General features: G+C 43.3%; 5 protein-coding genes across 5 annotated transcripts in view; 2 read left to right on the plus strand and 3 right to left on the minus strand.

Moving 5' to 3' along the window:
• rgl3a (ral guanine nucleotide dissociation stimulator-like 3a) overlaps window positions 1–12437 on the minus strand; it is a 25987-nt gene extending 13550 nt beyond the window's left edge. Inside the window, exons 1-8 of the mRNA XM_063202075.1 lie at window positions 11995–12437; window positions 8637–8929; window positions 7415–7462; window positions 6844–7013; window positions 6049–6206; window positions 5463–5714; window positions 1573–1676; window positions 1097–1181 (exon numbers count right to left, since the gene is read on the minus strand). Coding sequence (XP_063058145.1) covers window positions 1097–1181; window positions 1573–1676; window positions 5463–5714; window positions 6049–6206; window positions 6844–7013; window positions 7415–7462; window positions 8637–8929; window positions 11995–12018 — 1134 coding nt within the window. The 5' untranslated portion in view covers window positions 12019–12437. The remainder of the gene's footprint in view (window positions 1–1096; window positions 1182–1572; window positions 1677–5462; window positions 5715–6048; window positions 6207–6843; window positions 7014–7414; window positions 7463–8636; window positions 8930–11994) is intronic.
• Window positions 12438–22759: 10322 nt separating this feature from the next.
• odad3 (outer dynein arm docking complex subunit 3) lies at window positions 22760–40661 on the minus strand. The gene is made up of 13 exons (XM_063222345.1): window positions 40495–40661; window positions 39903–40024; window positions 39316–39393; window positions 38601–38780; window positions 36654–36755; window positions 35991–36116; window positions 34629–34751; window positions 33475–33621; window positions 32535–32695; window positions 31707–31863; window positions 31037–31186; window positions 27841–27925; window positions 22760–23539 (listed from the first exon to the last, which is right to left on the minus strand). Exons 1-13 carry the CDS (start codon window positions 40571–40573, stop codon window positions 23409–23411), a joined length of 1641 nt encoding a protein of 546 aa, XP_063078415.1. The 5' UTR covers window positions 40574–40661; the 3' UTR covers window positions 22760–23408.
• A 585-nt stretch (window positions 40662–41246) lies between these two features.
• On the minus strand, window positions 41247–76918 carry slc44a2 (solute carrier family 44 member 2 (CTL2 blood group)). The gene is made up of 22 exons (XM_063202085.1): window positions 76785–76918; window positions 71069–71117; window positions 70868–70941; window positions 70582–70666; window positions 70081–70165; window positions 68469–68603; window positions 67455–67515; window positions 66008–66137; window positions 65553–65636; window positions 65008–65120; window positions 63651–63782; window positions 63126–63225; window positions 60773–60865; window positions 59699–59783; window positions 55844–56106; window positions 50423–50517; window positions 49688–49791; window positions 48592–48665; window positions 48412–48482; window positions 47718–47806; window positions 47088–47172; window positions 41247–42854 (listed from the first exon to the last, which is right to left on the minus strand). Exons 1-22 carry the CDS (start codon window positions 76903–76905, stop codon window positions 42754–42756), a joined length of 2229 nt encoding a protein of 742 aa, XP_063058155.1. The 5' UTR covers window positions 76906–76918; the 3' UTR covers window positions 41247–42753.
• A 17463-nt stretch (window positions 76919–94381) lies between these two features.
• On the plus strand, window positions 94382–101621 carry LOC134451666 (uncharacterized). Its single transcript, XM_063202116.1, has 9 exons — window positions 94382–94578; window positions 94834–95110; window positions 95323–95500; window positions 96572–96648; window positions 97054–97234; window positions 99372–99617; window positions 99899–100070; window positions 100438–100586; window positions 100783–101621. Exons 1-9 carry the CDS (start codon window positions 94529–94531, stop codon window positions 100971–100973), a joined length of 1521 nt encoding a protein of 506 aa, XP_063058186.1. The 5' UTR covers window positions 94382–94528; the 3' UTR covers window positions 100974–101621.
• Window positions 101622–102405: 784 nt separating this feature from the next.
• LOC134451618 (uncharacterized) lies at window positions 102406–125227 on the plus strand. Its single transcript, XM_063202113.1, has 15 exons — window positions 102406–103334; window positions 104116–104767; window positions 105677–105801; window positions 106137–106287; window positions 106415–106680; window positions 109969–110092; window positions 110317–110515; window positions 112483–112762; window positions 112962–113139; window positions 115738–115814; window positions 116138–116318; window positions 116564–116815; window positions 116937–117108; window positions 117693–117841; window positions 124653–125227. Exons 1-15 carry the CDS (start codon window positions 102459–102461, stop codon window positions 124841–124843), a joined length of 3873 nt encoding a protein of 1290 aa, XP_063058183.1. The 5' UTR covers window positions 102406–102458; the 3' UTR covers window positions 124844–125227.
• Window positions 125228–128813: the final 3586 nt, after the last annotated feature.

The following is a 128813-nucleotide window of genomic DNA, read 5'->3' on the forward strand; positions in this document are numbered from 1 at the left end:
CTCTGTTAGTGTTGGATAAGAAAGTAACTCCTAGCTGTTATTAACCCTGCACTCTACATAATAGGCCTAACCATTAAGCCACTTTAAAGTGCTGATGTATGCTGTTTTTCTAATGCTTTCGAGTGCTCTTCCATGCTACATGTAACTACTTGAGACACCACACGGAACCCAACAGGTGCTTGACTTCAGTGGAAGTCACTGCAAATAAACACAACTGAAACTACACCCTATTTACAAACGGGAAACCTTCAAAACAAGTTCCACTCCACAGGTGTGTGTGTGTGCGGCGGGATAACAGACAAGAGATGACTCAACGACATTGTGTTTGAGATCTCTGGCGTGTCTCACACAAACATGGCATGAAGCATGGAGGGTTGATTGCACTGGAGGGGTCATACAATGAAGCTTTTACGACTGGGAGAAAGCAAGGAGCAGGTTGCATGTGTGTGTGTGCGTGTGTGTGGGAGAACAGAACATGCTTATCGTTGTTTAAACACTGATACCGGGCACTAGGCGGGTGGAAAAAAAGCTATGCTCGGCCATTAGCGCTGCCTAGTGACGTCAGTATCTGCTGCACTTAAAGCTGATGGTGCCCCCGGACAATGGAAAGTGCTTGGGCCAGAGAGTTGTGGTTCTCTGCATCCCACTAACTGGTCCTTGCGCATGTTAACCCAGAGATGGTACATTCGCTTCCTGTATTCTCTATGCGTCTACCTTCTCAAGGCAGAGTGTCTTTTAACCCTTTGAGGAGTACCATCACAATACGTGATTAGAATTTTGCCCAAACGTTGAGTTCTCATTATGATGTCATAAGATTTTTAAAACAGACTTCTATGGAGCTGTAGAGTGTTCAATAAAAATCTAGAAGAACCTGGAACCTTACTCCTCAAAGGGTTAAAACATTCTAGAAGTAAAATGTGTTGTACAACAATGAGCAAGATTCCAAAATTCCACATGATGTTCTACACATAAATGTGTATAGAAGTCTTATATACACATCTATGGTTCTACATATGGAGGCCAAAATTCTTCAGAACTTTCTTTGTCCAAACATTCTTTTCACACTTTAAAGTTAAGAGATGTGGAGAGTGCTGACCTCAACCAGGATCTCTCGGCTGGTCAGCACACAGTTCTCGTCGGGGAAGGTCTCACAGAGATGATCAAAGGATTCAAGGCTCTCCCTGGAGAAAACATGAGGTAGAGAAAGTACTCGTTAACATTGATCAAGGAATGAATCAAGAATACATTTAAGTATACATTTCAGCATACATTTCATACGCAACCAAATCATCTTCGGATTATTCCATCTAGTTGTCTTAGTGTGGCTCTTGTGCATAACCAGCAGGAACTACCCTCAGAGAGCTAAGTTTAACACCATGTTTTGAGCATCCTTCCATAAGCCACAGTAGAGAAGTACTAGAGTAATGTAGAGTACAGATAATTTACTGACCCCCAGAGCAAATTAAGATGTCCAGCAGCATGCCTGCCAGCATCACACAGTACATACTGTACAGATCAAACGTATCGCACACATCTGCATGCCTAAAAGCATTCACTTTGAAATGTCCGCACCTGCTGACAGCTGCCCATGTCTTCTTCAGCCTGTAGACGGCGTTGGACTGCAGAGCTGACAGAATGGCATGCAGAGACGAGAAGTTCCTCAGATGCCTACACTCCTGCAACAACACAAACACCACATAACACATGTCACGCACATCAGAAAGGTAAGCTTACTCAAACCAACAGGACTGTGGGCCTGCTTTCCATGTGATTTGTTAATGCTAATTTAGTCGTTTTGCATAAAGAAATTTAGTCGATTTGCATAAAGAAAATTAGATACTTCCTAATTCCTTTGTGGACCACTGTTAAAAAATACTTGTGTATTTCTTCGAAAAATACCAACTTTAATGGAAGGATCGTTTGTGAAATGCATGCGCATCTGTGGTGTAAAACCTCTACAGATGGACACGCTGCTGAGATGAATACATTACTGTGATGAGCATGCACGCCTGATGCAAATGAAACGGCAAGGAAGCCTGACAAGGGTGATGTAAGACTTTCATGACGCATAGCTCATTTCCATGTCCATGTCTATTACTTAACCATGAAAAACACGCACATCTGGGTCATAGTGAAAGTTCAGTGTGGCTGTGCGATAACACTGGCCAGGCCTTTAGCCGCTCTGAAAGCGTCAACTCAATTAGGGTTTGACTAGAGATGTTTATATTGGTCTTTATCATCTCATTGGACCAGACCTCTGAGGATGCATTCCATCCTGGATTAACGCCAGAGCTCGAGATGAGGAATTGTAGGTTATAGACTGGCTGGTTGTAGTTTGGTAAGGGTGTGTTACATTCGTTATATCACATTACATTACACTTAGCTGACGACTTTATCCAATGCGTCAGGGTATTGGTTTCAGTCCCTGGAGCAATGTGGGGTTGGGTGCCTTTCTCAAGGGCACTTCAGCCCTTGATGGAGGTGTAGGGAGAGGTAACGGTGGGATTTGAACCTGCAACCCTCTGATCTTAAAGTGTTTATGAAACGAAAACAAACGGTCATTCCCATTAAAGCCTTGTTTTTTCTGATAGCATCGATGAGACTTTGAACCCAATCATCCTGGAGGAACTTGTGAAAATGGCAACTCAAAGTGTGAATTCTGTGAAATTTGGTGTGACTAATGAGCTGGGCTGTGACATCAAAGAGGAGAGTCCCTGGTTTGCTAGTATGGCGATGTGAGAAAACAACACACATTTGATGGACCCACATCTTATAAAGGAACCAAAATTCTGATACAAACATCAGCGTGTCGAAAAACCACACATCCAACCTCATGAGAAAAAAAAAAACAGCAGCACAAATCTATTTCAGAGGCACTGATACATCTGCAGAAAGTGACATGTCTGACAGGTGAAGTGACGATTGTTGACATAGCCTGACAGTTCTTATGTTTATGGTTACGGTTGCTAAGGGCGCTTTTCCATGACCCAAAGATGACATGGCGTGTGTATTTGTTGACAAATGGGGGGCATTTTGATTCAATTGCGCGATATAGTGTGATTGAAATGCATGTAGGCTACAGAGAAAAAACTGAGGTATTAGGCTGTTGGAAAAACACCCTACATAGCCTGAGTCCTCAGCATATTTTTAGCGTTTATCATTATTATTATTTTTTGTGCTCAAAGTCACAGGCGTTGCGTGTCCCTCAGCCTGACTCTGAGGACGAGGTGTGTCCAAACGTCAGCCACACATGCACCACAATACTAAAAACAAACAATCAACGTTTCAAAGTAGGCCTACGCTATGTGCATCTCCGTTTATTCCCTAAGCAGTAGCAGGACTTTTTCTAGGATTTTTTTGGCATCAGGGAGCATCATGGCAGGTTACAGGGGGTGAAGGGGGGTGTTCCCCCCCATGAATGAGAAATTAATTAGGGGCGCTCAAATATATATATATAAAAATAAAAGTATGAGGGTGCACCCACGGAGGTATGAGGGTGGAGCGCCCCTATTTCCCCGTTCAGAAAAAGCCCTGAGTAGCCCAGTCTGTGAGTTGGCTGTCCTCGACCGAGAGCACCACGCTGATGCGCGGATATCCTCCCAAAACCAATATATTGACCAGTTGAATGGCAATCAACAAAAAGTGCATATTCCGAGAGCATTCGCAACGGTTTGGGATGTAATGTGCATTACCCTTTCCTGAAAACAACATACAAAGCAGATGGACAAGGTAAAACAGGGGCAGTTTCAGTCTGCACGCCGGCGATGTCAATTGTTGGAACTGCTTGAGGCAATAGCATTCTCTTCAGTCCAACCATGCCCGCGACCTCCACATTTGTGGTGAAGCACAAGGGGTGGAAATGTGCCGAGCACAACAGTGACCACAAGCTTGCTTCAAAACCACGCATTGGATCCACAGAGCCCTAGCTTGATTTAGCCTTCTCCTTGTTGGCCACAGTTCCATCATTCTTCACAGAAGGGAACTTGTGCAAAGATATTCCTTCTGTCAAGTAGCCATTTTTGCAGCTGGCACCGTTCGGCTCTCCAGCAACACACTGCTTGACACTGCGCTTTGTTTTGGTACTAGCCGCCATTGATCTGAACAAGGTGGAATGAGGTGAACTCACCCCTTCTATGTCACGCATATCATTTGCATAAAATTTGCACGTCACCAAAAAAATACTTTTTGGGAACGTTTTAATATGACTTTTAGGACAAAATATCACCCAGACAATATCCCATTTCATTCACAAGGCTTAGAACTTTCAGAATCTGTCCTGGAAATGGTCAAATTCCTTTACTTTGTTTTCGTTTCATAAACTCTTTAAGATCACCTCTCTAACCATTAGTCGCCTTTACAACCAAACATTAGTGATGTAGGTAAAAATAAGAACCTAACGTATCAAAAATTAAGAGTTCACCCCTCCCACCTGAAATCTGTCAGACATTGACAGACTCTCTGCACGAAATTAGTACAATGCCAAGACCAGGCGGTGCAACTGTGACTGAGAGCACTTGCGTGATGAAAATGAGTTTGCATGCAAGTGTGACGCAAGCTGCCAACTTTCATGACGGATAACTCGTTTTTATTCCAATTACTCAACCTTGCAAACACGTGCTTCCGTTTCACAGTGAACATTTAGTGGGGCAAAGAACGATTTCTTAATGCTCATTTGTGGGGCCCGGTCAAAGAGTGATTTGTTAATGCTCATTTGAGGTCATTTGAATCGCCATTTGAATCCTTACTTGGAGGCTCTCGAGGGACAGACAGCACTGCCAACTTTCATAAAGCACAACTAATTTCCATTCCAATTACTCAAGCCTGAAAGCACACGCTTCCGTTTCACAGTGAAAGTTTAGTGGGGCAGAGAGCAATAACTTGTAAATGTTGATTTGAAGTCATTTGAATAGTCATTTGCATCCTTGCTCGGAGGCATTTGAAAGACAGATGAAACTGAACTTGGCCACACCACGTAGAACCTGACACCTTCAACACCCTAACTATTAGGCCATGCTCAAGGACACAACAGTCATGGCTGGAAGTGTAGGGAGAGGTATACTTTCTTAGGGGCAGCCGTGGTCTAGTGGTTAGTGGAGGGTTGGTCAGTCAATCTAGGGGTTGCCGGTTCGAATCCCACCTGACCTCTCTCGACATCTCCATCCATGGCTAAAGTGCCCTTGAGCAAGGCACCTAACCCTACATGGAAACCAATACCCTGGAAAATAATAGTTGTAAGTCGCTTTGAATAAATGAAAGCGTTGGCTAAGTGTAATGTAATGTAAAGGGTAGGATTGGAACCCGCAAACCTCTGATCTTATGACCACCTCCATTAGGCCACGGCTGCCCCTAAGAAAGCATTGACTACATTTCAATATCTCTCAGAACTCAATGCCCTCAAGACACAAAAAGGTGAGAGGGAGAGGCTGGAGGACAGACAGTGAGATGGAGACAGCAGCACTGACCTGGGCCACGGCAATCCACTTCTCAATGACCTTTGACCTCTGCGTGATGCTGCGGGCGGAGAGGCAGGGCGAGCTGGAGGGCGAGACGGTGGGGTGGTGACACAGCAGCGAGGTGATGACGCAGTTGGTGACGGCGTTGAACTGGGCGATGGTGGCGCGCACCGTCGGGGCGATGTGGCGGTTCTCCTTCTTGTCCCGCTGCGACCAGACGCAGCCCACGCAGTGGAAGGGGACCACCTTGACAAACAGCTCCTGGGAGGGTGAGCAGAGAAAATGTCAGTATAATAAGTTTATTTAAAAGAAGATCAAAACATCATCACATGGAAGGGGGTCACTTTGACAAACATCTCCTGTGAAGAAGATGATAAAACATGAGCCTGAAGGCTACAGTTTAGACTTACATTTTATTGTATCTTTTGAAAGGGACAGTAGATAATATTCACAATTAACTTGTGTTAAAGCGATACTGTGCCCTTTTTGGAAATATGTACGCTCATATTACACCTCTACTTGAGTTAAATGATTGAGTTGTACATTTCTCCTGCACTTTCAACTGTTCTCTGAGTATAAACACAACACTACTCACAGCATCCAGTTGTGTCAGCTGCTCTGCGATGTCCCTTGCCGTAAAGTCCATGAAGTGAGGTGGCGACGGGTCCGAGACGGAGATCTCCTCCTCGTGCTCAGCTGGACAGGAGGACTCTGTGGGGCTAGCAGCAGCCGCAGTGGAGCTGCTGTGGTGATCTACCAGGGAAACAAGTAGGGGTGTAAATCAAAGGCTCCATAACAATACGATACGGTATCAATTTCTTAAAGCAGGGATTCCATTATTTTCGATACTTAAGAATTCCCCACAATACGATACGATTCGATTCGATTCAATTTTTTCAAATTACTTTTCTACTTCTATTATGTTATGGAGCAAGGGCATTGGACAGGGGCCAGCGATTCGATTATTTAAGATACTTAAGAATGCCCCACGATACAATACGATTAGATTCAATTGTCAGCCGTAGGATTGATGCATTGATACATTTCGATTATTATTTACACACCTAGAAACAAGGAGAGGAAAGTGATCTACTGCACATGCACAACCCAAACAACACAAATAAAAATAGTCTATCCACAGCTATCAATAAAGGAGTAAGTTGCAGAATAGAGAGGGGTGACAGTTTAAAAGCCCATTGGTCAGTTACTAATATTATCATGTGTATGCCATACAGTATCGGAAAGAGTAAAATACTTTGAGAAGCAAAACGTTGAACATGAAACGCTTCAGAGCACACACACTAAGATGCACACACACACACACACTAACACACACACCCGCACCCGCACACGCACCCGCACACACGCACACGCACACACACACACACACCTTCGTCCAGGAAGCTCTTGAGGAGGGTCTCTGCTTGTCGTGCGAGGCGTCTGAAGGCGAGGCGGTGGCGCATGTGGGAGAGGAGGAGGCGCAGGCTCTGGTGCTGAGGAGGCTCCCGGAGGTCCTCACTGTGCTCCTCCAGCCACGTGTGGATGAGGGGGAGCAGCGGGCTGCGGAGGGGGACAGAGGGGTACAGAGGGGTCAGAAGCTGGGGATATCTCATGCCATATCATGCATAAATAATAGCATGTAACGTCATCTAATCAGGTCTGGCAGCAGATGATTTTGTTGGTCCCCTGCTAAACAGGTTCCTTATTTAATATCACCTTTAGGTGTCTAGACACACGCTTCATCACATACAACATTTAAGTACTGTATGCATGGGACACACACACACACACACACACACACACACACACACACACATACACATTACATATGCAGGTGATTTCAATGGTGTCTGTCTTGGGTGAATGGCTCACACGTTTTGTGGGGCTGGATATCACATGCACGACACGTAACCGTGCAGCTCTGTGTGGCATTAAGCTAAGACGTCTTGTTCTCCACTTACCTCCTGAAGCACACATTGTTGTTGTCCTGGCTAGCAACCATGTCGTCTCTGCAGAAACACAAGACACAAGAGAGGTTTCAGGCGAGGTACGGTATGAGGATGCTTCAGGCTTCCCTGCCTGCCTGCCTGCCTGACTGGTTTCTTAGTTCCTTGGCAGACAACCATCCGCATCGAAAGGAACCTGGTCGAGAGCCTTTTTGTGGTTTTTGAAAAGCCAGTCATGTAGAGTCAAGAAACCTGTTGAGCACCCTCTTTTTCCCAGTCAGGGAATGTTAAACATGCATTTCTAATGCCTTCTGGCTTTCTTGTGTAGAATGATGCATGCATCACGCCATGTGTGGATTAATATGGCTTTCTCTGCATTACAGATGCATGACTTCTTCATGAACTCTGAGAAAGGTATGCATGGAGGAGCATAATGCATAAATGTCTTACAAAAAAAGTACTATTTTGTGCATTGTGAATGATTTAATGACAGTGGTCTATTTTCATCAAACCCTACATGGAAGTACGTAACAGCTAAGAGATGATGAAAACGGATTTATGTTCTTTGGCTCTGGAATAAACATTCAAATCAGTAATATCATCCAAATTTCACTACGCCGCCTGTTTCCTAAATAGTTTCAAGGTTGACTCTTCTAAATACACAGATGTTTCCTCACCTCTCTGAAAGAGCTGCTCAATGAGTGTTGAGAATTGTTTATGACAACTCGTACAATCTGTTCTAACCAGTCTAATAAAACAACATTGGATTCCTCTCCTTTCCTCTCGCCCGTTTCCTCACCTCTGAAAGAGCTGCTCGATGAGTGTTGAGAATTATATTTCTGACAACTCGTACAATCTGTTCTAACCAGTCTAATAAAACAACTTTGGATTCCTCTCCTCTCGCCCTTTTCCTCACCTCTGAAAGAGCTGCTCGCTGAGTGTTGAGAGTAGCTATTCATGACATCTCATACAATCTGTTCTAACCGGTTTAATAAAACAACATTGGATTCCTCTGAATGTCTGAGGATGTTTATGTGTCTGTGTGGCTATATGTATAGCAAATGAGATGTGTACTTCCAATGTCTGAGGATGTTTATGTGTCTGTGTGGCTATATGTATAGCAAATGAGATGTGTACTACAAGATGGAACTGAACAGTCTGATGTGAAAACAAATATCCCTATGGGACAATAAAGAATCTAATCTAATTCCTTTCCTCTCGCCTGTTGTTTCCTCACCTCTGAAAGAGTTGTTCGATGAGTGTGGCGGTGGTGGTGAAGGCGCGATACGTTGACAGGAATATCCGGGCGTAGTCCGGGTCCTGGCAGTCCGACTCCAACAGCTGTCCCACCAGCAGCTCCAGGGTGGCGGCCTTGACCCGGCGCAGCTTGTGGGTGCGGTACTGGACGCAGCTGAAGACAGGCTGGGGCTCGGCCGCCGGGTCACTGGGCAGCTGGACGGGCTCGCGGCGCAGAGTCACGCCATACACGATGCCCTCCTCCACCTCGTCCGCCCACTCCTGCACAGGATCCTGGGAAATAGGAGGAGAAGATGGATGGATGGGGGAAACGTGTTTAAAAAATTATACAGTAGATATATGTTTGTTTTGGCCTTCATTCAGACAGGACAGTCGAAGGACAGGACAGGACAGGAGACAGGAAATTATTGTGTGAGAGAGAAGGGGTAGGATTGGGATATGACTAAGGCCGGACTCAAGCATGTGTGTCCATGGCCACCGAAGCCCAGATGTAGGGGGCTTAGCGCGCTGTCTCACAGCGCCCCTGAAAACATGTCAAACCTGTGTATATGTTGCTAAAGGATGGTGGGGCTTGCATCAAAGTGATTTAAAATTTTATATAATAATAAAATAAAATAAACATTTTGATGCAAGGTGCGCCCTTTTCTGTTGGATTTGAAGCGTTTTATTTGGGCCAGCAGCCTCAAAATAATTAAGAAACTCTGAGTGAGGGGTCGCTGTGGCGCACTGCGCTAAGCCCCGCCCACATTTGGTTTTGCATGCCCAAGAGTTGCACCCAGGGCTGAAATCCGGCCTGGGTCATTTCCCATCCCTACCTCATCTCTCTCTCTCTCTCTCTCCACATTCGCTTCCTCTCGCTCTTCACTGTCCTATCTGAAATAAAGGCAAAAAAGTCCATAAAAATATCCTTAAAGAAACTCTGAGTGAAGCCTGCTACCTGCTACAATTGCTACAGGACGGAGGGCCATGTCATGTTTTAGGTCTAAAGGCAATGATGCACAGCAGGGTAGCTTTTTGAACAATGTTGCTGGCCTCATCATGACTGGCTTCGACTTTTCTGATGAAATATATATTTTTAAAATCTGCTGCCGATCAGAGATCTCTTGATAAAATGTTTTAGTGACTAACAGTCCAAACATCTTATTATATCATTGCTCAGAAACATTGCTCAATAAGTTGCCCTGTGTGTCATTACCTTAACTCCTTTGCACAGAGTCTATGTTATCACTTTTCTGTCACCAAATTTGTAATGACCACGTCTTAATCTGTTACTTAAGGTTCTCTGGATCATAGCAATCCTTTGATGAAGTTGAGTCTTTGTAACAATTACTCGCTGACGGGCCCATCTGTACAAAGGGGCTACACCTCCTCAGCCTATTCCTGCTGGCAATAAGGAAGGGAAGAGGATGCACTGCAAGTTCAACTTGCCTATAGTCTAATGCACTGTGGTCGTCCATGACATCTTTACAACAAGGCTTTTGCCTATTAGGACATGGGCACTCACTGACAGCTAATCTAAATGGTCATTGGCACTGCTAAGTAAAAGTGATAAGGTTCCATTACCTTTCCATACCAAAAGACGGTTGATAAGTGACATCAAATTCAAATGGCTATTGACAATGCGAATGAATTGCGCGAAACCCTCCTTGTGATTCTATCTGATTAGGTCCCATTAGTTTAGCACAATAAAAAAAGACAAAGAAGAACTTCAGAGGCATTGGAGAGAACCTGACCCAACGTAGATCAAATACTGCTGGGGTCAACGAAAGGTCAGGACCTTCAACATGCTCACGGACCAAGACATCAGTCAAGCCATTGGAACAATTTTAAAATGTCTGGTAATTCAAAAAGCACCGCTGGGGAGGCTAATTGCTCCATTTGTGCAGGTAACTTCCTTATTGCTAAAGGGCCTTTGTACTGTATATTCAGGGCAATGTGTTGGTAATTATTAGAGATTACACTTGATCTCCAAGGCTTATTGACACTTTAAGACTGTCTGACATTGCCTCAGGTCAGTCAGTCAGCAATTCCCTGTAGACATAGCACATGTGCATGAAAATTGTCCAGACATTCCATGCACAATGATAGAGATCTGATTCCAAATATACCCCGTAAGGGGAAGAACAACCAGGAAAGAGAAATCTCCCGATTCCAGTCGAGCAAGACAGCAGAGCAGCGTCAAGGCAGTGGAATTTCCAAGCAAGACAAAAACCTGCCTCTTTTTTTTGTCTCAAAGGCAGTTTTAAGAATGGAATCTACAGTGAAGAAAATTTCCCCTTTTCCATGAACGAGTCTTTTCCATGAACACGTTTCATTGAAGTTCAACTCTCTGAGAGATTCATAGAAAGACAAAAAGGGTCACTTTTGAAAGATTTTAGTCTGTACTCTTGAGTAGCATGTTTAAAGTCACCGTAGGTTTATACTGACATTAATCTTGTATACAGAATACAATTCCTTTTCAGTCTTGAGAGTTTGTTTTCAAGCTAATCATGCAGAGTTTGAAGTAAGGAAACTACTTTCACTTAAGCTTGATTGGGAACCACTCTCTGTCATCTGACTGACAAGTGAGTCAGGTTTGGCAGTTTCAGCCCATGGGCAGCTGTGGCTCTTGGTCTCACCTCCAGGGCTGGGCCACTCTCCACACATTAAAAATAAATGAAAAAAAAAAAGTTTTATTCATTTATTTTTAAGATTTGAGTTCATTCATTGACAAAGTTAAGCACCCAGTGTAGGGCATTAGACTACAAAGTGTTGAGCGCGCTTCCTGATTCTTCCACTCTCCCTACACCAATCAATACACCTGGCAATAAGGCTGTAAACGCAATGAGCAAATATGGTCCTGCAATATCCTGCTTGTCATTTGCTGGCAATAGCATGCAATCAGATGAATAAATATAACATTGTATGATGCTTGCAGCATTATTTTGAGTGTAGGCCTACTGTAAATAATAAAATGTACTTCAAACCTGGAGTGGATTTCTGCACAAAACACATAAACTATGCATTTAGATGCTGTTTCTGATGCATCTTAGCACTGTTTTGGACAGTAGGCTAGACCGTAAAATATATGTGTAATTTAAAAAAAAAACTTTGGAAAGTGTCCTTGCAACGGCAAATATATAAACAAGCAGGCAACAGTTAAAGCCTATTACATTTCCGAAAGAAACAGGACACCCATATGACAGGTTCACTGCTGCTATTATGGAACTCTCCAAAGTGATTACTTCGTTCAATTCGTTGGAGACAGCCTATTTATCAAGCTTCTGGTATAGGCTACATGATAAGTCCAGAAAATCCAGCAATAACATAGATCTTAAGAAGTAGCAAATCATATTCACCATGGTAAGTTGGCATTTCCCCATTATTTCTTCGTGCTTCTTTACTTAGAAACGATTCAGCTGTTTAAGGGCTCATGTTTGATGCCTTTGATGTAGGCTAATGTGTATCCAATGTACGTTTATTTGCAGTCCATATACATCCACGTTGTTGAATCCTTGAATGTGAAAGTCGCGGTTTCCTGTCACCTCCAATAGCCGTCAAAGTTTCTCAACAGTGTCACTTGAAGTAAATCGATGAAGCAGGAGAAATGATTAGAGCGCAGTAGTTCCATATTGCATTTTAGAAGTTAAACAATAATCCAAAACGTCGTTCCTCTTGGTCTCCTCCGCCGCTTCAACTGCGTCCTTCCCGTCCTCAGGTCACAAGCGAAGACAGGTAGGATTGGTTTGAAAGCCAGAGAAATGTCACTGACGTTTGACAGCCACTCGGAAGCAGAATGGGTGGAAAGGAGAGGCGTGGAATTCGCTGGAGTCAAGCACCGCGTAGGAGTTGTCCAAATTACGCATGCGAATGCTAACATACACAACGCTTCCTCAACGTTGCTACTTTATCAAATGTACAGAGAATCGTGTTGCACTCAATTTGGATCACTTTAGAATAAAAATGTGGTATTTTAATGGAGGAGTATTACGATATACCATGACGTGAATCGGTGAATGTATCCACATCGCGCGCGTCAGGGGCGTGGTGTCGAAGGCTTCTCTCGTCAGAATCACGCCATGGATGTCGACTTGAACATGAAGTTTGCTCATCGCATGCATGAAGAATGTAAAGAATTCTATTGATACATTCCAATGAATTCAAGTTCATTGTGGAAGTGCGATGGGTGTAATATATTAGACCTATATATTTATTAGACCTATATTTTACACTATTGGGTAGCTAACCATTATACTATTATAAGTCACCATTATAATTTGTCAAAAATGAAAGGATTTTTTTTTTTTTTTAGAAAGAAAGAAAGAAATGTGGCACACCTCACATCCATCACCAATGTCCACCCTGTACCCTTCATTAAAAGCTGTCTCTCAGACATAGGCTACTTTAAGTGATACTCATCTTCTGTAGGACACCATAAAGCACCTTCCCTTCACTGTCCCCATTAAAACACATTTACTTTCTTATTTCAATCACATTTGCAATGGGTTTCCACATTTCTAAAGAAAACCATGGCCAAACCAAAACATTATGGTGTCTGTGTTGGACAGACTTCCTCCTTCCCAGAAATGAACTTCCTTTATAACAGAAACAGCTTTTCTGCGTAAATTTACCCTCAGACCATCACTGAGTGCACTGACTTGACCGGCAAAAAAGGTCAAACTGCTTTCCATTATTGACAATCAAAATAAACATAGGAAACATATTTCATACACTGACAAAGCAAGTCAGTGTGTTCAAAACAAGTTTCAAACATGGCATGAATACAGCGCAGGGAAATTATGAGAGTTGTTAAATGAACATTATTACATTACATTTACTAGCTGATGCTTTTTTTAATCCAAAGCGACTTCCAGATATTATTTTTCAGGGTATTGGTTACAGTGCCTGGAGCAATGTGGGGTTCGGTGCCTTGCTCAAGGGCTCTTCAGCCATGGATGGAGGTGTAGGGAGAGGTCAGATGGGATTCAAACATACAACACTCAGCTTGAAAGACCAACCGCCTAACCATTGGGCCACGGCTGCCACATTTATATTATAAATATAGTGTTGGATGGTGTTGGACAGACAGGCATAAATGGACAGACTTACTGTATAGTGTAAAGGTCCTGCCATGGATCAGTTGGTTTAGTGTAGATGGATTAAAAATGAAGCAATAACTATTACTTGTTCTTTCACCCCAATAACACACTGACGTGTGAGACACCACAGATGCTGCAAACACGCACTCTGAGCCCAATAGGAATACACATTTTAATGGCTTTTGTGTCCTTACTGTTTATAGGACAGTCGAGAGTATGACAGGAAAAGAGTGGGGAGAGAAATGAGGCAGTTTTGGCAAAGAACCCAGGCTGGATTCGAACCAGGGTCACCATGGGCATGCAAGTTGTGCCACAGTGCACCCCAAGCAAGACGATTTTTTTATTCAAAACTCTGTTAACCAGGCCTAAACATTACAATTAGGAGATGCCTTTATCCAACCGATGAGGACATAATCAGGAGCCTACACATATGTAACGGAGGCCAACTAGCAGAGTGTGACGTGGAATGTTAGCAAACCTCCCTCCTGAGGCCTCATACAGTATCATTAGCGCTGAGCTATCAAACAGGTCCTTAAGCTCAGCGGTATCGTGCTGCGCCTCCCATGCCTGAACTGAAGCGTTGACTAGGAGGTGACGTCTTCAAGCCTCAAATGGCAGACTGCGCAGGAACAGATCCGTTGCACTGGTGCCGCTGACCCGGGATGGGTTTAGGGGGGTGGGTGTAACAGAGGCCAACTAGCAGAGTGTGACGTGGAATGTTAGTAAACCTCCCTACTGAAGCCTCATACAGTATCATTAGTGCTGAGCTATCTGACAGGTTAGCTCAGCAGTATCGTGCTGTGCCTCTTATGCCTGAGCTGACGCGTTGACTACGTAGGAGTTGGCGTGTTCGAGCCCCAAGTGGCGGACTGTGCAGGAAGGCCTCACTTACACATAGTGTACACTGTACAGTACAGTATGTGGGGAGATACAGAGTGGAGAGGCCCAGCAGGGTTAATGCAATGGTGTTTGGGTGGGGTCATTAACGTTTTTGTAGAAGCAGACATCAGGGTAGTGCAACCACAGCCAATGGCACTATTACATGAATCAAATGATTGTTTTGGTCAGTATTTTACTGGATTATTATTATCCAAAGCAGTGGTTCCCAAACTTTTTTTTTAATCTGCGCACCCCCTTATCCATTTCAGTGTGGTTCGCACACCCGCTAAGCAAATATGTTGGTGTGCTGATGATGGCCACATTAGTACGTTTTCGCTATGCTATGGGACAGCAAATCACCACAAATTATGCCCATTCATTTTGGGGAATCCTCATTTCCAATAGACCTGATGTTTTTTCTGACACCATAACATTACAATGGAACGTGTTGCATGACAAGTCTAGGAGTTATAACGTACACTTCAGATGGACCCTTCCAGCAAACAATTCACCACACAATCAAAAACTACTTAGTGTTCATTAATGCTGTATAAACACATATCCGCCATTGCTCTATTCAGCTCACGCAGCCCCTTCTGGCATGCCACGGACCCCCAGGGGTGCACACACCACAGTTTGGGAAACCCTGATAGCATATTCATTGCTTGTACCTTCATTACCAATTATTAACGAATTTATGAGCATTAGCTGTGGTTGTATCACTTGACGTCTGCTTCTAACATCATGCATCATGTGCATACAGTACATAATTGATGTATAATCATATATGGACATTATGGGGCCTTGACCGTGGCACCGTGTGGTCTCTCTCCCGACCATTTTCCATCCTTACTACTACAATTCAAATAGTAAAGGCTCAAAAGCCCCCCAAAAATATAAAACAAAACCCAAAGCTGTGCAGGAAGGGCGATGCGCCCAGTCATGGGCAACCTGGATTCAGAGGCTACAATCCAGTGCCACATACAGTATTCCAAAATTAGGGTATTTGGACAGGTAAAACCTTGTCTTTTAGAATATGCGACACTAGACTGTAGTTTCTGAATCCAGGTTGCACAGCACGGTACACACCTACTGTATGGTCCATTTATTTTCATTTTTCATTTTTTACCACCGTTTTATCTTAAATTTTCTTTGACTCTAATTTCTTTCTTTCTTGTTTCTTCCTCATAATTTTCATCATCAGCGTTCCGGCAGAACTTATCTCCTGCGCCACATTTTTAAAGTTCAAAACAAGTTTTTCAAAATGCGTGCAGGCAATTGGCCTACAAAAATGTGACTTGTACTGATTTGGTATTGATGAGACTGTCTGGAAATCTGGTTTCCTGCACTTCTTTTTGGATGGTATTTTCAAACGATTAGGGTTCCTGACCTGCACCTCTTTCTTTCCACTTCAAGTAATGATTATACCCACCTGGTCACTGTGCTCAGGGTCCAGCAGCTGGAAGCTCTGCAGCCACACCCCGGGGTTCTGGTCGGTGGGGTCGTCCCCGTTGGGTCCCCCCAGGCACAGCAGCCTCCTCATCTGGCCAACGCGCCACCGCTGGCCCCTTGACTCTCCTCCCGACAGCACCAGCACAGACCTCATACTGCACAGGGCCCAGACCTTGAACCAGAGAAGATTTGGAGACAGTGATATATGGGAATGATGTTCGGATTTAGCAGTAGCACACTTCAGCACCAGCACAGACTTCAGTCATACCGCAAGGGGACCATTGGCACCCAGACCCACACCGAGACCTTCAACCAGAGAAGATTTGGAGACAGTAATTTGTGGGGAATTTTCCTTCTGCTTCTACACTCAAATGCCCCAACACTTTGGCAATGTGTGTAATTAAACCAATCAAAGAGTATAAGGTATGCCCACCTCCTAAAAAAACAATTGTGGTGGGTGCAGGATGTAAACGAATGCATAGGGAGAAAAATAAGAAATATCCACACACTGCTGAATCCCCCACATTTGGATGGAATGTTTGGACCTACAAGGTATTCGTTAGGTATCTCCATCATTTAATTAAATAAATCAGGCAGTGTGCTGACATTTCTTCTCTTTTCCTTCCAGTCTCAACACAGCTTTTTCAAATAATGGAGACGTGTCCCCTTGACCTGCTGTCATTGCAGTGATTCTCTCTTGCGTTCTCTTTGCCATGGAAACCACATTCTCACATGTATCAGTAACACAGAGCTGGCATGGCCTACTCTATTCAATAAAGAAAAACTCAATGCTGAAGCGCTGCTAGTATCCTCAAAAACAACTGGTGCTCTTGGAGGGTGCAATATTCAACAAAAAAAGAGGGAAAAAATCCTTGATCCAGGCACTTCAGTTGATTTAAAAAGTCCAAAACAATCTTTATTTAGTGGGTTTATACATTACAATTCACCATTGTGTATCGGCCATACAGCCTTCATCAGGGTGTGTGTGTGATAGGGCAGGTTGTTGCAGTGATTTGCAGGTGTACTACAGAAAGTACAATTAGTTTACTGTGGAGCCAACTGAACATTGTCAAAAGGGAAGGAGCTATCCAAACACCCACACAGTGTTTGCTCAGGCAGAATAAACCTTCAGCTTTGACTCCATTACACTTGTTGGACAGGCCCCGATAAGACATGTCAACATGGTCGCAATTATATAATGCCTCTCTCCTGATCAACATTATAGACTTAAGCCAGGGGTGGGGAACCTATGTCTCGAGGGCCATTTGCGGCCCTTGAAGCTGTTTTATCTGGTCCCCGACATAATTTTAATGTCATGTAGCTTCATATGAAATATTTTGTTAAGAAATCTTAGAAATTCCATTTGCAATACAATTAAGCTATATTCAGGGGACCTAGAGAATGTGGGGTCTGTTGTAAAGGTGGCTGTCTTCAATAAAGGCCTAAAATGCAGGGGGAAATCCTGGTTTGTGTTCATAGTACGGCCCTTGGAGGACTTTTACAGCCCTTGGAGCCATTTGAAGTGGCCCTTCGAATGAAAAAGGTTCCCCACCCCTGATAGTCATGCTGTCCCCTATTCAGACAAGATTTCAATCCCAAGTTTGTTTTGTAACTGTTGTAGCAACGATAATCTTCAGTAGGCCTATCCTGTGCTGAAATGTATTATCACTGTACACCTGTTGTACACCTGTTTTCTTCTGCAGTAGTTCTGTGAGTGCAGTTTTGAACACACAACCAATAGTATACTGCAAATACAGAAGTTTAATGCAGTAGGCTATGCAGCGTTTTGGACACTAGAACAATGCAATCTTGCAAAAACAACTGCAGAACCAAATAATTATTTTATAACAACTTCAAAACACACGCCATCAAATAGCCTAATACAATCCATCAGCCAGGCGTACTCACCGTGATGTTTTCTTAACTCCAAAAATATTGCTTAGCTCGTTCAGTCCATCTTCTTAGATCAGAACACCAGGAGAGCAGCACAACAGAAAGGGGACATCCGAGAGAGAGAACAAAGTGACACTGTGATGCCTGGATGTTGGGGACACAGTGCCATTCACTGTCACTTGTTTGGTTGGTTGGATCGGAGGGGGCTCAGCTCGCCTTTGGAACCCCCACCACCTCTTGTTCTCTCCATGCACCCCCTATTTTGTGATGGCAGAGAAATTGTGGCCACCGATTTAATTGGCTGTCACAACACATTATTCCGCCATGATTTGAGGCTTCATTAACCTGCAGTGACATCCACGAGGCTATGTCCCTGCACTCTCTTTTGTTTTAATTGAGCAGTAGTTCTAGGCCTACATGTCACCACCATTGCATTGGAGCCTCTTCCCTGAGACTGACAGACAATAGGCCTAGGCCTACCATATTACCATTTCATTGTTGAAGTAGTGAAACTGTAGGCCTACACCTGCACCCTGCAATGAAGGGATTTGAGGAATTATTTGAGAAAAGCTGGCGTGATTGAGTCTAGCTTTACGCACAGCGAACCAGGCCTCGGCAACGAAACTTTGGTTTTGGTTTAGTTACACTAGCCAAATGCTCAGTGTCTTCCTTCTTAATTAACGTCCAATTAAATGTCAATGTACCTTTCATATGTCCATCACATTATAGATAATAGGCTATACTCGACGAACCCACAGTCTCCTCGAGCTGCATTGACGTATAGCCGAAACCATGACTTTGAAATAAAACAACCGGTCCGGATGTCTGATCAATCAACTTGTTTGCCAAACGATTAACACACACCCTGCCAACCGCGATTACCAGACGGCCTTCTCTGATTTCTGACAATCCAGACAATAGGGATTAAACTCGCCGAACAGGTAAGTATTTGTGTCAGCGCGCATAAGTGCTGCATATGACGTCTGTGGAGGACGCACGCACGCACGAGTGGCTGTAACGAGGTCACAAAAAGCCACTTGAACCCATTGGGCGTGTTATTACGCCTACGTGAATTATCTACACGCACTATTTTAAGCCAAACAATGTTTTGTTGTAGGCCTATGTCGTTATAGAAATGAGCCTACCGTCCTATTTTTTGTCGAGATGTCTATTAATAGGTCCATAGCCTATTCCAGCACGACTATATTCCCTATGGCAGTGCACTACAGTATCAAGAAAAACAATGAATGCACTGTATTTAGGCCTATTAACTTTATTTCAACCTAGCCTACATAAAATTAAGTAGCCTACACTTGCATAGAATAGGCCTACACCGATCAGGACATAACACATGGTAGATTATTATGGTTGTGTGTACCAATCAATGAGTGACACATAATTTAAAGCAAATGTTTGTCATCATTTAGGGCTATCCTGTTCCATTCCCCTCGTGGCTACAAAATTCAGCTGGTGGTTGTGTAATGTTGTGTTTGATCCGAGATTGAACACCTCCCTTCTACCTCCTTATCAGAAAGCAAATATCCAATAAATTCTCATCCACCTGTGTGGTTGTGTGTGTGTGTGTGTGTGTGTGTGTGTGTGTGTGTGTGTGTGTGTGTGTGTGTGTGTGTGTGTGTGTGACAGAGAGAGAGAGAGAGAGAGAGAGAGAGAGAGAGAGAGAGAGAGAGAGAGAGAGAGAGAGAGAGAGAGAGAGAGAGAGAGACAGAGACAGAGAGAGAGAGATATGTTGTCAAAACATATTGGGTTATGTTTTCTTGAAGTTTCTTGATTTAAACTGCCTTCCTCTTTTCACTGCAATAGCTCTGAATGTTAGCAGATGGATTAATATGTTGCTAGGTTACTACAGCCCAAACACACACACACAAACACACACAAACACATACACCTGGACACTCCTCCACCCCCCCCCCTATAGGCTACAGTACATTCACTCTCTTCCCATCCACACACCTGTTGAGGCCACTCACAGGTGGTTCAGAGGAATTCCCATTGGTATGGTATGAAAAGACTCATGCATACACACCTACACACACGCCCATGGATCTACATGCCAACACACACACACACACACACACACACACACACACACACACACACACACACACACACACACACACACACACACACACACACACACACACACACACACACACACACACACACACACACACACACACACAGAGAGGAACTCCCATCCACTTGACTGGCTGTCACACACACACACACACACATACACACACAAGTACACTCACACTCACACTCACTCACTCACGCACTCTCTGTCATACTCAGCCTCCCACGCCCATACTCAAGAAACAAGAGGCCGTCTAGTGCGAGTGACTCAGAGAGCTGTGAGAGAGGAGCTGTACTCGTACTGGGTGGGTGAATACCCCTTTGTCTCTTGCTGAAACAGCGGCAGCTTATGTAACTGTGTCAGTCAGAGTCACCCATCCAGGCAGCAGGGCTGGCATAGGCCAAAAAATCAGACCGGGCATTCTCAGCCGAGACCCGTCAGTCAGGCATCGAGAGAGACAATGAAGCCTGTGACAACAATTTCTAGTATTATTATTAGCTATTTATTTTAGATAGTTATTTTAACGACCAGTGCCAAAATTATTTTTTAAATCTAACCCAGAGAGGTTTGCTGTTGCGGTATAAGAGCTGATACCATTACATAAAGAGGAAGGCCGAGCCAAAATCATCAGCAGTCCACCGGGCAAATGCCTTGTATGCCCTATGGCCAGTCCAGCCATGCATCCAGGCAGCTGAGCCAGGCTGAGACACCACCACCAGCACAGACATGTGAGAGCACCAACAAGGGCAAAGCTATATGGGGGGCAAGCAGGGCATTTTCCCCTGGGCACCGGAGCCCCTTCTGTATTGGTAGTGGGGGCCCTATTATGACCTTGGCAGGCTGTATGGGAGGGGGGGCCCTATCAGTGTTTTGCTCTGAGGCCCCGTGTGCAAATCGTCCACCACTGAGCACCAACATTGATTCACAGTTCAGAGCCAGGGAGAGGAACACCGGGTTCTGTGCACAAGATGGGGGCACAACACAACACAATCCTATTGTTGTTTCCTCCCGACCGGGCCCAAGCCACTCACATGTGCTGGAGCTCATAATTATTCCATGACTATGAATTACAGAAATGCAAGTGACTGTCAAAGTCATGTGAAGATTTGTCATCGGATAGTAAAGTTGACAGCATAAAATGTTTCACATAAAACTGACAGCAATTTCAGAGAAGATGCAAAGAGCACTAATTGTCTAATATGTGGGGATTTAACTAATGTCATATTTTCAACCTCAATTAACATCTTTCAACATACGTTTTTTTTTCTCATAATGAACCGTTGTAATTTATACTTACATAAGAACAAACCAATAATAACATTTGTGTTTCGCCACTATAGTTAAGTCTCTCTTCAATTCTGTTTTCAAAACAGAGGTGGCAGTACTCTGACCCTTGAGCGTAACTGGTTTTCAAGAGAAATACATGTCATGCTGCCCACATGTAACCTGTACAGTAGCAGGAAGCAGAGTGAAGCAGAGCAAAAGGAGTTCCTAGTATGCTATTCTCAGCACCTTGCCTCCCCATAGGAAAAAGACATACAGTATATTACTGTATATTATCCATGTGTGGCCCTACCGTGGCTTAACGGTAGGGCACTCGTCTATATGCGGCCGACCCGGGTTTGATTCCAGGCCCGGGTCCTTTGCTATCTCTCTCTCCCCGCTCGCTTCCTGTCATCTTCTTCACTATACTATCATAAATAAAGTCAAAAAGACCACACACAAAAAATATACAAAATATATTTCCATGTGCAATGTTTTTATGTTGCAGTAGTACATGAAATGAGTATGTGCGCCTTATTTTGGCCTATATATATGCGGAAAACAAGGAATGGGCAATATATGTCATGAACAAATAATTTAGTCTAGGTACATGTATAGGAATCATTTTATAAGGTTCATTTCTCTCTTTTCCCCATGGGTCTTCTCAGTTGCGTATACTGTACATTATGAAAAGGACAGCAGAGGTCTTGACCATGGCTCAAATGCCCAACTAAGGCACCATACTGTAATGCTGGAGAACCAGGTTCAATGCTCCAAGTTCATTTCTTTTTCTGTCCCCCTCTCTCTCCCACTCACTTCCTGCCAGTGCCACCATCGTACACAATCCTGTCAAAGAAAGGCATAAAACCCCCTAAAAAAGGGCAGCAGATTCAGTTCAACGAGTATTGGTATTTCCACAGAGTATTTTGCTGTCATCAAAGCCTTTAGGAGTGCAGACAACAAAAGCCTAAAAAAATCCAACTTTGAATGTCATTTGAATTATAGACTGGAGGGATGGATTTGAATTTGTTTGGTGATGAAAAGCCACACCAAGTGTGTTTGAATATTTATCCACCGCTTCTCACGAAGAGTGACTTTGTCTCCTCCTAGTATCTCCCAAACATTTTTTCCAAAAAAAGTAAATATGATCTGTTATGTCATCCGGTGATGTACCATTTGTGATTTCAGGAGGACACACTGGATTTTATAAGGGCGGTTAAGGTTTAAGTCTTCATTCACCTACTAATGACAATCTAAACATCGGTTAGTTTGTTAAGGTAAAACGTTATCTAGTGCGCCTTTAATCCACACTTTGGTAATTACATACCGTACACACTATACACTATTATATCCATGCTCTGGACTTCCTGTGTCAGTCCACCAGGCCTATCAACTCATTCTCTGATAGAGATTAAACTCCTTCAATCACAACAGAATAAGAACTCTTCTTCCAATCATTATTTATTTAGATTTGTCATAAACAGATCGTTATGGTCATTGTGAAGAGGTAGTATACGGTATACAGTGGTTTCTACAATCAACAGGTGAGTATGATTAAAGTGAAAAAAAAAACAAAACAATTACAGTATATCTGTATAGAGGTCAAAACCTTGCAAACATATCCCTGCATGACAAATGACATGACAAAATATATTCATATGAATATATATGTTCAAACTTAGTTGTAGAAAACTCAGTTGAGTACCTACGTAGTTGGGTATCTCATTGGTGTTGATAGCAAACAAAAAAACAACAACAATCTATTTGATGCGGTCAACATAAAGGTGTCATGTACATGTACAGAATGTGTCATTTGGTTTTTGGAATTGTTTTTTGACGTTCCAAAAACCAGATTACACTTGATGACAACGGTCATCAACATCAATAATGTTGCACCATTAATGTTCCTGACACGTGTTAAGTCACTCTTATGAAGGTTACATGTCACCCTTATGTAGACCATGTGAAATAAAGTGTTTCACACAAAAATAATTTATACAGAAGAAGGGATAGATCAAGTATTAGATCAGCTCTATCCCTGTGCCTGTAGTGCCTGCAGATGATTGGCCTCTTGTTCAAGACCTTCGGCCAATCAGAGCCTGCCCTTCTTCTTCTTGGGGCGTGGCCTCCTCTTGGTTTTGGAGTCGACGATGAGCTGTGACTGGCGCTTGAGGACGGTGCGTGTGATGATGTCACCCTCGTCATCCCCACTGTCGTCCTCATCTGTTGACAGGAGGAAGAGAGAGAGAGAGAGAGAGAGAGAGAGAGAGAGAGAGAGAGAGAGAGAGAGAGACAGAGAGACAGAGAGAGAGAGAGAGAGAAATGTGAGCAGAGGACTTACATAATAGTACTTGTTGCTGCACTATGTCCGTTGGCCTGTTCCAAGTGTCATGCATCTGAAGTGGTGATTGACACTTTGTCATGTGATTGACACTTTGTCATGTGATTGACACTTTGTCATGTGATTGACACTTTGTCATGTACACCTGGAGATGGAATGGAATCCCCAAGATTTCAAGAGTTTTGCAAAACGTTGACAGCAAACTGAAGTCAGAGAATACAGCAGATTATGCATGCACAATGCACACATGCTCGTGCACTACTATGCATTACCAGAGACAGTCCATTCTGAATCTGTGACAGCAAACTGAAGTCAGAGAATACAGCACATTCTGCATGCACAATGCACACATGCTCGTGCACTACTATGCATTACCAGAGACAGTCCATTCTGAATAGAATTAAAATAATCTTTGACAGCAAACTGAAGTCAGAGAATACAGCACATTCTGCATGCACAATGCACACGTGCTCGTGCACTACTATGCATTACCGCATCACCTCACAGCAAGGCCACATTACAGAATACTGCACGGGCCTAGAAGGACCAGGGCCCAGGCGCCCAGGAGTCAAGGGGGCCCTGAAGCCAAAGCCTCTATATTTCCACTCTCATATTGTGTTAAAATCACACTATAAACACCTGTACTTTCAACTTTTCTTGGGAGACCAAGCCGCCGCACCCCCAACAATATGTGGTCTCTAACATCTTATCTGGTCTAAATGATACATCTTTTTGTGAAGGAGAGAGGGGGGCTTTCTTGTTGTCTGGCCCAGCGCCCCATGGAGTCATGGTCCGTCCCTGCCTCATAGCACATGTCATGAAATTCAAAACTATAATGTATGTAGAACACGTAAACACAGACTTGACCTTCTCTGGGGAAGCACAATATAACATGCTGCTACTGCCCAGGCAACATTCTCCCAACATTCCCCACTGCTTGTCATTGGCTGTCTCTGGATGTCAACAACACAGAGACAATGGCTGCCTTGAAATGCGTCCCTCCCGTTGCTCTTCCTCCAGGCTCCGGCCTTGTGACACCACGCTCAACGTCCTCAATGACATCTCAACATGATACGGTTTCTATTCAGTATCTTGCTAACACATAATTCAGAAGCTACTCTCTCATTTGGAATGAGGATTGTGATTGGAGGATAAGCCCCTAGGAAGTCACTGTGTGCTGCTTGACTGCGGGGGAACCTTAGTGTGTTCTCTCCATGGCAAGAGGGGCTACACCTACGCCTGTAACGATAGCCGTTTTTGCTAGACGATAAATTACATTACATTACGCTTAGCTGACGCTTTCATTTTATTCAAAGGGACTTACAGTACAACTATTATTTTTCAGGGTATTGGTTACAGTCCCTTGAGCAATGTGGGGTTAGGTGCCTTGCTGAAGGGCATTTCAGCCATGGATGGAGATGTAGGGAGAGGTCAGGGGGGATTCAAACCGACAACCCCTAGATTGAAAGACCAACTCTCTAACCACTAGGCCACGGCTGCCTGACCAAGAAATTATTGTGACAAATGATAATATTGACATTATGACATGAAACCAAAAAGAATAGGTCATAAAATAATAAAAAAGTCCGTAGAGAGTGATAGAAGACTTTTGACATTCACTGTCTTTGGTAGATATAAAGACGACAAAAAACAACCAAGCATGTAAATAGAAATGATTATTTCCAAAAAAGTTATTGTCCTCGTAATTCACATATTGATTATTGGTTTCAGGCCTAGCGACAGGCCAAAGGCTGAAGGAGATGACTTGAAGGAGTGACATTGACTTGGACTCTGTGTGACTTTGGAGTGTGTGGCCCAAGTGCAGCTACTACACCCCTGAGGGAACAGATGACACGCTGGTATTCTCTGTTCCACAGCACAAGGTGACAAGTCTTGTGGTTTCACATGCTTTCAACACCTGACGTGTGCAGAGAGACTGCATAACATAACATAATATAACAAAAAAAAGTGAGGCGCTTCAAACTTGAACAATGACAATCATAGGGTGTAACAAGCACCTGCGTTTGTCTAGGGACATTTCACCAACCAATCAAAATCTGTAACAGCTCAACAAAAACAGTCTGGCTCCGTGTTATTATTCTAACGTCTTCTCCTGAACTACATGGCAAACAGTCACAATGTACAATGCAGAAAACCCATGTATCAAAAGCAGCATTGTGATCGAGACAGAAACTAGATCCAGCACATATCTGGGGTGGGTTAACATTTCTGAGCAATCCTCTGGATTGACTCGAGACAATTAATTTGGTGAAATAATGGGTGGAGAACAAATACCAGGAATCTGTCTGTTTGTTGACCTAGGGAGTTAAGGGGGCTCTATGTAGGATTAAAAGTTTAATTAATCACTGTCCAGATTCAGCTGATGCTTATTTGAGTCATTAATAAGTCAACGATGACTCTCGCGACCACTTTCACGGTCTGCTGTCAGAGAACCCCAAATGGCACTTAAGACAGAGCGGTCCGCTACGAGTGCCGCGGGAAACACTTCTCATACGAAAAATCTCTTTAATACATACCGTATTTTGATGTGTATCAACTGCTGGCATTCTGTGATGAAAAACATTCTCACAGCGAGCTTATTCAAACAGCATTTTTACATGATGGTGGTGTAGATTTTGAGACAGGTATTCTAGGGGCACCGCGCAAACTATGTCATCCTACATAGTGCCCCTTTAAAGGAACAGACCACCCTTTTTTGATTTTCACATATGTGCAGTATTTCCAAGCATTATTTATGAATGTGCATATAATTTTCGTCTATGTGTTTGCATTGCCCCGTTTAACAGTATAGCCACATTAGGCATAGCAATGCAAGTCTATGGTACAAAATAAAACACAATCAAATGTACTTATAAACCATTTTAAAATTAATGTAAAATTCACCAGAGTGTAAAACGGCAATTTAATTCCATCCAGTGACCACTTGTGGCTTGATGCTAAAGATACCAGTTACTTCCAGTGATTATGCTAAGCTATGCTAATAATTCTGATCCAATAAATCTAAGTACTGAAAACACTGAGACGAAAATGATATGCACATTCATGAATAATGTTGGGATATACTGCAAATATGTGAAAATCAAAAAAGGGTGGTCTGTTCCTTTACATAAGAGAGTTATGTAAAACCAGACAGAGTTATTATTGGGGAGTTAAAACAACAACCTGCTGTGTACTTCTCCTGGGCATGCAAATAGACACTTCACTAATCAACTTGTTGTCCATCTGCCCATTTACCGTAACCTCTGTGTTCATCATTAGCTGGTTTCGGAAAATGCTTGGAACAAGCAAGACATCCGCACAGGGAAGTGGGCTGGGGCTGGGCAAACGGGTCAGTTGTCCCATGCCCAAAGGGAGACGAGGGGAAAACACTGGCTTTTCATTACATTGTATGCAGGGCCCTAAATTGGCTTTTTTTCATCACTAGCCAAACTTGCTAGTAGATGTGTATCTTGCTAGCCAAACATATACTAACAAATGGGTCAAAGTGGCTAGTAACTTGGTCTTTTCTACCAGCCAAACAGATTTTTCAACAGTATTTGGCTGGTTGGCTGGTGTTAATTTAGATCCCTGATTGTATGTATTGGATAGGGGGGGCCCTTTCAGATGGCTTTGTCCCGGGCCTGAGCAAAAGCTGTGAGCGGCCCTGCATCTGCACACTGTGTCCAACAAAGTGCGGAACGCTGCTCTGCCAAACATACAGTAAGGTTCCATTGTTTTCGAGGCACGGCACACCTGTTCCCAACTCTAAGGCCTCACCCTGTTGATTACAATTCAGGTCTATTTTGTCCCGTAACGTTGTTTAGTGCTCCAGGGGGACCTTATGCTTTTGTCCAAAATAATAACTGCAGGGACCATGTCATGACCCTTATGCTGGACCCTTACGATGTCCCTGTAGCCAAATGACTGCAAATTGTTCTGGAAGGATAAGTGCATCATCTAAGTACAATGTAATGCAATGCAATGTAATGTAGTGCCATGCAATGCAATATAATGATATGCAATTATATAACATAATGTAATGTATTGCAATGTAATACATTTCAATGTAATGCAATGTAATGTAGTGTAATTAAATGTGATTCAAATCAATGTAATGTAACAGAATCTTTTAATGTAATGCAATGTAATAATGTACCGGTAATGCAATGCAATGTAATCTGACCTTCATAGGGGTTCTGTTTCTGGGTCTCAGGCAGTTGGATGCGAGTGTTATAGCTGGGAAGCTTCCCTTCAATGCTGGAATAGAACTGCAATAGGAAGAAGCCATAGAGTACATTGAGTAAACATTACATTCAAAGCAGGGGACACGCAGAGGAAAAAAAACATGGCACAGACGGGGAATTTAAGGCAACCTGGCATCCCGCGTTATTAGTGATGTGTTGATTGTACAATAGAGCGGCACATTGTGAAGGCACAGCCCTTTTGAAATGTTGAATGTTGCAGAGAGAGGAGCTCAGTTAAACAGTCTACCGTACAAGTGAGTAGTTTGGAAAAGCATTTGACTTTGTCCAAGTCTCAATAACACTGTATAGAACCAGAGTGTTTACAAGGCAAGACACCACCAGAGCAAACAAACATAGTAATGGCACTGCACCTAATTACTTATCAATTATAATATGTTGTTGCTGTTGTGTGTGTGTGTGTGCGCGCATGTGTGTGTGTGTGTGTGTTTGTGCGTGTGTGCACGTGTGTCTGCACGTGTGTCTGTTTGTGTGTGTATATGTGTTCGAAAACAATTGAAGCTATTACTGATAGCTAATTCTGTTGCTTTATCAGAAGCTATTTGTAAAGGTATACAACGCAAATTACATTTCAAATGACAATCACATTGTGTGTGATTGGTGTTGGAGTAGCAAACGATAACATCCCAAATATTTATTCTGCTGGGATGCAGTATTATTCATGGCTGACTGAATGCAGGAGGTGGGGTGTTGTTCTGGGATGTTGTTTATGCAGAAGCACAATCACACCCAACATTGCCATATCAGTCACTTCCGTAGAGCTTCATAATACACCTAATCATCCAGTCATTGTTTCTCGACCTGATAGACTTTGACGTTAACTCCCTCCTCACATGGTTTACACCAGGTATGTCAAACTCAATGCCCGCGGAGTCATTTTATAATGTGCGAGCAAGATCATTCCAAATGTGTATGACAGTTGGCCTACATAGTATACCGACATGGTGAGCCCAGACCAGTAACATCTCACTCTCATATACAACGGAAAATGCGCAAGGAAGACACATTTGATCTATAATATACGGTAGGAATGAGTGTTTGTGAAGTTTGTCTTTGAGGATAACAAGCAGGCATGCACAATTGTTGCCCATTTTTAAAATACATAAATATTGAGTTCGTCCTGTAACTTTGTCCTTGATTTTGATTTTGGTCCACAGTGAATTTGAGTTTGACATCCCTTGTTCACGCGCCTCTCTAAACATGGCGGGTGAAGGGATATGATCTCATCGCCCCCTGCTGCCAATGTTCAGCCATTGCAGGCAAAATCAATACGATTCAACGGGACTNACAGTTTTTCTCAAGTGGTTTGGCTAATTTCTTGAAACCGAGATGACATTTTTATTAATTTTGGGTTATTTGGCTAAACTTTCTTACAGTTCTGCACAACAGTTCAGATAACTAGCAAAATGTCATATACCTCCCAAAACAGCTCATTCTTGAATCAGCACTAGACCTTCTCCCACATAAATGGTCAGTACCATCAAAATGGCATAGATCCTTCTCAATTGCTTTGGCTCATTTGCATTCATTTAGTCTTTCTGTCAAAATAAACTGGATGGTTCCGCATAACTACATGGATCCTCATCACTTGCTCATATCACTCCAAAAACAGTTTACCCATGTGTCGAAACTAAATTCCTTCCACAGAATGCCGTTTGAAAAAATGTCAAGAAATTAGCCAAATAACAGAGGAAACTGTAGTATACACGGTTGTAAAATTATTTTCTACAAACTAGTAAAGTTACAATACCATCTGGCCTGTTGAACACTGTCATGAATTTACTGTTTACAGAAAAGAAATTCTTAAAATATTATGTCCTTGACTGTTTTGACAATTGTGTAGACTACTTTGCATATGATGACTCACACAATGAAATCATGCTGACATGTTTTGGAGAGGGCAACCATTAGACTGAGAATTGTCTAATTCGTTTAGATAAGAAAGGTCAATTTATTTGGAAAATGTGCTAAATGTATGCTCAATGTGTCAACTGTAGGGTACTTGTACATAGCCATCTGACGAGATGTACTAAACATTTGAGACATGTACAAAGCATTTGAAATTTGATGAAAGCAATGAAAAATGCCATTCTGTTGTGGGAAATTGCAAGTTGGTTTGGAGATTTGTCCATGTTGTTTTGAGAATGTCATCTCAGTTTCGAGAAATTAGCCAAACCAATCGAGAAAAACTGTAACATTACACTTTCATTCATAATCCAAAGTTGAGACAGGAGCTCAGTATTTGAATCCCAACTAACATTAACTGTAAGTAAGAAACTGTAACAGTAACTGTAAATTAAGTGCATTTGTAAATACCAGAAGATGATTAAGGCATTTTCAAGACCATTATACTGTAATGTAATTGTATGTGATGACATTATCCAGCCAGCAGAGTACCATAAGGATTTGGATATTCTGAGTATGAGAGACCTAGCTATTCTGTATACAGTATTCATACTGCGCCTATTTACAAAAAGGGTAAATGAGCTGAGAATGATATGACCTATATACAGTAAGAACTCTGGTAATCTGTGTTATCTGCACTACATCCTGGTTATGGTAAAGGACACAGCTATAGCAATAAAGTCAGGAGTGAACTAACTGACCCTGTCAAAAGACATATAGTACACGTGTGGGTGTGCTAACACACACATTACATTACATTTAGAACACGCTTTTGTTAAAAGTGACATACAAGGAGGACATTCAAGTACAGAGTGTGTGGGTCAGTAGTACAAAGTACAGCAGTATACAAGTAATGTATAATAGATAGAGAGCAGGGAAATAGTGGAGCAACTATGAAGTGTAGTGCAGGTTAGTACCCATGATTATAGGTGAGTAGAGCTAGTTAGTTATAAAGTTATGCAGATGTGATTTACACACTCTCACACGCGTGCAAACTCACTGAAACAAGTATACTAAGATACATGTGAACATGTACCAGGCACACACACACACACACGCACACGCACACGCACACGCACACGCAGACACAGACACAGACACAGACACAGACACACACACACACACACACACACACACACACACACACACACACACACACACACACACACACACACACACACACACACACACAGACAAGCACAAAAAACGTACGTCTTGCTCCTCCATCTGTTTGGTGAGGGTTGCCAGATCTCTGCCCTGCAGGTCCTCCAGTATGAGCAGCAGCTTCTGCTCGGCCTGGGCCAGCAGCTCCAGCACGTACTCGTCAGAACTGGCATCCAGCACGGGACGCTGACCCTCAGCCTGCAGCACACACACACACACACACACAAGCAGGAAGAGACAGACAGAGAGACTTTTGACTTTTAAAATCCCTTTATTGAACCATTGCATGGTCTATACGTCCACAAAAATGGTCAACAACCCCCCCACATCCCCGTCTACCCACCCTAACCCATTAAAATAAACCCATTACCGATGGAAAACCATGCCGCCACCCGTACTGACTGACCATACCCCCTTGTCCACGCACCACTTCTTTGCTGTATTCCGTATCAGTATTCCTTGTATGTGAGAGAAGAGATGGACAGTGTTGTCAACATTCAATAGTTTATTGTTATTGTCAAAAAGTCAATGGAATTGTGTTTGGAGCACAACACTCAGTAGCAGCAGGTTTCCAAGTAAAGAACACGAGGTAAAAAGTGACACCAGTGCTTGACCCAACCAAACCCCATACCCAAACCCACTTAAATTGCAACAAGGATTATTAAGTGACAAAATGCTTGCTATACCCCCCACCTCCCCCCCACCCCCCATACAGTACCAGCTGTATGTGCTGCAGCTTGTCCCCGAGGTGTTCGACGCCGGCGCGGACGGTGTTGAGAGTGCGGCTGAGCCAGTCCAGCTGCTCTTGGGCCCCCTCGCACCGCTGCTGCTCCGCCACCAGGTGGTGCTCACACTCCTCCTGCAGCTGCTGCTGACTGCCAACACAGAGAACACTCCGCATTAAAATACATCTATGAACAATGTAATAACACCATTGAATAATAAAGCATTTATTAAGTAAAACTCCACTTCACGACAGAAAGTTTTTAGGGTCTACCTCATTGACAGCTATCAACTACTAGGCCTATGCAGTCGTCTCCAACTGCTAAAGGTATATCCCCAAAACGCTTCCAGTCCCCCATCATTCCCACCACTCCCGTCCTCTTATTTATAAACTTACATTTTAAATACAAAATATAAAATAAATAAATTTTATATATATACATAGATCAATGCCACACATAGGCTTAAAACCAAACAACTACTGTGAAAACAAAGCTAAAAAATTGGGGTATATTCATCGACCCGGTCAAAATTCGGCCATCTTGAATTCACTTTTGATGCCCTTTGATGCCTATATAATATACAGTGTGCTGTAAATAGCCATGAAAATAAAAGAGAATGCTGAATCAGAAGATGTGTCCAAACATTTGGCCTGTATTAGGGGTGTAGATAAGAATCGACATGTATCCATGCATCATTCGAATCGAATCATATCGTATCGTGGGGCATTCTCGAATCACTGGCCCCTGCCCAATGCCCTAGCTCCATAACAAAACAAAGCAAAATCGTAATTTGGATGTGTGTGATGACAGTGTGGTCTGACCTGGAGAGCTTGGCCTCTCCCGAGTACTTGATGTCCTGGAAGTGTGTGTGCAGCGCGTCCCTCTCCTCCTTGAGCTGCAGCAGGGTCCTCTCGTTCTCCTCCTTCAGCTCCTCCAGGTGACGCTGGGTATCGCCCTGCGAGATGAAGCGCTCCACCACCTCCTGCACACACACACACACACACACACACACACCCGCATGTAACGCACTCACACATGCACACACATGAGCACGCACACACTCATACATGCACACCCACGCGCGTGCACAAACACACACACACAAATACGGAGAGAAAGTGTCAGCTTGTCATTTCAATGGAGGCCAACATGCAACACCACTTATGATTTTAAAAAACAAACATAAATACAACACTTAACATTTCGGGTATGACAATGCAGGGATGCAAAGGTATCAAACAACTGACGATGCAAAAACTAAACACAAAAGACATTCCTGATGTCCTCATAAACTACTAATATAAAATGAAAGAAATCCTCCACTTCACAACCTGGTGCGTCATGGGAAAGGACTGTGGTGCAAGTAAGAAAGAAGGTCACCGGAGCATCTTCAGATGTAGAAGGTAGTTTTCAACTTTGGACTGGCACTTGCCAAGACTGGCACTTAAATAAAGCAATAAAGCTGAAAACTACCTTATGCATCTGAAGATGCTGCGGTGGCTTTTTACTACCACTATTAGGTGAGCACAGAGAGCACTGATGATGGCAGAAACCTGAAACGCCTGCTCTACTCTGCTCTAAGAAAAATAAAAACTCCTTGTGCTTGACCTTAGTGTCGTACTCAGTGTGCGAAACTGCTCTCACCTTGAACTGTTCTTTTTGAGCTGCCTAATTCTTTTAACATCCAACGCAACAATATTGCACCAATATCCTCAATTCCGGCCTTTTACGAATATAAATCGCCTGCAGCGTCGTCCTCACCCGCGTGTCGGTGACGCCGGTGGCCTCCTTGATGCGGTGGAAGGCCTCCTCGAAGGTGGAGACGGTGCGCTCCTCCTCCCCGTCGTCCGCCGTGCTGCGCTGGGCCTCGCTGCTCAGCTCGTCCGGCTGCATGGGCGCTCGCTGCGCCTGCAGGAAGAAGAACAGGGGACGAGCTTACATACAGTATATTACTCATATTCATATTAAAAATATAAAATGGACTGCTTTGTGGCAATCCAGCCAAGGGCAGAGAGTTTCCTTTATACTGTACTATTGCAGGCATGAAGAGAAGTTTGCTTAAACCAGGATTTTTTTTACTCCAACTTGTACATGAATAAATAAAACAAGTGGGTAAAAAAGATCCTGGCTGAAACGGACTTTCCCATTACCTATAGAAGGTCATTGGGCTAAACTAGAGGTGAAGGAGTTGGAGACTTGGGGCCAAAAGGCACAAGCCTGATTCAGGTGGAATGCTTGGGGTGAGTGAATGAGACCGAAAGCAATGGTGAGATGCCATTGTTTGCGCTGTGTGCTCTACCCCCCCCCCCCCCCCACACTTTTTGTGGTCACCCTTTTTACTTACAACAATTGTAACTGTAGTGACCCGCTTACATCTGAGTTTCAAGTATCAACAGAAGAAAAGGGAGGCCACTTACGTAACTTAGCGACAGAAAAAACAAACAGTGACATGTCCTGTAAAGCACTTTTCAACCGGTCATGCTTTGAAATGCAAGAGGCGTGAGCTAGAGGTGTGGTATGTCTAGTGTGTCCACATGTCTAGTGTGTCCACACGGCACCGTGGCAACGTGACCCACCCCAAAGGGGTCAGGGGTTACAGACAGTAATGCACTGGTGCTGCTGGTGTACCATCCAAAGAAGATGAACAGTGACATCTCTCCAGCAAAGCACTATTCAGAGATAGCACAGCTTCTGAAACACTACTGTACGGGACACATCTCAGTTGGGATGTGCTTGCTGCAATGAAAAATAAAAGGCGGTATCTGATACATTCTGATATGTTTACTTTTCGTGGGCAATATTAGGAAGTGGTTCGGGCCGAATAAAATTCAGTCATTCATTAAAAATGAATTTTCATTTGCATGCCTTATTGGTGTGGCCATGAGGGGTAGGGGTGTGTTTTGACTCCTCTTTACCCTGCGCTCCAGTCTCTCGGCCTGGGCCCGGCGCTCCTCCGCCTGCTTCTTGTACTGGGACAGGATCTTCTCCCTCTCCCGACGCTCATGGTACACCTGCTCCTCCTGACGCTGCAGCTCCATCTGGTGGAGAGAAAAACACACACGCACACACACACACACACAAACACAAAAACACACACACAAACACACACACACACACACACACACACACACACACACACACACACACACGCACACACACACACACACAAACACACAGATATAGACACTCAATAACAAGACATACCATACACACCACACTGTATAGTCAGTTCATTTGACTTTTATAGAGCATTTTCTATAAAAGATCTGTCTACCTGTTCACCTTTGCTAGGCAGCAGAGGTATAATTACTACCGCATTTCAGAGTTATGGATCTACCTTGGCGCTTCCCTTGGAGAGGACAGTGTCGGTTAAGTGATTTAGGTATTCAGGGGTCCCAATGGTAATAACTGCAATACAGCTGATGTGAACCTGGCCTACCTTGGTGTTCTCCTTGGACAGGACAGTGTCAGTGAAATGTAATGTAATGTACCACGATATGGTGCTCCTACTCCCTTAGCACCTTGCCATTCTCCTTGGAGTGTATAGTATTGGATAACAGAGATTGTAATTCTGTCTGACGCCATCGCTGTTCATTACATTATTTCTCCTATTAATAGGTGAGAAAAGGGGACTTCCGACTGTACATGGCGTAGGCAAGATTTCTCCACGCTCCCACCTTTCCTTTAAAGGGGCACTTGGTAGGATGACGTCATTTGCGCGGCGCCCGTGGCATGCCTGTCTCAAAATCTACACCGTAATGAAAAAATACTGCTCAAATAATCTCGCTGTGAGACTGTTTTTCATCACGGAATGCCAGCAGTTGATACAAATCTGAATACGGTATGTATGTAAAAAGTGTTTCCCACGACACTTGTTCGGTACGACGCTGTGAAAAGTTGCTTGTGGGGTTTTCTGACAGCGGACCATGGCAGCGGCCGTGAGATCCATCGTTCACTTACTAAAGACTTGCATAAGCATTGCCTGACTCGGGTCCGTGATTAATTAAACTTTTAATCCTACCTGGAGCCCCTTTAAAAACCTACATTTTAGCACCTTTTAACAACGAAACCATTGACAACCAGCAACATCTTTCACTAACATTAATTCGGCTGGACAACAAGATGACCACAAGACCTGAAAGAAACAGTAGAGAAAACAGGTGGGCGGCTCCTTCTACCTTGCCATTCTCCTTGGAGAGGACGGCCTGTGCCATCTACTACACACAAGTGAAATGTAATGTAATGTAGTGTTATGTATAAATGAGGATCTGCCCTACCTTGGCGTTCTCCTTGGAGAGCACGGCGTCGTTGTTCATGACCTGCAGGTCCTGCAGCTCCTGCCGCTGCCGGAGGATCTCCCCCTCCAGCCCGTCCAGCTGCGACTGGAACGACAGGCTCTCCTCCTGCACACACAACATGAATTATTACTTTATTTTCATTTTATTTTATATACATAGCCTATGTATTCTACTTTATTCTTGTATAACTATTTTTGTTTCTATTTCATGTTTTAATTCTCCTATTTTTCGTTGTGATGTATGAATTCATTGATGCTTTGTTACTACTTTTTTCTACTGTTCTTTTCTTTTTCTTCTGTTTTAATGTAAAGTGACCTTGGGTATCTTGAAGGGCGCTTTAAATAAAGTGGACATGAGACACTAGACAAAGTTTTCCTGGTCGGAAATATGGATTCTTCTTAGTCTATCATTCCGAGGGCCTAAACAATGTCCTACTTAACATAGTCAAGTCCATTTAAGTACAGTCAAGTTTGATGGACACTGGTTGTGTTGTTACTGCAGTCATCAAAATTTTGGGTTGTCTGCGTGTGGTCTGCGAAGTATAGACACTTCCTCCAGCTGATTCTTCACATAAAAAAACAACCCATTACTGAAGTACAGTTATTTGTTACGATATTTGAGTTATGATTTCTTTTTTTTCACCTGGAGATGAGCTTTGAGCTTCAGGTAGCCACGCATGATGTACTCCGCCTCCTGGCACTTCAGCTGGGCTTTGTCTAGACGGTTCTCAAGCATCCTCAGGTTCTGCAGGACAAAAATGCATAAGCTTAAATTCCGCACACACACACACCCACACAACACAATCTGTAATGGTACAAACACAAATCATTCAACGAAGCTTCCATGCAGATGCATCCCTAAAATGTAGTGTGTGTGTGTGTGTGTGTGTGTGTGTGTGTGTGTGTGTGTGTGTGTGTGTGTGTGTGTGTGTGTGTGTGTGTGTGTGTGTGTGTGTTTGTGTGTGTGCGTGGGTGGGTTTGTATACTTAAATCATACAACATCCCTTATCCTCTCATCCCCCATCCCCACCTATGTTAGAGACTTTTGGAATGCTGCTTTGTCTGTGTTAATATTGCATTTTATTATTTTCTTATATTCTTACATTTTATAATCACTTATTATGTGGGTAAGTACCCACATAATTTCACCAGTATAATGCTGCAATAGTCAGTGAAAAAAACTTAATGTCATATTGCTACAACAGAGTCTTTACTATGTAATACATTACAGCTTGGCCACTGTCTTTCTGGTAACAACAAATTAACAACAGGGGCCAAGTGCAATTTGGGGGATGCAGCTAATCTTCAATAATCTGTGATGATGAGCACGGCAGATTTTTTAAGACGGGGGAAAAACCTTTTGGGACTGTTTCTCAGCAGCATCCCCTTCTTTCTGTTGAATGAGGGTAACAGGTCAGGTCAGTGACATGTTCCTGACACATCACACAGGGCATCACAAAGCACATTGTAATTTCAGGTAGATTTGTGTGTGTGTTAGGGAAGCGCAGTGTAAGGCCGGCCGCACATAGGCTCCGACAGCACTGCGGCGCACTTTCGCTTCCGACATAATTCGGTCCTCCAAACCCAGTTTTATCCGAACATTGCATTGATAGTCAACGGGCGGCGCCGACAAAATAGAACTCGTCTCTAATTGCTATCCGACATCGACTAATGTCCACGGACATCGGCGGCAGTGTGCAGGGTTCTATAGAAAACAATGAAATCGAACTTTTGCCCAGCAGTGCTCAGCACTTTGTCGGAGCCGGTGTGCGGAAGCCCTAAAGGTACACAGGGCAACTTTCTGAGCAATGTTGCCGGGCAACATCACGATAGGCTCCAAATTGTCTGGTAGAATAGTTAGAAAAGTTGTCTGCTGCTGATCCAAGTTTTTCTCGAGAAAAGTGTTGCAAAACAAGATCTTATAGTAGTGTTGCTCAGACATATTGCTCAAAAAGCTGCCCTGTGTACCATCACCTGAAGTGTTAGTCACAAGGCTACTTCACAGTGTAAAGAAGAGTTTGGATCCAAAAGCTTGTGTGGGGTAAGGAATTTGTGCTTCAACGTCTCAATATCAAAAAAGGTGACAATATGGCACCATATAGCTTTAATAACAATGTGAACACTTAAAACGCCATTTATCAGTGTCTTCCCCGCAATACCATAGACAGTGAGCACCCTGTGTTATGACATTTACATTACATTACATTAGGCAGACAAACCTTTTCATCCAAAGCGATTCAAGTTGAGGACATAATCATATCATAGCATGCAACACTTCCTGATACAAAGAGCACAGGAAATATCTAGAACAATACGTGTATTATGCCAAGTAGGGTTCATGTTTTTTGTGATTTTAAGTACATTAGCACAGGGTTAAGTAGACAAACACACACACGCACGCACGCACACACACACACACACGCAACCAAACACACAATAGGCCTTTAAGTCCCGGTTATGAGGTGTGTAAAAGAGGAAAAGGGAAGCAGTGAAGAACAGGAAAAACACACACACACACACACACACACACACACACACACATACACACACAGAGGAAGATCCCACACCCCACTGCTATATATTACATTACCTTCTCCTCCTCCTCTCTCTTCTGCACTACGGTGTGGGAGGGTCTGCTCTCCGGCTTCAAGGTTTGGTACTGCAGGCGCAGGTCCTCCAGCCGCTTGTGCTGTGTTTGCGTGGTGTGTTTCAGGGCATTCAGCTTCTTCATCTTCACGCACACCTTCTGGTCCAGAACGCTCAGTGCCTCCTTCCAGACAGATCATGCAAAAGAAAATAATTAAAAAAAAAAAACCCTGGCATATTATCATTACATTACACTTAATTGACGCTATTATCCAAAGCGACTTATCAGTTATTTACAGGGTATTGGTTACAGTTCCTGGAGGAGCAATGTGAGGTTAGGTGCCTTGCTCAAGGGCACCTCAACCATGGATGGATGAAGGTGTGAGGAGAGGAAAGGCTGGGATTTGAACCTGCAACTCTCTGATTTTAAGACTGTCTCCCTATCGGTACTAGACCGAAACGTCGTTTATTAAGAACAGCGAAATGGTCAATGTGCGGGAGTTTCTTTAAACTATTGCTGAGTGACCCATGGTGCCATCTCCGACGCACCTGCCAGCTGAGGTGTGCGAAAAAAGCCGAAGTTCAAGACTGTTTCCATAACCCCTAGGCCACGGCTGCCCCATCAATCGAATTATAGAATGTAGGATGCACTGTGGATCACTGGTCCACATATGTGCATTTATTTAGAGTGTGTGTAAAAAAATGCAGCATTTATTTACCTTTGTAGACATACTCCTGTACTGTGCTTTTTCCATGCCACGTTTCTGGAATGCTTCTTTAATTATTTGTTCATCTCCCTGTGATGGAACCAAAAGAAGTGTATAACGCTACGTAACAAAAACAATCATATATGGCAACCTGGCTCCCATGTCCAATGCTGGATGCATGACAGGGCTTTTTCTGAACGGGGAAATAGGGGCGCTCCACTCTCATACCTCCGCGGGTGCACCCTCATACTTTTATATATATATTTGAGCATCCCTAGTAAATTACTCAATCACGGGGGGGACGCCCCTTCACCCCCCCATAACCTGCCGTGATGCTCCCTCATGCCAAAAAATCCTAGAAAAAGCCCTGCATGTGGTGGTGTTGTGTGTTTGGCGACACCTGTAGATGACAAAATAATTACAGGCAGACACACAAACAAACAACAGACAAATACAAACAGATAGACATTCATTGCAACCTGACCCAGCCCCCTCTGGGGAGCCAGGTCATTAATAAGATCTGTAAGCTTAACACTTTGAAAGCTTGTAACTTCTCTTCCTCTTAACGTCTGCTGAAGGAATGACGTGAGCCTACTTACAGCGAGGGCTTCAGCGACTTTCCTGTGCAATCGCTTGTTCTCTTGCCGCAGCTGAAGGATGGTCTCCCTGTTCTTTTTGATGGACGACTGAGAACTTTCATAATATGCGCTTCTGTCTCCCTCTGTAGGGAAGCAAATAACCACGTTCTTTTATTCCAGTGAGTAGCCATCTTCACTTGACCACATGTGAACATGTGATGTTCAGTGACATTTTATCATTTTGAAAGGGTACAAAAATACACTTATGCCACTATCTTAACATGTTTTAGAAACATTATGAAACCCATCTTTTATGATTAATTCAACCGTAGCCTGAATGCAAATAGAAATTGCATTTAATACAACTTCATTACAATTGCATTAGAACAGGTAGTCAAAAATGCTTGACAATCTTAGATGATCTTCTGTTACTGTATTATATTAACAATGTACTCTATCGTTTCGACTACGAAAGGTTTGCTTTAATGCATTGTAGCCTACTGTACAATGCATCACTGACAACCTTCCCAAAATTAAGACAAAATAAACAAAATGGAGCTGTCCTTCCTGGCCCATGCTTGACCTCAAATGAAACAAATGTAGAAGACCATACCAAGCAGCTGAATTTTCCTCTGCAGTTCAGCGATTTGGTCGTGAACAGGAGATTTAATAGCGTCAAAAGCGCCTGGCATTTTAGAAATATTCCTAAATAAAACACAACCTAGGAGGGGAAACTTTTCAACGCTTTAGCAATCGTTCGTTTACTTCTCCAGACAGATCTCCGGATGTTTCCCTGTTACTTAGCAACCTGCGCGCATGCTCCTTGGTCCTAGCTAATCCTTTGAACAAAGAAGGTGGATCTCTTTGCTTTGAAGCTGGCATGCATTCTTTTCACATTGTAATAATAATGATAATGTTTATTGTTTAGAGTGCAATATCACTATACATCATGGACTCAAAACACTTGTTTAAAAATATATAGATAAAATAATTATAAAACTAATAAAAGTAAATGATGAGAAAAATAAAACTGATGGGGAAATTAATCAAAAAGTAAGGCTGGAAGAGAGGTTAATAATAAAATAGTAGGCCTATAGCAAAAAAAGAACCTAATACTTAACCTAATAATTGATCCACCACAGTGTGTTTTCTGAACGGGGAAATAGGGGCGCTCCACTCTCATACCTCCGCGGGTGAACAACTCTCCGTCATTTTATTGTGAAATTCTGTCAGAGTGCAATTATCATGCTAAAATTAAATATCAGATGGAATAGCATTTTACTGTCCTGATATTACCTAATTCAATTGTGTTTTGACTTGTGTATTTATAAACCCATTATTGGGGAATGATTTGTCAGGGAAAGGTGGAACTTTGGAGCTTGACCATCAACCAAAGGCCTACCATGCTGCTTAAATGCAGGGCCGATAGGCCTAGGAATTGAGAGCAGTGCTTATAGTCACACAACATTTAATCTAAAATCAACAGTACAAAGTAACATTTTATTTCAAGCGAACATGCATCATGTTAGCGTAACACTGGTCATTACACAAAATATTTCACAAACAATTCACTCACACAATGAACATCATAAGCTATTTACAATATGATATGCTCAACACAACCTCTTATGGCCTTTGGTAAACTTAAAACTGATAGGCAAACGATTCATTAGTGACTGACAATACAGTGCCACATATGACCTGGTTTTACCTGTGAAATTCGAGGTGATTGAAGGTAATTGCCTGGTTAAATTGGATAGGTAAAACCAGACCATTTGGAATATGTGGCACTGGATTATAAATGAATCCAGTTTGCCCATGATTGAAACTGAAACTTAAAAGCAGTACATTACAGAAAACAGGCTACATTGTGTTCCGACAATGCATAATACTGCAGTAATGAACTCAAAGCTCTTATAAAATCATGATGTAAACAAAATATAAGTAACAGATGAGACACCATACCTCCAAAATTGTTATGGTGTGGACTGGCATATTGTTCATCTAAAACCATCAAATAAAAACATATTCTACTGCATTTTTACAGTACAATTTTATACATAGAAGAACAAACAGTATATGCTCTGCATTTGGTAAATGGAATGTTTTGTGTGTATAAAAAAAAATCAAGGTGTGGATTGACAAAGTGCGATGAGAGAACAATCAAATAACAAATATTTGATTTTTTTTCCAGGCAACAGAAATGTCTAGTTATCACTCTTGTTAACTGAGAATAGAAATGCTTATGACACAAGTTGAGCCTGGGCTAGTACCTACTGTATTCAACCGCAAGACTATACAGAATGCCAGGCTGACACATTTAGAAAGTTCCAATACTGTGCTCAGAATCGCTCATTATAAAACATAATCAAGTCTTATTCTTGTATTCAAGAAAAAAAATACTATTTGCCGAGACTGTTATCAGTGCAAGAATGGAATCTGAACTGCTGTAACGGATCCTTCCCTGAGGAAATTGCGTTTGTCTGTCTGTGAACTTGGTAACATGTATTGGGATGTTTTTACAAACGGATCTTGTTTCGTCCATTCACATATTTTGATCCCATTTACACAGAATGTGTATGTGTATGTTTTTTATTTAAAGTTTACATTTTTTACAGGTGCGCTTTACAAAATTCCAGTTTTCAAAATATCAGTTTTAGGAAGCTCCGCTTATGTGTGGCCTACAAAAGGAAAGAGTAGAAGTTTGAACACTGTAACTCTGATTTGAAGGTTTTATTCAGGTGAATCTGAGTAAAACCTTCAAAGCGGACCTACAGTGTGGACTTTTACTCTTTCCATTATCAAATACACCCTTGTGTACAGGGGTGTTTACAAATACAAAGTATAATGTAGGCTGATCCTTCCAGTTGTCCTATTTGGCATCCTCGTTCTTCTTCGATAAGGTCTGGAGCAGTCTCTCGGACATGAAGTAAGGCCTCTCCGCAGTGCCATCGTTGCGTTCCAGGTCCTCCACTATAAATGTAACACAGCGGTGAGACACAGGCATCTTCCAACCACATTGGAGTCTAGTTATATTTTACAAGCCACATAGAAGCAGAGTTGCCAATGCTGGCTTCAGAGTAAAAATCCTGCCAGCTGAGTTGCTTGTTGAAATCATCTGTATTGTTAAATTACTGAATTTCATTTGTATCTCATGTAATAATGACAATAACATTCAATCTAATCTAAAAAAAAAAAAAAGACAGGACTACTGGTACAGGGCAGAGATTGAACGTTCTGAACCTGAATTGACACCTTTGCTAATTTCAGGTAACTTCTTTGTCACTGCACCGATGAAACATACATTTAAAAGATGGTGTTTCACTTGTTGAATGTCATATTACACTGTGTGCTTGGCACATCACTTTTGGTTTCTGTGTAAACAGTACATTACCCTGTAACAACTACCTGTATTCATCTAGTTGAGTGTTTGCCAGCCTGTGTTCAGAGGACACATTACAATTCACCTGCCTCTGTGTGATTAACAGTAAAACAGGTGATTTCTTCTCACTAGCTTCAATATGGTCATGTGAATATAGAGTGGTAGTATAAAAACTCTTGCCATTGCCAAAAACACATTTCATCATGTTTTAATTAGACGGCTGAGGAGTTGAGTTTGTAACCTTAAGGTTGCGAGTTCTATTCCTGATGGTGACAGGGAGAGGAAGATTAGCGTTCTACCCTCTGTGATTGTGAGGTACTCTGCGCATGGTGCTGTCCCCACGCACTCTTGTTCTCCTGTGATGCCTGTTGGGTACACTAGCTTAAGCAGGAATGCAAATTTGTGGTGTGAGATAGTGTGACCATCACTAAGGTGGTGGGTGTGCTGCTGTGTCACATAAAGGAGGCTAGCTATTTGATGCAGCAGTAAGAGCATCGGTTTGGTAACCCAGAAGGCACAGGTCTAATTCTGGGCAGGGTGATGCTAAAGGTGGGCACTGTAAAGGTGGGCACATTAAAGGTGGGCAATGTGTACTCTGGTATGCTGTGTAATCACAATAAAATAGGACAGTGTTTTCACTATAACCGTCAAATAAACTTTAAGTATAAATGGCATAGGACCACACAAACTCACCTGTAACTATGCATATGAAACAGGGAAAAAAATAGTCAAAGCGGGAAGCCAGAGAAAAGATTGTTACTTGTAGAGGAAAAGATTCCTTTAATAGAGTACTGATAGACCATGTTAACAACATGCAGTAAAGAGCCAAAAAAGACAAGAGGTAGAAAGAGAGACAGTAAAGGCAGACAAGATGTCCAATTGGAGCGATGAACGGCATCCATGAGCGCAGTTACATGCAAGGAATATTCCGGAATAGTGACAGTATTCGGTTTGCGCAACAGTCATGCAAACTATTAATTCATTCCGAATGTGCCCCTGTTACAGGAATATTCCGGTTTCTAATCCACACATGTAAATGAAACATTCTGGAGCTTGTTTTAAACCGAACACTGACAATATTCAGTTTTGAAAAGCAGAATTCTCTGTGCATGTAACTGCGCTTCATGACTCCAAGGCAAAAGAGGTGTACTTTTCTTCAGAGAACATCACTTCATCAGAGCGACTCTACTAAGCACAATACTCGATCCTTTTACATTGATAGTAACAAATCCACATTAGCGTCAAGAGGGTTAGTTAGTTATCACAATTTCATACGAAAAAGCACTTCACCATTTGGCGTAAGCTGGTTTTTAGTGTAAACACGGGCGCGCTGGGTTTTTGAGCCTTTCGTTTCTTTTTTTGTTGTACTGTAAACGTACTGTTGCGTCAGTCGATTAGTGCATTCTTGGACACACAATTAAGACATCAATTATTTTTTTGTAATGAGTAGGCACAGATCCAGCACCATATATAAAATTGTACACTTGTTTTTTTTCACATAAAACACTCACACATGCGCGTCAAAAGCACACACGCACAGGCACGCACACACAGAAACACGCACAGTTCTAACAAATATTACAAGACACATTTTTCCGCAACCTATAGGTGCCCAATGCCTTATGGTGTGTGTTGTTCATTCACGGTTCACACCTCCCAAATTACCACATTGTAGATTCAAATAACACAGCTCCTTACCTAGCTGTGATTTAGGTCCAAATAATCTCAATGCCATAGTGTTCTGTAACCAAAAGACTAGAAAATAAAAAACAATTTTGGTCCTACCACTCAAAAGAACGACAAGCATTTCTTTTGTTCTGACGTCATCCATTCACAAAAGTGTTGTTGATACAGTGCCTGGCCATTCTTTTACGTAGTTTTCAATACTGGCAGGAGCATTACCATTATCAGTCCATAACATCGACAGCATACCACAGCAAGCCATTTAAAAGAGTACATTTCAACACGTAGTAAACGAGCCTGATTTGTGTCTTCTTCTTCTTAAACATCTGAAGGACTTCAGACCAGGGGTGCATTTCTCAAAAGAGAAGTTGTTAGCCTGTTAGCAACTTCGGTAGTTCCCAATGGGAAAATGCATTGAAAACAACAAAGTAGCTAATAAAGTAAGCAACTTTGGTTTCGGGAAATGCACCCCAGTTCTATTAAGTTCACTCCTGAGGAGTCAGCGGGGTGTCGGTTTCTTGAGGTCCGTTCTCCTTAGGCTTCTCCTCTTCAGCCTGCTCCTCCTCCTCCACAGCTGCTCCTCCAGCCTCCGCCTGGACCTCCTCCTCCTCCACCACCACCACCTCCTCCTTCTTCTCCTCGTGGTTCAGCTCCAGGAACCCGTTCTGCAGAGGAGGAGCGGTCGTGGTCTGGGGCTCCGTGATGGCCGTGACGTGGTTCTCCCCACACGTCTCGTGAGGGGTCTGGGGAGGAGACGTCTTGTCCTCCTGGTTCTCCTCGATGGTGGTGACGGCTGGTGTTGTCGTCACGTCCTGCGGAGCCTCCTGGGTGAGAGGCTGCTGCTCCTCCTCGTCTCCCCCAGCAGGGCCGCCACCCTCCGTCCTCAGGACGCCCTCCTGCTTCATCTGCACCTCCTCTCCGACCTCCTCCTGCTGCATCTGCTGTTGCAGGGGGGTCTCCTCCTCCGCCCGCGCCTCACCCGACTGAGAGGGCGCCATGCCGTTGTCGGCCTCGTCCGGTGGGGTCTTGGACAGGATCTCATGGAGCTCTTTGGACATGAAGTACGGCCTGTCTGATGAGCCGTCGTTACGTTCCAGATCTTCGCCTGTTGTTGTTGTGTTGTTGCGCGTTTCGAGTGACATTTTGTTTTGTTTGTTTTGGTTATGGATCATTGTGGTTGGAGTGGAGTGAGCGAACGCACGCATTGAAGGATGTGTAGGGATGAGTTAGGGATGCGGGGGGAAGGGGTTAGTAAAGAACAAAGGATGGAAAATTATATGAAGGAGAGGGTGAGTAGAAAAGAGGGGGAACAGACAGGAAAAGAAGAAAAGAACAGTCAGAGACATGTAGCTAGCCAGACTGTTTTATAAAGCATTGCAGACTTTGGGTTAGCAGAGAGGAGTAGCCTGACCCTAGTCTTACCATGCCCTAATACTATTATTTCATACAGAGGCGTCTGTTTTAATGCTAATTTAATGTTTTCTTTCTCTATTGCTTGTTTCCTTTAATCCTTTACTTTCATTTTTTATGACGCACAATGAAATGCATCTGTGTATGTAAAGTGCTATACAACCAAACTTGCCTGGCCTTGCCACATGTTTGATCGTGACATGCAATGTGCTGCGTCACCATTATTATTATTACATTATTATTATTTATTTCTACATTGCACTAAGCTGACACTTTATTTATCCAAAGCGTACTTATAGCTATTTTAGGTACAGGGTATTGGTTACAGGCCCTGGAGCAATGTGGGGTTAGGTGCCTTGCTCAAGGGCACTGCAGCCATGGACGAAGGTGCTGGCAAGGGTGGGATTTGAACCGGCAATCCTCTGATCTAAAGACCAGCACTCGAACCATTGAGCCATAGCTTCCCCATTAACCCCACCGTCCCACACCAACGACTGTGGAGGGAATTTACTTTTGTAACCTGAAGACCAAACAAAAGACCTAACATGTAGCGGAAATGAGAAGCGAGCAGGGGCTTACAGATGGCAAGACCAGACTGCAGCAAAGCAGCAATGGTGCACTAGGTCAAAGCATTCCACCAGTGCATTTACAGTTAGTGACTGACTTCTCCCTCTTTGCATGGCTACTATCACAATATTACACAACCAGGAGATGAGAGTGCAGTTACTTACAGAAGCAAAGGAAGAGCGTGTCCACACACATGGCGTACACACTGAAGAAGCCGTGGGCGATGAGATAGGATCCGAACACTATGGTCTAAAACAAAAGCACACAACAGCATTACTTAAAGAATACTTCTCAAACATTAACCCAGCATTAGACACACAGCATTATAAATTTGCTGTTTACAGAATGGCAATGACCAAATCGTAGGCCCTGTGCTATGTCATCGTATTGTAGTACTATGATAGTTAACTTTCCAGTGACTATTACAGCGTGCCACTGGAGGTACAGTGCGCAGTAAGGGGCTAAGCATATTAATTTAAAGAACACAGCAATTTTTGGAGTTAATTAATCATCGGAACAAGTCAGCCAGTGGGTGATTACTAGGGGAAAAAAAGACTCTCGACAACTTCCACTGTCTGGGCAGAAAACCACACTTGCAAAACCCAGCTGTGCAAGACACTGCCAGACAGTAGACAGAGCTCCCATGAAAACCAGCTGAGAAATGTTGCGTAGTGCACCTTTAATAAATGTTGAGAAAAGTTTACTGCTTTTCTTAAGAATCTGGTGATCCTTTGGATGTCGAATACAGTGTGCCAATATCTCAAATAAAAAGAATTGGTCTATAGTTGCCTTACCATAATGGGTACCCAGTAGTAGTTAAGAATGGGGGCTGCGTCTTGGATGGGCTTGATCCTCCCAGAGAAGAAGAAGAAGGAACAGATACCTACACCAAGGACAGACAAAAGGAAATATGTGATAGATTAGTGTTTCTCATCGGGGGCGCTACAGTCCCCCAGGGGGGCGTTGGGGAGCTCTAGGGGGGGGCGTTGAGAAGGATACAGCTGAGAGGGGATACATCTTCAAAAAAGATTGAGAACCACTGTGATAGATCATAGTGTTTCCAGAGCATTTCTATAGACCAGTGTTTCTCAACCGTTTTTTAGGCGAGGCACCCTTTGAATTCATGAAAAGCAGCACCCCAGGGTGCCCCGGCACCCCTGTTGAGAAACACTGCTATAGACCATTATAGCATTCTGAATGAAAACAAATTGATTTTTTTCTCATTTTTCCCCCCCGGCATGATTATTTGATTCCCTCTCAAACTGAGAGAGAGAGAGAAAGAGAGAGAGAGAGAGAGAGAGAGAGAGAGAGAGAGAGAGAGAGAGAGAGAGAGAGAGAGAGAGAGAGAGAGAGAGAGACCAATAGCCATGAATTAATGAAAATAATTATTATAGGGTTTCAAAGATGTTGGCTTTGTGTGTGGATAATATATAGGTTAGATAGCAAGGCATGTTGTACAGATAGCCATACAAATGTGATGCCACTTACCTACAATTCCAACAATAAGCAACTTTCCCAAAAACAGGAGGAAATCTGTAACTTTGTCAAGCACAGCGACCCTAGAGAGGAGAAAGGGGGAAAACTAATAAGCTACTTGATCTGGACAAAAAAAAATAGGCCGTGCGTAAGTGCTATGAGTAAAACAATTTATGAGTGTCAAGAGCTCACCTCAGAATGTTCCTCATTAACAAAAAGAAAGCATCCTTTGCAGCTGTGCAGAAATTTTTGCCATATATCGCCACCTTATGGAGAGGAGAAAAATGAAAACAATTCAGTGGTTGTGTATTGTATTTGTAATACAGGAACATTTGAAGAATGATGGTTCACCCACACCTCAGATAAGAACACTTGGTAGAGGATGTCTGTTGAGTACATTTACACCAAATAACCACTAGAGGTCATTAACATGAAACACACTGAACGTTCTAATGATAAATGAGCATTTCCTTTGGTTAATCAATGTCTGATGTCGTTTTATTGTCCACTTGAGTTTAAATAACAGTAAAAAGTTGTAAAAATGTAGCAATTCATCTTACAGTAAGACCAGGCACAGGACAAATGAAAAGGAAACTGGTCTGCGCACTGCTACAACCCCCAGACAATTCAATAAATCCCAATGCCACCCTACTGTATATCTGTCCGTATCCATTTCATTTTTAATCACAGATAGAATTCCTCCAAGGCTTCCGCAAGGACTTATTGAAAAGCCCTCCAAATGGGAGGCTTATCAATTTGATAGGATACAAAAAATCTGCACTCTCTTGCTTATGGAGAACACGCAAGAAAGAAAGTGTAGTGAAGTCTTTTTTTCTACCTTATCTGACTTTTAATGGACGCACACCCAAAAACACGAACAACTATCCTTCAGCTTGAGCATGACTTCGATTGAATCTAGAAGGTACTCCAGGCCCCGCCGTGGCCTAACGGTAGGACACTGGGTTACTATGCCGGCGACCTGGGTTCGATTCCTGCCCGGGTCATTTGCTGATCCCTCCCTACCTCTCTCTCCCACTCATTTCCTGTCTGTCCTTCACTATCCTGACAAGAATAAATATGAAAAAATCTAGTGGGGTTCTCCATTTACAATGATGTAGGCATTCCTGTTGAGGAACTTGATGCATCCATTTCATTTTTAATCACAGAAAGAATTCCTCCAAGGATTCCGCAAGCACCATAGAATATACTCTCAATGGCAAGCCAATGACTTATTGAAATGTCCTCCAAATGTGCACACAGCCAAGAAGGGGGAGGGTTCTCTATTTACCATGATGTATGCATTCCTGTTGAGGAACTTGATGCACTTCTCCAGACACCAGAAGCAGCACTTCAGGCAGCTCAGCAGGAACTTGGCAAACTTGTTCTGGGCACCTATTTGGAACAGGTCAACACATAGAAAAAACAATACCTCTTTTAATATATGTTCTACGTATTTCTTCTGTTCTTGCACTTTATATGTCTGTATGTGTAGAGTATAGGTACTCTAGGTGTAATGTATGTGTACTGTCTCTGTCTAATTGTCTATGTCCAACGTAAGAAACGTAATTTCAATTCTTTGTATGACCAGCGCATGTGAAGAAATTGATAATGAAGCCTACTTGACTTGACTTGACTTAAATGGGCAGGATTTCATTTTTTTCTGTGCTTTTGATTAAAACGTGTTCAGTTAATGATGCACATTTTTTAAATATGAAACATTCTTTAGTACAAAGGTCTTTGGGTATGTTACATCATTGTTGTTTGAAAATATAGTTATAATGTGAGAACTAATGATTTCACCTGATCAAACAGACAATACTTTTATCAGAGAGACTGTGTATACTCTTAAACTCTCAGCTTTTATCTTCACATTTGTCTTTGGAGATTGAAAGATCTGATGTTTGTGTGAGTGAGTGAGTGCTTTTATCTTAACATTTGTCTTTGGAGATTGAAAGGTCTGATGTTTTGCGTGAGTGAGTGTGCATGTAAGAAAGCTTCTCTTGTCTGTGTGTGACCTCCTGACCTTTGAGTTTCTGGTCCAGGTACTCCAGGATGACCCTGATGACCTGCACGATGGAGAGGATGAGGGAGCCGAACGCCAGGGAGCCCGTGTGGTACCTGGAGGAGAGCGGGGGGAGACAAGAGAGGAAGACTTACTGCACTGCTGTGAAACATTCATCCAATCATTCATTGCATTACACAGGGCCACATCAAGATGGTACGGTTGCGCTTTGGGACGAGTATCCATGCTGCTTTTCAGATCGTAACGATTTCTGTATGTGCAGACCAAGAAACTCTCAAATGCCTTAAAGAAGATTGCCTTATAATCATGATGACCGGTTTAGATTAGATAACTTTGCTTGTGCCCAAAGGTAGATTTTGTTTGCAGATAGGTGATCTCCACTCACTCATACAAAACGTCTTAAACATTTAACATCAAAATCACATGAAAACTGGAAGTCAAGTCTGCGACAACAAGTTCCCGTTTCAGCAGCATGCCCTTCATCAGACAGTTCATGTTTTATTTTTTTTATTTTTATTTTTTTTGGGGGGTGGGGGGGGGGGGTAATTTTTTTAGGCCTTCATTATGACACAGGGTAGTGAAGGACAGACAGGAAACGAGTTGGGAGAGGGAGACGGGGAAGGGCCGGCAAAGGACAGGGTCCGGGAATTGAACCCGGGTCGGCCACGTTGCAGACGAGTGCCCAACCGTTAGGCCACGGTAAGGCCCAGACAGTTTATGTTTTGTATGAGTGGACAGTTCTCGGGTCAGTTACCTCCATTTCCCCATCTGACCACACCCTTCTGCCTGCATAGCAGCTGTTACTGTCACACCATGAATTATTTATTTCCATCATCCCGACACACACACACACACACACACACACACACACACACACACACACACACACACACACACACACACACACACACACACATGATCTCCGCTGATGATGTTTTATTGATGCCTGCTTGGTTCTTGAAAGGCCACAACCCATTTCTCTTAACAATCACTCGGACAAAAGAGGTCGTCGTCCACCCCAAGCACACTCGCAAATGAGTAGCAACAACACGTTTAGAAGGAATTTCAGTGTCATGCAAACCTAGCATAGAGTAAACCGTTAAAAAGGTAGCCATCATGCAATCTCAGTGCAAGATGACCTAGCTAATAGGGCTTGAAAGTCCCACCCCTTAGTTCCGCATTTCATTAGCTGACCCTCTGGCATGGTAGCGAGTAAATATCCTCTGATTCCAGTCATTATAAGCACTGGGCTACAAATATGCTGTTCAAGGAGCTAAATATAGATTATTCATGCAGAAGTATCAATATTTTGTTCCAAGGCCGTTTGTGTGAAAATGTGAAGAAACACAGCCTTTTAAAACATTTGGTGTTTCTTACGAAAAATTACACAAAAATGAAAAAACATACGTGAAGCTTGCAGCACAATTCGAAGGGGATCAAAATATCATTTTAATGCCGCCATTGAATTACATGCTAACATTTTCCGCCAAAAAACACTGTGAGGTCCCATGAAATCGCAGGATGTGACGTCACTTTCAAGCCCTACATGGCAAAATGATTAGTAGATAGTAGATAGTTAGATAGTTAGATGCTATTCTTACAGGACAGTGTGAGATGGAGACAGGAAGCGAGTGGGAGAGAGAGATGGGGGAGAATGACCCGGGCAATGACCTTGGGTCGGAATTGAACCCGTCCCTGCCGTATCTGTCTGTGCCCCAACCGTTTGAGCCCTGGCCAGGGCTGCTATAATGGTGTTTTAGGTGTCAAACAACCTTCAGAACGCCACAGTTCTACACAGTTGCCTGGCTGTAGTCATCATGAAGTCAAAGTCAATGTGCACTTTGTCAATGTGTAGCATGCATTTCTGTGTAACATGCCTTTCACAGAACATTGAAAGTGTGTTTCACCAGACTACAATGGACCTCTTAAGCCTTGAGTTGATCATAGAGCCTGGTGACTTTTGACTTCTTCTACAAACACTGCATCCATGATGACTGAGGTATTTCCTTGCCTGTGAGCCGTTTCCTTTTAAGCTGAGGGCCTTCAGGAAACAGCATCCACCCTTTGCGTGTCCTTTTTTAACTTGCCGCTCACAGAAACCGTCTGACCTCTGCCATCCTTTGCTCAACATCCTTTTTGTGTGTCTGGTGGCAGATAAACATCTTAAATGCCGCAATATCATCACGCCCTACTCAGGACTGTATGAAGACTCTGTGGTGCCCTTGGTCACTACACCTCGCACGGGGGCCCCCTTTATGAACAATATTTGTAAAGTTTGTGTCTTATGGTGCCCCTATCTGGCTGTAAATGGTTGGTGCCCCTGGGCACTGTGCCACTGGCCCTTATGGATAATATGGCCCTGACCCTACCACACCATAGCAGAGGAGTCGAATGCCCTCTATTATCCTGCCAGCATGCCATGGTGGTAGACAGAGTACACTTGATACTTCAGTTTCCCTTAAACAAAGGAGTGCCCTTTCCCAGAAGTTGTTGATCTGATACTGAAGGCGTGATGACTCAATCCAACTCGCCCAATAGCATCAGTGTGATACACGAGGCGCAGGCCCACAAACAAGATCCCTACATTACATCCCGCTGTGTCTGACCCTGTGTATGTCTGGCTGGCTATGCATTCATTCTGTGAGTCAGGGCTTAACACTAACACACGCCAGGTAGCCAAATGCGGGTGAAAGTCGGCGTTGGCTAGTAGATACCGAAGGTTCACTAGCCATTCTGGCGGGTCCGTTACTATTCTGAATGATGAGGCACCGCATTTTGTAGTTTTTTTTTCTTCGGACCGTCTTTGCTACAAAAGCAATACAATGCGATTTCGCGAGCCTACAATACCCATGAAGCACCTGTGTCACGTGTCACTGTATCTCACGCAAGCCAGGAATCTGATAGGCCTAGAGCTAGTCTTGCGAAGAGGAGTGACAGCGAGCTACCGGGACATCAGCGTGCGCTTCGAAGTTCGAAATGCCACTGGAAACCTTCACGTGAAAATAAAGTAGCGAAGTTCATCTCAACTGACCTGTTTTGCGATCTGTCATTACTACAATACTTAGTAGTAGTGGTCATTAAAATGACCAAAGCGAGAGGAAAACATGTCAGTCTGTCTTACTCTTGTGAAAGTCTCAAGACTTAGGCCTATTAGCGCAGTGATAAGACAAGGACACATGCGGCATTAATAATGTTTGGTTTAAATTATTTTCTGATTTGCCTGTGTCTTCATACCTTAATATTCCTCCATGTTTCTTGTGCTGTTGTTCCCGACTGTCAAACCGTTCTTAAAAAAACGCGCAGTAGTAGCCTTCCAGACTGCACAAAAGCATCCCATTGCATGTCCCTTCGCAGGTGCCCGTCTCGCCCGTTTGTATTTTACAACTCACTATTAAACGGAATGAAAGGAAGTCGTAGCCCCTTCTGTAGTTACCGCATCTGTGTGTGCTTTCTAGTGGATACTTTTATAAGCAAATATCCCAGAAGAGGTGTTATTCCACATCCATGTCCGAGGACCGGCCAACTTGGCAATGACTTTAGGCTATCTACTTTGCGCATGAATTTGGACGGCGACCTCCACAGATAGGCCTATATGATATGAAGAAGTCCCTCCAGATTAAAGACGAAAATATTTTGCTCTCGTGTAGCTTACATTTGTGCCCTTCCACAACACTGTGCTTGGTGTTTCTGCATGGTAGCCTAAATATAGGCCTACTATAGGCTATGCCATTCCTCAGATCAGTAAATCTGTTCTTTGCATAGCATGCATGCATGGACCAGTTAATAGGCCTAACAATTCTAATTGCCCTATAGCATATTATATTATATTATATTATATTATATTATATTATATTATATTATATTATATTATATTATGCCTATATTATATTATATTAGCCTACATTACATTATTAGGGCCTACAGCCTATTATATAATTAATTAAAGCTGCTATGATGGCTAAGAAAATTATGGCTAGTGAAAAGGCCCAATGGCTAGTGAGTCAGGAAAACCACTAGCCAAAATGGCTGGTAAGCGAAAAAGTTAGTGTCAAGCACTGCTGTGAGTCTATTCATCCACCCATACTATGAGCCAATCGTCAATATTTTGTTAAATTTGTGTAACAGTCAGTTGCTAACTAGGGCAGCGAAGTGTGGGACATCAAACCTCCCTCCCAACACCTCATACAGATATGATACCGACGTAGCTAGAAATCCGGCTTTTGGCTCACTTGGTAATGTGTCTGCCTCCTCCCGCACAATAGGTCGCCGGTTTGATACTTTCATCTACCGTGGTCAATCTGATTACATGCTCATCACTAGTGTGTTCCTGAATGACAACCCAGAAAAGTCCATGTCTGTCCATCCACTACCCTCCATCCACCGGCTATATCCTTCAATTCATCCATCCATCAGCACACAGTAAATTGAACACTTAGGCCAACATATTTGAATTCAACGCTCTTGTAGTTGGTGCGACCCTCTAAGAGTTGAATTGACACTGCAAAATGTTCTTTGCAGAGGCTTTGCCACTGCTGAGAGACACCTCAGGGCCATACTTCAATCTATTCATCCATTATCCATTCACCCTTCTATTCATCAGCCCATTAATCCATCCATCCATACATTCATCAGAGAGAGAGAGAGCGAGAGAGAGCGAGAGAGAGAGAGAGAGAGAGAGAGTGCGTGTGTGTGTGTGTGTGTGTGTGAGAGAGAGATAGATAGATAGACAGAAAGAGTGAGTGAGTGTGTGTGAGACAGAGAGAGAGAGAGAGAGGGAGAGAGTGAGTGAGTGTGTGTGCCCCTTGCTAGGCAGGCACGTCATTAGGTCATGTGACTCTCCATCCATCCATCCATCCATCCATCCATCCATCCATCAACTATATCCATCCACCCATCCATCACTGCATCATCATAGCTGAGAGAGCAGTAGGCCCTAACGTGGCCTAACGGTGGGGCACTCGTCTGCTGTGTGGCCGACCCAGGTTTGGTTCCGGCTCGGGTCCGTTGCCGGCCCTTCCCCGGCTCTCTCTCCCCACTCGCTTCCTGTCACCATCTGCACTATACTATCATAAATAAAGTCAAACAGACCAAAAAAGCCCTGAGAGAGCAGTAGAGTGGTGTGCCTGAGGGCCCTGCCCAGCGATGCGCAGTGGGCATGTCATTGGGTCATGTCACTCTCCATCCATCCATCCATCCATCTATTATATCCATCCATCAATCCACCCATCCATCCATAACTACATGCATCATCATAGCTGAGAGAGCAGTAGGCCCTACCGGTAGGCACTCGTCAGCTGTGCGGCCGACCCGGGTTCCCCGTCTCTCTCTCCCCACTCGCTTTCTGTCACTATCTTCACTATACTATCATAAATGAAGTCAAAAAGACAAAAAAAAACCCTGAGAGAGCAGTGAGTAGTGTACCTGAGGGCCCTGCCCAGCGATGCGCAGATGGGGTAGGCGGGCATGTCGTCAGGCTTCTTGAAGGCCCAGTAGTAGGAAGCAAAAGCCCCCGCCAGCGTCACCTGGCCCAGCGCCGTCACGAAGTTGGCACACCAGAAGAAGAGGAAGAGGTTGTAGAACTGGAAGACGATGAGGTACTTGTGGTAGAGCGTCTCCCCGCCGTAGAAGGCAAACTGGCACTCGGCGTCCGGGCACTCCTCTGTGATGTTGGAGGAGTTGAAGGTCTGAGGAGGTTGATAATAATAACAATAAGTAAGGGTTAACGTTCGGCGAGAAGGTCGCTACCGTGGAATAGCAGCACGACAGAGAGAATCTTTAGACCCCGACGCGGAGCGGAGGCTTGTATACAAGCCAGTGGCTTTAGCAGTGAACGTCTTGTTGCCATTGACAGCGGTAGCCAGGACAACGGGTGCTGTCTATCACAGCAGCTGATTAGAGTCTTGTTGAAAAGTCGCTTTAGCAGTGAAAAGTCTTGTTGCCATTGACAGCGGTCTGTTATAGACCAACCCGTCCGTTATCGAAAAATAACAGACGTCCGAACGTTGGGGAGCCCCGTTGAAATGAATGGAGCATTCGACAGATGACGTCACAACCATATAATAATAATCATTATTATTGTAATACATTTTAATTTGTTACATGGCATCTTTAAGGACACCCCTAGTCACCTTACAACATAAAAACAATCCAAATTAACATATTTATATACAGTATATTTAATATAAATATTTATATAAAATAATTAACAAGAAAATATATTTTAAAATCTCCTACGTATGTCCTATGCTACTTGAAATTTAAAAAGCATCTTAATTGCACTTTTTCAATTTTGATACAAGTTCCAAGTGAGCCTGACACAAGTTCCATAATTTAGGAGCAAACAGCATAGGAAAATATTTGCGTTGGAAATGTTACAAAGAACACAACACAAGAAAGATCAATGCAAGCAGGAACTTGACTCCTGCCACCAAAACAATCTCTCTGGATCAATACATGGTCCCCACAACCACTTTTCTTCGGCTTTAACCTGTTTATCATCATTGGTGGAGAATGACAGCAGTAAACAATTTACTGGATGTAATGTTTGGGTAGTCCAAGGGTCAGGTATCAGTCCTATAACCACATGAAGTCATATACATGTAACTACCAATATATTGTGTAATTTGAGGGCTATATATGAAATTTGTGGTGTGGCTTCGCTTGCATTCCTTCAAAGAAAGCTTCTGATACAAGATCATCCAAATAGATCACAGTAAGACTGCGTTAACAGGGATTAAAGCAAAAAAAAGTCATCTGACTGAACTTTTTTTACCGGTTAGGCACCCGATCGAGTATCACTCCGTAACCCAACGAAAACCAATGTAGCCAGGCTCTGCCCTCTCATAAACGAAACAACATACACTGGTTTTATGCAAGGAACGGTGCCAGAGCCAACACTAGGCATAGGCAGACAGGGCAGTCGCCTAGAGCGGAATAGGCCTATGTCTTGAGGGCGCCAGTAAAACCAAAAAGTGCCACAAAATCAGAACTTCAACCAACATAAAACTTTACACTTCACATTAACAATGAATATTCATTATACACTCAGTAGGCCTATATACACACTCAGTATGAATGTACCTGTAGGTACTAGATCAGATGTGCTCAATCAGATGTAGGCCTACAATGCTATGTTTACAGATGCCAATTTCTAAATACAAGAAAAAGGAAAGAGGGAAAGGGGCAGGCCTAGGCCACCAGATTGACTAGAAATGGCCGAGAATGGAGGGATAATGGATACTATATCAGACTGCAAACATTGAACTGCAATTTGGTTATTTCCTCTTATATCTACCCATTATTTATGAATTGTTCACAACATTATGCAGAATGGATTCACAATGAGTGTTGCTTCAAAATGGTCTAGCTGATATCATAGAATTATTGAGTTGGAATTGCAATGCGTTGATACAGTGATCCCATTATGGGTTTTTTTTAGTAGTAGGCTATATTTTTCTTTCCCACTGTTCTGGTGAAAGCACTGGTGCGCATTGCTTGCAGTATTTCTGACATTTAAAAAAAATAATGCACTGGTCATAGCAATCAGAGGGAGAAAACTAGTTGTTGGTTATTTTGTATGTTTTTCACTATTCATCCTGTAGTCTACCTGTTGTGTTCTACCGTTTTGAAAACCTATTGCTACCGGTACTTTTTTGCTTCTCGATGTGCGGTGCCGGGCACACGCTTACCATTGATTTAAAAAACGTCCCCGATTCCTACACGCACTCGTGTTCTCTCCTACAAGCGGACACGACACAGTCACAGACATACGTCTATCGTTTAACAAAAGTAACACACTTTCCCAAGCTTGTCGCGCAACTTTCCACTCGAATCAAGACAATCCACCCACCCATCAGTCCTGAGTGCGCAGTGCGCAAATAACTGAACTGAAACGAAGCGTATAGTCCGAGAAGATGGGCACAGACGTTTAGCCACTCAAAAACAAGCACACACACAACTGTTGCTGCACACTACTCCAGTTAGCAAAAATAGCATCACACAGTAGCCTACAACAAGCCTTGAAAGTGAAAGAAACACCGAAACGGCATTTATTGACCATGAGTCCACCCATCAGAACACTGTTTCCCAGAGCAAGACGTGGCATAAAATATTGGCTCTGCCAGGGATATCCTCCGTGACCCCTGTAAAATGCAACCCATTTTTAACTTATTTCTTAAATATATATCGGCAACAACAAAGTTAAATATGCTATGATTACAAATGAGACTGTACATTATCCGTTGTCAGAAAGACAACTAGAGCTAGTTCTACACGTAGCCAGTCAAACGCGCTAAACTTTGAGGATGAAAGGCATGGTATTACGCATGGCATATCCTAGCTAGCTGCCAATGATAGCCGTCCCATTAGAGCTATGAATAATGTTAGTAAAAGTCACAAAAAAGGCAACCCCTTCATGAAAAGGACATCATGCGCAGTCGAAGTAAACTATTCATTTTTTTCTAACTATCCGCCACGGCAGGTGCAATGATAATGGAAACATACGTGTCCTACCTTCTTCAAGCTATGCATTCCATGCATATGCATTATTAGCCCATATTGGAATATCAGTCCAACTCATTTAATGATTGTCATTTCATGGCACTTTAAACATAGTATTACACTTATTTTCTTTTCTGCCATCAGCAACAATGTTGGCTATTTGTTTTTTTAATCTCTCGCGCTGCGCCGCAACCGAATTGCTGACCGCTGGTGTGCTTTTCTTTTTTCTTTTTTTTTGGAACACGGAAGAACAGGGGATGGATCAAAACTACTGAGTGAATCTGTTGTATGACACCACCGGTGGTGGAGTGTATAACTAAATCCGTACACCAAACACACCTCTCCTTCCCTTCTCATGACCAGGAGTGCTCTCGGTTTGAGTTCAGTTGGAAAGTAAAAATTGTAAATTAATTGACATGAATTATAAAGACGGAAATCCGTCCAAACGAAAATCCAGTTGACGGAAATCCGTCATAGCGACGGAAAACTTTAATCCCTGCTGAGTTAACAGCCAAATAATGACACTCATCTTCATAAAAATCAGTGATTCTAAAGCTGAATCTTGCTAATGTTATTTATTTTGCATTGTGATATTGAGGCTGATCATAAATAATATTGATATGATGTTGCTGTTGATAAGTAGTGATGGGGCATGTCATAAATACGGCCTGATTATTAAAACTGGCCCATTTACCTGAAGCTGCTACACTGATTATTAGCCAACTTGAAATGTAGGAGATGTTTCAGATGGGTGTTCTTCTGATGAGTGAGTTTTACCTTTGGGTCACAGACTTCCAATGAGCGCGAGCACTCGCTGGTGTTGAACACTTTGTAGATGGCCTCGTTGGACGTGGACAAGAAGCTGGGCGATTGTCAAGGACTCGGAGAAATTTATCCATATAGCAAAACACTATATTACACAACATAACAATAATGACTAGTGTGTGAAGAAGATCAGGGGAATATTTCAAGGAGGACAAGAAATGGTACATTTGCTAATAGATAGCCCACAGCTTACAACAAGGACTCCAGGCTCTTGTATTAGATGATTGACCAGTCAGGGGCGTATTCCAAGAACATGGTTAAGTGATTAACCTGGCTAAGTTAACCTGCATGAAGTGGTAAACCTGCTAATAGATAGCCCTCAGCTGCCATTCAGTTAAAGGGACACTATTCAGGAAATCGTCAAAAAAGGTACTGCAACTATGCTGCTCATTGAAACTGAAAGTGAAAAAGTGAAAGCCCATTGGGAAACTCCAACTATTGTCATTGTGACACAGCACTCTGTGTCGCCTATTGCCAAATTGTATCTTTTGCTGAAAGTTTACTAAGTAATAAACAAACATTTTGTATTATGGCCCAAGTACAGTCATGTTTGCAGCTAAAATGTCTATTTCTGGAAATTCAAAATGGCGGACCATGGAGAAGATCCCCCTTTTCATGTATGAAAAGTGTGCTTTTTCCAGTCATAATGAGTACTTAGAATTTGATGGTGGTGGTAAGTATTCATGAAAAAGGTAACATTAGTGAATGGGTAGCATGAATTCTGGAAATGAACAACTAAAAATCTCACACAGTGTCCCTTTAAGAAAAGAAGGACCCCAGGCTCTTGTATAAGATGATTTACCACTACCTCAACGTTAACTTAAACTGGATTACTACTTAGCCAGGATCTTGGCATACTCTTCAGCATTGCTTAGAAGGTAAACATTTGCAGATATGGGGTCAAAAGTTAGAAAAATCGTACAGTGACATCTTGTTTGGATGTGATTAGACACATCTGCTGTTTCCCCCTCATCTAACACAACACGTCTGTCTGTGAGCCCACAGTAGAGAGGTTGCCAAGGATACACAGCGGTGACGGCCCAATAGGCGATGACCAGAGCCAGGAGGAAGAAGGTCAGCAGGGGGTAGAACAGCGAGGAACATACGTGACCAATGGCCCTGAGGAAGGAATGCAGAGAGGTCATGAACAACCAGTGATTAAATATGCTTGATTAGTCAGCAACCAATAAGCTCCGGTAATACAAATATGTCCACCAATGAGGAACACACGTGCCCAATTAGCCAGGCTGTACCGTCCTAGTGACGCAACACTTTCACCGTTGCAACTAGTCAGGTCAAGAGCAATGCAAGTACTTTCTGAGTTCCCGCAAATACGGGAACTCCTCCCACTTTGTCGATAAGCAAACAACCATAAGCAAACCAAGGGAGGTAGGTCAACCATGCTGTTTGGGAAACGTTAATTGTTATGCTCTTGGTCAGACCAAGTCTCGAAGAGATTTGAACGTTGATGATAATCATGCTAGAGCCCAATGGCCCTGGAGAAGGAATATGGAGAGGTCATGAAGAACCAGTGATTAAATATGCCTGATTAGTCATCAACCAATACGCTCTTGTATTATACTGGTACTTATATTATTATACTAGTATTATGTTGCTGGAAAAGAACTGTGCTCCTCCAGCACAAGCCGTCTTGATCTGCCAGCCGCTCGCTCTAGGTACTACCAGTCAAGACTGTTCTCTGTTGTACCCAAGTAGTGGAACGGTCTCCCAGACTAAGACTAAGCACATCTCTTGCAGCCTTCAAGAAGCAAGTAAAGACTCTTCTCTTTCATGACTCTCTACTAGACTAATGTCTGAGCTGCCCTAGCCCCAGGCCAGACTCTTGACAACATGATGTGTATGTGTGTGTCTGTACTCCACTTTAAAAAACCTAACCCTTCTTGGCATTTCCACTTGTTGTTCTGTATATCTACTGTGCACTTTGTATCTGCTGGTGATGTTGGCTATGATTATGTCCTCGTTTGAAAGTCGCTTTGGTTGTAAAGCGTCTGTCAAATGCAATGTAATGTAATATAATGTAATGTAATATGTCCACCAACGAGGGCAACACCCAGTGGACCTGGAGAAGGAATGGAGAGATCGTGAAGGACCAGTACAAAATGAAACGTGTAATTGGTTATAGTATCAGACCTGGTGCTGGCTATATTGGGAATGGCCCCAGAAAAGAGAGATCATGAAGAACCGGAAATATGACTTAATATTCGTAATTGGTTATAGCTCCAGTATGAAGCCTGGCGCCAGTTATGCTAATATACTGGGCAATCACCATCTTGTTAGGTTGTGTCTTGACAGAAATTGCATACACAAGATATGGCCAACAGACCAGGAGAAGGGATGGAGGGCTTAATGAGAACCAAGGGTTATGATGAAATATGCTTAAAGGGACACTTAGTAATTTCTTTCTTTGGTTGTTTGGTTGTTTAGATTGGAAATGGAATTGTCACTCATGGGGAACTACAGAGAGGCTGGCTAGAGACTCCTCCAGGCTTATTGACAATCAATTCTGAAGTGCCTCTCTCACCCTGTTACGGCTTTAAGAGCCACTGAAACCATTTTCGGAAACCTTATGGTGAGGCCCCGAAACCACGATTACTGTTTTCCGGACGACTAGAAAGGTGCTAGTGCCTGTTCCTGCACCAGTTATGCTCGTAGCTAAAGTGCCTACCTCAGGGGCGTTGGTCGCCAGACCTATTTTACAGGGGCACATGCCTGGGTATTGATTTGCTGTGCCCTGGTATGAGTTTCACAAAAAAAAAAAACCTTGCTACATTGGATTTAGCATAAGTTTAGCATATCGAGTAATTTACAAAATGTGCACAATATAGCACACATGCACTACTTGCAATAACGTAATAGCTTTTTAAAATAAATTACTGCAAAAAAAATCTCTCGCACTTTGCACGCTCGCATTATCTCTCGGTGCCCTACTGTGCCCCTGTATAGCATTAGGTTCAGCTGACGCCCCTGGCCTACCTGTGAACCACCCGCATTCCTATCGAGCTCTGAACTTTTCCCTATGTGACCATGTGTTACCCGACTGAACCTGCTGATGTCCAGTATCAGGTACTGTGTGTGACTTGCCTGGTTATCACCAGACTATCTTAGAAGTGAGATTAGTCTGGAGGCTATCTATGCAATTTCTCGTAGAAAATGTTGTCTTTCAGATCTGAACTATCGTGCAAAGCAGCATGGGACTTTCAAGTATGAGACTAGCTATATGGGTCACTCGCTTGCTAGTATGAGACTAGCTATTGGCCACTCGCTTGCTAGTATAAAACTAGCTATTGGCCGCTCACTTGCTAGTATGAGACTAGTTATATTGGTAACTCACTTGCTAGTAGCTATATTGGTTACTCACTTGCTGGCTTCCTTGATGAGAGCGATGGCGATGAGAATCCTCTTCCTGAGGAAGATGAGGAGAATGATGATGACCAGCTCCACGATGGCCAAAATGATCACTGAGATCGGGAGAGAGACAGGCAGAGAGAGAGAGACAGGCAGAGAGAGAGAGAGAGAGAGAGAGAGATAGAGAGAGAGAGAGAGAGAGAGAGAGAGAGATAGAGAGAGAGAGAGAGAGAGAGAGAGAAGAAATATATAACACTACCGATTGTTGCATACAAAAAGATGGAGAAACAGTAGCCCCAAAAGATTTCGTGATAGAATGGCAAATGCTACTGACAAGTTAATAGCCATATTGATTTAGTGTCCATCGATTAAGGTGTTTAGAGCCAGACAGGCACTAGAGCATTTCTACTCTTATTGACGCCTGCCTGCACAGCAATTTGACATTGTCTAAAGTGTACTTGCTCCCAGAGTAGTCTCCAGGTGTTGAATTAACACTGCATTGTTGTTTACTGAGTGCTGCCGCTGCTTCGAGACTCACTGAAGGCCAGCCAGGTCTGGCGAATCTGCAGATATACAGAGAAGTCCGTCTGGAGCCCCAGGTCACGGATGGTGACGTCAGAACCCTGGACTCCTTTCAGAGCGGCAAACTCCAGGTAGCAGTGGACGATCCCTGGAAGGAATATAAGGAAATGGAAATGTGTAAGCAGAGGTGGAAAGCAGCGAAGTGCATTTACCTACCTAAGTACTTTACTCAAGTAGCTTTGAAGAGCTTCGTTGTAAAATTACATATCCATGGTGGGACATTTTGCGAAATTGAAAAGAAAAATTTTCTTTTCTTTTCACTTTTTTTTNTGCCACTAAATGTTTGGGAGCATTTAACAGTGTTGCGGACCTTTATTTTCTTTTCAGTTATCTTACGCTTGGTCCAGCACCTGTGCCACTGATGTGCGCGCATTCTTTGACTTTCTACATTTTGCGAAATTGACATTTTTGTATTGGGCATTGCATTGCATTACATTGCAAAAAGCATTTTAAATAGGTTTAAAAAGTATGTTCTCTAAATATTTGAATGGCAAGAATTCACACCTAGATGATAGGACGTCTGAACAGTCATTTCCAATAATAAAATGCAAAATCCAAATAATAACACTTACGTCATTTTGCAATGAAACTGTTCAGTTTTTGAGTAATGTAGTACATTTGATTGGTCAGACTGTTCACCAAGGCAGTGCAGAGACCAGGCATGATTTTTCTTAAAATACATACTTTCTCCTCACTTCATCTGAACAACAAATACTACACTTTTCACTTCACTATATTTCAATGGACCCTCCATGCAATGGATTTTCTGTCTACACAATAAGACAGCAAAGGCAGTTGTTGCGATACGCTTTGCTCATCTAAGTGTCTCCAGATGTGAAAACAGCTTCACATATGAGCCAATGCAATGGAATGCAAGAATTGAATGATGAATCATCTACATTACATTGTAATATTGCTCCACAATGTTATGCAACACACATATGCATACGGACAATTATTCTTCCCTAAACATCAGTCTTTCAGGCAATATAACACCATAAAGAATTCACACCACAACTCAGAGATTATTGTAACAATAAACAATTTGTTTTCAGGTTTATTTTTTAGTGTATCTAGATCTATCAACATGTAATATTATATGCTTGCACTGTAACTGTGTAACATAAGGTTAAGGTTAAGTATGTACAGTGTAAGTACACAAAAGTTTATGATATTAGAGTGTATTACTTTGTTAAACTGTAACTAATGTAACAGAATGGCACACTCGAATAACCGAGGAACCAGTAGAATCTTTCACAAAGGTTCCGTAAAATAAGGTGTACATGAGATTTTTGAGAAAAGTCTCCGTTTACCGTACAAAATGACGAGGATGACCATGAACATCATGACCCAGACCATAATGCCAGCCAAGAAGCGCAGCAGCACGATGAAGATCAGACTGACCACCATCGCGATAACCAGACCTCTGCAAAGGACAAAAAAAAAAAACCAGACTCTTCAGTATGACAGTGCACATTGCAGAGTGAAGGTGTATGACGTTACGGATATGATGTAGGAATGAGTTTGAAAGTGCTTTTTAGACCTGATGATAATAACTGTGTCTATTGTCATATAACACAATAAATGCAATGAATGTAAACAAAGATTACAATTGGAATAATTCCTTGAAATTGTCATATTTTCACATAATTACTGCAATTCTGCAATTCAGAAAAAAATGTTATTATCGAACATAGGAAGCGAGGATATTGTTGCACTAGAGAAATAAGCAGGTGCACCGTGGACCCAAAAAGAACAGTTCCAGGGTGAGAGCAGGTTCGCATACTGAATAAATCTTATTAATTCTGCCAACCTGCTCTCACCCTTCAACTGTTATTGAACATAACCAGATGCTTACATGAGGATGAAATGCCAGGACTGTGTGTAGTCTTCAAAGACCCTCATGAAGACCTGCCGGGCCTCCATAGCAAAGTTAGACTTCCTGCAAAATACATGATGACAACATGCATAACATTAAGTGCCTGAATGGTACTATTTATAAATAACTAAGTAGGCTTTTCGTGTCCGCCTTCAATACACGCCTAATAAGTACAGGGGGAAATCCTGGTTTGTGTTCATAGTACAGCCCTTGGAGGACGTAGCCTCTTACTGCAGCAGGGGTTGCCAGCGACTCTATTCACTTGCTGAAAATGCCTAACTACATCATAACAACGTTGCTATGACATTATGGAGAGCCATAGTGCTGCACTAAGGGGTTAATAGAACTTGAAGTGGCCCCTCGAATGGAAAAAAAATCCCTATCCCTGGGCTAAAGGCTATTTGCGAAGGTGAAACTCAGTCCATAACACCTACTTGGCGGCTTCCAGGAGGTCACTGGCGTTGCGGGGCTCGTTGTTCTCGTCCATGTAGCTCGTCGTGTTCTCCCCCACCACAATGACCCCTCCCTTCTTGGTGCCCAGGTCAGGCAAGCATCGGCGGGAAACTGGCAAAGGAAAACACACTTATTACACACTTCACAAATACAGTACATACATGCATGTACTGTACAGGGTTGTGTTTCTCGAAAGCATAGCTGCCAGCCAGTTGGCAACTTGGGTTAGTTGCCAATGAGAAATTGCATTGCAATCAACAAAGTAGCTAAAATAGTTTGTCAAGGTAGGTGTTCTTCGCACAAAGCCTGTTTCTTGCTGCTGTACAGATAGAATGTCTGCACTGTGATGTATAGTAAATTACCTTGTTACATTATATAATGACCAGTACCCATTTATCCACCAGTACAGTATATGAGTACAGCGTAGGCCAGGGGTGGGGAAAGTATGTCTCGATTATGGCCCCTGAGGTCGTTTTATCCGGCCCCCGATATAATTTTACTGATATGCAGCTTCACATGAAATATGAAATATTTTGTGACGGAATCTTGGAAATTACATTTTCAATACAATTAAGTTAATATTCAGGGAGCCTAGAGAAGGTGGGTCTGTTTTAAAGGCGTCTTCCTTTAATTTAGGCCTAAAGTGCAGGGGGAAATCCTGGTTTGTGTTCATGGTACGGCCCTCGGTGGACTTTTATGGCCCTTGGAGGAATTTGAAGTGGCCCCTCGAATGAAAAAGATTCTCCACCCCTGGTATAGGCATATGCTTGAAATTAACAGAGAACGTGGAGGGTGCTGGTTAGATTACACTACACTACATCTACTGTTTTCGGTTGTATTGTACATGTACATGAAGGACTTGCAGTTCTTGATAAGGAGGGCCATGTTTTTTAGCGCCTCTATCGGAGGGCCACATAACAAGGGATATGACTGCTATTCGCAGAGTTCGAGGTGCGGTTGGTTGCTCACTGACTGTCAATATTGTTTGGAAGGAATAGGAGTGTTATCTATCGGCAGTGTTGGGAAAGTTCATTTTGTACGTGAACTAGTTCAAGTTCAAGTTCACAGCTCTCAGAATGAACTAGTTCGTTCATAGTTCATATTTTTTTCAAAATGAACTAGTTCGTTCATAGTTCACAAAATAAATTGAACTAGTTCATTTCAGTTTAACCCCCCCCCCAAAAAATAAATAAATAAATAAATAAAAATCAAAATTCATTGACAACGCCCATATAAATATTAATGAAACCTGGTAACTACGGAATAAATGTAAATATTGTACATTCAGTTCACGTTCGCTCAAAATATGAACTCGTCGAAACTTTTGTTCATTGAACGCGTTCGGGTACAACACTGTCTATCGGCCCACAGTATAATAACAACAGATAAATAATCTGTTCTTTTTTTTTAAGTTCATGCAGGACTTACAGTTCTTGCTTGGGAAAAGCATTCCAGGGCACAGACGGTCCCTCAGGATTTCCACCACAGACTAAAAAGAAGAAACAAAACAGGTTGAGCCTTTAATTAATACTCTCTTCCAGTGGCATGCACAGACATTTTAGGGGGGGCAGTTGCTGAAGGGAGTGCATGTGGAACTTACAGCTGCCTTACTAGGCTATGAAGGCTATATATTATATCAGTATGGTAAAAAAGCCGCACTCCCGGATCAATTTCTTGCAGTTTTAATACTGGGTTAGCATGGCAGACAGATAGACGTTTCGGCCTAAGCCTTCTTCAGCGTCTTTGGCTGATAAGACGCTGAAGAAGGCTTAGGCCGAAACGTCTGTCTGTCTGCCATGCTAACCCAGTATTAACACTGCAAGAAATTGATCCGGGAGTGCGGCTTTTTTACCATACACGAACTTTGCTGTTTGCTCGCACCCAAAGACCTTGTAAGAAACTTTTCGGAGTTGAGCGCACTTTCTCTACTAAAAATATATATTATATCAGGGCATAGAGGTTATAGAGTATATTTATCAGGGCATTATTGTTCCATGCTTTTGAAAATGAAACATTTGTACATTACGATGCTAACATGGTCCAAGGTACATTGCGGCAAAAACATTCAAAAAAGGAACTTTCAAAAAGGACATTTTTTGTCCAGTAGGGCAAAGGGGCAGGTGCTTTATCACCAGCTCATCCCTATCTGTGTGCACACCTATGCTGTCTTCCAATGAATAAATACATGAAAACATTTGTGTTTTAACCCGTTAAGACACCGCGCTATACATTTGCTGTTACCAGCATGGCAATGATCAAGTTGTAGTGCATTACTAAAGGCCCTGTGCTATGGCATAATATTGTAGTAACTATGGTAGTTAACTTTTCAATGGCTATTACAGCGTGCATTACGGGCCTACAGAGGCAAGCCAGGTAAAGATGGGAAACGGGATATGTTTAAACTTGTGCAAAGATGGGGAAATCCTTTAATAGAACACAAACCATCTTGTCGATGTCCACACCCTCTGGGATTTTACAGAACTTCCTGTAGTACTCCATATCTTCTCCAGTTTTTGCAAGAGGTGCGCGAGCCTTCGCCAGCGTAAGGAACTTGTCCGGACACGAGTCCACACAAATCTATACAGGCACAAGAGGACAGGAAAAGAGATTCATTTTCCGGCGAAGTGCAAATACGCAACAAGTCTATACATAGTACACTGACAGATGAAATCCACAGATAACCAACTGAAACAAGGCAACTCACTTCGAGAATCTTTGTTTTAAACGCTGGTTTCAATGAATAATGTATTTGCATGTACAGTACGTTTATTCTTCTGTTAAGCCATCAAAAAACAGTTTATGCAGTACAAGTAATTAATCCTTGAATTTATAAATTGGTGATACAAGACTGTATGCTTCCCCTCAGTATTTAGGTTGCGTAAAAAGAACAGAACAGGAAAAAATGCACTAACTGTTTGCTGACAAATAGTAATACTGTAACACTGCCAACAACCACAACGGAGCTTTATCCTAATATAGCACACACACACGCGCGCACACACGCACACACACACACATGCACGCACACACACACACACACACACACACACACACACACACACACACACACACACACACACACACACACACACACACACACACACACACACACACACACACACACACACAAGCACACACGATTTAAGCCTGATTTGCCAACACTATTCTGGCTTAGCTTGCCAAACAGAGTGGCTTTACAGCCCTACAGTAGTAACAGTGCCATTTTGGTCTGGGTCTTTTTCACAAACAGCCTCTGTGAACCCTCTCCTTTTCCATATTTCTTGTGCGCTGCTGTATCTGGTTTGCAAGCGGACGCCTGTTGCTGTTGGATGCCAGGATAGCAAAGGCTCTTGCACACGAGAAAGACCTGACCAGACTCCTAACCACGACTAGGCAGTTGTTTGTCTGTCCGTTTCGGTCTTGGTCAGCCACAGTCTTTTTGCCGAACTGGGGATCAGTCTCACGACTACATCTAAGAGCCAGGCTCGTTGGCATGACAAGTCAGATCACACCCACAACCCTCAATGATAGTCACTCCATCATAAATAATACAGTATATAGGCTATCTGTATACTGCATCTGAAACAGGGCCGGTTCTAGTCAATTTGGTGCCCTAGGCGAGCACCCCTCTTTGCTTTTGGTGGAATTAGAAATTGGTATGTGTAAACATAGTGTCATACATGTGATAGAGCACATCTGATCTACTAGACATTTGGTGTCCTAGGCCAGTGTTTCTCAACCTTTTTGTCTTGTGTACCCCCCAAGCCTTTTCGTTGTGCCATGAGTACCCCCTTAGTCAAGTTCTATATCGTTTTCTCCATCCCAATGTAACTAAGCTCCATATATTTGTTAAAATTTATTTTTTCCAAGTAGCCCCTGCAGTGTGCTCGGGTACCCCTAGTGGTACACGTACCCCTGGTTGGGAAACACTGTCCTAGGCGACCGCCTGGTCTGCCTATGCCTGGCACTGGCCTTGATCTGTAAATGGCTTTGGATGAGTGTCTGCAAAGTGTAATGTCATGTGTGACTGAGAGTGGTAAGAGGGCATTGGTACCTGTGTGGTGGGGCACTGGAACTCCAGCAGGGTGAGGGGGCTGGCACACTTCAGGATGTTGAAGTAGAACAGAAGAGGCTTCTTCCTGTGCAGGAACCAACACGGACAGAGATATCAGAAACGGCTTGCCTGTCTTAATGCTCTCTCTCTCTCTTTCTCTCTTTCCCTCTCTCTCTCTGTCAATGATCACAATGAAAACAAGCTCCCTAAGCTTTTTTGTGTTATCCTTTTGACGTGTTGTACAAGGTTTTCAAGACATATTTATTGACTGAATTATTTGTGTACCTTTTTAATCAAATTAATCAATCAATCAATCAATCTCTCTCGTATGCTCACGTGTGCACACATACACGTACAAACAAGAACAGCAGTGGTGGCGTAACCTTCCTTCATTTAAATGTACACCAGAAGAGGTGGGAAATTAGTGTTTCAAAGTATGGTTACAATATGAAGGTATCCATAGTACATAGTGTATTGAAAACAACAATAGGGAGAACTTACTCCAACCCAGTGCCTGCTTGTCCACAGAACTGCCCTCGGCTGTCGGTGGGGTAAATGACCTTACGAGGGTCACCTCTGGACCAGGCTGAGGGGGAGGAAAGCGAAAGATGAACAGGCAATACGTATTAAATGTACAATTGAGTATGTGTAATTAGCATAATTTGGTACAGTGTGTACCCAGTGAAGAAAGAAAAACGTATATCCGTACAGTGAATGTGACATTAGGCGTGTTAATGTGTTTGCATGCATTGTAGCCATTCCACAACATTACTGCATAGTGACTTACCCAAAATACCCACAGCAAAGTAGCCCAAAATGGCCAGGATGAAGAGGATACAGCATAAGACATCTGTGCAGCCCCTGCAGAGAAAGACGTTTTGTACATATTGATATGTTAGTACTTAGGTAATTACAATCAATAACACAAAACAGAAATGGTAAAATATTGTAACAGCAGAGTATGGGGGAGGGGGGGTGTCATCTTCACCTGTTATGGATTGGACCTTTAAACGTAGGGTCGAATTTCCGTGGATCTCCTATTGGGACAAATAGAAGAATACAGTTAAATATTTTAAGTGCATGATATGCTGTTTGTCCCCTGTGTGTGTGGGTGTGTGTTTTAGTGTGAACATATTGAGCATGTGCGTCGATGTTTTCACACTGTGTGATCCTCTGGCATTCTGTTCATTTTTTCCTGCCAAGCTGGACATGCCTAGCAACCGACAATATTGTTCCTTGACAACCACTATGCTGCCGGATAGATACAGCTGCTCTAATTAACCAGTAGCTTGGAAAAAATACATTTTGTTCAGAAATGGCCGTTGCGGTGATACAAATCACTCAAGTGCATCTCCTCTCACCCAAATTTGCATCGTTCCTTTATTTTGAAACATATCTGCATAGAATTCAACAAGTTAAGCACTGATATGGCATTATTTTGCCATCTTGTTTTTAATCTGACAACAATTTAGCTACACTGAATCGGATGTTTTACAACAGGTGATGGCCATACATTATATATTTCCCATGTGTGCGAAGAAATACACCATCTTGTTCCTGCGTTTCATATATGCAATTCAGAAAAACAGAAGTGTGATGTGATGTGGTGGTGCCATCATTTATCATCACCAGTCATGCAGCCATGAGGAAATGAGTCAGCATGGATGGAAAAAGACCAAATTGAAATCATTTCTCAAAACATAGTTCATTTGCAGACTCAAGACGGACTATAGAAGGACCTTTACCCCAGCTACGGTTTCACACACAGGAACTTGGAGCATCTTGAAATATTCGAGGCCTATATCTACCCTTCCTTGAAGTGTTTACAAATGTTGACTTGAGACCTACAAATGTTGAGTCAGCACATGTGGAAAAGATTAAATTCGAGTAATTTCTGAAACTATGTTTCATTTTTGTTTCACTTTGAGTCAGACTTAGAAAGTCCTTTGCTCCTCCAAACACCATTTCACACACAAGAACAAAACTTGGAGCATCTTGAACTATTCTATCTTCCTTTCCCCAAAGCATTTACAAATGTTCAGACCTCTGAGTCCTGAAACTATGGTCAAGTAGGCTAACTGTGATTCATTTGCAATTTTGCTTTCAGTCAGACTAAGAAAGACCTTTGCTCTAGCCACCATTTCACGCACAAGAACAAACCTCAGAGCAGCATACTGAAATCATTTATATCTACCTGTCCCCAAAAACAAATTGTTTTACAGTAAAAAGCTCAGACCTGTTTTTGCTCGCATGTCTTCTTCAGTAGGGCATCATTCTAAAGTACATAGGTTTCTGCATTGGTTTCCTGTCTTTGTGCGCCACAGGTCAAAACAACCCCAGACTTCCGTATCCTGTGCAACCGGTTGACGGCTTGGTGCTAAAATGCTCTTCATCGAGGTGTGTGTGTGTGTGTGTGTGTGTGTGTGTGTGTGTGTGTGTGTGTGTGTGTGTGTGTGTGTGTGTGTGTGCGTGTGTGAATGTGTGTCAGTGAGTGAGGACGCACGCAAGAGTATGTTCAAGGGATGAGTCACTAACCCACCGAGAGAGACCTAACAGCCGGCCACCTCTAGGCAGACTTCACTCATCCACACACACCCCCCTCCCACCACCCCATCTCACACAGTAAATAAATCGCAGTGTTAATTCAACACTATTCAACACTTTTCTGAGCACCTACAGCATGGTTCCATTGAGTGTTGAAATGACATTGCCCATATTTGCTCTCTACACATTGAGACACCGCTCACAGCCCATCATTCCGAAGCAGCAGAACTCCCTCATCCACCCTCATCCCACCGCCCCACACCCAGGGGCGTAGCAGCACATTTTGGGCCCTATGTACAATCAGCTCCAATGGACACCCGCCCCACCCCCCAGTCATATATTTTCATAAATTGGACTGTGTGTCGGCCCCCTTTATACGTACATGGGGCCCTGGTGACTCAGTCACACTTTATCCCCCAGAACGACACCTGGCTTCACCTCACACAGTACAATTTTCAGCGCTAATTCGACACTGTTCTGTGTACATTATGGTCCCATTGGATTTTTACTATTAAAGGTTGTGTTGCATTAAACTGGGAATCCATATGTGCTCTAAGACTGTGAAAAATAAACTATATAAGTGTTAAATTTAACACTAAATGAGTTGAATAGAACCATACATCAAACGGGAACACACAAGCTCTTGACAGCAGAGCTCTGTAACATCTCAGTGTGGTAAATCTGCTGACTTTGCCTAGGCTTCACTGTTTACTTCCATTTTCACATCCGCTGAAATCGCACATGAGAATCGTGACTACAACATCTTAGAGGCAGACAACTTCCTACAAACTCAAATCATGTTATTCATGATGAACCGCAAAGACAAGGGAGGTCACACAACTTCCACAACACTGTCCTATCTTTGTCTGTACATGTACATGTGGGACAGTGAGAAATGTAATTTCGTAATTTCCTTTCATATCCAGCAAGTTACGCATGCAGAGATTGACAAATAAAGCTGACACAAACACAAAATGGCTACTGGTTGTTCTCAATTTGGTTTTGTTCAGACTGCTTATTGGCTATCTTTATACATACAGTTTATACATGTTATTACAACCAGAACCGTATTAAGCCAATATGGTGCCCTTGGGCACTATACCTCACCGGTGCCCCTTTGAATAATATTTGCAAAATTTGTGTCTTGTGGTGCCCCCTCACTGGTCAAAAATGCTTGGCTCCCCTGGGCACTGTGCCACTGGCTCTTATGGATAATCCGGCCATGATTACAACAGTAATCAAATCCCTGAAGACATGGTCTCAATTTGAGCAACCGACAGCCCAAAGTGCCCAAATAACTTCAGAAACTGTGCGAGTGAGCAGCCCACTGTTCTGCTTTCCTAAGACCAGAAACCAGCTATTTGATATCACACCTATCTTCTGCATAATCTTATTTTGCTTGAATCATCGGTCAAATCTTGATGCGGCTTTCGCCTACCAATGGCATAGTCTCGCACTGAGTCACAATAGGGCGTTTGTGGCCACTGGAGTGTCTGTGTATCCAAGACAATAGAGCCCATTGGGCATCAGCTCTGTGTCCTCATGGAAGCCCACAACATTTACTGATGAAAGTGGTTTTCTAACAGGCTGCCGCCTGTCTGGTTGGTTTCACAGTTCATATAGAGCCTGTGTTGTGGCGATATGCACTGCTGCTTCGTCAAAATGACCTACCACCAGTAGGCTGTTAACGTAGCCTTACAACCCCTCCCCTGACCATAAGCACTGATCCTGGAGCAGTTTGTAGAGCCGCTCGATAGGTAGGGCTATATCGAGAAGGCACCAGGGCTATATATATGGGGGGAGGCTGGTGACTGATGTGCATCTACATGACGTGCATGTACACCGCAGGAGTGGGCAAACAAAAGTCCCGGGGGCCACATGTGTAGCCAGGCCGCCCCCTCCTAGTGACGCAACACCTTCAGCGTTGCAACTAGTCAGGTCAAGAGCAATGCAAGTAGGCCTACTTTCTGAGTTCCCAACAATATGGGAACTCCTTTCACTTTGTCAGGAAGCAAACAACCATAAGCAAACCCAGGGAGGCAGGTCAACCATGCCATTTGGGAAAAGTTAATTGTTATGCTCTTGGTCAGACCAAGTCTCGAAGAGATTTGAGCGTCGATGATAATCAGGCTACACATGTGTAGCCTGGCCTTGCCATCCATAATGCTCCAGTCAAGTTACTCCTTCCATGTGACGTTAGTGCTGATTAAAACACAATTGTGGCCTGTTATTGTCATTACCCCAACATTGCATGTTACAGTACATCTTGGGAATTCCCATGTTTCCTTGAGTGGTCATTACTAATATCATTTAGGCTGGTGGTAATCATATTACAGCTATATGGTGGCTGTTAGCTATATTACAGTCACTGCAGTGCACATCATGGTTTCAGAACCGGTGTGTCATATTTGTTAATAATTTCATCAGTGTCACATATGAGACTCTTCAGATCTCTCTTTCACTAGAAATGTTTGGTGTAGGACGTCAGTAAACCTCCCCCCTGAATCCTCATACATATTATTGCATATACTATATTGCAGCACTGAGCTATCGGTCTGAACTATCAGCTCAGCGGCATAGTGCTGTGCCTCCCGTGCCCGAACTGGAGCGTTGACTGACAGGTCGCAGGGTCGCGGGTTTGACACACAGGCACAATTCAATTTTTCAGTGTGTGGCCAGCAAACAGCAATGATGTCCAGGGCTGCTGTGGCACAGCTTGCTAATGTGCCCGCCAACATATGGGCTGTGAGTCTATGGGGGGCCAGGTACGAATGCAACCAGGGTCAGTTTCCAACCCTCCCCCCCTAACCCTTCTTCCACTGTCCTATGATCTATAAGGCAAAAAAGTCAACCCAACAAAATATTTTAGATAAATAGAACAGAAAAGTTTTCGCACCCTACAAGCGTTCTACCAGCCATGACTTTCCCTCATGAGTTCTCTGTCTGTACTAGGCCTATACATCTCTTGGAAAGTGCTCACAGGTGCCGCAGGCTGGGTGGACAGTTTTGTTAGATGGCAACTGGCCATATTACACAGTGCAGCTTTAAATGGCAACTGGCCTGTCTGGCAAACACTGAACTGTCCAGGAATCACAAGGGACAAGGTTTATAGTAGGGGCCGGCCGGAGGGTTTTATCACCCCCTGGACAATAGAGGGAAATGAGGAACTAGGGAGTGTGGAGGGGGAAAAAAAAGACTTAGTTCACATAGAAACAGAATGCAAATGAGATCAGTTTTTCGCTTCTTTCTTTCTTTTTTTCTTTCTTTTGTAGACACACCATGAGGGAATGAAAATGCATTAAAGGTCCATATAATGGAAGGTATCGAAAAATAACCAACAGGGTTGTGTATTTGCTCAAAAAAAAAAAATAGTAAGTATTTTAAATGAAGTTTATCAAATCACTGAAACTAAGGATAGCTTACTAGGCTACGATCAGATTATTCAGTTGAACAGTTAGGCAGAAGACACAATATCAGCATGATGGAGACTAATGATAGCATCTTCATGCAATCATGTCGCCTACCCCGACCCGGCACCAAGAAAGCGAGTCGCTAGTCGCTACCCTGACCTGCACCGAGAAAGGCGGATGAAAACGCGTTGCTACTGTACAGCAATACATCACCGTCGATTGTTACATTCAAAAGTCATCTAGAAGAAGAGCAGCGTAAAGCGTCTCGCCAAATGATGTCACTTTTAAGCATCATCCTCCGCCTTGTTGAAAACACACATACATAGAACACCGACTGCAAGATCAGTTTTAGATAATTGCACAAAAATAAGGAGGGGAGTTCAGTACACATTTTGAAACTGGACAGTGGTTGAAATGAAATCAGGAGATACATTTCGGGGGAGATTTGATTGATTAGAATATGTAAGTCGTTCAAAGCATGACGGCTACACCCCATTCCATTCGAGTACTGAAAAAAATGTCGTTGGCACCGGTCACATACATCCATTTTAACGCACGGGTTTGGAAATTGCATTCTTGTGGTAAGTCTATAATGTTGAAAGCATTCTTCGACTACTACCAATGATGCACATGCTGTCCACACCCATTTCATTTGCTTGCATTAGAACTACCCATTCTTTCCATTTCGCTGTAACTGAAGAAATGTCCAAAGAAAGAAAAAATGTGAAGCTGTGCGCAATGACTACTTGCCGTATTTGGCATCGCCGTTCTTCTCGTTCTTCTCTTCCATTTCCATGTTGGAGGGCTCGATTTTTCTGACAAACCAGTTTGTGGGTGAAATCTCGGAGGATTGAGTGCTTGAAGCAAGCATAGGCTGTAGTGTGGATGCCAACCCCCTAGAAACGATATGTTGTGCGCTGCACTATCCGTACTACTCGTGCGTTTCAGATCCAGCGAGGATACCTCACCAATAGAATTAGATAAATAATTGATGAACGGACCAATTATCCAATAGCAGTTTGCAGGAGGCGGGAATTGCTCGGGGAACATAGGACAGACCCCTAGTTTGCCGCTACTTCAATGGAATGTGGCACCACACCACAGACGCTAGATGATGTTTGTGACAAATAGAGACAAAGCGACGTTGCTGTTTAGTGGAGCGCACTACGCAAAGTATTCTCAGGGAGCGATGTGCTATTCTACTTGAAATGTGTATTCTCTGTGCATTGTTTTCATGAACCTGTGGTTATTGTGAACTCGATTGGGGGTACGTACGAGGAGCCTGGTTTCTACCAGACCTCTGTGTGTGTAGCTCTGGAGCCCTCTGGCGGAGCTCCAAACACACACGTCGGTCTGGGAGCATGTAGCAGGATTCCACTTCTCCAGTTAAAAAATAATCAGAGCATTCATTGCTTCAATATCAATGGCAGCTCACATTGAGAAGTCACAGGAAATATTGTCGACTATATTGACGCTTTAAACAGAAAACGTTTTTGAAGGAATTTGTTGATATTGAAGCAACAATGGATCCGCTCCGAGGAACTAGGCCTACAGGTCGGGCAAGAGCCAGGCAGGGTGCTACAACTTCATAAGCAAATAATAACAGTGTCATTGGCCCATAATACAGAACCAGGGGGAAATCTAGGTTTGAAGGTTGCCAGCACTGTGCCAGGAGTATGGAATTTGGTGGAGGAGGAATTATGGTGTGGGGTTGTTTTTCAGGAATTGGGCTTGGTCCCTTTGTTCCAATGAAAGGAACTTTGAATGCTTCGAGATGACAAAACAGTTTGGAGAGGGCCCATTCCTATTCTAACATGACTGTGCACCAGTGCACCAAGCAAGGTCCATAAAAACATGGATGACAGAGTCTGGTGTGGATGAACTTCACTGGCCTGCACAGACTCCTAACCTGAGCCCCATAGAACACCTTTGGAATTAATTACTGCGGAGACTGAGAGCCAGCCCTTCTTGACCAACATAAGTGTGTGACCTCACCTATGCGCATTTGGAAGAATGGTGAAAAAATCCTATGAAAAGACAGTCCTCAACCTTGTGGATAGCCTTCCTAGATGTTGGTGAGGACCACTAAAGGACTGTATTGCGCTGGTTCTGAATTGTTGGGATGTTGTGTTGTATGGGGGGCGTCGGTTAGAACACCATGAAGCAGTTTGAAGCAGTTGTCTCCCTTTAGTTTGTTTATTAAACTTGACAGATGAACTACATGGGCATGAGCCTCAGTTGTGTGTGGTCTGCAAATACAGAATAAGGCTAATCAAACACACTGAATTAACTAACAAAATATACACTGACTAAATAATACTCCTCTTAGCATCACTACTTATCATTACTTCGAATATCTAACATAGCTCAATTAGCATGACTTGCAAATTTCCTATACAAATCACTACAATGCTAGTTCTCCGCTTAGCATGCTAATCGCGATTAGCACGCTAATCGCGATTAGCACCCCAATCTAACATTTACTGTCACATCAACATACACACTCTGAAACGAACTACTAACTCACTATTCTGACACAACAACACTTACTTGGTGGAAAGGCACGCACACAAACTTCTCACATGCAATCATCTTGAGGTATAACTCAACTGGAGCAGCAGAGCTGAGTAAGTGCTCCCTGCTCCGAGTAGAACTTAACTGAACTGCACGTGAAGGGGGCGGGACTAGGCATTAATGTCAGAGTCTTTCTTACAGCCGCCCCCGAATTGCTGAGGCAATTCGCTCACGAGAAAGACTCGGATGAGTCTCAGGTAGACGAAGGATGATCTCCGGCGCCGTCGGTGTCCGGAAGGGCAGGAAGGCAGATGAGCCGGGCCGCTGGACGGGTGTAGACTCGGTCCTTCACCTGGACGTCCGCCGATCGCACGCGTCCATCTGCACTCCGATGCGCTGTGATGATCTTCCCGATAGGCCAGCTTGCTCTTGGTAGCTGTGGGTCTACCAGCAGGACCACTGCACCCTCAGCGAGGTCCTCTGTAGTATCATCATGCCACTTCTGACGACACTGTAGAGTGGGCAGATAGTTGCGTATTAATCTTGCCCAGAATTGGTCGGCCATGACTTGGCAATGCCTCCATCTCTTCCTCGTCAAGCCTTTGTCCATGGGGTACACCACCTGTGGCAACGCACCATCGGGCCGCCCCATCAGAAGAACATTAGGCGTTACAGGGTCTTCGTCAGCAATACTGGACGAGGTGTAGCCCAAAGGCTTAGAGTTCAGGATGGCCTCAGCTTCTAGCAGAACTGTACGAAGCACTTCCTCGGATACTGACTGTGCTCATTTCACAGTGTACAAGGCAGACTTTGCCGATCTAATCTCCCGTTCCCAAACCCCACCGAAATGTGGGGATGCAGGTGGGTTGAAGTGGAAGGCAATCTTCTGCTTCGCCAGGAGCTTCTGCAGTTCTGGGCTCATGCTGGAAAAGGACTTGCGTAACTCCTTCTCTCCAGCCTTGAAATTGGTCCCTTGATCTGAGTAGACCTCTGCAGGGGTCCCTCTGCGAGCGATGAACCTCCTGAGAGCCATCAGATAAGAGTCCACGTCGATACTGGGCAAGAGGTCAAAGTGCCCAGCACGGGTAGGGAGGCATTTAAAGATAATGCCCCACCTCTTCTCTGTACGACGGCCAATCTTGATATGGAATGGCCCGAAGCGGTCAACACCAGTTGAATAGAACGGTGGCTGGAAGAGCCTTAGTCGAGCTGCAGGTAGGTCAGACATCTTCGGCACTACTGGACGAGCTTTCCATCGACGGCACTCTTGGCACTGGTGCTGTATGCGTCGGATGGCCTCTCTCCCGCGCAGAACCCAGAAGGTCCGCCTCATCTCCGCGAATACACGTTCAGGGCCTGGATGACACAAGTGAACATCATAATCCTGAATCAGGAGCTTAGTAGCTGGATGGGATGGATCTAAGACGATTGGATGGATGGTGCTGGGATCCAGTGCCTCCGCTCGTCGCAGTCTTCCTCCCACTCTGATAATCCCGACCTCGGGATCCAGCTCAGGCGACAGGGTGAGGAGCCGACTGCTCCTCTGGACAGGTTTGCCAGCCCGAAGAAGGCGTAGCTCCTCTGGGAAACAGTCCTGTTGCACTTGCTGGAAGATCAGCATCTCCGCCTGCTGGTAGTCGGACGCAGTTGGGACTGAAGACGGGGCAGCCGCCCCATCAAGCCCCTGGACAGTGGCGTCGACCAGGTCCGTCCAGCAGGAGTACTGCTTGGCAGTGGTGACGCTGGATGGCTCGACTATGGACGTCAGGCCGCAGAAGGTGGACTTACGGTATTCCGCTGAGTCTGGCTCAGGCACTGTGTCAGGCTTCACTGGCCACTCCTCTGGGCTCTTCAGGAGGAAAGGTGGCCCTTGAGACCAACGGTTTGGCTGGGCTAACTCTCCTAGAGTCTTGCCTCTGGTAATGTCATCCGCGGGATTCAGGGCAGATTCTACGTAGCGCCAGCAGCTGGAGTTGGCTCTTGTATTTCCGAGACGCGGGTGCCCACAAACACCTTGAAACGGCATGACTCCGATTGGAGCCACGTCAACACTGTCGTCGAGTCTGTCCACAGAACGACGCTGTCGATGTGCAGTGTGAGCTCTTTTGCTAACAAGCTGGCTAGCTGTGCTCCAGTGAGTGCTCCGCAGAGCTCCAGTCTTGGCATCGATGTCTGCCTGCGGGGAGCGACTCTGGATCTGGCCACAAGGAAGGACAGGTGGACTCTCCCTTCGGTGTCCTCCGACCGTAGGTATGCGACCGATCCATAAGCCCTCTCGGACGCGTCACTGAAGATGTGGATCTGCCTTGATTGAGCGTTGGCTTGAGCTGGGACGTAGGGACGGGACAATGATATCTGTGGAAGGAGCTGAAGCTCCGCTTCCCAGTCTTTCCATTCTTGCTGTATATCCTCAGGGAGGAGTGGATCATCCCAGTGGCGCTGTTTGTCCCAGAGACGTTGGACAAGCACTTTGGCACGCGTTGTGTAGGGCAGAATATAACCCAGCGGGTCATACTGTCGAGCAAGGACTTTGTACACGTTGCGCATCGTCAGTGTGCCGTACTCTAGGGGCCGGTGCTTGTAACCGAGACAGTCAGATTCCCAGTGCCACGTGAGGCCGAGGGCATATTCTGGATGGCTGGTGTCACCGTGCGAAAGCCAATGCTCAAGGCTGTCGGACTGGGCCTCCTTTGGGAGGTGGCTGATGGCATGTGGGACGTTGCTCGCCCACTGGCGGAGTTCAAACCCACCAGTGGCAAGAAGTCCACAGAGCTTGTCCACAAGCTCCTTGGCCTCTTCAGCAGTGGGGACACTTTGTAGGCAATTATCGACGTAGAAGCACTGCTCTACAGACTGCCGCACATCTTCATCAGGAGCGCTGTGTTCCCTGACGTGTCGCTGGAGAGCGAATGTCGCACAGCATGGAGAGCAGGTCGTCCCGAATGGCAAGACTTGCCACTCGTACACGTCTGGGGGCTCTTCTCGCCTCATGTCTCTCCATACGAACTTGAGAAGTGGTCTGTCCTCCGGCAAGAGCCTAACTTGATGAAACATGCTGCGTATATCCCCGCTGATTGCTACTGCGCTCTGTCGGAAGCGCAGCAAGACGCCAAGAAGCGAGGCACCCAGTGTGGGTCCAGGCAGCAGTGCTTCATTCAGGTTCAGCCCACGGAACTGGTACGAGCAGTTGAACACTATTCGATTCTTCTCGTTGTGTCGCACCAGATGATGGGGAATGAACCAGGATTCACTCTCTGTTGGGAGGTCAGGACCTAGCTTCTTCACCGATCCTGCTTTGACCAACTTACTGATCTCCTCGCAGTATGCCTCCGCCTGCTGTGGGTCTCTGGCCAGCCTCTTCTCTGTGCTCCTCAGACTGGGCATAACCGCCTCCTTGGTGGCCTGGAAGAGGGGCATTTGGCGCTTCCGAAGCAGGGGGGTGGCATAGCGTAGGACGCCCTCGATTTCTACTCTTGATGTCCTTGCTTCCAGCAGAGCCACGGCTTCCTGGTCTTCCTTAGACCGAGTGACGACTTTGTCGCTACGAAATGGCAGCACGTCCATCTGCCATAGCTTCTGGACGTTAGCCATCAGCTCCGTGGTCTGTGGGGACACTGTGGTGAAGAGGCACTGCTGCTCTGGTAGGGTTTGCTGGACTATCCTCGTGGGGCCCTGCAGGGTCCACCCAAGCCGGGTGTGGATGGCCGCAGGCCCGCCGGGAGGGCCCAATCTCACTGGCTCAATGGGTGTGAGTAGGTGAGGGTGGTCAGCACCTATGAGTATGAGGGGCTTAACCCGGCCAAACTGCTCAAGAGGGAGACCTACCAGGTGCTTGTACTTCTTCTGGAGGGATGTGACTGGGTAGGAGCGCTCAGCGAGATTCAGGTGTGGCGACGTGAAAGCATGTGTGATCTTGAAGCTCCTCTTACGCTGACCAGCTGGAGATAGGTGGAAGGAAACACAGGTTCCCCTGAGTACCTGGACGTCCTGTCTTATGGTGCGAAGACTGAGTTCTTCGGCAGTGCCCTCTATCCCTAGCTGACTGGCGGCCTCTGGCAGGAGCATTGTGCGCTCCGATCCGTCGTCTAACACGGCATATGTCACCAGATTCCGGTCACGATAGCAAAGCACCACTTTGATCACCTTCAACAGGACTCTCGAGGACTCTGATGGGCGGTCTAGATAGAGAACATCTGTGGTTGCGCTGTCTGCGCTGCTCCCATCCTTGGGAGGCTCGTCAGTGTCTCTCTTGTTGACCTCGTGGAGGACCTTTAAGTGCTTGCCTTGACACACTTCACAAAGCTTCTTCAAGTCACACTGAGCAGCCTGGTGGTTCCTTGCACAGCGCCAGCATCGCCTATTTGCTTTGATCCACGCAGTCACTTGTTCCTTTGTGAGCTTTTGAATGGCTTGGCACCTATTCAGGAAATGCTCAGGGCTCTCACAGTATGGGCAATATGGCTTAGCTTTTCCCTTCTTCTGTGCCAACGCAGGCGACCTAGGAGGATCAGTACTGGGGGATCCCTCTGCTCCATGTAACACTGACATACTTGATCGAGTCTTCTTCTCAACCTTGGAGCTAGACTGCCCTTGGTATCTGATCTCCGGCTGGACCTCTGTGTCTTGGCACCACGACTCGTATCTTAGCCACTCTGCCAGATCGATCAAAGAGTACGTGGCCTCTGGTTTGCGTAGCATGGCACGGCGGAAGTCAGCTCTCATTTCAGTTGGGAGCTTCGTGAGTAGACGTGCAACGTGTGTGCCACACATGAGCTCTACTTCTCCTTCAGGTCCCAGGGTCTGGAGCATGCCAACGAGGGACTGGACTTGTAGAGCAAACTTCTCGAAGGCTGCAATGTCTCCGCGCCTCACCTCAGGTGCCTCCATGACAGTGGCTATTATCTTGAGAACCACATGGCGGGGTTGGCCAAACTTCTCATCCAATGCTGCCATGGTGTCTGAGTATGGAGTAGGCGAATTTAGGTAAGAATCCGCTATGAGACAGGCCTCTTCAAGTTTCAAGTGGTCGATGAGGACTTGATATTTAAAGAGCTCTGTGCCGTCCTCAGGTAGCAGATTCTCCAGGCTTATCTTAAGTCTTGCATACTCCACTGGATCTCTACTCTTGAAGATGGGAATCTTCGGCTTGGGCCCCCTATACACTTTCTCCCCGAACACAGGTGGTACGAATGCCTGCCGTGCATCCGGATGTGGAGACTGGCCTGTTCGGGGGCTAGGCGAGTAGCTGGACTGTTGGCCAGGTGCGTATCGGGCTCTAAAGTTCGAGGGACTGAAGACTGGGGAATGGGTAGGCATTCCCATGGCTGGCGATGGCGGAGCAGCTGCGGGCCTGCTGGGCCGCCTAGGCCCAGAGAGGTAGCCCGCTCGCGGGGTGGAAGGCAAGCTAGCCGCTGGGGCTGCTCTTGAGGCAGCACTCTGCTTCAGTAGCTGTAGCTCACTCATCATTCTGTCTATCGCTGAGACCATCTGACCTTGATCGTAGCCCTGTGGCTGTGATGGTGGCCCCGGTGGGGGAGGCGGCCAGTCACTGTATTCCTCCTCTTCTCTGTCTGTGGCACGTGGTGCTGGAGGTGGAGGAGGGGGTAGGTCTGACCACTCATCCTGTTGATGCTCAGCTTGAGCATTACTGAGGGTTGTCACTCTCTCTGTAAGCGACTTCACATCTCTAAAGACATCTTTAAGCTCAGCCATACTGTCTAGTATATGCTTATGGGATAGATGAAGTTTCATGTTCTCAATGCGAATCTCCTGTAGTTCAGCTTTGCATGCATTGACAGAGTCACTGCTCTCATCATACTCAGGGCTGGATGGACGGGGCATCCTATGCTGTTCACGCCGCCTCTCGTGTCCTATGGCATGCAAGTGGGGATGTCCGTCCTCTTGTTCGTCGAGGACTGAATCCCACCGGACTTGGCGCCTGGGATATGAGGTGTTAGGGCGTGCGGGGGGTGTCATCTTGACTGCTCCCTCCATGTTGGGTGTCCACTCCCTCCCCTGTAAGTGCATCTGCATTGCTGCCGCTCCACTGAGATGTTGCCTATAGCTGGCTGCATCAAGCTCATAATCTTCAAGGTAGGCAGGGAGACGGGTCTGCCGCCTAGGGCGAACTACTTCACTGCTTTCTTGCATCTTGATCCCACATCAACACAGTATCCGGCTCGAAGGACCAAAATGTTGGTGAGGATCACTAAAGGACTGTATTGCGCTGGTTCTGAATTGTTGGGATGTTGTGTTGTATGGGGGGCGTCGGTTAGAACACCATGAAGCAGTTTGAAGCAGTTGTCTCCCTTTAGTTTGTTTATTAAACTTGACAGATGAACTACATGGGCATGAGCCTCAGTTGTGTGTGGTCTGCAAATACAGAATAAGGCTAATCAAACACACTGAATTAACTAACAAAATATACACTGACTAAATAATACTCCTCTTAGCATCACTACTTATCATTACTTCGAATATCTAACATAGCTCAATTAGCATGACTTGCAAATTTCCTATACAAATGATTACAATGCTAGTTCTCAGCTTAGCATGCTAATCGCGATTAGCATGCTAATCGCGATTAGCAACCCAATCTAACATTTACTGTCACATCAACATACACACTCTGAAACGAACTACTAACTCACTATTCTGACACAACAACACTTACTTGGTGGAAAGGCACGCACACAAACTTCTCACATGCAATCATCTTGAGGTAATAACTCAACTGGAGCAGCAGAGCTGAGTATGTGCTCCCTGCTCCAAGTAGAACTTAACTGAACTGCACGTGAAGGGGGCGGGACTAGGCATCAATGTCAGAGTCTTTCTTACACTAGATGAGTTGAACCCAGGGGTGAAAGTAGTTTTCATGTCTACCCGGAGCTACAACCCCCCCCTCCCAAATAAAAAATAAACAAATTAAATAAACATTGAAAATAAACAGGTGCACAACTGACATATTGTGACAGAATTTAGTATGGCCAGAACACCAGATCTAATATGTGCAGGTAGTTCAGCACAGCTCCACCGGCTAGCCCTCACCTGGGCCTATTCCGAACGCCAAGCAGTTTTCTCAATCAGTTGCTAAATTTTAACAGGAAATTCGTGGGGAAAGTAAATAGATTCATTAACCATAGAAATTAACACGGTTACTAGAGCCACTACTAGGATCCATACTAGAGCCACTACTAGGATCCATAGCACAGAAGTTTGAAATTGTGTTTGGCCAGTCTCCAATGTGCAGTTTAACTAAAAACATTTAAATAAGACATTGACAATAATCTCTCTCTTTTTTAATTGTATGTATCCCAAAGGAAATTAAAGGTGCACTGTGTAATATGTTTAGTAGTTTATTTCCAGAATTCATGCTGCCCATTCACAAATGTTACCTTTTTAACAAATACTTACCACCATCAAATTCTAACTATTCATTATGACTGGGAAATGTGCACTTTGCATACACGGAAAGGGGGATCTTCTCCATGGTCTGCCATTTTGAATTTCCAGAAATAGGCATTTTTAGCAGCAGAACTCAATGCACTTGTAAATATAAGTTTATTACTTTGTACATATTCATGAAAAGATCAAATTTGAAAATACGCAGCACAGTGTTAATGAGCAGAATAGTTGCAAATATGGCCACCGTCTTACACAGTGCACCTTTAAGTTGTCCGGCAGCATATATAAATACAAAAAGTTATTCTCCACCTCTCGGACAGCGGCAATGTCGTCCTTGGCACCCCACTAAAGCTATCTTTAAGGGTAATACATGAAGTGACCACCATTATTATTGTTTTGCATTTCCCCCAGAATTGGGATAGCTTATATTCCACCAAGGTTTGTGTTATCGGCAGGTATATGGAGTCCTGACAGAAATTTAAAACAAATGTATTCCACATGGGTAGATAGGGTGCATGCACATGCAGCCAGAAATGCAAAATGCAATAAACTTACATGATGGTTAGAATACATTGTGTCCAACTTGTGGGCGCTAAACTCTTATTTTACAGACAGATTATACAGGTGGCACATTTGAACTGGCTGGTCGAAGGTTCAGTGTCCGCAATTATATCCATATTCCATACATACATACACTATGACTGCATTCCAATATGCACACTCCCATCCTCAACTGTTTGTGGCCTCGCCCCGCCTCCTAAGTTTCACAGCTGTCAGCCTAGCCACAACAACTTTTGGGGGACTACTGTTCTTCATTCACCATCCCAATTGCAAATGAGAAAACGAAGTGTGCTTTTGCAAGATACTGAATTAATTTTCTGACACGATCATGAGGTCACAAGCAGGTAAGAGAGCAAGGGAAGACGGAAGTCCACATATTGGAATCCACTCCGGGTGACTAATTGACACCAAAACATCACACAACACTAAATAAATACATGGGGGTTACACCAGGAGGTGCAATAGTTGTGTAAATGCTATACATCAGGGCTATTCAATTAGTTTTTCAAGTGGGCCACATTTTGAAACCAAGAGGTGAAGGTGGGCCGCACATGTCAGCGGCCGCCGCCGGTCACTGGGCTATAGGTGGTAAAATAACTTTTTCTAGATTTTTAAAAGCTAGCTTTAATCTTAACATTGAATGTTCAATCCTACAATCAGGACAGAGATTCACAAAAAAGAGAATAATTTGTTGTCCATGCAAAATCAAAACTGCAGTGCTACAGCACTTAGGCCTACTGCAATAATCTGCAGGGGTGACTACACTCCCTGGAAAAAGAGGTAACTCAATGGGATCTTCCTATTTAAATAAAGGTAATAATAATAGTTTAAAAATTACTCTGTGCAATACAATTAGCACAAATCTGTATTGTAATATGGTGGACACAATATATTGCAGTATTGCACAGTTCAATGACTAATGTTATCTGACCTCATAAATGGCAAGTGATCTTGAAATCATTCATTAGTGACCACATCCTAAATTGGAACGGACGTTACGGGCATGAGTGACCATATTTCTGTAGCCATAGAACACTAGCCTACTGCCAGACACACGTTGTTGAAGGAGCGTTGAAGTGAGTTGACAAGTCGAAGAATCTGCGTTCTGAATGCGCCTCTAATATTTCCCCCCCTCTCGAGCGTTGATCCACTTCTTCCAAACTACCGCGGTGGCTGGTAGTGCCATCAAAAATGCATGTGACATAAATATTTGTTTCGTTTTCATTGTCGCCGAGTCTGTGTGGCTACAAAACATCAGACAAGTCTAGTTTACTCCTGTCGCTACTCCTGTCCTGTCGCTGCCCCTACCGTTGCGGGATACGGATAGCGCAGACCTAGAATGGAACAAAAATCAAAACTAACTGCTTTGACTAACTACGTTGAGGCTCAAAAGAGAGCATAACCCGCCGGTTGCAGCTTCACTTTAAAACCAGTCAATGCTGCAATTGTCATCCACACCTTCCAATTCAGCTGTAATAAAATAGGCTACTTAAACGTCTTCTCCCTCTCCACATGCCCGATGGTCTCGTCTGCGTTCCCTGCCTACTTGATGGTCACACACTTCTTTCTTTCAGGTGGATACGGACATTTAGGCTACGTGCACAGTTCAAATGCACAGTGTGAAATGTTCATCAGCGCTGACGTGTCGTTTTGTCAGACTTTGTAGATTTCATTTATTTTAAGAACATAACTTCTAGATGCCGCCTCGTCTCCGTGTTGCATGAACTGTGTTAAACTTCATATCTCCGTTGTAAGACGCTCCATGACTGCAGTTGCTCATTTTTTTCAGTCGACAACTCTTCCACAAGAAGCACATACCTAATGCAACAGTAACACATCTCAAACGCAGGCACCTCGCACAATGCAGCATTGGCACACGAGCGTGTGCTGCACACTGCGTGTTGCGCAACGGCACCTCTTCCAACGACGCAGCCTTATTGAAAATATACTATTTGTTGTAGGCATAGCCTAGCCCACAAACTGGCATATTGAGACTGCAAAACTATTAGAGACTAGACTAACTGTTAGAGAGGGAGACAAACTAACTGCTTTCCGCGAGGGTTTAAAATGTTAATTTGTTCTGGAGACTCCCCAATGGCGTTTTTACTCTTGCGGCTGGCCGCCGGATCTGGGCTGCGTCCGGGCCGCACCTGGCCGGCGGGCCGCCAATTGAATAGCCCTGATATAAACAATCAGCCAGATGATTATCTATTCTGTAGGGTAGGGTCTAGGCCTATTATCTATGACCAATCAGAGCAAAAGAGAACGTGACGTATTCAGTGCGACGGAAATAGGTGCAACGTGTGTGTCTATGGTTTTGTTTGTTTTGATGAAGAGGCGATTCGATTGATTTGTGGTTATGGAAGTGAACGTGCAAGATCATTGTCGTCTTTGCGAAAAATACATGAGGCTCGATGGTGTACTAAACAACTGTACCCTACTTTTCAAGACACTTCATCAACCAACCAGTATTGCGAAGAGACTGCAGCGCGTCGGATTAGTGCTTACAAAAAGACCGGGAAAATCAAACAGAATTTGTCGTGTATGCATTAGGCTTTTAGATCGACTCGAAAAAGACCTGCCCGTATACGGGAGATGGCTACAAAGAGAAGGGAAGTCCACACTTACAACGAGTGCTGGAAATGGAGACTGTGGACCTACTCCATCGAAAACACCTAATTCAACAACGGAGGCAAGTGTATACGGTCCAGAAATACCCGGGTCTAATTTGAAAAGAATGCGTGTTATTGAGCACATGGCTAGTGAGCCTTGTCAGTCTTGATTAAGGTAAGATATGGGCCTAGATATGTAGCCTAGAACTGCCCATACCTCTCGTCTGACTGTCGCTGGTTGACAGACTTTCACGTGTAGAGTTACTGTTGGATCCTGGACCTAGCCAGTCACTGCAAGTTTAGTTACTTTTCGAGACCAATCTTTACTGTTATCCAATTCGCTGACCATAACAGTGCAACCCGCTCTGGATAGAACTGAAGTAGCTTTATCCGTGTTGCTCATTGAATATCTCTCTCTCTCTCTCTCTCTCTCTCTCTCTCTCTCTCTCTCTCTCTCTCTCTCTCTCTCTCTACAGTAAATGCATGCACACTCCCCCAGAGAGAGAGAGAGAGAGAGAGAGAGAGAGTATAAGGGGCAGGAAGTGTGTTGCTTTTGTATTGTCTGCTCAGCTTAGTTCATCTGTGTGAGGGACAGGTGTATGTGTGTGGTGGGTCGCTTAATTTGCTTCTTCTTGTATTTGCCTGTTGAGTGATATGACAGTCCACACACAGACGCATAGTCCACAAGATCGCATCCTCGCTACATCTGAGTTCTTTTGGCCAGACTAGTCCAAGTAGATCAAAGTGAACTAGCACCGGTAAATGTCCATACTCGTTTTCTTGTCCTTGGTGGTGTGTGTGTGTGTGTGAAACTGTCATTTCCACAGGAAACTGGTAACATTCAAATTAAATGTCACAATCTTTCAGGCACCCACCAGCAAAGACACAATGTGTGCTACTAAAAATGTGACGTGTTCCAGTTCCACCACCAAAGACGCCGCAGTGTGTGCCTCAGTAGAAGTAGAAGAAGAAGACGACGACGCGGGCGCGCGCCCCTCCAAGGTCTGGTCGAGGCTGGCCAAACACATGAGCAACAGAAACTGGAAGGCGGCCATCCGCCTGATCACCAAGCACCAAGAGCTCTCCGAAGCACTGAAAGCCATCGTCCCGGCGCTGCTCGAGAGCGAGTGCAGGGCGCTGTGCAACCCCTACGGTGACTTCCTACTGTGGCGCACCGCGCCAGAAGACCTCAAGTCCCTCTCCTTCCCCAGGCTGGAGGCCGACCTTCAGCGCCTCGCGCCATTCCTGCTCTCCGTCTTTTCGAGCGTCAGCAAAAACTCGCGTCCCATCGCCTGTGCCGCAGCCTCAATCGCCCTAAGGGGGCGGGAGCCCCGCGTGGCCGCGTTTGCACACTACATCAACTGCATTCTGCTGTACGCCGGCGCCGGGAAGGGGGTCTTTGAGAGGCTGAGCAAATTTGGCATCACCACAACCCACTCGAGCGCAAGGAAGAAGCAGCAGGAGTTGGCAGACGCCTATCATGCCAACGGTATGAAGCTGCTGAGGGGACAGAATCTAGCGTTGCTGGAGCCTGACGACACGGACGGTGCAGAGGAGGACGAGGCGTCGATGGAATCCAGACGTCAGTCCGAGACGTTACTAAATGACGCCTTTAGAACAATGGAAGAATGTCAGCTGCCAGGTGAAGCATAATGCACACACACATGCATGCACGCACTCACACACACACACGCTCAGGGAAAGACTGTACTCAAAAAAAGAGACCCAAGCATTATTGTGGGCCAATGTGTTAGAAAATAGAAGAAAAGAAACCAATACCATTGGCCCCTGCGGACTGTTGGCTCACTGAGACATGCCCTGTTGCATGCCAGAGTACTACATCCAGGTCCCTACATCCAGGCCTACATCCAGGCCCGCACAGACACACACATACACACACACACACACACACATTCACATATCACTTAATCTCTGCCAGACTTGTACGAAATTCCGAATTGAATGAATTGAAATTCACAGTAATGCCATAATATGAACACTAGGTGGTGGTGTTCTATGTACGGGTGGTTGACGTGACGCCTTGTTTTTTCGTAACATTGGTTAAAAACCTACAAAACTGTTATTTTTCCTTTAAAAAACAAATGTCAATGAAAGAAGATGTGGTACATTATGTTTCATATTAGTCTTAGATGAGAAGAAACATTTTTGTTAAGATTTATGTAAAGGTTTACATGTCAAATATCCTGCGGTGTGACTGTAACATTAATGAAACCTGGAATATAATATAAATTAACCAACAATAAGATGTACGTATGAAGCATTTGGTATGATTGCATAAATATTAACTTTATATTAAGATATGTGAATGTGAAAAAACTCAAGACAGTAATATTAACTACAAGTTCAATTTCGTAACACAAATTGCGTCCTGTGGGGTGACATGTATGTCAATGTTTGTGAATGGGCAGCTGCAAGGCCAACTACAAGGGTCTTAAAGACTGGCTCCTAGTCAGTCAGTACCTCAGTTATTGGAGAGTGCTGTGTAAGTTTAAGGTGACTATTAACCTCTTAATATGTCTTCATATTGCAATGTTTTTGTCACGCAATGCTTAGGTTCATTTATTGGTGTCCTGTGGTGTGACTGGATGCTCTTATAGAAGGAAAAAAAGTTTATTTTACAAATGAAAACAAATATTAAGCTTAAGATTAAATTCAATATCATTATCAAGCTCAGATGTCAGTCATGCATACAAAATGGCCATAATGCAGTGTATTTCCTGTGGTGTGACTTCATTTTCCTGCGGTGTGACATGCGTATGCAATGTGTTGATGCAGGACACATTTTCCCAAAAATGGCAAAAATAAGGCGAAATTCCACGGACCAATAAGTGCTTAATTTTTTTCTATTTTATTCAATTTTTTCCATCATTTTTTTCAGGAATTGGAAAATCTTTTTTGTGTGTGTGTGTTACGCCCTCAAACGTCAACCACCCGTACTCTCAATAGGTGGTGTAGATTAAATTCAAAGAAATTCAAGGTAATGACACCACCAAGTTTTAGTATTATGGCATTACTTTGAATTTCAATGTATTCAATTCGGAATTTCGTACAAGTCTGATCTCTACGTGTGAGGTAATCATGTGATGTGCCTTTATGTCCATGGGTTATTACAACAGAGGAAGCTGCTCAAAGCCGTGCTCAGGAGGACCCCAAAACAGATGAAGATGTGAGCATCTTCTCTTTCTCATTGGCAGAAATACAGCCAAATCCGCCACCACAACACGGATATGTTGCGGTAAGGTTTGTTTTGACTTTTAGGCTTGTGCTGTGGCTTTTTGCACCACAAATAATTTAAAAAAAAACCTTGTGCCTTGTGATGGGGCGTACTCATCAAGTTGAAATCAAACATTGTTTAAATTATTAAACACATGCATACAGTTTGAAGTAACATTTTCACACAAGCACTTAGGGGTTTCCTTTGCCTTAAGACATGTAAAAGTTTTTATCTTTTACCTGACATGTTTCGACGGTGTTACTTCCGTCTTCATGTCAGGTAAAAGATAAAAACTTTTACATGTCTTAAGGCAAAGGAAACCATAAGTGTTTAAGTTAAACAGTTAGACATAATGAACTCAATACATATTTTCACACAAGACATGTTATTTGGTAGGATATTCACATTTGTTGCATCCATTGAGCTTTTGAGTTTTTTGAAAGTTTCTGCTTGACCTTCTTTGCAGGTTGAAAGAATAGCCCCATGGATGCTGATTTTAACCCATTTTACTCTGGAGACACATATACTACACTGCGTTCAGGCTCTTGAGATTTGAGGAGGGTCCTCTATTAAAAATGGTAGCATGTCATTTTTCAGACGCCTCTTTGGTCCGACGCGTCTATATTCAGAAAATGTCCCATTGATCCTACAGCCCATTAACTCGAAATAATTAAATTAAACCCTTTGCTCCAACAGCTCAATGTTCTGACGAATGGCTGTTTGGGGTCGGTCATCATAATTCTCCAGGTCCTGCTCCTGTTTTCCTCGGTGCTAAATACTTCAGCTGCATGGGCTGCGACGAGCTCATAGATTGCGCTTGGTCAAGCTATGCTCTTACCAAAACCACCCCTAAACCTAACCTGTCATTAATGCAATGTTTCCAAGTTTTACAATTGAAGAGTTCAGATGCAAAAACCCCTAACTCCATTTCTGAAGACCTGCACTTCTATATTTTTTAGAGAACCCCTTTGTTGGTTTGGTTTACATTCATGTACTTGATAATACATATAAATAGTTATATTACATAAATAAAATAAAAAAATATGCACATTTGATAGCTTTGTATTAAATTAAATAAAAATGAATTAAGTTCATTTTTTGAAAAGGCACTTAGGGGGATTCGCATCTGAACTCTTCAGTTGTGCCCTACCCAAAACCGTTCCTAAGCCTAACCTGTCAGTATTGCAATGTTTCTGAGTTTTAAATTTGTGCCTTGACCAAAACTTTCCCTAACCCTATCCTGCCACAGACAGCTGCATGACCACTGCGCATATCAGAGATGACAGTAATCTAAACTAAAGCAGCGTTTAGTCAGAACATTGGACTGTCGGGACAAAGGGTTTCATTTCATCGGGTAAAAGGTCTGTAAGACTAAGTGCTGTAGGATAGATGGGAAATTTTCGGAATAATGACGCATCGGACCAATGGTGTGTCGGAAAAACGAGCAGTCCCCATTAAGAATGTGGGTACGTTAGAGCTGAATAAACACGTTTTTATGCAAAATGACGGTCCTGTCTTTTAAATACAATGTATTTAATGTTTGGATGTGGTTCAGAGGCTGATATATTTAGGATTTAATAGGCAGAAGGCATATTTTCCCAAAAAGGGCTTGGGCTAAAATGTTTAAATGGTCCTGAGCTGTTTCAATGTGAACTGCCTTTATGCATGGACTTGTATGACCTGTACCTGTACTTGTGGCTCCTGTGTTTCTTTTATGTATATGCTGTAGTTTTCGGTTTTCATCTTAAAATTCATCTTGTAATTATTGCTCTTCAATTGAGTTTTCAGGCCTGTCCCTCCAAACCTCAGTGTGCCAGCGTTCAAGATGTGTCTTGCCAGACTGACCCACCAGAAATATCCACCGTTGGAATACAAGTCTCTATTGACGACACCTTTCCACCTCACAGCAGAAGCACAGGTACTATACGATAGTCCGTGTCTACTTCCCGCACAAGGCACATTAGTTGCCATTTGGTGTGTTTTTGAGTAACCATCGTTTTTCTGTGACAGACACACCGATTTCGTCTGTGATTCACAGCGATGTCTGTGCCAGCACCGAACCGGAGACGGTCGAAAGATTTCCCTTCGATACCTACGAGCGACCGAGCAAGAGGCCACGTCTGGACCTGGAGGAGGAAGCAGAGAACCTCTTGGACAGCAGCTCATTGATGGACATCGGGGAGACGGTGACCATCAAGACTGAGTCAGCAAATGTGATGTGAGTTTTTGGGACTTTTTTGGGGGGGTTGAACCTTTATTATGACAGGTGACAGTGACACTGTGAGAGGAGACGGATTAGTCTCTAGATTGTACTTTGACTCGTGCCAAATGCATGTTTTCTTGTTCCCATTCCAGTTTTCTGTTTCATATCTTCTCTTCCTAATTCAGTAGTGTGACTGGGGGTTTTATACATGCTTGCAGGATTAAAACAATTGATTAACACTCTTTGCCAAATACTTATCATTTGTAACAGCGCAGAGCCCCCTACACCTGTCCAAAAGACTCCTACGTATATCGTCTACGAATCCTGCTTAAGGGAGCTGCTTACAGAGTGTCCAGACTGCAAGATGAAAGCAGATGTCCGCATGAGACGTTGGGGCACATTCCTGACTGTGCTGCAGAATTGCCAATATTGTCAGTACTCTCGACGATGGAACAGCCAGCCTGTTCTTGGAAGCACTCCTGCAGGGAACCTACAACTGGCTGCGGCCATTTACATCAATGGTGCATCTTTCACCAACATCGAAAAGGTAACGGTTGAAGACAGAATTGCTCTTTTTTTATATACCGTATATGGGGCTTTTATGCCTTATTTGATAGAACAGTGTGAGATGGTGACAGGAAGCGAGCGGGAGAGAGAGACGGGGGAGGATCAGGAAATGACCTTGGGCCAGAATGGAACGCGGGTCCACTTTTCAACCAAAATTCACCAGGCACTTTTTTGTGTGTTTACCCCCTCTAGATTTTTAAGACGATGAACTTGAAAATATTCAAATGGCCGACCTTCCAAAAGTACGTCCAGAGGCACATAGAACCTGCTATCGTAAAGCAGTGGAGGGCGAGTCAAGACGGCCTGTTGGCAGAGCTTTCACAGCAGCAAAACATCATCCTTGGAGGTGGCATGAGGACCGACTCACCAGGTACTTAATATTAACAAGTTACTGTAATATTTTCAATGTTCATAAATGGCATTCAGCTGATATTATGTCTTAGTTTGCACTATTGTCTATCAAATGTATGGATGGAACGTCTTAGAATCTGAGAGAATCTTATTGTAGCTTGTACATGTGTGTTTTCACATTACATTACATTATTACATTACACTTAGCTGACGCTTGTATCCAAAGCGATATAGTACAGTATTTATTATTAGATTCAGTGTACTGGCTACGGTCCCTGGAGCAATGTGGGGTTAGGTGCCTTGCTCAAGGGCACTTCAGCCATGGATGAAGGTTCTGGTAAGGGTGGGATTTGAACCTGCAACCCTCTGATCTAAAGGCCAGTGCTCTAACCATGACTGACCCTGTGTTCTGCATCATAGTTTGCTGGTTCGGAGTGTCATTTTTCCTTTTCATTTTTCTGCACTTTGACACTGTCCCATTGGCAGAAGCGTGTTTCCACTATACATTCCTTCTACCATCTATGGGTTTGCCATGTTGCATGTGCCCCATACTTATTGTTTGTCCTATACTCATGAAAGCCATCCGGGTACTTTGCTCGTAAATGGGTCATTTCACGTGAAATCAGACAATTTTGGACCCGACCGACCCGGATTTCAATCATACTTGGTGTGCCTTTTTAGTAGCAAGGTAGCACCCCAGAACTGCATTGGTTTGAATCTGACATGAATATTAAGGGAGAAACAGACTAGCGAAGGTTTACAAATTAGGGTAGGACACTATACATTCAGCCTTGATTATATCAGTCAGTGTAAGTCACAAAAAGATGTCTGTGGTGTTGTTTGAAAGCTCTTTTCTGGCTCTACATATTACAGAATCAGCTTGGAATACAATAAACCTCAGAATATGAATTAGGATGAAATTTAAAATTGAATATCTAAAAAACGTATCTTTTAAAATGCTCAGTTTCTTGTGAATTGTCTTGCATTGGCTGTTTTCCCCCATAAAAGGGCGTAACGCACATGGAAAACGTCACGCCTTTCATGATGGTGTAAAAATTGTAATGTGTGTATATTCTATTTCTTTTGGTAGGCCTCTTTGCCAGGTTTGGCAGCTACGCCATGATGGACCTCAGAAATAACAAAGTCATCGATGTTCAGCTAGTTGAGGTAAAAAAAAAAAAGAATGCTGGGAGGGAGGCTATAGTAATATAGTATTTCATCATAGATGGTTTCTGCAAATGGACATGAGACTCAAACAATGTGTCATTTTTAGAAGGAGACAAGGGTATTGTATGCAAACAGGCAGTTCAGATAAACAATACATTTAAAACACAAGAAATGTTCAAAATGACACATTCATAAGAAACAAGCAAGATTAAAGTCCTAATTCATCCCCTTTGGGGACAGGCAGCCAAGTTCATGAATCCAAAAACATTCTCTCTACAGTATTTTTAGAAGCCCAGAGAGAACGACATGAGGCACAATCCCGTAATAACAACAGAGCCTATGTTACATATTCAAAGCAAGCTGGTTTCCTAATCTTTCCTTTTGCACTTTTGAATTGGTGACTAGAGCAGTACGTGCGGTGGCGTTGACAACATGGAGGTAAAAGGCCTGGGAAGGAGTCTCACTCTGCTGAAGGATCATGACGTGAGACCTGACACCGTCGTCACAGAGACTCGACCCGAGATAGAGGAGTTCCTGCGAGAGGCTGCCTTCACACACTACTATGATGTCGGACACATTGAAAAAGGTATGTTGTCTGTGGTGTGTTGTAGGGCAGGGTATTGCAGCCATGTTCCTCTATCGATTCGATTTCGATTCTTAGGGCTTTGAATCGATTAATCACGATTCAATTCGATTCGATTAATTCCGAATCGATTCAATCCGTTCCCTTCTTGGTGCCAGGATTTCCCCCAAAAGATGCTGTTGCCTATTTTTATATAAAAATGTCAAAGGGCTGTGGCTTGACAGTGTTAACAGATTGCTAATTTGTAATAAGTAGGCCTAGGCCTAATTGACTAATACCTACTGGGTATTTTCCATAGACCTAAATTAAACAAAAAGGAAAAGAACCAAAACATCGATTTTGTGCCCTGTGAATCGATTATGTGAATTTTAGATTAAATCGATAGATTATCAATTAAATCGATTATTTTGCCTAGCCCTAGTGTGTTGTGATGTTGTTTGGTGTTGTTGGGGCTGCCCAGTACAGATACGACATTACACATATCTAAAAACGGTAAGTAAAAGAAATCAAACTCCGCCTACCCAATGCAAAGGATTGGGTTCAAGTTTGTTCTCCTATGGGGGAGTTGTCACTGCCGGTTTACTTATAACGTTAGAACCAGGGGGTCAGGATTTGGCTGATAAGCTTCGCCGATTAGCAAGGGATTTCCTCGTCGCAATTCCACCACCACTTCGCTCAAAGAGGGTGGACGGGGTTGGTGGGTGCGCGAGTTTAGTGTTGGGCACACATACCTATACAGGTGTGTGGTTGGGCACCTCCATGCATCCAATGCCCGTCTTCCATATATCTTTCTGGTCAATCGTAAGTCAGTCATTAACATGGTACGTAATTGGCTGAGTAAACTGGTGATGGAAACGACTGAAAAATGCGTTCAATTTTGGCTGAATTCAGTGGCCTAGCATTTCCCATTGAAATGACTGGAGGCGGGACTTATTCACTCTCTCCAGTTCTTATACTACCTCCCTGGTTAGAACCTCTCTGGAGTTGTCCCCTCCTTCCTCTCTCTCTGTTGCGTTTCGTAGCGGCTTGCATAAGATGTGCGCTACCGCCATCTACAGCGCAAAGGGATCTTCATTTATTCTCAACCTTAAGTCTCATAAAGGTCTCCTATCTTAACCCATTGAGGTCTAAGTGCCCTTGAGAGGGCAATTTGACATGTCTCTAAAAACAAATCTGTAACTCTGTGAGGTTTTGTCATTGAAACACATAAGTTACACCATTAGAAACCTCAGACCTTCCAGATTTCAAATATATATATATTAAATAAATTATATAGCTGGCCCAATTTAAAGAAAGTGAAAAGAAATCTTCGCATATTCTGTACTCTCTGCCTGTAGCAGCCACACCTATAGCTATTCACATGTAAAGTACCAGTGCTTGAGTGGCTATTCAGAGGTGACAACACGCCCCTTTCAGGTAGGGTAAACACAGCAGACGTAGAGTGACAGGGGGGTTGGGGCTATCAGAGCACATGGGGATTGACAGGGGGGTGTGGGCCATTAGAGGTTTTTCACACCTATCTCATTAGTATTCAAATGAGACAGGCAGTGGCAGTGACATAAGTCATTCTTTTTTGCATTTTGTATGAAAACAACAAAACGTTTCTAAATGCCCTTTTCACTTTTATGCTGCCAACACATTTGTTTATAAGATTCAAACTTCAAAAGTCTTGGCTAGATATATTTATTGTGTGTTTTCTTGAACTTTTTGAAGACGTCTGAACCCTGTTTTTTTGTACAGTTGTGTTTATACTCAATTTAAATAAAACATGTTTGTATGACATCCAATTTTTTTTCAGATTATTTCTTGTCAGGCTTTTCACAATACAACCATATATTCCACTTTTGCATAGATGCTTACTGTTAGCTGAAAATACTTGAAAATGTCAGGGTGGTGCAAGCAGCCTAAAAGCCTCTGAAAGGCCTTAGACCTCAGAGGGTTAAAGAACAAGTGCAATACTTTGAACATTGAGCCCCTTTTCTGAATAGTCTTCAGTAAAGTAGAGTGGTCCTCACCAACTTTTTTATGTTTGCTGCTGTCTCCGTTACTTGGCTAATTTGGATTTTGTAATCAACTGGCTTTATAATGTCTGTCTATGGGCATGTCCAAATCTGTTATTTTATTGATGTTATTGTTATAGGGCTTTCCAGGAAACTGAAAGTGATATCACAAAAGAAGAACTGCAGAAAAGTGAAGAAATGGCTCCCCACCATAAGAAAACACCTGTACTGGACAGCAGAGACCTCCACTACGGGACCGGAGAAAATGGCAAAGTGGATGTCAATCGTGAACCACATCCAGAACGTCCACGTCCACGACGACCCACGATTTCCTCAGTGTCTGCATCCTCCGCATACGGGCGACGAAGATAAATGGCTGGCAGCTGGTGCGTTCACACGAGAGATCCTTGAACTTGTAGTTGGTGTTGTAAACGTTTAATAAACTATGGTAAACATACGTTTTTCACTTGTTGAAAGGTTTTACCTATTTTATTCAATCAGGTTGGTTAAATAAAATATTGCATGAAGTTCTGAGTGTGCAATGATGACTGTATTCACAAGTGAAAGTAACCTGTTGAACTGGCGTAAGCATCTCACACGGTTTACATTTGTTGCAAATACGTGTTTTTGCCGTGAATTTATCATTGGCTCTTTTTGTCTCTGAAAGGATCACCAGCTGTCTCCAAATTGAGCAAGACACTAATGAACAAAAAGCTTCTGAATGATGTGGAGAGACTCAGCCCTCATCCCCACACAACTTCACTTCAGCACTTCCACAGTGTGAGCAAGCGATTCGCACCCAAACAGCAGATGTTTTCTTTTCAAAGATTTCTATGCAGGTACATGTCAACATGGAAGACACACTTTATTGCCTATATTGTCTATATTGCTCAAGGAAAGTTAAAGGTAGTGTTATTACGTGGGAGGTTAGGAAAATGCTTAACACAAGAAATATGTTATAGAAATTGTCAAATGTTTGTATGAATTTAAGCATAGTCAAATCAAAGCACTCAACGCGTTACAAAATAAAGACCTTTGGCCTAGGTCACAACAGAAAATGGGGGCTTCAAATCTTTGTTGCACTATGTAATGACAATACAAGGTTTTCTTTTCTATTATGTTACTATTATGTGTAAAGGAAGGGGAGGGGAAGGATTCTTACTGTGTACTTGATGATGATACTTTCCTGCTTGATCTCCCTCCAAGGTTGTATTTGGCAGCGCTGCACTTTAATGAAAACTCAGGCCGTCCCCAAGCGACCTCAGCTGATGGTGAGCCCCTGTTCAGGGTGGCGTTTCTCAAGTCCCAGACAAGAGAATGCACAGACAAGCCTGTGAAGGTCGAGCCAACGTATGGTAAGTGTTTGGGAAATGCATGCGGACAAGTTTTAGAAAACTAATTTTCAAGGAATTGTTTCAAATTCAAATCATGCAAGGTTAATGAATCATATTCAAAAACTAACATAGATTTTGTTAAAACAAATAGCAACCAATAACCAAAAAACAAGTTAGTACCAAATGTTTCATTTTTAATTGGATGATTCTATTCCAGGTTACGAGGAAGAGCTGGTGGACTTGGTGTTTGACAAGGTCTTCCCGGACCCCACTCCATATGTGGAAGAGGTGCTGAAGATCCCCAGACCTCCAGATGTGCCTTCACGCTTTGACCAACCGTGTAGTCAGGATGTTGTATTCGGCTACGTCTCCGTTATCAATCGAGGAGGCAGGCCTCCCCTCTATTGACCTCCTGATGTGCCTTCATGCTTTGACCAACCGTGTAATCAGGATGGTGTATCCGGCTACGTCTCCGGTACCAATCGAGGAGGCAGGCCTCCCCTCTATTGAACACATCGGAGCATCTCAGATGTGGAAGATGCACTATACCAGTTTTTGGCCCCGATACCGATATCCGATACCTGGCTGTGCAGTATCGGCCTCCCCTCTATTGACCTCAGCCTGAGTGAACTTTATTCCAAGTGAGAGGAAAAATCCCTCAAGCATCTCAGATGTGGAAGATTAATTTGTGCTCTTATTTAGAGCAGTTAGAGCACGGGCTAACGTTGAAACATTAGTCTACTGGCAATGTAAACAAAATCACCTATTAGTCTTCCACATCTAAGAGGGTCTTATGACTTTTCTTCTCACTTAGACATGACGCCCTACACATAGTGAAGAAAAGGAGCGTGGAGGATACCTCACTTTTTTATGTGAATTTTATTCCAATGCCTCAGCAGCACAACACAAGAGGGAAGGGCAACTGGTGTTTGAAGAAAAAAATGTATTGAGATCATCTCATTTCATTTTATCAATCTTTTTTTTTTTTTACTATCTCTGACATTTTGTTACGTTTCACCTGTACAGCTGAACATTACAAATAAAAAACATCAATCTTGTAAATGTTTTGAAGTTGCAAACGGTGACATTACTGCTCAAGTACCCGCATTTGCACAGACATATGCTAACCTAGGCCTACGAGTTCGGGTTTTATAAATTAGTCTAAATGTGCACTCTCGGTCTTCAGAACGTATTGGTTTTTTTTCTAGTGCCCAGCCCTCCCTCCACACATCTTATCTGGACACACCCATTTATTAATCCATTCCACACACGAAGGTCTGCCTCAAACAGAGTATATTGATTTCTATGTGATATGTAAGTAAAATAGGCTTTCTAGATGCTAGACCAACTACCTCCATGGAGTCATCAGGCCATGGCCGTTTGTTTGAAAAATTGTATCTAATGTTCCTCTGATGATATCTTAAGTAAAGTCTTTATAGGAATCCCTAACCCAGTATTCAAGTTTTCAACACCACAGTTGTTGACATGCACTGATAGCTGGCATTTTACAGTCATTTGGTAATGCACATTATAATTTACATGAAAATGATTTATTTGGAAAGGAGAAACAAATCAACTGGGAAACATTTCTTTGTTGCAGCAGAAAACAAGAAGCAGGCAACTCGGCCCTTCTTGCTTGATTTTATTACCAGAGAATTTTAAAGGAAGAACTTTGTTATTACTCACGATAGTGGATCTAGCTCCACCTTCTTTGCTTGCACTCAAATCCTAACCAGCCAATGATACTTAACCAGCTCGTGACGCTGAAGAATGCGCCGCCAGAACACCACTCTGCGACGCCCCGATTCCCGAAAAGTACTCAAAACAGCCAACATGGCGACCTACGGTGGACAGAGTGGAGCACACAGCTCAGTATTTTTACACATACAGCCGATGCCTACGGAAACATCAGCAAATGATCGATGTCGTCTGTGCAATGACATTCTTCGGAAAGATGGCGTGCTTTCGAACAGCCAACTAATCTTTGAGAAAGGCTACAGCAAAAGTTTAGGCGCACGTCTTGCTAAGCTTGGTTTGGAATTGTCAAATGTGCGGGAAAGATCGACGCGAGTGTGTTCGAAGTGCGTTCGCTTAGTAGGGAGAGTCGTAGACGCTTTCGCAACTTTTAGACGATGGCAGAAAGCTGAAGTTGCGCTACCAAAGTCTGAACCCTCATCTTCGTCAATAACTAGTTCTTTACAGACATTAGTGAGTTCTATAGGCGGTGCAGCGTATGGGGGGAACGTGAGTTCTCCCATTTCAAAACTTGAAATGCCCTCCCCCTCTATACAAACCCCTACATTATTTATCTTCAATAATCAACTGTATGTTCAGACCACCACTCCCTCACAAACAAATCAAGTTTGTGTACCGAATCCTGTCATCCCCTCTGCACCACTATGTGTACCCAATCCCGTCATCCCCTCCGCACAACTTTGTTTACCCAATCCTGTTATTCCATCTGCACCTGTGTATGTATCTAATCCTGTCATCCCATCGGCACCATCATCTGTATCCAATAATGCCACTCCTGCGCCGATAGTGACAGTAAAGACCGAGAAAATACAGCAGGAGGAATGTCAAGTGTATTTGGCAAAGGACTCCGTCACACAGACATCTAATCCGGATGAAGATGATGAATGTCAAGATTCTATGGGTAACCCTGACTGGCAGCGTGTCTCACGCAGGATACCCGGTGGTAATGCACCCGAATCTCCCATGTCAACAAACGAAAGCCCTCAAAACGGAGCAAGGAAAAGTGTTACCGAGGTAAGTCACCGATACTCCTGTACAACGCTGTAAACAAACAGAGTACCAATGTGCCGTTTATCAGGCATAATGGAGAGTGTGTTGTTGTTGTGTTTGTGTGTGTGACTTGGTAACATGCTGTTGTCAGGTCTGTGGTCAAGTCCAGGGCCGCTGACAGCTTTGGCTGGGCCCATGGCAAAGTATTTGGAAAGGTCCCCCCACCCAATAGACTGCAGTGTAATGAAGACCAAGTTCTGGGGCCCCTTTCTCCCTGGGCCCGGGGCGAGTGACCTGTTTCCCCCCCATGTATGCTTTCCGTGGTCATGTCAGTAGCTGCAGTCAGATTAAACCAGGAAATGTAGCTTCCAGTATCCCATCAAACCGAAATCTCAACAAATGAAGTGAAAGCCCAACTGGGAAACTCCAACTCCCATTGTCATTGTGACTCAGCACTCCACAGCACACAACACAAGTGTTCACTGCACACAGCGAAATTGTATTTATGCTTCACCCGTGCAAGAGGGCAGCCCCCAATGGCGCCTCAAGGGAGCGGTGCGGCGGGATGGTACCATGTTCAGGGTACCTCAGTCATGGAGGATGATGGGGGAGAGCATTGGTTAATTACTCCCCCCACCAAAATGGTGGTCAGGAGTCGAAACGGCAACCTTTGGGTTACAAGTCCAACACTCTAACTGCTTACCCATGACTGCCCAATGCTCTACCCAAATGCAACACACACATTATTTTGTTCACGTAACTATTACCGACTAGTGCTACAGAATATTCTCGTTTTGTGTTTCAGGTGGTTACCCATTATCCCTCAAAGAGTCAGAGGGTTCTGTGTGCAGATGATGAAACGGCAGGCGTGGTGGAAGCCATTGCAAAGAAAAACTGGAGGGGGGCTGCCAAACAGATCATGAGACACACAGAGCTACTTGGACCGGTCACTGACTACATCCTGCAAGCCATTGAAGAGGAGTGCAAGAAGATCTTCAGTCCAGACACCGGATTCATTCTGGCCAAGACGTCAGCTGAAGATCTGAAGGCGTTCTCCCTCCCGAAGTTGCATGCAGACCTCCAGCGAGTGTGCCCACAGACATTGTCGATTTTTTCACGCATCTCCAAAAACTCTGTGGATATGGCGTGTGTGGCAGCAGCGATAGCGTTGAGGGGCAGGGACAGACGCCTGTCAGCCCTGTCATTCTATCTGACCACCATCCTACAGCGTGGCGGCGCAAGGAGGAGAGTCCTCGATAGCATCACCAAATTAGGCATAACCGTTTCATACAATCATACTCGCAATAAATGTTTGGAGCTGGCAGTGGCGAGCAATGGAGACGATATTCGACCACTGAAAGCAACCAACAAAACATTCCTGAATGAAGATGATGATGATGACGAAGACAGCAGATCAGCCAATGATGGATGTGTGCAAGGGAGCGAAATCATGCACGGTATGAGTTATTCTTGAATTAGTATAGAAGGTTCATACTGTAGGAAATCGGACATGTTGAGGTGTGGCCAGCAAGGATTTTTAAGTGATACTGACCCATTTTTGGAATTAAGCTTATTTTACACCTCTCCTAGAGTTGAATTGTACCTTTAATTAAGTTGTACCTTTCTCCTGTACTTCCTGCAGTTCTCTCAGTATGGCGGTGCAAATTTTACCTCCAAGCTAGCAATTAAGTTAACATTGAGTCCTATGAGACCAGCTGGCGGCTAACTGGTCTCATAGGACTTAAAAGGTACAACTCAATCACAACTCAAGGAGAGGTGTAAAATAAGCTTATTTCCAAAACAAAGGGACAGTATCACTTTAATGGAACTTGGTATGCCTTTTTTTCAGTGCCAAGGTGGAACGCCAGAATTGCATGAATCTGCCAATGAATTTTTTACTCTATGTTGGAAAGATGATCTACAAGGCCGTGTAAAAAACAAACAAAAAATGTATTTATACAGTACATACAGTATATATACAGCTCTGGCAAGTATTGAGGGACCGCTTCGAAATTTTCAGTTTTTCTGAGTTTGCTATGGATAGGTATGTGTTTGAGTAAAACAAACATTGTTATTTCATTCTATAAACTACCGGCAAGTAAATATTGTCATTTAGATACTTTATTTGCAGTAAATCTCAAATGGTGAAAATAACACATCAGATGCAATGATTCCAAATCTCAAAAGGGCAATATTTACAGTAGTACTACCAAGTCGCTTTCATTTATTTTTCATTTCATAAATTATGCAGCCATTAAATCTGCAGAAATGTGAGGGGTGTGCTCACTACTGTGACATAATGTACATTACAGTCACCTCTATGTACAGTACATTCCTGTATTGCTGCACTGTCCTCTTTCTTACAGATAGCCCATTGCAGAGCACTCATGAGAACCCCAGTGGAATGGAACATACTACAGGTGTCAACACTCCATCACAGAGGGACCAGGAACTGGAGTCCAATGAAGATACAGATGCACCCTACAGTAACGTAAGGCCAAGTATTTTTTAATTATCATCATTCATTGTTGTTGTTTTAGATATTTTTACCTACCTCGTAAATTAGAGATCTATGTTCTTTGTGTAAGCTTGATGTGTAGAGCCAGAAAAGAGCTTTCAAACATCAAAAACAATCTTAAAAGGCACGCTACATTTGATTAAAATCTGTGTCAGTGTCTGATTTCATGTTAAATGACCCATACCTGGTAATAAAGGCCCACAACATGTATATAAATATATACATGTACAAATGCAAAATGAATTGTTTCTAAGCTGTAGCAAGTACCTTGATTAATAACAGATTTCTTATAAATATATATCTTTAAGCATCCCACACAATTGAAAGGGCGCCCTGACCTCAATCAGTACCTAAAGGACCTGGTCTACAAATGCCCATGCTGCAAGTTCTCCACGGAATATAAACACAAATTCAACGGCCACATGGACTTTCACATCAATCATGCCGTTCCATTTAAAGGTATGATTCTAGTTCCTGTTGTAAGTGGGCTTGAAAGATAACCATTTCCGTTCACACTGACCAATGACGAGGCCTGTTTCTCATGAACTCTATGAGTTACTGATGAGGGTTTTCTTCTGTTTTTTAGGCTACTACATCTGCAAATGCCAAATGTCGTGCCGTCTAACGCGACAGGCGTTGGGTCCAAATGCAGCGCTCAGTACAGAGGCGCACTTCCATTGTCTTTTCTGCCCGCTAACATTTGTGCTCAAACCTCAGTTTGCGCTGCATTTGATGTATTGCGCCATGCCACTGTCACGTACCTCATTTCCTGCCTCCACCCACAAGGAGCGGCCCTCCAACCACAACCCTCTGCCCTGCAATGCTGGAGCCACTAAGGATCCACCATCTCAGGTATGTTTTTTTATTGCCCATATATCCAGGACTGTAAGCTGTTGCTAGTTTTACTTAGCTTGGTTCACACCAGACGGTGTGTGTGTAGCTTTGGCGCCCCCTGGCGGAGCAGAGCTACACACACTACCGTCTGGTACACAGCCATAGAGCACGCTCCGTCTCCAACCAGAAAATAGGCTGAGAATTTATTGCTTCTGCACGGCCTCCTCACCAACAAATTCCTTCAAAAACCTTCCTGTTAATCTTTAAAGAGTCAATAAAGTCTCTAATCTGTCTTGTGACTCCTCAATGTGAGTTACCGTTTATATTTAAGAAATAAATGCTCCGTCTATTTTCTGGTTGGAGACGGAGCGCGCTCTATGGCTGTGTACCAGGCGGTAGTGTGTGAAGCTCTGCTCCGCCAGGGGGCGCCGAAGCTACACATACACCGTCTGGTGTGAACCAGGCTAAGTTTTACTAGCAACTAGAAAAAAAATGTTTTACTTTCGGTTCCGGTTGCCGACCGACCGATCTTTTTTTTCGTGCCACCCAAACACACACACACACATGCACATGCTCATGCACATACACATACGTGCGCGCGTGCAGCAAGTGTCTGTGCAGCTCTGCATGTTTGGAGTTGCGCACCTATTCTGCCATGTTGTAGGCTAATTAGTATGCCACAATATGCTAGTTAGCGTTGTAGCTCTTTACTCTGTCATCTACCACTATGTGTGGTTTTTTTGAGGGATGACGTAAAAATCTGAAGTCTGTCATATTGACGGGTTACATTTAGGGTGATAAATCACTACCGTATTTTTTGGACTATATGTCGCTCCGGAGTTTAAGTCGCAACGGCCCAAAAATGCATTTTGAAGATGAAAAAAACATATATACGTCGCACCGGACTAATCGTCGCACATTTTTGAAAGGTTATTCTATCCATGGAATCTATGTTGTAATAGCTGGCGCATGGTAAGCTGCTGCTCAAAGACTGCATTGTTTTATAAACCAGCATCTGAAGCAGTGGCAACGCATTCAGAAGTGGTGGTAATGCACCAACTAAGATGGTTTGCCAACCGCCATAAAACCACAAAAAGAAAAAGAAGAAGAAACGGTGATAACGCGCCATGTTGCCCTGTAGTCAGAACAACATTCAATTTTCGGCATTGCTTTGCGTTTGGACCGTGGGAGGGTTCGAGGCAACTTTGTTCCGTCTCCAGAGCACGCCTTTCTTTACCCCCTTTTCTGAGACTTCAACCCATGACGGTATCAAAGGTGAAGGGGATTTATCCATGTTGTGTAGCCTATGGTAGTGTCACGTTGTGCTCGTTTGTCAGAAACTCGCGGAAATGACCGATTTTCACCTGGAAGTCGGCTGACTGTCTTTAATAACACAGACGCTCGTTCTCGGATAGAGGCGATTGCGTTGCATAGCGCAAATAAATCCACGAGAGGGGATTGCATTGCATAACGCGATAAATCCACGAGGTCCCTGACTTCCGCAAAAAGTCCTATTCATTTCTTTGGCAATGTCATGGAGCCCGTAACAAGACCGTTGACTCGCAGCGCGCGCGTTGTTCGAGAACACATTTGTCCTGTATTCAGCTCTTCTTCTAGACGTGGGCCTTGAATCTTCAGATAGCTTTTTTTTCACAACATGCACATTTCCCTCCGCTTTTCTCCAGTCCCCAAACAGTTTTCAATTGCATCCAAACTTTCGTTCAGCTGCCCTATTGCCATTTTCGGCTGCATATTTAATTACTTTCAGCTTGAACTCAGCAGTAGGCTATATTAACTTCTTTTGGGTGGTATATTTCTATTCAGTCGTCATTGTAAATGCTATTTTTTGTTGTGGTAAGTTGTAACATTTTTTCTATCAGTGGTAGGCCTATTAGGCAACACAACATAGGCCTAGTTGCGCACATAGTGCTCTCCGGTGGAGAAAAAAAAAACATATATATGTCGCACCAGAGTATATGTCGCATGTCCAGCCAAACCATGAAAAAAGTGCGACTTGTAGTCCGAAAAATACGGTAGTTTAAGTGAACCCCTAACAGTAGAGCAAGTTATCTGCGCAGCGACGGCATTTCTTCTTAAAGGGGAAATCCGGTGTAAAATGGCTTAAATGGTCTGGGCACATAAATTAACTCAATTCATGCCTTGCATTGAGAAATCTAGCGCTAGTTAGCCGATGCTAACATTGGGCTTTTGCTGTGGTTCACCAGGGCATAGAAATAGCCATCGTTATAAATCACTATTTTCCATTCATTTACGACGCTCAAAGTTGCTCAAACTTGTTTACATGTAAAACGAGGCAGAGAACTTTAGCCTACAGAAACGATGCCATTCTTACAGGCTGCGGCAGGTTTGCCGATATAGCCAAAGCCAGAGTCGGTTTACTAGAGACTGTCCAGTGTGTCAATCCATGCCTGCAGTTCACCTAGAGCAGGGGTCAGGAACCTTTTTGGTGGAGAGAGCCATAAACACCAAAAAATTTAAATAATTTTTCACGAGAGCCATACCATTTTAAAAACACTGAATACAATCAAAAGCATGTATTTCAATTAAGCCCAACAATGTGTACTGTCAAGTTTTATTGATAACAGGTAAGTAGACTATAGGATTGCCAACTGTCAACTTGATTAAGGTGAGGGTTTTGGGAGAAATTTGTATTTCTTGTAATTTCCTGCATTTTAACACTTGTTAACTTCCCTTGTCCCATTTCAACTCTATATGGAAGCCATACTTTTATTTATAAATACAGGACGATTCTTTATTTCAAGAGATGGTTGGCAACCCTAGATAAGTAAGAGCCATATACAGTTCCCAAAAGAGCCACATATGGCCCTAGAGCCATAGGTTCCTGATCCTGACCAAGAGGGTGCTGTCGAGAGAGCGCAGCCCATTAATCTGAATGGAGTCTGCACTCACCCGTTGGCGCCCCTAGAGTGCAGTACCACCCGCAAAAGTAGTGAGTGAACACACTGGACAGTCTCAAGTAAACCGACTCTGGCGTTGGCTATCTCGACCAACCGGCTGCAGCCTGTAAGAATGCCATTGTTTAAACAAAGTGTGGGCTAAAGTTCTCTATGCCTTGTTTTACATGTCAACAACCCTTACGACTCTACAGAATGAAATTTTGGCAACCTTGAGCGTCGTAAAGGGGTGGAAAGTAGAGATTTATAACGATGGCTACTGCTATGCCCTGCTGAATAACAGCAAAAGCCCAGTGTTAGCAGCGGCTAACTAGCACTGGACAAAAACAAATGTATTATGAGTATTTTAACTTGTTCTGTCAAATTTTAGGCCACTCCACCTGGACAGCGTTTGATGGGTCACCATATGGCTTGCCAAACTGATCCACCAGAAACGACTACCGTTGCAACACAATTGTCTGTCGAGACATTTAAACCCCACTGCAAAAGCAGAGGTATATTAACCATTGTCCACTTTGCAAAATACCATCAATTTGTTTGTACTTCACTTACTGTGTTAAATGTGTTTGATTCAAAACATCCAAAGAAAACCGGTTGTGTCTCACTTTGATTAACTGATTCGCCTGTTGAGAAATGGTCACTCTTGGTCTGCATGGACTGTTAGCATGTTTGGGACCCTGATTAACCTTATGGGAGATCCTGTTTTCTCTTGTCTCAGACACACAGACGTCTGTGTCCTACAGCGATGTCTGTGCCAGCACTGAATCGGAGACGGTCGAGAGATTTCCCTTTGATCCCTACGAGAGACCGAGCAAGAGGCCACGTCTGGACCTGGAGGAGGAAGCAGAGAAGGACAGCAGCTCATTGATGGACATTGGGGAGACAGTGACGATCAAGACTGAGTCGGCAGGTTTAACGTGAGCTGACTTTCAGATAATCTATTTTATACTCAGTTGATGGGTGAAATGATTCTCATTGTGTTTAGTGTGGTACACTGGTACAATCCTTGCCTTTACTGTACACCTTTGACGACTATCACCAGACAGCTTAATGTTTTATGGGTCATTCCACGCCAAATCAACAAGAGCCTGCGCACTTAGGTCTCAAAAAATTCTGAAAATATTACCAAGTGTACCCATGGTACTTAAGAGAAGCACTGTAAATTTATTTGAATGTAAGATGTATACTCTCCGTGTTACAGCCAATTTTACTGGGGGAGGGGGGTGTCCATTTTGTTCACACTCTTTTTTTTGTCAAAGTTCACAAGCCCGTAGCTCAATAACTAAACCATGTAGGAAGCTCAAATTCGGCATGCTGGTACATAGATAGGAATAGTTTGTTGCAAAACTGTCAGTTTTGGTCTGTATGATCCTGCATCGTCATAGCATCCCCTCAAAGATGATACAAATTGTACTGGAGTTTTTGGCTGTGCTCTGTTTAGGCCTTCAGAAGACATATTTGTGCCCAACATAGCCTCATGATTTTTTCCCCTTGTAGATACAAGTAGAAACACTCCCATAAAAATCTATAAATAGAAAGGAAACCCCATCAGTGTTTGACCAGAAGACCTCACAAGTCTGACAAATCATTTTGGGTGTCATTTTCAGAGCTCCAGAACCCCTTGTGGGATTGTCCACAGATTTTTATTTTATATTTTTCTTCATTCTCCATGAAGTCTTCTTTTTAAAAATGCCAATGAGACTTGTCTTATGTGATGTTTTCTTTTGTAATTTCCACCCTGAACATGGGCAAAATGCAAAAAGAGAGCAACATGATTTCGATAACATTTAATGTAAAGACTAAATAATCAAATTCAAATTTTGCCCAGACATGATCACCCGAGAGTCCCTGTGCAGGGGTGCAGGTATCCCTTTCAATTTCAATGATTTCAGGAGCGTTAAATGTGGGAGCAGGTTCGCACACCAAAAGATACAGTAGGTCAGGCATAAAGAGTCATGTTGTTACTTTTTTTGACCAGCAGATGGCAGCGGAAGAAACGCATAGAAAACATATTGCCCTCAATGTGCATGTTGGCCATGTTCAGGTTCGAAATTACAAAAGAAAACATCACATAAGACAAGTCTCATTTGCATTTTTAAAAAGAAGAATTCATGGAGAATGAAGAAAAAAATAAAATAAAAATCTGTGGACAATCCCACAAGGGGTTCTGGAGCTCTGAAAATGACACCCAAAATGATTTGTCAGACTTATGAGGTCTTCTGGTCAAACACTGATGGGGTTTCCTTTCTATTTATAGATTTTTATGGGAGTGTTTCTACTTGTATCTACAAGGGGAAAAAATCATGAGGCTATGTTGGGCACAAATATGTCTTCTGAAGGCCTAAACAGAGCACAGCCAAAAACTCCAGTACAATTTGTATCATCTTTGAGGGAATGCCATGACGATGCAGGATCATACAGACCAAAACTGACAGTTTTGCAACAAACTATTCCTATCTATGTACCAGCATGCCAAATTTGAGCTTCCTACATTGTTTAGTTATTGAGCTACGGGCTTGTGAACTTTGACAAAAAAAAGAGTGTGAACAAAATGGGCACCCCCCTCCCCCAGTAAAATTGGCTGTAACACGGAGAGTATACAGCTTACATTCAAATAAATTTACAGTGCTTCTCTTAAGTACCATGGGTACACTTGGTAATATTTTCAGAATTATTTGAGACCTAAGTGTGCGGGCTCTTGTTGATTTGGCGTGGAATGACCCTTATGTGATTCATGGGAAGTTGTGAATGGGTTTGAATTTGATCCTAAGAGTTTGATGTTGCCATAATTGTCATAGCGATCACCTATAGGAGTTTTTATTATCGTGTGTTTTTATTAGTTGCCATTATGAATATTCTGTACATTCTTATTTGTCATTTGTAGCAGAACAGAAACCCCTACACCTGTCCAAAAGGCGCCTACGTATATCGTCTACGAATCCTGCTTAAGGGAGCTGTTTACAGAGTGTCCTGACTGTAAGATGAAGACAGATGTCCGGACAAGACGTGTGGGCACATTCGTGACGGTGCAGCAGCACTGTCAATATTGTCAGTACTCTCGACGATGGAACAGCCAGCCTGTTCTTGGTAGCACTCCTGCAGGGAACCTACAACTGGCTGTGGCCATTTACATCAATGGTGCATCTTTCACCAACATCGGACAGGTAACGATTAGACAAACATTGGATAGACAATATTGCACTTTCAACAATATTGCCATGTGAGATCAAACCCATTTACTATACATCATGCATCACATAAAAAATAAGCTTGTTGTGATCTTGTCAGATATAATCTTTAAATTTGCACAAGTATGCTCGCAAATTTGTGATCTTGTGTTTGCACTCTCCTTAACTGCTTTAGATTTTTAAGACGATGAGCTTGAAGATGTTGTCCTACGAGACCTTCCAAAGACATGCCCGTATGTACATAGAGCCAGCTATCGTCCACAAGTGGAGGACGACCCAAGACGGCCTGTTGGCAGAGCTTTCTCAACAGCACCTCATCCACCTTCGTGGAGACATGAGGACAGACCTTCCAGGTACACAGTAGGAGTCGCTGATATGGTGGCATGTGGGTCATCTCAATTGATTACCCACACATGAACACCTTGGAATTTGCATAGTATGCACATTTAAGGGGAAAATAACAAGTTGCTCCCAATTAACTGCTACTCATGAAGATTTATTCAATGTGGAAAAAATTAGACACACGAGGGGCATCACAAATGCCAGATGTAATACAGACAAGTCATTGAAGTGTTAATCTTTTAATACATTGAATTTTTGTACGGCAGTAGTCTCATAGCCTGATTATCGCCGACTCTCAAATCTCCTCTGGACTTGGTCTGACCAAGAGCATAACAATTAACATTTCACTGATTCTTGAGAAAGTGGCTAAAACAGGTTGTAATGTTGACAGAAAAAAACAAAGTGAATTACAAAATTATATGGTATATCCTCGTAGACTAAGGTCTTGGCTTTTCAGAAATGCACAAGGCCAATCTCCCCATTATGTATTTTTTTCAGAAATCAGGCTTTTCTCCGATCATACCTTGTTTTTTGTCAACACCGTCAGACACAATTAAAAGTTATTAAAATTGTATTGATTTGGTTGCATATGTATCTGGAGTTTTTAAGTGATTATGTGTATTTTTTGGTTCACACATATGCCTTTAAATGTTGAAAATTCACTTTTGTTCTATTTTAATACTGTTTCATGTGTTCTAATTTTAAAATATGTACCGTCATACGATGCTTACTTAACGCCTAAATACAACAAACAATTTTTTGTAATTCACAAATATTCGTGTAGGCTTAAATTGGCTATTACTTTGATATTTCAACAACTCCTAAGGAAAATTTTGTAAGCACATTCCTTTAAAATGTCCAAAACTCCTTCTTACGGTGGTGACTTAAGAACTGACGGTGGTGACAGTAATCTGAGAGTGGAGAAAGTGGCCTAATTAGTACCTGCATTTAGCAAAATAAATAGCCCTCTCAAGTCAATGGCATCTTGCATAAACACTTTATTTTTGTGTGTGCACAGTATGAGCATTTGTTTTTACTTCATTAGTTAGATTATCTAGGAAGTAAGCCACTGGTTGTTGACAATGTGGTAAAAACAGCTTTTAAGTTGTTCAAATCCAAAATATAGAGGTGTATTATCATAGATGTAGGTCGTGGCTGTGCAGTGAATGCATTGGCCAAGCTCTCCATGTTTAACATTTTTCATAAAATGGGCTCTTTCTTGTTTTGTCAACAGCAGCAGACAGAATTAGAAGTAAAACACATGTTTACTGTATTAAAGTGAATTACTTTAACAATTCAACATAACTGTAGATACTTATTGTATGCATATTCTTAAAACATGTCAAAAATACGTAAAACGTGTTTTTTGGTGAACTCCATCAGATGTCACCACCGTCAGGTTTTCTGACAAAAAAACCTCCAAATGCACCTCAGTGGTGGCTAGAGTATCATTTTGGATCACAATTATTACTAACATGCCTAGTAATGTTTCATTAACCAGCACAATTTAGTAAAATATGGCACAACATGATGAGCAGAACAAAATCTGACGGTGGTGACATCTGACGGTGTGAGACAAAAAAACACTCTTTTAAATATTATGCATTGTTTGTTCACATTAGCCATTTCATTTTCGCTCTGTTTCTTGGGTGCTTCATACCTTTTCTGAAAAAAATTATATTTATTAACATTAATGTAATACAATACTATTAAAACCCCGACGGTGTTGACAGTTTATGGTTGGGACAGTACCAGTGTCCAAACAAATTAACAAATTGAGGACAAAATAATAAACTTACAGGAGCTTCAGTGATGGTGAAGTAGGCAGTAGAGCTAAAGGTTTGAAAAGGGTCCTCAGTAATGAAAATGACCTTGTGCATACCTGATTTTATTGTCTTTTAGAAAAAATCTGACGGTGGTGACCAATATGCTGGACACATTTTGAGCAATCAGTAAATAATAGTAAATATTGTTTTACATCCACTATGTGCACATCTGTAGAACCACTTTAATATGGTCTTCCACATCATGGTGATATTGTTCAATTCTGTTAGTGATTTTTGTATTTTAAGTCAATTGAAATGATGATGCCAGTCCTTGGGACAGGCGTTTTTACAGGGTGTGGACAGGTTTATAGCCATGAAAAGTAATAAAATTACACATAAATATTTCAAACAACTGTGTATTCGTGTGACAGACCCCTTGGCCATTACCTGGGTTCATTTTGTTTGTGAAAATTTAGTTGATTTTCAACAGAATTAATATTTTACTGCAGGGACATGTTTTTGCCAAACTTTCAAGAATCAGTGATTTCCCAAATGGCATGGTTGACCTGGCTCCCTTGGTTTGCTAATGTTTTTTTGCTTACCGACAAAATGGGAGGAATTCTCCATTTTTCGGGAGCTCAGAAAGTACTTGCTCTTGACCTGACTAGTTACAACGCTGAAAGTGTTGCGTCTCTAGGAGGGCGCGGCTTGGCTAGTTGTCTCATGCACACTGGTATCCTTTTTGACATTTTCTCAATTCATGAGGATTGTTTGTTCTATATTATATAGTAATATGGGGGGATGCACTGTACTATGTGTGTAATGAATATGTGTTTTGGCCAGGCCTTACTGCCAGGTTTGGCAGCTACACCATGATGGACCTCAGAAATAACAAAGTCATCGATATTCAGCTAGTTGAGGTACTTGTTTTTTTTATTTTTTTTATTTTCAATCTTCAAATGGAATCATGGGGTCCTATGTCAGTGTTGTACAGTATGTTTGGGATGATTTTGTATACTTTTTTTTATTATATAGTCATCAACCAGTGTTTATTAGGGCAAATCCATATACTCCAGCCTAGCGAAATGCTAGTCAGTACATGTCGAAATCTACAGTTCTGGTGGAAAAACTGAGCTGAAGCGCCCAAAGAACTTGACTATACCTCCTTTTATCTAATTATCTAATACCAACCACTGTTCCAAATGTGTCCCTTTTGACCCCCCCCTGTTTATGTGGTGATTAGAGAAGTGAGGTTGGTGCCAATGAGAGCATGGAGACAAAAGGCCTGGGAAGGAGTCTGACTCTCTTGAAGGATCATGACGTGAAGCCTGACACCGTCGTCACAGAGGCTCGACCCGAGATTGAGGATTTCCTCAGTGAGGCCACCTTCACACACTACTATGATGTAGGACACATCGAAAAAGGTACTTTGTTGGTCTGTTTTAAGCATATTTATTTTGGCGGGTTTGTCGCCTTATTGTTATATGTGCAGAGACGTAGTTTGAATGTCAGCAATTTGTTCATAACCACACATCCCATAGGCTTTCCGAACCGTGCAGAATAAACCTTTTGATATTTTTGTGTGGCTTGTCAGGCACTGTCAGGGGCCATGTCTACTACTTATATACTGAAAGTCTGTGCATTTCTGATCTCTTATGTTGTTCTACAGAACTTTCCAAGAAGCTACAAACAATGTCGCATAAGAAATTCTTTCCAAGTCTGAAGAAATGGTTCCCCACCATAAGAGAACACCTGTATTGGACAGCAGAGACCTCCACTACGGGACCGGAGAGAGAAGCAAAGTGGCGATCACTCATGTATCGCGTTCAAAATGTTCATGTTCGCAGCGACCCTCGATTCCCTCAGGGTCTGTTGACTTCACTAAGACGTCTGAAGGACCGACCAAAGTGGCTGGTAGATGGTGTGTTCACAGAAAAAATCCTTTAATTTGTAAAGATGTTGCAAGCATTATACAGTAAAGAAAAGTTGTTTTACATATGAGGGTCTTTCCTTTTATACTTGGATCTTTTCTTCTCCAAAAGGATCGGAAGCCCTCTCAGAATTGAGGAAGGTACTAGGCACTGAGAAGATCGTGAATGATATATGGAAACTCAGCCCTCATCCCCACACAACTTCACTTGAGGACTTCCACAGTGTGAGCAAGCGATTTGCACCCAAAAATGTGATTCTTCCCTATCAAGGAAGACTATGCAGGTAAATGAAGTATCCTCATGTCAACACTGAAGAATAACAGTACAAGAGCAGTCAGTGTCTATATTTGTTCCAAAAACTTTTGAAATGTTCATTACCAACAAGTGCCTTCATGGTTAATTTGGGGCCTGATGTAGGGGTACTTTGGGGTAATTTGTTTTATCCCAAAGCCTTTTTTGAAATGCTCGTATTTTGCCATTTAAGGTCAGAGTGCCCTTACACCTTTTGAATACAAACTACAGCTCCAACATGTGAAATCAGTTGTAACTCTGTAGTACGCACACATTTCAAGCTCTAAGGTCACAATTCTGTCAACACATTTTTCACAAATCTAGTTTTAAAGTTTTAAAACCCTATCATGTTCAAGCTATGCTATGTCTAAGTATGTAGCTCCGGAGCTCCCTGGTGGAGCAAGTGGAACTACATCATACACATAGGTCTGGAATCCTGAGAATGTCTCAAGTCAGAAAATTGTCTGAGCATTTATTGTTTCAATATCAATGGCGGATCACATTTAGGAGTCACAGGACAGATTATAGACTCTTTTGAGATTAACAGAAAACATTTTTGCCTTATGTCCCTCCAAGGTTGTATTTGGCAGCGCTGCACTTTAATGAAAACTCAGGCCGTCCCCAAGCGACCTCAGCTGATGGTGAGCCCCTGTTCAGGGTGGCCTTTCTCAAGTCCCAGACAAGAGAATGCACAGACAAGCCAGTGATGGTGGAGCCAACATACCGTAAGTGTTTGAGAATTATATATTAGTAGTATGTACATTGCAAATGGGCATTTATTTATTAAAAAAGAACAATATTATGAACGTAGATAAAACATGTAATGTTACACAAGTTGTATGGTCACTGGCCACTTAATTAGGTACACTTTCCTAGTTGCAGGGCCTAGGAGAGTAACCCTCTTTACTTTTTGTGGAATTAGGAATTGGCACCTAATCAAGAACAACGGCGTGCCCATGAGTAATCATTGTCAATGTTAAGTTTAATTCACTTAAGATTCTAATTCTGGACTTCCGGCGGCGCCATGGAGAGATAGGCAGCAAGGGTGAAGAGCTCTGACCTCGCTTGAAAATAACTTTAAAATTATCCATTCATTGTCCAACGAAAGTCAGTTTTAATAACGTAGAAAAGTGTACTATATGCCATAATTGCAAACGTATGATGAGCAAACATTCAAAACCGAAACCAAATCCTGCTCCACCGACTACAAGGAACACGATTGCCAAGAAGCTAGCTGCAATGGCGTCTCCTGCTAACCGTCTCTCCCAAGAAGAAGGAATCTCAATGTCGCAACTGGTTCAAGAACTGTCTAAACAACGTACCAGCATAAAAGAGGACATTTCCAGTCTCATCCAACAAGCTGTGGGCCCTTTACATGCCTCCGTTAACGCTTTGCGAGAGACAGTGGATGGTTTTCAAACGCGCCTGACCGATGCAGAAACTTTAGCTGGTGATAATTTTGAGAAAATCACCGAAGTGGAGCAAGTCATTCAGTCCCTGCGCAAGCAAAACGCAGCCCTTCTCGATCGGATTGAAGACCTGGAAAACCGTTCACGTCGATCCAACTTGAGAATCATAAATGTACCCGAGGGCAGCGAAGGTGATGGAGATACTGTGACATTTATGTCTGAAATGCTGATGGAAATTACAGGCGGCAAAGTTTTCAACTCAGCCCCAACCTTGGACAGAGCGCATCGAGTAGGGAAGAAACCGACAACAGCTGACGAAAATCCACGGACATTTTTGATATGCTTTCACCGCTTTCAAGATAAGGAACGTCTCCTACACTTTGCAACACAGAACGCCATAGAATACAAGGACGCCACTGTACGGATTTACGCTGACTACAGCAACAGTTTGTCTCAGAGGAGGGCGGACTTCAACAGCATCAAGCACTCACTCTACCTGAGAGGGATTAAGTTCCGACTCCGGTATCCAGCCAAGCTGCGCGTATTCTTCGAAGGGGAAACCCTGAACTTTGGCACGCCAGAGGAGGCAAAGGCATTCTACGACCGTCGGATGGCGCCAGGTATCTTAGAATAACAGTGCCAGTGCATTGTAACATGATGCGGGGATTCAGTGACCTGCTTGAACTTTACTTATAGCCAACCTGACATACTTCCCAGGCAGTGAATACTGAGTTAATTATCACATTCATTGCTACCTATTAGCCTACTCGAATGGTGTCTGCTCAGAACCATTTTGCTGTAATGACGCGCGTGCCTATTCAGTGACTATAATTTGTGAAGCTACGGTCTGTAACAACACGCCTATTCGGCTTGTCTGCATACGCAGGGTTTTTTGTTTGTTTGTTTGTTTATTTGTTTTCTCTCACACTTTTTCTTTCTCTCTTAACTACAATGGTTGTGGACCTTAAATGACTTTTGTTTATAATGAACACTCTTTATGTCCACTTCAATACGTTTCAATGACAGTAAAGGGTCATTCTCTTCACGGACGGTTTAGAATGCATCGGAAGACTGTATTATTAGGAGGGAGCCTGCAGTCTGTCGCTGTTCAGTTGACAGACATAGGTTGTGTGTGTTGTTTGTTTGGGATAGAGGGGCTGTTTTTAGGGACCTGGGGGGATATTTTTTGTTTTTCTGAAGGGGGGTTACACACTGCCAACATGTTTCTATTTACATATGACCTCAAAAGCAAAAAAGCGCTTCATGCCATTATGAGCACGTCTCGTCACCACTCTATTTTATTTTTTTTTTTTTCTGAATATGTCTGATGGTAATAATGCACGTAATGTCGGGTTTGATGTGGGCTCGGCACCAGTACGATTTTCAAGCTGGAATGTTAAGGGGCTCAATGGACCAATTAAAAGGGCACGTGTTTTTTCTCATTTAAAGAAGCTAAAGGTGGACATAGTATTTTTGCAAGAGACCCACCTCATAACTGCAGATCAGATTAGGCTGAAGAAGAATTGGGTTGGGCAAAGTTTCCACTCCAGCTACAACACTAAATCTCGAGGGGTATCAATATTAATCCATAAAAAAATTGTATTCACTTCATCCAAAATAATCTCTGATCCTCAAGGCCGATATATTATAGTATCAGGTTCTCTCTTTAACACTCCTACTGTCCTTGTAAATGTATACGCTCCTAACTGGGATGACAGCAGCTTTATTACTAAACTAATATCCCTCATACCAGATCTGGACACACACAAGCTGATCCTGGCTGGCGATATGAACACAGTAGTTGACCCAAAAATGGACCGCTCATGTCCCAGAACCCTTACTCGATCTAAAATGTCCCAAGTCCTTTCTGATTTTATATGTAGGATTGGTTGTGTGGACCCATGGAGATTCTTGTACCCACTGAAAAAAGATTTTTCCTTCTATTCTCACGTACACCATACATACAGTAGGATTGACTATTTTTTTATTGACAAAACACTACTTCCTGCGGTTGAAAAAGCAGAGTATATGGCCATTGTTGAGTCAGACCATGCACCTGTCATCCTTGATCTCACATTTTCACAAAATCTTGCTCCGCATAACACCTGGAGATTGAATACTGCCCTATTGGCTGATGACCATTTTTGTAAGCGCATTTCAGGGGCAATAGACGAATTCTTATCATTTAACAGAACAGACTGCATTTCCCCATCCACTCTGTGGGAAACACTAAAGGTGGTTATAAGAGGCGAGATAATTTCATATTCCACATCACGCAATAAAGAAAGGAAGAAAAAGGAGCAAGAACTTATTTCTAAAATAGACAACCAATACGCTGCATCCCCAACACCTGAATTAAACAAAATTAGAATTGAACTGAAAACTCAATATGACTTGTTATCATTGGAAAAAACTGAAAAACACCTACTATGGTCCAAAGGTCATTACTACGAACATGGTGATAAGGCTGGCCGCCTTTTGGCCTATCAATTAAAATGTAGAGCAGCCTCACGTCTGATCCCACAAATTCGAAAATCTTCACAAGTCTTATCTGTAGACCCACAGGAAATAAATAACACCTTTAAAGAATATTACTCACATTTGTATACATCCACATTCCCACGTGACACCTCACCCATGAACAAGTTTTTGGATACCATTGACTTCCCCTCTCTAGACGACGCTGCCAGAGATGACTTAGACAGCCCTTTACAATTACAGGAAGTCATTGACGCAGTTAAGAGCATGCAGAGCAGCAAAACTCCAGGGCCTGATGGCTATCCTGTGGAATTTTATAAAAAATTTAGTAAACAACTTGTTCCGATTCTATTAGAAATGTTTAATAATTCCTTAACACAAAAACATCTTCCACAGAGTCTTACCGAAGCCTCCATTTCACTCATTCTAAAACCAGGTAAAGACCCACTTGAGTGTGGTTCCTATCGACCCATCTCTCTTTTAAATACAGATGTGAAGATATTAGCTAAACTCCTTGCGCTTAGATTAGACAAGGTCATATCTCCTATTATTTCAATGGACCAAACTGGTTTTATGAGAAACCGACACTCTTTTATAAATATCAGGAAAGGCTTAATGTTGTCCACTCCCCTGCGTCCAGGGAGGTGCCAGAGGTGGTTGTTTCACTGGACGCAGAGAAGGCGTTTGACAGGACAGAAATGCCTTACCTATTTGCAGTAATGGAAAAGTTTGGCTTTGGTACCACATTTACCTCTTGGGTACGACTGTTATATATACCTCTCCTAGAGCGTCAGTGGTGACGAACAGAGTGGCTTCTCAATGTTTTCCTTTGTCAAGGGGTACACGACAAGGTTGTCCCCTAAGCCCTCTGTTGTTTGCTCTGGCAATAGAGCCCTTGTCAATTAAGCTTAAGTCTTCTACTGATATACATGGCATCCATAGGCTAGGAACTGAGCACAAGGTATCTCTTTATGCTGACGACCTGTTGTTGTACATTTCAGACCCAGTCAAGTGTGTTCCTTCTATTTTGAATACTTTAAAAGAGTTTGGTGTATTCTCTGGGTACAAATTAAACCTAAGCAAAAGTGAATGTTTTCCTGTAAATACTTTGGCACTTCAACTTTCAGACAGCGAACTTCCTTTCCATACATCAAAATCAGGCTTTAAATATCTTGGTATTAATATCACCCGTTCTTTCTCAGACCTTTACAACAAAAACTTCACCTCTCTTGTCAATAATTTAGAATCTGATATTAAAAGATGGTCTACACTCCAGCTGTCACTTGCAGGTAGAGTTAACTGCATAAAAATGAATGTGCTTCCTAGACTCTTATATTTGTTTCAGTGTCTCCCTGTCTTCCTTCCTAAATCTTTTTTTCAATCTCTGAACAGGGTACTCTCTTCATTTCTATGGGACAATAAAACCCCCAGAATTCGCAGGAATCTTTTAGAAAGACCCAGATATGTAGGTGGGCTAGCACTTCCAAACCTGAAGTATTTTTATTGGGCATGTAACATACAAAAGGTTATATGCTGGTTTCAGACCCCAACCACAGATTGGTGCCAAGACGAGGCAAATTCATGTCTATCCACCTCACTGATTGCTTTGATAACATCTAAATTACCATTTCCACCCTCAAAGTTTACGTCCAGTCCTGTAGTAATCTCAACTCTCAAAATATGGGCACAGTTTAGAAAACATTTTAAACTTACAGAATTCTCCCTGTATAGCCCAATTTGTAAAAATCACCTCTTTCCTGCAGCTCTACTAGACCACACATTTAGTGAATGGCAAAGAAAAGGTTTGTCTACATGTTGTGATTTCTATATAGATGGTGTTTTTGGTAGTCTTGCTGAAATAAGTGATAAAGGTCAACTACAACGTTCAGATAATTTTAGATACCTCCAAGTAAGACACTTCATTCGGTCACTAAGCCCAACTTTCCCCCATTTGCCTGAGGATTCAGGACTGGAGAAAGTCCTTAAGGTCAATATGCAACACAAGGGTCAAATCTCATCCATCTATCATTTAATTTCTTCCCTTCAGGGTGTAACACTAGACAAACTTCGAAATGACTGGGTAGAAGAACTGGGGACAGAAATTTCAGATACTGTCTGGGAATATGCTCAAAATAAAGTCAATGGCACATCCTCTTGTGCACGCTTGAGCCTAATACAATTTAAAGTTCTGCACAGGACATATTACACCAAACTCAAATTATCCAAAATATATCCAAACATGGAAGATAGGTGTGAGCGCTGTAATTCGCCTGCAGCTGGCATGACCCACACATTTTGGTCCTGCTCGAAACTTGTAGAGTTTTGGTCTGGTGTTTGCGAAACATTGAATGACGCTTTTGGTACTAATGTACAGCCCACTGCAGAACTTGCCATTTTTGGAGTAGTGGATCCTGAGCTTCCATTAACAACCACTCAGGAAAATGCTTTCGCTTTTGGCTCCCTGTTGGCCCGAAGGAGGTTAGTTTTAAAGTGGAAATCTCCCCACCCACCAAAAGCATCCACTTGGCTCAGTGACTTAATGCTCTTCCTAAAATTAGAAAAAATTAAATATTTCACCAGGGGGTCAATAAAGACATTTCATAAACTTTGGGATCCACTGATTTCATACTTTGGAACCCTCACCACTCTCCCTTAAGATAACATATTGCGGCCCGGCATATGTGCATTTTTTGTTGTTGTTGTTACTCTTTTTCTTTTGTTCCTCACTTTTATACATTACATGTATACGTACATATTTGTCTGTATAACTGTAAACAAATGCACTGTATGTGTACATGGGTATACTTATATTGTGCTGAGACATATTAACCAGAAACGAGACGTGCTATGTTTTGTTTTGTTTTCTATATTTTATGTATTTTTATGTATACATTACTCTCCTTTCATAATAAGACAGTGTGTATGGGTGGGTAGGGTGGGTTTGGGTGGGACTGGGTTCCTTGTTTGAAAAAGAAGAAAAAAGAAGGATGTGTCACAATGTATACCCTGTATTACAAAACCTTCCTTCAATAAAAATGTTACTTAAAAAAAAAAAAAAAAAAAAAAAAAAAAAGATTCTAATTCTGTGGGACTTGACACTGGTGCTGCTCAAAGCGGATGGGTTCCCCAGATGAGTTTCCGATTTTTTCAAGAGATCAGAAACTATTTTCATTGCTCTTCTCCTGACTAGAAGCAACACTGAAGGTGTTGCGTCACTAGTAGGGCGTGGTCTGGCTGCGAAAGTGTGCCAAACAAATATCTTCACACCAATACACGACAAGCCTAAAACCGTTGATAAAAAGTAAGATGGATCCATGTTCTCATGTTGTTGACGCCAAATTCTGAAGTATCGTAGCCGAAATCAAACACAAACTAATCAACATTTTTTTCAATCTTCTTTTCCCCAATTTATATGAGCCCATTTCTTCCCCATTCTGATGTTAAGTTGGCACTGCAGCAAATAATCTTTACCATATCTATGCTTTAATGAACTGAGTTGCCGCCATGCGATTGACGGACTAGAAGTTTGTGCCAATGACTGGTTGCACAGGTGTACCTAATATAGTGGCCGCTGCGTGTATATCCATCAGCAACAGCAAAAAATAAAACAAGGACGTTGCAGATATTAATCTAGATGATTTTATTCCAGGCTACGAGGAAGAGCTGGTGGACTTGGTGTTTGACAAGGTCTTCCCTGACCCCACTCCATATGTGGAAGAGGTGCTGAAGATCCCCAGACCTCCAGATGTGCCTTCACGCTTTGACCAGCCGTGTAGTCAGGATGTTGTATCCGGCTACGTCTCCATTATCAATCGAGGAGGCAGGCCTCCCCTCTATTGACCTCCTGATGTGCCTTTACGCTTTGACCAACCGTGTAGTCAGGATGTTGTATCCGGCTACGTCTTCGTTATCAATCGAGGAGGCAGGCCTCCCTTCTATTGAACACATCGGAGCATCTCAGATGTGGAAGATGCACTATACCAGTTTTTGGCCCCGATACCGATATCCGATACCTGGCTGTGCAGTATCGGCCGATACCTATACCATACGGATACCAATCTATTTGAAATGTATGCTGTATATACAGTATATGAGGAGCTGCGTACTACTTCATGGCTTTGTCAGGCTGCTGCCTACCTTTGTGAAACAGGAAAAAGACTATAACAAAGTGAATCCAGTGTAACTTTTTGTAAATACCTCTGAAATAAAATAAGTTCAAGGCTGCGTTCAAGTGTCAGACAATCATCGGTAAATGGTATCGGTCCCCTATTTGTTGGTACTCGCAGATACCGATTCACTATGTGTGAACTTTATTCCAATGCCTCAGCAGCACAGTACCAGAGGGCAGCTACAGTTTGGACAGTTTTATATTATTGATCTTCACTTGTAATGTATTTTTTTCATTATTTAGTCCCAATTGCCATTACAGGCTGAAGAAGAGCACTCAAGCCCAAAACTTTCATAGTGGAATAAAAAAAAAACAGAAGCCTGAGAGCGCTGTCCTTGAGTTTTTTTTCATTCATCTATACAGGGATTCAATATTCAATAGGCGGCCTGCTGGCCAGATGGGGGCCAGAATACATTAGCCGCATGTACCATCCTACGTACTTCTGCCAAGAGACTTGGCTCCGCACTACGTCTGTTTTCTGTGGAGCAATCTTGAGCGGCAGCATTTGGCCGGTGTTCTGACGAACGGTCCTACGTTTTAATTTTATCCTACGGTAGGATGTTCTGGCAGACATGTCTGTTAAACGGTCCTACATTGCCAAAGATAGACGTCAGACATGTTTGTTCAACAACTTATCCTGATTTTTCTGAAAATATTAATTAATGATAACCAATGGTGTGCTTGTTGGCTTCACTTGGCAAGCATTTTTTGAGTTGTGTGCGTGCTAAAATATGTAATTATTTGGACTACACAACAGAAGTCGCATGTCCGACGTGCAGCCACTTCAACCGCAGTGCAGCAGTCGGGTTGGCTGTGCCTCAGTTCACGTCAAATATACGAGGAGAACGTTGTAGTCTCTAACAGTTTTGCATGAAAGCTAACATTGTGGAAGTTGTCTTAAGGCGAAGAAATGAGCCGTACAACTTCTCACATTAAGACTCTGTGAGTCGCGTTTATTAATGACAGAAAAGCCGGCAACATTAAACATCATCGGAACTCTTAAAGGGACACTGTGTGAGATTTTTAGTTGTTTTATTTCCAGAATTCATGCTACCCATTCACTAATGTTATCTTTTTCATGAATATTTACCTCCCCCATCAAATTCTAAGAATTCATTATGACTGGAAAAATTGCACTTTTCATACATGAAAAGGGGGATCTTCTTCATGGTCCGCCATTTTGAATTTCCAGAAATAGCCATTTTTAGCTGCAAAAATGACTGTACTTGGGCCATACTAGAAAATATTAGATTATTTCTATGTAAACTTTAATGAAAAGGTCAAATTTGGCAATAGGCGACACAGTTTCAATGAGCAGCATAGTTGCAGTACCTTTTTTGACCATTTCCTGCACAGAGTACCTTTAAAGGGACCGCAACTATAAAGTGAACAGAACAGTAGAGATGACGAACAGCATAACGTATAACCGAATACACGAATGATTAAGTGAATTATGTCAGTTGAGAAAGCACTACACATGCCCCCCCCCAGAATTCACATTAAGAGAGAACCTGAAAAAAAGAATAATAAATTAGTTAATCAACGGCGTAGGGGGCGAATCAAACACCCAGTGTGGCTCCGCTGAATGAGAGAAGGTGGAACTGCCCCCTCTGTGTATGTCAATAGGCCTCCCCTGCGGCATGGCCAAAGGGCAGGAGGAACGGGAAGAGGGGGCCTAGTCGGAGGCCGTCCCCGTCTCGGGGGTTGCACCAACTCGACAGGCCTGGCCAGATCTAGGTGAGCTGGTTTAAGGCGGTCTACTAGCCTGATAAACCAGCCTAAATGGATTGGATGTCTAATTTAGTCTGGCTCCGATGAATGGATACAACGGAACATTGTTGTTGAGCACAACCCGTTGTCTTTCAAACCGTGTCTATGCCTATAGGCCAACGCTCTGACCAATCAGCGCAACTGACTGTGACGTAGTAAGCGCGACAGAAAGCTGTGGGGGAGGGGACTGTAAACAAGCGAAGTAGTGAAGCTGTGAGCAGGGCAGTGGATAACTTTAACGTTTTGAGATGGAGTCGGACTTTTGTTGACAAAAGTGCGTCATTTGAGACATAGCCATGGCCGCCGTTTAGTGCGTGCAGTCCATGACTGTGTCTCAAATGACGCACTTTTGTCAGTGCACTGACAGTCGGTGCACAGTGCAGACAGTGCACTGAGGTCTTAAGTGCATAGTGTCGTGGAAAATTTTGAGCACTATGCACTGTGCCCTCGCTGGAAGTGACGGCTGAGCATGGCATTAGCGCGCCAATATATGAGCTGGCTACTGTTTACATATATTGGCACGCTAATAAAGGCAAGGCATTGCCAGCCAGAACCAATAGGATGAAGAACAGCTTCTTCCCCAAAGCTGTTACAACAATGAACACACACTTACTGGACAATGCTCATCTATAAAGGACTGTGCACTTTGTAGGGAAGCTAAAATCTCAGTATACTTTGTATACTGACAATAAAGGCTTTCTATTCTATTCTTCTATTCTTTCTATTCTATTCTAATGCCATGCTCAGCCGTCTTTTCCAGCGAGGGCACAATGCATAGTGTTCAAATTTTTCCATAACACTATGCACTTAAGAACTCAGTGCACTGTGTGCACTGTGCACTGACTGCCAGTGCACTGACAAAAGTGTGTCATTTGAAACATAGCCATAGCCTGAATTTCCCCACCATTAGGCGCGTACGAGTTTATTGCGAGCGTCGATGTTGCGAAAGGCACGTGAGCGAGAACTTGTCACGATGTGGGTGTTATTAAATACAGCGCATTTACAGTCGGCCACAAATATGAACGAGACGATGAGCTCGCACCGATTTGCTCTACTAACACACCACGTGTGAGGAGTGGGGGGACAGGCAGTGAGGAGGAGCTGAAGTGGGGACCTGCGCAAACTTGTGTAGAGGTGTGAGACAAGACCCATATACACACGTGAGTGAGTTGTTGACCAACCAGTTCATGGGCGCGTGACCTCGGAGGCAGTCCGCAGACGATCGTTGAAGGGGATAAGCAACTGCAGAGGTTGCAAGATTTGACTGCAGCCGCATTCATCCCGCGATAGTTTACACCATGTGACATGTCACCTCGTCAACGCAACGTCGACGAAATTTCGAAGTTTGACAGGAAATCTAACCGTCATGCAGCATTTTCATCCAGGGTGCATTGCTGTCTACATGCGCATGTATGCGTTGACGTGAACTCGATCGCACCTATTGTTAGGGGATCATCCTGGCACTTTCAGTGCACTGGCTCAAGTGAAATTTTCAGCGTGAGCGCCCTAGGCCCTTCTCAAAACCTAGGACAGTGTCCTTCCAAGTGTATCAGCCTAATTAGTCACACCCAGTGATTGGATACTCTTTATTAGTCACACCCAGTGATTGGATATTCTGTAGAGTTCACCAAAGAGTATCCAATCACTGGGCGTGACTAATTAGGCTTAACACTTAACACTTGGAAGGACACTGTCTTAGGTTTTGATAAAGACCCACAGTCTGTGAGTGCATTGCAATATGCGACCTTGCCTCCTCCACTTGCCTCCCTCCTCGTACCAGGAAGTAATATGTCATGATGACATCACTGACAACAGCATTATATTTCAATATCTTGCAAAATCTCAATTGAGTCTTTTTCTCATTTGCAATTG

The sequence above is a fragment of the Engraulis encrasicolus genome, chromosome 1 (genome assembly GCF_034702125.1).
Source record: "Engraulis encrasicolus isolate BLACKSEA-1 chromosome 1, IST_EnEncr_1.0, whole genome shotgun sequence".
In the NCBI taxonomy this organism is placed as follows: domain Eukaryota; kingdom Metazoa; phylum Chordata; class Actinopteri; order Clupeiformes; family Engraulidae; genus Engraulis; species Engraulis encrasicolus.

Bases quoted from the DNA above. Each gene is read 5' to 3' on its own strand.
- odad3 (XM_063222345.1), bottom strand. From the start codon at position 40,573: ATGCCAGGCGCTTTTGACGCTATTAAATCTCCTGTTCACGACCAAATC. The intron at 39,394-39,902 runs GTAAGTAGGCTC...GTTCCATCACAG, and splicing joins AAGTCGCTGAAGCCCTCGCT to GGAGATGAACAAATAATTAA. The intron at 31,187-31,706 runs GTACTGTATGGG...TGTGTGCTGCAG, and splicing joins AGCTGCAGCACATACAGCTG to GCTGAGGGTCAGCGTCCCGT.
- slc44a2 (XM_063202085.1), bottom strand. From the start codon at position 76,905: ATGCTTGCTTCAAGCACTCAATCCTCCGAGATTTCACCCACAAACTGG. The intron at 71,118-76,784 runs GCAAGTAGTCAT...TTGTCCCAATAG, and splicing joins GAACGGCGATGCCAAATACG to GAGATCCACGGAAATTCGAC. The intron at 59,784-60,772 runs GTATCCTTGGCA...ACAATCGCCCAG, and splicing joins TATTGGGCCGTCACCGCTGT to CTTCTTGTCCACGTCCAACG.
- LOC134451666 (XM_063202116.1), top strand. From the start codon at position 94,529: ATGGACATCGGGGAGACGGTGACCATCAAGACTGAGTCAGCAAATGTG. The intron at 95,111-95,322 runs GTAACGGTTGAA...TACCCCCTCTAG, and splicing joins CTTTCACCAACATCGAAAAG to ATTTTTAAGACGATGAACTT. The intron at 100,587-100,782 runs GTAAGTGTTTGG...ATTCTATTCCAG, and splicing joins GAAGGTCGAGCCAACGTATG to GTTACGAGGAAGAGCTGGTG.
- LOC134451618 (XM_063202113.1), top strand. From the start codon at position 102,459: ATGCCTACGGAAACATCAGCAAATGATCGATGTCGTCTGTGCAATGAC. The intron at 106,288-106,414 runs GTATGATTCTAG...TCTGTTTTTTAG, and splicing joins TCATGCCGTTCCATTTAAAG to GCTACTACATCTGCAAATGC. The intron at 116,319-116,563 runs GTACTTTGTTGG...GTTGTTCTACAG, and splicing joins TGTAGGACACATCGAAAAAG to AACTTTCCAAGAAGCTACAA.